Here is a 144,179-nt window from a genome sequence, read left to right as displayed (position 1 = left end):
TAGTCTCACATTTAGAAGAACTTGAAGATTAGCGACATTCAGGGTGCCTGGGTGGCTCAGTCGGTTAAGCGTCTGCCTTCGGCTTGGGTCATGGTCCCAGGGTCTTGGGATCAAGCCCCGCATTGAGCTCCTGCTCAGCGGGGAGCCTGCTTCTCCCTCTCCCTCTGCTTGCCGCTCCCTCTGATTGTGCTCTCTCCCTCTCTCTGTCTCTCTCTGTCAAATAAATAAGTAAAATCTTAAAAAAAAATGACATTCATAAAACCCAGGAGAAAAGTTTGAACAAATGGAAATGATTTTGCCTGAGGGCAGAATTTACTAGCCTCAAATCATATTTATTACACAACATTGAGAAGTACATGCTGTCTTTTTTGTGCTGAAGACACAGGGTAAGATTTAATAGTTCGAGGAGGGTTTAGGTTGGAAGCAAATAAGCCATTTCCCAATAGCGAGAGTTACTATGCTGTGGGAAAGGGTTTAGGGGCTGTCAGGTCCCCTTCTCTAATGATCTTCAAAATGAAGGGTAAATTTGTCAGTTGGCTTCAGAGGAAGGCTATTTCTTATAGCTCTCAGTTTGTGTGGAGACAGGCTTTGAGCCTTTCCCAGTTTTCCGATGAGGGCAACTCCGTAATTGGGTTGACAGTGGTTATATTGCTCACGGACCAGGTGCGGTACTGTTTTTTTTTGTTTTGTTTTTTTGTTTTTGCTGCTGTCAGTACTGGGTCCCATTCTGTGCCTCCGTTCTTGCCACAGGCCAGCCCCTGAGTATTTCCTCCCATTTACGTACGTAATAAATGTGATCACAATCAACCAGAGGCCAGGGTGTATCATAAATTTGTTCTCTGTCGGTGAATTGGGGTTTAAGAGGTAGGTGTGGGATTATAGGGGTTTGCAGTGGTTGAAACAAGTCCATCTTGTTCATTATCTGCTCATTTACTTATTATTCCTGGTCAGTGGGTCTAGAGTTTCAGCATTGCAAAGAAGGAGGGGTGGAGGAGTTGACATCCAGTTGTTGATGGACACTGTGATCGGTGTTGCCATTCTCATCCACATCAAAACCGTTTATTGAGTTCTCAGCACCAAGCCAAGAAATAGGAGTCTCAGACCTGGCCCTGGAACAAGACCCAGTCCCTTCCCGCAGGTGTCTTGTTACTTAAGGCAGGGAGGCAGATCATGACCGTGACTGAATTCTCTCCTACTAGACTGTTAGGCCCAAAGGGGCAAGGACTGAGCGAGCACACAGAGTGGTTGAGAAGGTGGGTCTTACAGAGGGACAAAATTGGGTTGAGTCCTAACTCTGTCATTTACCAGCTGTGTGACCTTGGAAATGTTACTGAATTTCGTGGAGCTCAGTTCCCTCTCTGTGACATGGGCTAAGAAATTGTCCCTATTCCACAGGGGAGTAAGGAAGACGGTGTCACACTGTATGCAGAAGGTCCTCTGCATTGTAACATGAGCACTCAGTACGTGTATATTAAGCATGTGGGACGAACAAGTGCCCTTGGCTTCCCCGACCATGCCCGCCTTGGAGACAACCAGGCTAAGGGTCCCCAGGCTCCTATGTTTGCCTTGAGTATTATTGCTCAAATCGTTTCCTGGCCTGTGCTGAGGAAGTGAGAGGTCAGACTCTCCAGGTGGCCAAATGGGAGAAGACAGGTGAGGCCAAGCAGATGCAAAACCAGTGCTTCGTCAGTGTTGTGCTCACCTTTGGCAAAAAGAAGGGTCCCAATGCCAACTCTAAAGTGCTGTGTAATCCTGGATTTCTGTAATAAAACTGTTGAGCTGGTTACAAACAAAAACCCATACTCCTGCTCCATTGCTACTTTTCTTTTTTTTTTTTTTTTTAAGATTTTATTTATTTATTTGACAGAGAAAGACACAGCGAGAGAGGGAACACAAGCAGGGGGAGTAGGAGAGGGAGAAGCAGGCTTCCCGCGGAGCAGGGAGCCCGATGCGGGGCTCGATCCCAGGACCCTGGGACTATGACCTGAGCCGAAGGCAGTCGCTTAACCGACTGAGCCACCCAGGTGCCCCTCCATTGCTACTTTTCTTATGACTGGCCTCAGCTTCTTCACAGAGTTCGGTGGCTTGTACACTGTCCTCCATGTTACTTTGCCCATTGATACATTCTTTGTTGGGGAACTCAGTAGAAATTCCTTCTCTCTGCTCCATGGGGTGCCCCTCCGGTCTGTTCCCAGACTTCTGGAACCAAGACAACCTTATCTCTTCATTTGCTCCTGAAATTTAATCCAGGTGTCTGGAAGGTTCCATGCCTATAAGGTTCCTGCCCCAACTCCCACAGGGCACTTGCTTCAGGCTAGTTGGCGCATGAATCACACGCTTACTCAAGCTTATTCAGGTGAAGGGCAGGGCTGTTGTAACAGATCACTGGTAGATTCACAGACATAGGAACCGAGGTACACACAGGCCTCCAAGGAACCAGAGCTGGGAAACTTCTAGAAGCCAAATGGTCTCACAGTCTTCAGGGTCTTTATCCTACCCTCCTGATCTTTTAAGGGTTTTCCTGCTTTCCCATGGGTCAGCCTGGCTCCCAGCCCTAAACTGCACATGGCAGCCTTCACACTGATTGTTGGCAGTCTCTGAGTTTCTTGGATTGAAAACCCGGGAGAGAGCCATCTGACTGCTTGCTGGCCAGATATGACTGGCAAGGAGGTGGGTAGGAGGGGATCATGTGGTAAGAAGTGCTGCTCTTCCAGAGATAGTATCTGAAATAGTTAATTTAAAAATGGAAGTTAACTATAGCATACTGACCGACCAGGGCTGGTATGGCTGGGGGTGGTCTGGGAAAGTCCAGCCTGCGCAGCCATATTCGACTTCTCAAGGGACCTCCACTAGTCAGCAGAACTGGTTCTGTACCATCTCTGTGTGTAACTCAGGCCACGAAGGCCCCAAGGTGCAATTAATCTCCCAAGACTGGGTGAGTTCCGATCTCAGGAAAGCACTCACTGAAGGTTCTATCAACCAGGGTCCTGGCAGGAAACTGGATGGAACTCTCAAAGTAGCTTAACCAACAGAATTGAATGAAGAAATTATTTACAGAGAATTAAGAGAGTCAACGAGATATGGTAAAGCTGCTAGGGCCCAGCCATTTTTACAGGAAGCTGTCACCATCCCAAGCTGTGGGATCAGGTGGGAGCCTGGTGGGAGCCATGATGGCAGAAAAACTCAGCCAGAGCTGGAAACACTGCAGCCGGCTGGAGGGAGAGCAAAAGAATAAATACTCCGGTCGCTGTCTCCCCCACCTGCCCCCTGGCTGAGCCAGAGGGCACGAGAGCTCAGATGATGTGGTCCCTAGAAGTCACCCTCCTGGGGCACAGAGCAGGGCGGAGAAGAGTGGAGAATGGATCTGGGAGGCCAAAGGGGACCACCCAGCATGGGAGGCTGTGAGGCTGGGGCCGGGCCCGAGCACCCAGGTGGAAGGCAAGGAGTGGGGAGGAATGGTGGAGGCGCCGCCACCCCCACCCCTGAGGTCACAGGTGCAGAGGGAACCAGGGAAGCATTCACATGACATCCATGTAACTCACATGGTTGGGGACAGATTGGCCTATTTTGGTTGAATGTAAGGGAAGATTTGAATGAAGAGATTGGAGGAGTTTTGTGTGTTGGGGGGGGGGGACTTACAAATATGCCTGTTTGTCATTTACCCAGGAAATATAGGATTCTATCAAAGATGTTAGACTAGTGAGATACGCTCAAAAGAGTATACATAGCAAAAATGGACTTCTCATTCCATATATGAATAAGGCAGGAAATCCACGTTTACACATGTTTATGATCAGAACACTAACTGGTCCGATAGGAGGCAGACTTAAATGGCCCTATAATCCTTTGTTCTCTCCCTTGGTGTTATCATCGGAGCTCTTGCAGTTTGTGGATAATGCTCTCACAAATCACAAGTATCATGTGAATCACTTAAGCCCGGCGGGGGCACTACCCAAAGGTGATTTAAACATTTGTTTTTAGGTGTGGGGTTCATGGAGCCCCCCACCCCGCATCAGCCTCACCTGGGATGGTGGTAAAAATGCACTTCTGAGCCCCACTCCACACCTACGGAATATAGCTCTGGGGTGATGCACAAGAGTCTGCATTTTTAACAAGGACCAAGGTGCTTCTAATATAAACTGAATTTTGAAAACTAATTTAATGGGACATCACTAATTTCTGGTAGTGGCCATCTGGGCAGGAGTTAATTCCACCAGAGACTGATAGGATAAAAGAGAATCTGATAAGATCTAGCCTAGTGGGTTCTCAATTTAGAGTCATCAGGAGAACTTTAAAAACATCCTGATTCCTAGCCCTCTCCCGACCCCAGAATTCCTATTTCATTGGTCCGGGGTGAGGCTTGGACATATTCTGACCTGCAGGTCGGGTGCAGTCAGGGCATTCAGGTGCATTCAGGTGAAGGGCAGGGCTGTTGTAACAGATCACTGGTAGATTCACAGACATAGGAACCGAGGTACACACAGGCCTCCAAGAAACCAGAGCTGGGAAACTTCTAGAAGCCAAATGGTCTCACAGTCTTCAGGGTCTTTCTGACCTGCAGCCGGTGATTATGACCTGCAGCCGGACCTGAGCACCGCTAATCTGGTCTGAACCCAGAAGGTGGAAAAAATTAGAAATGGAAATGTCTCAGCTTAACAGACTTTTCGGAATTCTGTACCACACAGTCACATGCTAAGAATAATTGCTCTGGAAAAGAAAGCAGAGTAGAGAGTGGAAAATAGGCTTCAGTGAGTAACGGGGAAGGAAACCAAGAAGAGCAGGGATGATGTAACCTGAGAAGGTACTGCACTTCTGGAAAGGTCTTAAAGGAGTCGGCACACTTCTGTAGGCTCCCAGAAGGAGTTTGAAACTTGGCGCTTTGTACGAGAAGGAGCAACCAGAGGAGTCCCGTGGGGAGTTTGTCCCCGAGGCCACTGAGGCTACCGGCTGGCCTCCCCTCAGGCCTCCCCTCCCAGCAGGTATTGCTGTTCAGGGTTGGTGCATTTTTTAATCCCTCCCTTTTATTGACTTTTTTTTTTTTTTTTTAATTTCCAAGGCAAAGGAAAGTCTGAGATGGAATTGGAACAGCCTTGTATTCTTTCTTCTGCTCTGTCATCCTCTGACTTAGGAGAGAACCCTTCACCGGGTTGCCTTCGCACCTCTGGGGTCGGGGGACCCATGCTGGGCACCTACAGGGCGCACAGCGGCCGGAGGTAGAAATGCCTGCTGCGCCCCGCCACAGGAAGGTGTGTGAGTGGCCCTGGGGGCCCAGAGGAAGGGTGATTCACGGGGAGGAAGGCCAAGAGGACCAGGAAGCCCGCCTGAGTGCTGAAGGGCTGGTCAGGAAGTGGAAAGCCCTGCATTTCTCCTTCAAAAAAAAAGAAAGAAAAGAAAAGAAAAAATTAAAATAAAAAAAAAAAATCCTGCTAAGTCTTCTAAAGCTGTTTCTATTCCCAAGAGGATAAAGAATATTTTGGATGCCAAACAGGGAGGTTTTTTTTTTTTCTCTCTTCAGTGGGTGGGTCGGAATTCTGTTTCTTCCTTTTCCCGAGAGCTGCAAGGCCTTATGGGTTATTCCTCCTCAAATACCCTTCATCTGCTCTCGTGGTCCCACCAGCCTCCCGCTCCTTTTCTGAAAGGCAGCACTTTCCTCAAGCTGGGTATTTTCCGTGGTGAGTGCATTCTCTCAGGATTCACCCAAGGCCTCAGGTCTAGTTTATTCTCCCGTGTGCGACTGTGGAGAGGGCCTGTTTGCGCCAGCCAGCTCCAGGTCTGATAAGATCATCTGATGTTCCAACTGTTCCCTGTAGGAGGGGCCCTCTGACTGTTCCATGGTGGGTAGTGGGATGATAGCATCTTTTCAGTGTCTGTGTGTGTGTGTGTGTGTCTGTCTGTCTGTCTGTCATAACTCAGGGCAGAAACAGAATTGGAACACCAACGGGTCAGCCCATTCGATGACTTAGCTCTTGTTGAAAATAAAACAACTCCCCAAACGAAATAGCCTCTTTGTCCCCAGTTAGGTAGGAGCCCACTAGGTCTCTCCTGATGATAGGATCGTATCTGAAGCAGCCCCGCAAGTGCCTGTCTAGCCCCAGCTTCAGATTCTCCTGGGGGAGGAAACTCCACCCTTCCCGAATCATTGCAAAGTTTTTTAACTGTTTTGATGATCCTCCTAGATGACCCCTGGTCCACGTCCTCTGAGCCTGTCCTGCTCCTCACCCGCACACACTCAGTCTCTTCATGAGCAGTGCCCGTAGCTGTCACCTACCACCGTTGGCCCCTGCCCACCTGGCCTCTGATGCCAAGGCCCCCCTGTCCCTTTCATCCTGTTTCTGAACCTGTTCTCGGAGTATGGGTCGTGGCTGTGGGTAAAATAAGTACAAAAACGACAATCCTGGCCTAAGCAGAGCTGGCCTGTCCCATTAATCCTGGCTGGCCTCTACGGAGCCTCCCTTTCTTTCCAGCATCTTTCCTTGCCTCTCTCCTGAATTCCCCGGCACAGTGACCTCCAGAGGCTTACAGACCTTCCCTAGGCTCTGCCTCCATGTCCCCAATGATGGCAGAGAACTCACCAATCCCAACTCCCCACAGACCCTTTCCTCTTCCCCTGTGTTCTCAGCAGAGGTTCTCTCGTCCCGGCTGACTCCTCTCCACATGCTCCCAGTAGCATTCCCTTTGCTGTCCCACCCTGCTGTGCCGTCAGTGCTCGTGATCACCAGCATACTAATCAGCCACCACCTACCTAGAACCTACCATATGCAGCATCCTCATCGTGTTTTAGGCAGGCGAAAGTATGAGGCGATCCCGGTGTCTGTGGAACTTGCAGTCTGTAAAAATATAAGAAGCAAATGCACAGGAGCCCGATATCCACATGCAGACACCTCCATCCCCCCACCCCGATATCTCTTTCTGCTGGATCCATTGTGTGTGCTCTTTAAAACTAATCCTGGTGACTAGTTATGAGCGTCTCCCACCTTCCCCTCCTCCTCACCTGGCATCCCACCCCTCTGCAAAGCCTCTGTGCAGCTGTGTGTTCTGGAACATTCTGTGCCTGTGCACACTCTCAGGGCACACACATACTTTCCCTCTGCTGCCACTTTCTTGCCCCATGGCGCAGTCCCCCAACTGGTCTTGGAGGTCTTGGCTGGGACCCTCTGGTCTTCTGGCCCTGTGGGGTCATCTGTCTCGTCAAAATCCTTGTGCAGTCTTGATACCGGGAAGGAGGTTTAGGGGTCTCCCCTGTACCTGCCAGGCCTCTGAACTGCTACAGAGAAGGTGCTTGTGAACTCCCAGAGGAGTTGAGAAGAGATCGAGAGGAAGGAGGAAAGAAGGGGGCTGAGTACTGCTGCCGAGTGCTGAAGCTTCGTGTTTGAGTTCTGCAGACCATTGTCACTGTTGACAAATAGCTCCTCCTCCCCACTCAGTGACAAACTCTGCTGTGGCAAATCTGTGCCAGCTGCCTCAGGTCCCTAAGGTTTGCATGGACTTCGCAGCCCAGAAACGCTCAGGGACTGGGCCGGGGCTCAGTGGCACTATGCCCCTGAGATGCCTTCGAGCCCCAAAATACTCCTTGCATGCACAGAGACTCAGCAGCTCCACCCTCCCAATGCCCCTGGCCCTGGGCCGTGTGTGGGGGCTGGAAGACCATCTTTGCTGATCCCTGGGAGCCCTGCTTCTCGGCGAAGGGCCTGCTCATCTCCTGCCTTTACCTAAAGACTTCAACAAGCCGTCTGTGTCTGCAGTCCACTCTTGCCCATATCCAGTCACTTTCACCATCAGCCTTCCTTCCCGAACCCTCAGTGGAAATCGCCTTTTGAAGTGTCACTAAGGATTCTCAAATCATCGAAGGCTTTGGTCATTGTCTCCATCCTTCCCTTTCTTCTCTGCAGCGGGTGCCACGCTGTTGATCTTCTCTAGCCAAAGCTTTCTCCTCCCCTGACTTCTGATGTGACCCCAGGTGCCTGATTCTCCTGCGGCTCCGTGTCGCCCAGGTGTCTCTAGTCCTCCACCTGTCCTCCAGCATGGCCACCCTGGGGCTCTCGTGCTCCCTTCCTCACCCAGAGGCGCGGGGCTGGGGCTTTGGAGTCTGAGAAGCTGGCTATAAACCTTGGCCCTGCCATATTACATATTGGGTGACCTTGTATCCGTTGCTTATGTGAGTTTTCACTTTCCTGTGCGTCAAATGAAGATAATCCCTCGCCCAGAGGGTTATGTGAAGAGTAAATGCAGCAGGGCAGTGCTTTCTGAATTGTAGTCCTTTGCAAACCTGCTTTACAATTTTTGCCATATCTGAGGTGATGGGGATCCTATTAGGATTTAAAAAGATGCTTTATGTAGAGCATTTTCCGTGGTGCCTGGTGCATAGTGAGCACTCACTGGTAGTGATAATTATCCCATGATGAGTTATCTGTATATCAGATCATTTATACTCTGCTTCCTGCTGTCCTTTCCAATTAAGCTTTTCACTTTTCCTTACTTCGAATCCTGTTTTCGGGGGTGCCTGGATGGCTCAGTTGGTTGAGTATCCGACTCTTGACTTCAGCTCAGGTTGTGATCTCAGGGTCGTGAGATCGAGCCCCATTTCAGGCTCCGTGCTCAGCAGGGAGTCTGCTGGAGATTCTCTCTTTCTCCCTGCCCTGTCCCCTCTCAAATAAATAAGTCTTAAAAAGAGAGAGAGAAAGAATCCCCTTTTCACAGGCTGCTGGTCTCTGCCCCCATGCCTTGGTGTAGAAGTCTTGTTAAGCCTTACTGACCTTTCTGTGTCTCTACATTTATCGAAGTCTTGCACATCCTTCTAATCCCACCTCAGCTTCTGTCTTCTCCAAGAAGTGAGACATCATCCATGACTGCATTCATGGTGCCCTTCCTTCCTTTGAAATTCATGTGCTCTTTTTCTTTATATCACTTATTCAGCATTTGGGGTAACCTGCATGGCACTGTTATCTTTCTCTTGGCTTCCTATTTAACTTTGTATCTGTGTCTTGTTTTCCCAAATAGACGGTTCATTTCTTCTTGTGAAGGCCTATTTTGAGGCACATAAAGCAATGATTAAGGACACCAGCCATGGGGCTGGACTTGCCATGTTTGTGTGGTGATGCCACCCACCCCTCACTGTGACCTAGAAGAGGCTGCTTAATCTTGATGTGCCTCAGTGTCTTCATTTATCAAAAAGGTGATAATACCATAGTACCTAGTTTTTGGGTAAGCTTGAATGAGTGAAGACTTAGCATAGCCACTTACTGATTTAATACATGTGAAGTTCTCAGAAGAGTGCCCGGCATATGGTGCTCAAGAAATGTTGATGGGGGTGGTGGTTGTTACCAATGCGAATGCTTCCTTCTACAGTACTGGTCACACGTAATATCTGCTCAATAAATATTGTTGAATGGATGAGTATTTCCCCTACAGTCCTCCTTTGCAATTTTCTTCTTTTTTTTTTTTTTAAGATTTTATTTATTTGAGAGAGAAAGAGAGCACGGGTGGGGTGAGGGGCAGAGGGAGAAGCAGACTCCCCGCCGAGCAAGGAGCCCGATGTGGGGCTCCATCTGGGGACTCCAGGATCATGACCTGAGCCAAAGGCAGACGCTTAACCCACTGAGCCACCCAGGCGCCGTCCTTTGCAATTTTCTATCAGTCTCTTTTTCTTACATGCATGTTGGCAGGAAAACTGAAAGTCTGCTTTCATTTAATTCCAAAACAAAAAGAAACCCCATGGGTTTAAATAGCTTTTACTGTCCGATATAGAGACCAACTCATTGAGAGAAACCATTTTTTTTTCTTGGTACTGAATTCGAAAAGGAATTTATTATAAGATTATTTATGGGGCAGGATGCTGGTGGAGGGAGAGAGTTCATTTTTCTTTTTATTTATTTATTTATTTATTTATTTATTTGAAAGAGAGAAATGAGAGAGAGCACATGAGAGGGGGAGGGTCAGAGGGAGAAGCAGACTCCCCGCCGAGCAGGGAGCCCGATGCGGGACTCGATCCCGGGACTCCAGGATCATGACCTGAGCCAAAGGCAGTCGCTTAACCAACTGAGCCACCCAGGCGCCCCGAGAGTTCATTTTTCTAAAACCTACTTAGCATGTTGTGATTAGGAAAAAAATTTTCCATTAAACACAGGAACTGTATCAAATGACATGGGCTGCCCAGGGGGACCAGGTCAGCAGGGAGGGAGAGTACACAGAGAGGGCTTTGTACCTGTCCCTCCGTCCAGAGGTTCCGCTGGGAAACCAAAGAGTAAGATTAGTGGTGCTCGCAGAAGGGCAGGTGTAACCCAGAAATGTAATCTGAAATTACGTCTTACGTCACAGGCATATTTTTGTCTTCAGGGTGTGGCATTGTCAGTAATTTACTATGATGGCAATAACCAGATCATTAAACTGTGTCTGCAGAGAGCATGGAAAAATACATCTGCCCTTTACGTGACCATGTTTCAAAGAATATATTAGACTTTCTAAATCAAATACTTACTATTTTTAGTCCAGTTTCCCATAGGTGAGTTTGGTATTTTAGTTACATACACAGTGACATTCCTTCAGAAAGTGAAGGCTACCAAGACCCACAGGGCTGTTCTGTAGAGTTAAGTAAGGGTGGTGGTGACAGGGAGCTGTTATTCTGATTTTATTTAGCTATTCAGATGGTTCTTTAATGCATGACATTAAAATACCCGTCAGCCTGGGAGCAGAAGAAAGTTTTGTCATAGGTTAAAAAACTGGTTTTAAGACAGGAAGCAGGAATCATAATGGGCATGTCTGTCAGTGGAGGTCAGTGAGCAGGCTATTATAAGACCCTGGGATTTAATGTCTTATAAATGATATGGTAGAGTGACTTCATAATGGAATACCCAGTTTGTGTGTGTGTGTGTTTGAGGGGGGTTTGTTAGCACAGAGGAGGGGCGGAGTACACAGGGAGTAGAATAGGAAACAGCCTATTTGGCACCTGCTTCCAAACACCAGGGTCCTGGGATATTAGAATGATGTGTGTGTGCACCAGAGAGCCAAGCCCTTCCACACCTGGGCGCTGGGAGGGTTCATGCCCTAGGGACTTCTCTAGAGCCTTGGCTTCGAGTGCAAGTGATTGCAGTGTACCCTCTCTCCAGTGAACAGGATGCATCTCAGTACTTGCTCTCTTCTTTCAGATCGACGACCCCACCAGCCCCCTCGAGGAGGTGATTGATGAAGCTGATGCCATCACTTCTGTGAGTGGCCTGGGAAGCAAGCAAGCCCTGAGTACAGATTACCTGGACTCTGATTACCAAAGAGGACAGCTGTACCCGTTCTCCCTTAGCAAGGATTTCGAAGTGGCCACGTTCGCTCTCACAAACGCAGCTCCGATGGTCCCGTCCTTCCGGGAGCGGTGGTACCTGAATCTCAACAGCCTGATGGAGCGGGCCCTGACCCCGCAGTGTGGCAGCGGGGCAGACCTGTATATCATCACAGGCGCTGTGCCCTCAGACCACAGACTGAAGGACAGAGTGACCATCCCTGCGTTTGTCTGGCTGGCAGCCTGCTGCGCCGCGCCCGGGGGCGGCTGGGCCATGGGCTTTGTCCAGCACGCCCAGGACGGTGACGTCATAGAGGACGTGATGGTGAGAGAGCTCGAGAAGCTGCTTCCATTCAACCCCCAGCTCTTCCGGGACAACTGTGGCGAAACCGAACAGGACACGGAGAGAATGAAAAAAATCCTGGAAGTGGTTAACCAAGTCCAGGATGAAGAGCGAATGGTACAGGCGAAAGAGGGCACTCGTCCCCTCTCTAGCACCAAGGACCAGGGGTCAGCTCTGCTACCTCCAGAGCCATCTGAGGAGAGGAGGAGCTTTTTGGGCAAGTTGAGGAGCTTCCTCGCCACCCCCATCATCAGGCTTTTCCAGTTACTTTATTATGCTGCCGTAGGCATCCTGAAGAACGTTATATATGTCCTGTGGTTTGTTACCAAGCAGGTGTTTAACGGCCTAGAAAGTTGCCTTTACCGCTTGGGTTCAGCCACCATCTCATACTTCTTGGCCATTGGGGAAGAGTTGGCGAGCATTCCCTGGAAGGTACTCAAAGTCATGGTCAAAATCATCAGGGCCATTCTCCGGATCCTTTGTTGTCTGCTGAAGGCCATTTGCCGCGTTCTGGGCATTCCCGTCCGAGTCCTCGTGGACGTGGCCACTTTCCCCATGCACACCATAAGCGCGGTTCCGATTGTGTGCAAGGACATTGCGGTGGGCCTTGGTGGCACCATCTCTCTGCTCTTTGATGCTGCTTTTGGCACTATGGGTAGCCTGCTTCAGGTTATTTTTAGTATCTGCAAGAGGATTGGCTACAGGGTTACTTTTGACAATTCGGGGGAGTTATAGAACTCAAAAAAAACTAGGAGGGTCCAGTTACAGTGAATTTGATTTTTTTTTTTTTTTTAATAGAGAAAGCTGGAATATTTTGTCTTTACAATGGGTTTGTGTTCACTGTCAATTACCATTATATCTTGGCCTTTGGTAGGGGTATTTGCATGTTTTTGCAAACGAAGATGGTATAATTTAGACTTGAGCAAAGAGGGATGTTGAGAGTGGGATTATGTGTAGGTCATCTGTGGGATATGGGCAAACTTCCAAACCATTAGACTCTTTCTTCACTTTGCTACTAGATGGACCGCCTGAGATACGCTGGTGTTCATTTGTGATAACTAGGAATTACAGAGAAGGGAAGAATTAGGAAGAAGACAACCTTAATCCAAAGAGTTTCAGAGAGAATGGGAAAGGAATCTTGTTTCTGTTATGAGATGTAAGACAAGACCTATATAAATGCTGTTGGTCGATTCGTTTTCATTTGTTTCTCTTCCTCTCCAACTCATCTGACCTTGGTGAAGTGCAGACATGCTTCCCTGTTGAAATAACTTTCTTAGGGATAAAGAATTTGCTAATATCCCTGAGCTTTCCATGGCTTCCAAGGACCTGTAAGGTTGCTTGGGTTTTTTGTTTTTTGTCTTTTTTCCTCCCAAGATGAATTTTGCTGCATTTTTCTTTTAGGTAATGATAAGCATTTTGTTTTAAATGTGGCATAACAAAGTTTGAATGCAAGGGCAAATTGTTTGCCCTTTGAACAGTGTAGCACAGTCCTCTCAGGTATAAAGAAGAGATTGCAAGAGTCAGAGCCCTGCTGTGAGTAGGTGTTAGCTAAGCTTGGATTAACTTGATGTATATTAAATCCCTGGCTGGCAAGAATGAACTCAAAGACTGACATTTAGCTAATATGAAAATTTGTACCCTCCAACATTCTAGATCAGTCTTTGTTATTCTTCAGACAAGTACCCATTACAGTAAAATCTTTGACCTCTGTCCTTAAATGATTGTTTTGGTATGAATGTATACAGAAGAGCCACAAAAGAAAAAAAACTATTCTAGCCATCTCAGAAAAAAAATCCATATCCATATATGTTTATATAGGCATAAACTTGATTAAGAATCACCATGTCTTAGGAAATTACTTTTATAGTGTGTTTGAGGTTAGAAAGCATAACTCTCCCATTAATGCAAGTTTGATTTGAGAGCTAACCCCCATTTTTCTGATCAATTTATTTTAAATCTTGCCCTGAAAGAGAAAGCAGTATCTTCCAAACTTTGTTCCACCTTCCACAGCTGAGATGGAATCATCTGGATTTTTCTGAGTGTCCTCAAGAGTTGCCGTGAGGTAGAATTGGCCACGTGTAAAATACTGTCCTTGGGGGGGTAGAGTACCATTCATCTGAAAGTTAGTTGTAAACACCTGGGATCCAGAAAGGCAACAAGGAGAGAATAATGGAGAGAAATAATACTTCCAGTGGGTTGGTAGACAAGAAATGTGAGTGTAGTGAGTTCCATGTTGCAGAAAAATAATTGAATTGCACCCAAAGTAGAAGGTCAATTGGTGAGGCAATATTGGGGATTATGAACACCAGACTGGTCCATGGTAGGGGATATGCACTAGATTTATCCAAGAATCCTAAGCTGTCTTTTAGCAATGCTTCTGTTTGTGAGTGAGACCCTGTAGTGGGCCTTCCCTTCATCTCAGCAGCGTGGAGGTTCACGGAAGGGTGAGGGTTCGCCTTGGGACTGAGGGGTCAAGAGTCCTGTTGAATGAAAGGAAGAGAATCTTCGAAGCAACCAGAGAGATGGTCTGGCCAGACCCCCAACTGATGAAGAAACTGAGGCACAGGGAGGCACCAGTCTTGCCTTTAGTTTCTTTGCTGGCTCATGGCAGATCAGGAGCCAAGGTCTTTTGCACATGTCCCATCACACCTGGGATGTCAGATAATGTGGTGTGTGCGTTACCACTCAGCTGCCTCCTTGGGTTTTCTCCATCGTCCATCAAACAGAGTCTAGGCCCTGACTCCTCAATTGGATGGATTGAGCCCAAGTGATGAAACCATTAGCCATCCATGCACAGCGTCATGCTTCCTGCCCCCCACAGAATCTTTGTTCCCTCACAGTATGTATTTTCGTGCTGATAGGCCCAGAGAGGGCATCCACGGCAGCTTGAACCCCTTGGCACCATGCAAGGAACAGGGCATCCAAACTGCTTCTTGAGAGCCGCTTGGAAATGCCTTCTTTTTCACTTCGAGTTGTTTAGTGTTTTATTTATTTATTCTTGTGTGGCCTTTTGTGAAATCTGGGAAGGGGTAATAAAGCAAGATAGATCCTTAAGGTGAGGTGGCTGAGCCCATCCGCTCTGGACCAATAGGGTTAGTTGAGCCTGATTTACTGGAACTGGCTCCAGCAGGTGGCTGGACTGCTCCCCCCCCCCGCCCCCATAAGCTACTTTCACTTTGAGGTGACAATTTGGACTGATGAACACTGTCTGTAGCTTGAAGATTTTTCTGTGGCTCTGTTATGTTCTCAGGCCCTGGGGAGGTCAACTGTTCATTATTATGGAGCTAATTTCTAGTCTGTGGATGAGCCATGCCTTTGGACACTCCTCTTTTCCATTGTGCCTTTTGAATGTTGGCTTCTCACTCACCATCAGCACTTCCACCTAAACGCAGACTAGGGAGTTGGGAGAAAGACCTAGAATGAAGCACTCGTCATTCATTCAGTCATTCATCTGTCAAACATGTATTTGAACATCGAGGTTGCAGAGATCAGCAATATGTGGATCCCGTCCTGGAGGAGTTCAGAAATCTAGTGGGGCGAACACACGGTGCAGTTGAAAGCTGAAACACAGCATGGTGAGCGCTGCAAGAACAATCCTAGCAGCGTGCTCCCTGGAGCACGGGAAGAAAGCCCGCAAAACCATGGAAATGAGGGAAGCCTTTACAGAGGGTGTGACAGAAGTCAACTTGACATTTTCAGGCTATGTACAATGCTGTGCACCTTGCAATGCTCAATAAAGTAATCGTTGACAAACTCATTAGCGTTCTATCTATCCATCTATATCATCCTATCTATATTATTAACCACAAAATATCTAAACGGGGAGAATCCTAATGGTTGAAATGAGCTTTGGGGATTATCTGTGATTCTTATTTTTTCCCATTTTCTTCTTTATCCACCTCGACTCAAGCAGTTTTCTGCTCACATCTAGGTTTGTTTTTAATAAATGTTTTTGGGGCACCTGGGTGGCTCAGTGGGTTAAGCATCTGCCTTCGGCTCAGGTCATGATCTCAGGGTCCTGGGCTCAGCCGGGAGTCTGCTTCTCCATCTGCCCCTCCCCCTGCTCGTGCATGCTTACGCTCTCTCTTTCTCTCTCTCAAATAAATGAAATCTTTAAAAAAAATGTTTTTGGAATCGTACGAGAAGATTAGGTCAGTGAAAGAGGCCTTAGAACAACTGTTCAATGTTCTTTCCTCTGAAAAGCTGTTTGGGACACCAGATATTTGTGATATGTCCTCCATAAATAAGCACCAAAGGCTTATTCTTTCACTGATTCTGAATCACATAGAAAATTATAAAGACACTTATTTATTGGTTTATTCGTTAGGAACCCCCCACAATGTGGGAAATAAGTAGCAGTCTCTAAGGGGAACCGGTCTTCTCTGTGGCCTTTGTAGGGCGCCCCATTTGGGGTGCAGGTAATTCTTGGCTGTCTTCCAATTGGGCAGGGTCTTAGGTGTGATTCTGTGTCTTCTTCAGCATTTCACCTAAGCTCACTACATAATACGTGTGTTTTCAAAATGTTACACCAGGAGCCATACAGCATGGACTGCTTAACTTTCATGGGTTTTCAAGACTTCTCCCCGTCTCTTTCTGTAGGTATTTTCCCCCAGATCATGGCTTGCTTTCTAATAACTACACTCCAAACTAATTATTGTTAAGCTTCAATTTCAACAAAGAAAGCCCTCATGACCATCGCCATCGTTGGCTGTGTTCGGTGTATAGGAGTCCACAGCGAGACACTCTGGGGAGGTGGTCACTTCTGGAGGGAGTCTTGCCTAGTGGTTGAGCCCACGCTCTGGAGTCAAAATTACTTAGGCTCAAGCCCTATAATTTTATGTGATTCAGAATCCATGAAGGAATCCTAAATGGCCTTACCATTTTATGACTATGTGGAATTGGGCAAGTTATCATCCAAATCCTCAGCTTCCTCATCTGTGAAATGGGGCTAATTATTAGTACCAACCTCAGAAGGTTGTTATGGGAATTCAATGAGTTAATGAAGATAATGAAGATTCTTTACATGGCTGTCATATGGTAAGTGCTCAGTAAAGGTTAATTCTTGTTGATATAGCTATTGTTGGTAATAACCCATGCATCTTGGATGAAATTAGCCGGAAGTTGCTGGAAGTTGCCTTAGAGGTCAGGATAGTTCTAGATCAGAGCTGGAAAGGCTGGAGTTAAAGTACAGTCTGGGAGTTGAACAGAAGTGAAGGAGTCCAGAGCCTCATCAGTGGTGTCAGAGTATCTGAAGAAGGAGATGAGGGATGGACCAGGACCTGGCAAGTTGCCAGCACTATTCAGGAACCAGGGCATGAGCATTTCTTTTTTTTTTTTAATTATGTTATGTTAATTACCATACATTACATCATTAGTTTTTGATGTAGTGTTCCATGGTTCATTGTTTGCATATAACACCCAGTGCTCCGTGCAGTACATGCCCTCTTTAATACCCATCACCAGGCTGACCCATCCCCCCATGCCCCTTTCGTCTGGAACCCTCAGTTTGTTTCTCAGAGTCCATAGTCTCTCATGGTTCGTCTCCCCCTCCGATTTCCACCCCCGCTTCATTTTTCCCTTCCTGCTATCTTCTTCTTCTTCTTTTTTTTAACATATAATGTATTATTTGTTTCAGAGGTACAGGTCTGTGATTCAACAGTCTTACACAGTTCACAGCACTCACCATAGCACATACCCTCCCCAATGTCTATCACCCAGCCACCCCATCTCTCCCACACCCCACCACTCCAGTGACCCTCAGTTTGTTTCCTGAGATTAAGAATTCCTCATATCAGTGAGGTCATATGATACATGTCTTTCTCTGATTGACTTATTTCGCTCAGCATAATACCCTCCAGTTCCATCCACGTCATTGCAAATGGCAAGATTTCATTCCTTTTGATGGCTGCATAATATTCCACTGTATATATATATCCATTCATCTGTCGATGGACATCTTGGCTCTTTCCATAGTTTGGCTATTGTGGACATTGCTGCTATAAACATTGGTGTGCATGTACCCCTTCGGATCCCTACATTTGTATCTTTGGGGTAAATACCCAGTAGTGCCATTGCTGGGTCATACGATAGATCTATTTTCAACTTTTTGAGTTTGAACCTCCATACTATTTTCTGGAGTGGCTGCACCAGCTTGCATTCCCACCAACAGTGTAGGAGGGTTCCCCTTTCTCTGCATCCCCACCAACATGTTAATTTTAGCCATTCTGACTGGTGTGAGGTGATATCTCATTGAGGTTTTGATTTGGATTTCCCTGATGCCAAGGGATGTTGAGCACTTTTTCATGTGTCTGTTGGCCATTTGGATGTCTTCTTTGGAAAAATGTCTGTTCATGTCTTCTGCCCATTTCTTGATTGGATCACTTGTTCTTTGGGTGTTGAGTTTAATAAGTTCTTTATAGATTTTGGATATTAGCCCTTTATCTGATATATCATTTGCAAATATCTTCTCCCATTCTGTCAGTTGTCTTTTGGTTTTGTTGACTGTTTCTTTTGCTGTGCAAAAGCTTTTTATCTTGATGAAGTCCCAATAGTTCATTTTTGCCCTTGCTTCCCTTGCCTTTGGCGATGTTCCTAGGAAGAAGTTGCTGCGGCTGAGGTCGAAGAGGTTACTGCCTGTGTTCTCCTTTAGGATTTTGATGAACTCCTGTCTCACATTTAGGTCTTTCACCCATTTGGAGTCTATTTTTGTGTGTGGTGTAAGGAAATGGTCCAGTTTCATTCTTCTGCATGTGGCTGCCCAATTTTCCCAACACCATTTGTTGAAGAGACTATCTTTTTCCCATTGGACATTCTTTCCTGCTTTGTGGAAGATTAGTTGACCATAGGATTGAGGGTCCATTTCTGGGCTCTCTATTCTGTTCCATTGATCTATGTGTCTGTTTTTGTGCCAGTACCATACTGTCTCGATGATGACAGCTTTGTAATGGAGCTGGAAGTCTGGAATTGTGATGCCACCAGCTTTGCTTTTCTTTTTCAACATTCCTCTGACTATTCGGGGTCTTTTCTGGCTCCATATAAATTTTAGGATTATTTGTGGCATGAGCATTTCTGGTCGCTGGAGGAGAGGAGTTTTCCCTCCAGGCCCCTTCCTTGCTGAGTCCACAGTTTTATAACATACTCAGCTTCCCAAGAACATGTTATTGGAAGAGAGGTAACTAGACAGAAAGTATGTACATTTTAGTGGCTGGAAAGGATGATGGCCCTTACTGTAGTCATTCCTCTTTATTTTTCAGCCATTTGTGAGTTAAGACATCATGAAGTAGTGCCCAAAGACGAACTGATCTTTAATACCTACATCCAAAGCAGACGCTGACAGCATGCTTGGACTTTGGAGGCTTGAGTATGATATGAAAGTGCATGCTATCTCTGAAGATCGCATAATACCTTTCAAAATAAGAGATTATTTCTATAAAGAAGAACCCATACTAATCAGATGACCCAAAAGATAATTTTGATGATTAATTAAGAAATTATAAGAGGTCTACCTATTTTTTGTGTCCTGAGTTGTCCCACTTAATGGATCACTCATTCAAACGTTAAAAAAAGAGTCATACTGGCAGATGCTCAGAGCTTGTAGACTTGGCTCCTGAACTACCCTTTTCACTGGTAAGTTCCACTCCTCCTCTCGGCCACCTAGCTGGGCATCTTTCTGTCCTTCTCTGCCTCCTGCTCCAACTGATACACATATTAAGTGCTTTCTGGGTTTCTAAGACTCGACCCTGCAGGACCAGTCTCACTTCTTTTTCTCTTGAGATAGTCCTATCTCCTGAAAGATCACTTTCCCAACCCAGAGCCTCTTCCCTCAGGAGAGCTGCTCAGACAGTCCCAGCCAGGAGAAGCCCAAATTCCTGAGCACACCAGAAGGCTCCTGGTTAATGGGGGAGAAGTTTACGAGGGTAACAAGGGGACTTTGGCTCATGCAACCGACCAGAGTTAAACTTACATGACTTTAAAAGTATAGAAAAATGGAATTTATGCTTAATGAAAAGGGCCTTGAAAATAAATACAATAATTTGGTGGTGGGGCAGGGTGATGCCTTGAACCAGCACTCATTAGGATTCTCATCCATGTCAGTAAGCCCTTCCATTTTAAATGTATAATTTTGCATATGCCTCGCCCATCTGAAAAAGTTTACTGTCTTCTTTTTCATCTGAAAATGGTGGTTCCACCTACCAGAACCCTAGAGTTTGCAGAAGTATTTTCACCTACAGGAATTCATCCAACTTTCCCAGACATTGTGTCGACGAGAGTACAGGTACACCCACAGTTGACTATATTTTCAAGGTAGGAGTCTAGGGCTGCTGTCCTCTTAGGGAGTATTTGATTCTTTTTTGGGTAGGAAAAGGGCACACTCATTAAGATGGACCAATATTCCATAAAAAAACATTTTTAATTTTTTATTTTTTTACTTTATGGGTTTAGAGTGAAGTTGTTTGCGGCACTATATTGAGTAATACTACTCTGATCTGGAACTCAGTGTTACAAGAAAGGCCATGTCCTAACAAGAGCTCCCAGAATTTGGGGCATCTTTGGAAGGGAAAAGTAGTTCAAGATCAAATTTGCTATGAGTTCTGCACTAAAGTGCTTCTACAAAGAGCTATGGCATGAGGTTGGAGTTTTTGTGTTTTGTTTTGTTTGTTTGTTTGTTTAGTCTGCACTCTGGAGTCTATAGACCTGGGTTCAAATCTTTGTGTTCCTACGACATTTTTGGGAGAGTCTCCAAATAAAAATTACAACCTCATAGGGTTTCTGTAAGGATCAAATGAGATTATCAGCTTTGTAAATTATAAAGTATCAGATAAAGATTTATTATTATGGGAGGCTCCAGGTTGGTTCTATTTCCTTCAAAATTGATGCATGGTTCGTATTTTAAAACATGAGTAGATATAAATGAAAATTAAAGCAGTTATCTAGAAAGTATAAGTGGTTTAGCCAAAGACTGGGTTTGGCAGAACATGTTGAACATAATGCCCTGGGAAGGCTCTGGATTTAAGGTCCTCAGAATTCTGCCTCTTATCTTTCCTTAAGTCTATTTTCTCAAAATCAATAAATCCCATCTTCAGTAGATGCTTGGCACACACCTCATACCTATCCTTCAGGTATGAGTCAGCTGAGTCCCTGGGATATTAGGTATTGAAAAGAAGACCCTCTTTGAGTCATATAACAATAGAGCTGATGAAAAGAAACATGCCAGAGAGTGAAAAGCCACAGGGGAGCCTCTGAGAACGGACAGAAGCCGCCCAGAGCAACCTACAAACTGAGGGCCAGCCCTGGCCTGCCACTGAGTCACCTATCCCCAAGAACACCAGACAGCAGCTTCCAGGATTGTGTTGTTATTTGTTAATTAGGCAGATCCGGGTGTATCCTGTTCACTGCATCCAGAAGTAAGCATTCAGGGAAGTGGGAGTTCCAGAAGTGAGGAAGAAGCAGGCTGGTCAAAGGGGACCCAGGAGACCTGAATTCACTTCCCCAGAATTACTGTACTTTTTCTGGATGTCATTGCAAAAGGAGAAAGGAGGGACAGGACCATCCTTAGGGCCTCGCCAAATTGCAGGTAATAAATCTTAGCTTTTCAACAGGGATTTTCTATCACTGAGTCACAGAGATCCCAATCAAGTTTTATTAGTTTATCTCTTCTATTTGAAGGTTACCAAAAGTCATAGAAATTCCCTGGGACATTACTGGGAAGGATAGTGAATCATCATCTCATCATCGTTGTTATTATTATTACTATTGTTAGCATTTCTTCTTCCAGACTCACAAAATTAATTGGCGGGGTTACTCAGTTGGTAGCCAACCTGAGAGCATATAAGAAATGTCATAAAGCTCCTCGATCGCAAATAAGTCCCTAGCAGCCTGCAATGCTGCTGGGGGGTGGGGGGGACCTCATCCCTTGATTCTCTGCCCTTGGGCTATCTCCGTTTCCTATGAAAATACAGAGTCTGAGGAGAGTTAGCACACTGTGTCAATACTAGCTGGTTAGAATAAATGATCTCATGAAATCCTTCCCACCAGCTGGAGCAATGCCTACACACAGGAATTATTTTGATAGATGAGGGTTATGGTCAGGTGACTCTGTGCAGAGGGTCAGGAGGAGCCCATCTTAGACCAGCTTCCCATGGGGCCAGAGCCTGGCTCAGGCGAGCCCTTTACTGGGAGGGCTGGGGACAAAGTGAGGTCCCCTCTAAGATCTTAGAAATAATGCTAGTAAATTGCTCTCTACATGTCAAGTAGAAGATCGGCCCATAAGAAATCAAAGTAGAAACATACACATGGAAGAGGTAAGAAGCTGCAGGACCTATGACGTTCATAACCAGGGGTGTGCTAGTTAGTGTCAAACAACCAGCTTTCTGGGGGTGGAAGGGATAAACCTGATTTGTAACATTTGCCAATTTCTTTAGTATAAATACGCACCGTGGCTAATTTCAAGCTGCCAGTGTGACATCACTGAAAACAGAATCGGAGGAGATGCATATGATCAGCGCTCCAGAGCCACTCCCCTGCACCATAACTTTATAATCCAATTGAGTGCATTAAGACATATAAAGAAAAGGTGTTTCCAGCAGAGAAGGAATTGATCAACCATAGAATTGCAGAGAAAGAAAGGGTCACTGTGACAGACACTGACCATGCCCATGTGAGTACTATCCACAAGAGAGGAAGGCTTGGCAACCTGCACCTGGAGTAGTTCCAAATCCAAATCCATCACCTGCCCTGTGAAATGAATCCATCAGGTTATTTTAGCTTAATGTCACTAAGCCTCAACTTACCCAACACCTCTTTTTTCAATCCCATTCCAACCAGACAAACTTTGAATCATGACCTGGTTTCCTAGGTTGGCTTGGCTCTATGGTGAGAGGTGGGGTGCAAGATAAACATCTACGATACTCACAGACTGCCCCACAGCTTGAGTTAAGCCATATAATGGTGCCCTATAAATACATAAGAGGACATAATTCAGGGAGCCCTTTCACATTCATCAGTGGACTACATTTGACCATAGATATTTTGTTGTTGTTGTTTTTTAAGGATTTTATTTATTTGACAGAGAGAGGCACAGTGAGAGAGGGACACAAGCAGGGGGAGTGGGGGAGGGAGAAGCAGGCCTCCCGCAGAGCAGGGAGCCCGATGCAGGGCTTGATCCTAGGACCCTGGGATCATGACCTGAGCGGAAGGCAGACGCTTAACGATTAAGCCACGCAGGCGCCCCAGATATCTTGGTTTTTGACTTCTTTTATGAAACAGAAGCTCTGGTCACCATGTGCCAGCATTTTTACAAGGCTATAATCAGCTAGAGCCGAGTAGATACTTTGTCATGATCCCCTTCATGTCTTCATCACCTCTCTGACCTGACCCTCTTTACTCATTTAAATTACTTGCTTAGCTCCCATAGCCACTTGGGTTTGCTAATCCCTAACATGACCTCATTTCATTCATATCTATGCTGTGAGCACAAATGATCCCAATTTTATAGATTTCAACCCCAAATTCAGAGATTCAACGGACTTTCCTATGATTGCACAGTTAAAGGTGAGATCAAGATCTTAGAGTTTAAGGTTGTTCAGGGTCACCCTATAGGGTTGTACAGATTGTGCACTGAACAATTGTAGGAATGCCTTTCACACCATAGTCTATGTGAATGGAACCCTCTAGAGTTGTATAGTCTGCACTATATGTGAAAGCCCTGAGACCATTTTCCCTTCTATGTCACTATAGTCATAATACTGTCACAAATTCAAAGTTAGTCATGTCCTTCAAATTTTTATTATAGAACAAATACTCAGATAAGTGAGTGAAATGGTGAATGATCAGGTTGAGACATGGACCAGTAAGTCTGAACACAGTAAGTCTTAGCTCAGATAGATACATTGTCCGACTTAATGGAAATGAGGTAGTTAGTGAAGAATTGCTCCCTAGTGGCCACAATTATGTTAAGGGTGATTTCGTTTTCCTCTACAAGTAACCCAATCTCTTTCTAGATTTCAGTCCCCACATGATTAAATGAGGGGTTTGCACTCAACTTTCCAGTTAAGACAGTAGTGCTTGATCCCATCCCTAAAGATTTGAACTGAAACTTCACCAAAAAAGATATACATAATGTCAAAGAATGTGCGGGGGAAGCACATGAAAAGATGCTCAACACCATCAGTCATTAGGGAAGTGCAAATTAAATTTCTGATGAGATGTATTACACACCAGAATGGAGAGGTTATGGAGCCACTGGAACTCTCCTGTTGTGCTGGTGGAAATGTAAAATGGCCCAACCACTTTGCAAAGCTGTTTAGCAGCCTCTTAAAACGCTAAACATAGACCTGCCACATGATTCAGCCATTCCACTCTGAGTTGTTTATCCAAGAAAAAAGAAAGCCTACAACCAGACAAAGACTTGCACATATGTGTTCAGAGTAACTTTATTTGTAATAGTTCCAAACTGGAAACAACTCAGATGTTTGGTGACAGGCAAATAGATCAACAAGCTATGGTATATCCCACAGTGGAATACTGCTCAGCAATAAAAAGGAATTGACACATAATCACACGGGTAAATCTCAAAGTAATTTTGAGCTAATGAAGCCAGATTAAAGAAAAGGAATGTACTATATGATTCCATATATGTAAAATTCTAGGAAATAGAAATTCATTTATAGCAACAGAAAGCTAATCAACGTTTGCCTGGTGGTGGGGGTTGGGGAGGTAGGGAAGGATTACAAAGGATGTGAAGGAACTTTACTTGATTGCAGTGATGGGTCAAGATATATATTTATGTCAAAACTCATCAAATTGTTTAACTATGTGCAGTTCATTGCATGTCAATTATACAAGGTATATAATACAATGTATATCAGTATGGCTATATTAAAAAACTGATGGCTGGAACTCAGGCTCAGAGATTCTGATTTAATTGGTCTGGGCATCAGTATTTATTAAAAATTCCATCTATGATTCTGGTGTACAGCCAAGGTTGGTTCTATAATTTTAGGTCATTTCAGTTGCCCTGGGCCAGGGATTTTAGCCCTTCCCCACTTTGTGGACTAGAGCAGAAGGGGATGGTCCCACAACAGCAGTTGCTCATGCAAAAGGATGCAAAGTGATTAAATCCATTGCCTGAGTGCCCAGGGTCCAGCCTAGCTGCCTGGAAGCTGGAGCCTTTGGCCTTTCATAGAACAGAAACACCCCTCCCCCTCCAACATTTATCCATCTATTCCAGCCTGATGCTTTCTTGTGACAATTGTCTTTTCAAAGCTGCCTTTGGTGAGCATGTTGATATTTAAAGTAGATAAAGATACTATTCAGGAGGGTTTGTATGTGTAGAAACAGCGTGTCTAGCCCCAGCCAGATGCCTCCTACTAACACCTGCTGGTACAATTTTGGGCATGATATCCTGAAGTTTCAGAGCTAAGGCAGCAGACTGGGGATCCAGAATGCCAGGAAGTGGAAGAGAAATGCTCCCTATCTTCATACTCCCAGGGATGGCAGCAAAACTTGACCACTGGCATAGACCAGGGAACATGGAGGCCGGGAGCTAGAACCAGGGGGATGACCCTTTGTGCCAAGGCCCCTTCTACTCATCCCAGAGACACAGTGAAAAGGATATTGCTTTGAATCCCATTCTACTTGTTATCAGTTTGGGCAAGGCACCTGACCTCTCTTTGCAGTCAGTCCCTTACCTATAAAATGGAGACCACAAGGTCTTTCTCATTTACTTTAACAGAGTTATTGTGGAGATCGAATGAGAAAACGAGTGTGGGGCGCCTGGGTGGCTCAGTCGGTTAAGCGACTGCCTTTGGCTCAGGTCATGATCCTGGAGTCCCGGGATCGAGTCCCGCATCGGGCTCCCTCCTCGGCGGGGAGTCTGCTTCTCCCTCTGACCCTCCCCCCCTCTCATGTGCTCTCTGTCTCTCTCATTCTCTCTCAAATAAATAAATAAAATCTTTTAAAAAAAAAACGAGTGTGATAAGGCTTTAGAAACACAAAGGCATTTTATTTACCATGATCATCCCAGTGTTTTATAGAAGGGAGAAGCAAAGGTGTAGACTCAATTGGTAGGAAACTGGATGAGCCTGAGGAATAGCATCATTACACAGCCTCCAAAACTCGACTTGCTGTTTACATGACTTCGGTGGTGTCGTAATCATCACGATAACAATAACAGCTAGATTTATTGAGCACTTATGTTCTCAACACTCTACTAAAGTGCATCTATATTTTACAGAGGAATTTTACAAAGGAAGGCACCAAAGCACTGGTAGGGAGGGTAGGGAACTTGTCCAAGATCACACAGCCAGCAAATGGACTTGGGTCTTGCCATGCCACCGTCCAGCTCCCAAGCATGTAGTTATAACCAGCTGAGCTTTCTCCTACAAAGGACTGTCTCAGCTCAAGATTTTAATAAATGACTTAGGTGCTCTCTATAGACCTTCTCTCTCAATCCCAAAGCAGGTAGGTCTCTGCTAAGAGTCAGGAAACATGAATCTTTGTTCTAGAATTTTCTGTGCTATCTGGAGATGAGAGTGGGTGTTTATTATTGGGCTTTTAATGCAAATATTTTTCCCTGGCTTCTGAAAATAAACATATGGAGATAAGATTAGAGTTATCAGATAGGCTGCAAAATGTGAGATGATATGCCTTTAGAGTTTCTTTTTTTTTCTCCAAGAATTTATTTATTTATTTGTCAGAGAGAGAGAGCGCACAAGCAGGGGGAGCAGCAGGCAGAGGGGGAAGCAGGCTCCCCATTGAGCAAGGAGCCTGATGCAGGACTCTATCCCAGGACCCGAGGATCATGACCCAAGCCGAAAACAGACGCTTAACCAACTGAGCCACCCAGGCATCCCACCTTTAGAGTTTCTACTTACTCTCCATTTGCTGGACACTTCAGGTCCACCACACACAAAGAGTAGACCAAAAATACAGCTATATGCTTATTCTGTACACCTTACAGACTAAGGCTGGGGAGAGGGGGCGAAAACTGATAAATATAATATGCAGACGGATGGCAAACATCCTTAATATGTACAGATCTCACAAAAGTGACTAAGAAGAACATTCTTACCAATTTTTGTTGTTGCTATATAAAGTCAGAGTTTATCTTTTTGAAAGAAATAAGTTGAGTTCATAGAAAGGCAGATCACGAATGCAATCTTTCCCACATGACATATTATTTATATGTAGTTTTACTGTCAAAAAGTTTTTAAATGAGCAAAGGATTTCCAAATAAGTTTCCATTTTGAGAAGGGAAATTGCAAACTCATTACAAAAAAACTTAAGGAAGGGACTCAGATTTACAAATATATTTAGCCACTCTGACTAAAGGTGAGGTTGTAGAACAGGGGTCTACCTGTTGTCCCCCCTGAGGAGAAACCTCCATCGTTGTGGACAGGTGCTTAACTCCTGGCTTCCCTGAATAATTCCAGCCTGCTTTGGGTCATTTGATTTCAAAGACTGGAAGAGTTATCTCCAGAAAAATGAAAAATTGAGCAGCACTGATGGTAAACATTGTGAGGATTCTGAAAATGGTGGAGCTGGGTTCCTTTGGAGAGGGAGTGTGCCCGGGCAGTCTTGCAGAGTCTCACAGCCCTGCCAGTTTGACAACAAAATGGTCCAGATGGAAAACTTGTATAGTCCCTTACTCAGACTCATCTCCGAGAAAATCCAGTCTTCCTTTGATAGGACCAAAGACTTTGGCTCCACTGGCAGCCTGAGCTGGTGTGAGAGCAAGAAGATGGACGAGGCATGCTTAGCCCATTGTTGGGCACAAAGGAAGTGCTTCCTCAACAGCTTCTGTTATGCCGGCCCTGTTGTGAGCAGTACACCTTCCTTCCTACCTCCATTGGCAGGCTCTTGAGGCAGAGTGTGAAGTCCAGGGGCAGATTTCTGATACTATCACCAGTGCTAATAGGTGACAGCTCTCCAAGCCATGCTCTTCCTGGGAGAAGCATTTCACTCTGCGCTACGCAGGTCTCCAGCTCCATGCTCCTGGGTTGGACACACAAGATAAGGACGGTGATTGGATCATGAACACACGTTTCTCTTCAGTGCACTTATATAGGGACTGAGTCTTAGAATTGCTCATTTCGAGAAATTAGAGATTGTGTAGGCATTTCTCCAAATGCTAACATAGCATAAGGACATGACATTTCTTTCTTCACAAGGCAAAGTGAAAACAATTTTAGGGGGTTGGCTTAGACTGAGTCAGTGAAAAGAGCAAAGAAAAAATGAACTGTTCAACAATGAGAAATGAAGTCCATTCCAATTGAGGGAGATAGTGTCTTGAATAGAATGAAAATGCTATAGACACCATGGTACAAGCTGGTAACGAATGGATAATTCTCTAGGTCATGTTGTTCAGGGAACATGTAAGTAAACAAGCTAGGAGGCAAGGGCATTTGATAAACTGATAATCAGAGGGTCAACTTGACCATGAATTCCTTGAGGTTGGGTTCCTCATCCTCCTCTCAGTTTCTAATGAATAGAAAAGAAACTCGAGATCTATTCAGTTTTCTTTTTTTGATTACTGAAAAATACAAGCAGATCTTATCCCTGAAAACTATTTTGTTCCTAACCTTCTGCACACAAATATTCTTTCCTTTGAATGAATATCCTAATCAATCCAATGGACCAGGTCTGAATAGCTATGCAGACTTATCAGCTGCAGGTAAACACTGTGATCATGGCTCAACTTAATCCCATTTACTGCATTGCTTAAAAAAAAATGGAGGTGATCTTCTTAGGAACTGAATAAGGAGTTTCCTGAAGCCATAAAGTCCCAAGTGGGGCTGCATTTCCCTCAGACTCTCATTAATGGCACCATCTGGCACCAAGACCTGAGAACCTGGGTGCACCCTCTGCTGTGGTTTCTTCTCCCTGCCCTTTATTTTATTTTTTTGTGAGCGGTAGACTCAGTTGCAAGTGTCGCAAAAAGCAGGTGCAGCCTTCCAGGGCCATTTGCAGGAGGATGGAGGTTGCAGACCAGGATGTGAGCTAACTTCACCCTTGAGCGGGAAAGGAGGAAGAGGAAGATGGCAGAGATTTGCTTGTGGGGGGTGGCACAGATGGGAAAGCAGATGGAGGCCTTTGGGACCGATGCCGAATGGAAGCAAGAATGAAGGTCTGTCTTTCCAAAGGCATTCTTCTTATGACTCCACAGATCATCTCTCTCTAGGAGAGGTGTCATGATTTCCCTGATCCTTCTCATCCTAGGAGGGTCAGCAGAACACCTCAGACCCATCTCCCCACAGGAGGGTCCGTCATGACCTTCTAGACATATCTCAATATAGGAGGGTTCTTGACTGCTCAGAAACCATACAAACTAAGAGAATATATCAGCATTTTCCAGGAGCATCTCTTCCTAGGAGCACTAATCATGGCTTCCCAGATCCATCTCCTACTCAGGAGGACCCACCATAACTGCACAGACAAATCTCAATCCAGGAGGACTCTTGACTCCCCAGACACTTCCTTGCAACCCAGGAGGGCCTATCATGATTCCCTAGTTTTGGCATTTAAGGTCCATCACTTCCTGCCCAGAACTAAAAAGCCACGAGATGCCAGAAAAGGTCTCCACAGAGTCTTCTCCACATTGGAAGGGCTGAGGACCCCACATCAGTTATTCCCAAAGAACAGATATAAATTCATGGCGGTGGTGGGGGGAAGCAAAACTTCTATTCTGGAAATAAGAAGCAGCATGACTTAAAAAGCTCTTTCCCAGAGCAGGGATGAAGAGGGTCAAGGTAGAGATGAAGAAGTTGATGAAAGTCAGCACCTTGGGCTCTAATATATCAAGCAGAGAAATTAAGCAGTGGGCTGCTGAGCTGCCTTCTCTTCTAGATCGATTCTCTAGAGATTGCCAAAGGCACCAGGCCTTGCCCTTGGTTCATTTCTGCTTGGGAACAGAGGTGCTGAAAGTACCTGCTGACAGCCCCTGAGTCCCCCAAGACCATCAGGTTTTCTGGGGTCTTCTCCCCGCTCCTGGAGCTCACCCTCCATCTGCTGGTGTTCATGCCCAGGCCCAGAAGTCTGTCCACCGAACACCACAGTTCACTCCCAGGCCCCGAGGTCCACCTGCTGCTGGGCCGTATCCCGAAGCTTCTGGCATTCTCAGAGGGCCTCCCACTGACCCAGGCGCACATGGCGATTCCCAGCTTCCTGATGATGAAGTCTCCCCACCGGTCGCCAAACTTCCCAGAAACATTCCTCCCCTTTTCCCTACCAAGTTCCTTTTTTTCTTAGGACTTCCTCTATTTTCCTCCATAGGAAAGTTGTGGTGATTTTGTGATGGGGGCTGCACTGTCTTCAGAGGTGATTAAACAGATTCTGCCCCCTCCCCATGGTATGAATACATTGTAGCAACAAAAAATGGAGTAAATTGCTAAACAACAGAGCCCTGTGTTGGGTTGTATATAAACTACTGTTCCAGATATGCAGAGAAACATTGATACAAACAAGGGATAACATTTTCAAAGGGGGAGGAAGAGCATGAGGAGGAGGTGGGGTCTGATGGATGATGAAGGATGAAGTGAGATTGCTCTGCCCCAACACCTGGGAGGCGGGGGCGGGGCTCTCAGCAGGTGAATCAGGTGAGGAGGAGGGCGGGCTTCCAGGGCCGTGAGGCCTGCGAAGTCTGCTCTGGTGAGTTCTCCTCTCTGTTTCTCAGGAGAAGACAAGGGCTTTCTCGGCTGTGACACTGAACTTAACGTTTATCATTGAAAATAAAAATTCTCAGCCTATATTTGTGTGAAGCTCATGGTGTGTGAAACATTTTTTATAGATAATGTTAAGAAGCCATAAAACATGGCTCTGTGTGGGAACCAGGGACAGCTCGTAAATTGTATCAGCTTTTTAACTACTTGGCTTGAACGCAAAGTGAACCCTTCCAGGATTTTTTAAAAAACTGGTTTCACCTGTCCAGGCAAACGCCAGCCTATGAAAACCTTCGCGTCACTTGTGAAGCTTGAGAAAACAGCTTATGCTGTCATTTGGAACAGACGTGGCTTCGGCAGCACATAGACTGATAAGAACGTGAGTGAAGGAAATCTCTGGCATTTTTCTGGACCCACACATAACAGGATGCATTTTTTCATTGTTCTCTTCGCTTTCTTCTTCTTTTTGTTTTCCCTTGTTTGGTTTTGGTCACTCTAAGAGCTGAGGCCCTGTGGCCAATGGACCCAGGGACCGCCCTCGAAGGGCCTGCGGGCTGGTGTTCAAGGCCAGGCCAAGCCCGCCTCCCCTGATAAGGGGGAGCAGGGGCTGAGAGGGGTAAGTGGATGTGTAAATAGCTGACTTCAGGATATGGAGCAAGAAGGCAAAGAGCCCGAGAACTGCCACTCAGAGTATAAGTTGGTACGCAAAAAATAGATCCGCGGGAGCTAGGGTGCAGGGAAGGTGTGTGGCCGGGGCTGGCCAACAACGAGGTGGCTCGCCCATTCTGTGCTGGGGACGTGCAGATGTCACACCGGGCCACGCTGTCCTCGTACTTGTCCCTGGTGCTGGCCTTCGTCTTAGTCATCTTCGTGTTCCGCTTCCCATCAGTATTGTCGCCCACAGAGCAGGGATTAATAAGTAACGGTTGGATTAAGCAACCATTCATGAAGGAGTGTCCTCCCTGGGTGACAGGTTGAACTAGAAGAATTCCAAGATGCCTTTCTACTCAGAGATTTTATGCTTCTATAGCGAGCCTGGCATGTGACAGGTGCTCACTAAATATTGAATCAGAGGATGTCTGCTTCCTATTGAGTTTATGTATCCCCATCTTCTATCTCCCCATATAAACCAGCTTTTCCTTTTCTCCAAGGGTAGTAATCACTGACCAAGCACTTCAACTTGTCTCATCTCACAAGAGCCCTAGGAGGTAGAGTCTGGGTTCCCAATGCTGCGTAACAAACCAGCCCATAACTTAGTAGTTTAAAACAACAGTTTATTATTACCTGCCGTGGTTTGTGGTTTGCCTGGGCTCAGTGGGGCCAATCTTTTTGGGGCCTCATGGAGTCGCAGTCAGACGTTGGCTGGGGCCATGGGCATCTGAGGGCCCAGTGGGGCAAGACATCCAACAGGGCTGACTCTGTTGGCTGGTAGTTGATGCTGGCTGTTGGTTGGGGCCGTTAAGCAGATACTTACACCACCACTTCTCCAAGTGCTTGGGCTTCTCACAGCATGCGATGTTACAAGAAACCCAGACAAAATGACCTGGCCTCATGTAATCTAGCCTCGAGGGCCAGAACATTGTTTCTGCAACATTCTGTGGTCATACGAGTCACTGAGGCCAGCCTGGATGCAAGGGGGAATTAGAGGTCATCTGTTGATGGAGGAATGGCAAGGTCATTTTATTTATTTATTTTTAATTTATTTTTAAAAAGATTTTATTTATTTATTTGAGAAAGAGAGAGAGAGCATGAGCAGAGAGAGGGAGAAGCAGACTCCCTGCTGAGCAGGGAGCCCGATACGGGGCTCCATCCCAGGACCCTGAGATCACGACCTGAGCCGAAGATAGACACTTAACGGACTGAGCCACCCAGGCACTCCAAAAAGACAAGGTCATTTTAGAAGAGCAGCTGGGATGAGAAATATTATTGTAGGCAGTCAAGGAAAATACCATCTATCATAAGTATATACTGTTAATATCCCATTCTACAGGTGAGAACATTTTGCAATGAATCGCTAGGTCATATGGTTAGCTCGCTCATTTATGGGCAACCAAATCCACACTCCCTCTGATTTCTTAACCACTATGCTTCACTGAAGACAGTCTTCTAAAACTTTAATGAGTCACCCCTTTCAAAGATGCAGGATTATTTTCAAGAACATAAAAATATAAATTCTAGTAAAATGTATAAACTTGAAATGTAAGTTCTCGTAGGATCTGGAATGCCTTGTTTGACAAATAGTAAATAAAGAACTACATTTTTGAGTTGCTTCAGTGAGCTAGGTACTTACACACTCTACATAAACTCACATAATCTTTACTAAAATCTTTTCCCTGCAGATGAAAAATGAAATTTCGAGAGGTTAAATAACTCACCCAAAAGCACATAGCCACTAAGTGATAGAGCCAGGATTTAAACCTAGGTCGGTCAGTCCATCTTCCAGGCAGCTCCACGTTGAGCTTGGGCTCCCAGGAATCAGATGCCGAGATGAGATCAGCATGAAGGAAGGTCACTGATGAGATCAGGGACATCACCTGAAAGGGGATATAAGGGCACAGGGTCAAGTGAAGGAAAAGGTGGGCTGTTGCTGTCATAGCAAAGGACTCAGCAGGCCCTTAGGGAGCCCTGAAGCTGGGATAGCCCTTCAGAGTTGTCCTCAGCAAGGGGTCTGGCCTTTATTACGCCCCTCTCCCCACTGCAGGCATCATAGTAAATGGTTGCTAAATAAACCAGTGCATCAAGCAGATCCAGATTGAACTATAAAGGGAGGCCGCATCACGGGGGTGGCGGGGGGAGGGGTGTCCCTGACATGTCAGGCCAGCCAGCCCTAGCCCTGGACCAGGACAGCCTTTCCTGTAGGACACTAGAACATTCGGGCCCTAACTTCAGGCCCTAACTTCCTCAAAAGGAGAAGCCAGCTCGCTAAGCCCAAACAAAGCGCTAAGGTGAACACTGCAGGTCCCTTTATCTAACCTGCCCAAGGAGTCCTCAGCACAGGCGGGTACAGTTTTAATGTCGTTGAGTTTAGGCATGGCCCCAAAATGAGTCAACTTACAGTATTGAGTTTATTCACTCTAGGATTCCACACTGGCCACGCACCCAGTGAAAAGTTTCTACAAGTAAATAATTCAGGAGCTGTTTACTCCTAGATGCTGGTGGTAGGAGCTTGTTAGGTGGTAAGATATGAACAGCCCATCATAATGACAGTCATCATCCAAACAGGATAGAATGATGAGAACACATTTCCCAGACCTACCCTTTGTCTCTGTGCCTGATCCAGTCTCACTTTCCATCTCCGTGGAGCATGGGAAGTGGGAGAAGTGGGGAGAATTAGAAGTCACCAGGGAAGAGGAAAATAAGAAACCACTTAAGGGAGATAGGGCTGATTTATTGAATGTGTGTTATCCCACTTAGCCCTTCTTGCGATCCTATGAATTATTCTGACTGCCAGGTTTCAGGTGAGGAAATTGAGACTCAAAAGGACTAATTAAGATCCCTGGGTGTGGGGAGAAAGAGGGAAGAGAAGGAAAAAGGGGTGAAGGGAGGAAGGAAGGGAGGAGACTAGAGTTGAGCCCATTTATCAGAAAAGGGGGATGATTTCTTAAATGCCCAAACATACTCACGCCGCCAGGAAACCATGCTTCCTCCCTGTGCCCCCAAACTGAGAAAACAAGAAGGAAGTAAGTCCCTGAACCCCCAGTCCTCATTCCGCCTTCACTTTCTCCTTTCTAAATATCTCCAGGTCCTGCTTGAAGTGCCCAAAGACTGTCTTTCCAGAGGTTTTTAGACATATGATGACTTAAATCCTTTTTGGCTTCATTTCTAATAGAATTTCCAACAATGAAATGAACACTTACTGAGCACTTACTGTACATTGGAAACTTTCAAATATGTTATTTCATTTACTCTTCACAACAACCCTGCCGAGATAAAGAATTAATTCTATTTTTGAGAAAGATGAATTTGAAGCTCAGAGAGGTTGAATAACTGGTCCAAGATCACACAGGTAGTGTCAGAACCAGGATTCTAAGCCAGATTAGAGCCGGCACACTTTTCCCTTGATCCTCGGGCCTCAAGGTTACGGAGGTCCATGAGCCCTACGTGGATTATCTTGGTCTTGCTTTTGGTTGATGCAAACATTCAGTGTCCATCAAGGATTGCAGATTTCACAGGGATCAGTTACTTGGTACTGGGCATTTTATTTTTATTTATTTAATTCAATTTGGGGTGGGTTTTTTTTGTGTGTGTGACTCTTGGTACCTGTAGAGTATGCAGGCCTCCCTCAAATAAGCAAAACTTCCCACTGTACTGAGTCATTTGGCAAGAAGAAAGTGGTCCACAGCCAATGCAAACAGAGGAGTGCAGGCAGGGAAAGGGCGGGGTGGGAGGAGAATTTGGTAATGTATGGAGCTGTGAGTTCAAGCACCTCATTTTTGCCTCCTGCAAAATAACCAACACCCCTATGTGAACATGTTTCCAAGGAGTCACCCAGTCTGCACTTTCGGTCTGTGGTCCCTTAGTGACCCCATAGCCAGCAGCCCCTGCTCTGTGCTTTGGCAATCATCTTTGGTCTGGGACTGGCTCTAGCTTGTGTGAACACCCGTGGATGCTGCCAACAGCTGCCCAAGGTGGAGGGGGTAACCATTATTCACAGCACCCCTGCAGCTCTGCCCTTTTGCAGAGCGGATGGGAGGGACCAGGTCCTCCCAGGTCTTGGCAGTGGACTGAGACACTGGCAGGAGTATTGAGGGAGGGCTGACAAGCCAGAGCCTGAAGGGAGAGGGCCATTCCGGAGGCACACCCAAGTAGAAGGCCCTGCCTGCCTCTCAGATTTAAATGAGGGGAGGGGGGTGGGGGGGGGGGGGGGCAACGCCAAGGAGGTGGGGCAGATAAAAGAGGGAGATGGGCGAAGGAGGGAGTGGGGAGGTGTTATTTCCTGGGGCACATGGAAGAACTGTCAAGCAACTGCCAGCGACAGTTCTGGAGGCTCTAGATGGAAAGGAGACAACATCAAAACGGCATTAATTCTCAACCCTGGGTGCTGGAAAGAAAAAACAATGTACATGTATAAATGCATATATTAATTTGTAAGCATGTAAAAATGTGTGTATAAGTTCATATATGTATACGTGTGTGTATGTATGTATACATAATTTCTCTACAACAGTGCTGGGTTTGCGACCCTCTCTACCATTTGCCAACTGTGGACCTTGCACCAGGTACAGAAGATGAGAATAGGAATTCCTCTGGACAAGACAGGCAGGGAGGAGTCAGGTGCGGGCCCACGCTCCAAGCGCAGGAAATGTTCCCTTGCCTTCCACTGTCCCCAGCGATTAGGAAGGTTGCTTTGTTTTCTTCCCAGGCAGGAACCTGGAAGAACAGTGAAGCTCATGGCTGTCTTTGGAGTCCTCGAAGGGAGGGAGCCGCGGGCGTGGAGGGGCGGCCTCAGGCCCCGGAGGGCGGGCTACAAAGGGGCATTGTTCCTGGGAGGGCAGGCTGGGCCCGGCGCCCACTCGCCGCGGGCCTGGGGGTGGGCAGGTTTGCTCCGCCAGAGGGGAAGTCCTCCATCCCGGCCCACGGTGGCCAACCTCCAACAATAGTTTGGTTAAAAATCAGGAATGCAGGAAAATGCCAGAGACTGTTTATTTTCCCCTGGGGTGGGTGGGGGAGAAAGCCACTCCTTTTCTTGGGCTGGATCCAGGCTGTCTCCCCCCGCCCCACCCCAACTTTTCCACTGCGTGTGGCTGCACCAAGTTCCGAAGTCCTCGGGGAGGCGGCCAGGTGACAACACTGTCCCTTCCTCTGCGCGACTGCGCGTCCTTCCGAGCCCGCTCGGCCTGTTTCCTCCGGCGCTTCTAGAAAAGACAGGCCGATGCTTAGGACAGCAGGGCCCAAACCGGGGTGAAACCCCCTCCGCTGTCCCAGTCCAGCACAGGGAGCCTGAGCGGGGGCTCCGTTCCTAAAGCGGGCAGGCCGGCAGCTGCGATCGGGGGACAAACATGTATACAGCGCCTCCTCCGACAGCCCGGGTCCCACGAGGGCGGAGGTGGGGGGCACCCTCGGGGCGGGGGGGAGGGCGGCGGGGCGCCCGGGGCAGTCCGCCATCTCGGGGTCCGGAGGCGACACGGCGAGAACCGTGCTTCTCGAGGGCCCCGGGGGTCCCGTCCGCTCCCAGCTGTCCCGCCCCGCGACGTCAACGGGCCGAGGCCGACGGCGGCGGCCGCAAGTGGGGTCTTGTGCGCGGAGGGGGGGCAGCGTGTCCGAGGGTGGCGACCCCACCGCGCTCCCGCCCTCGCACCCCCGCTCCCTGCATCTCTGGTGACCTTCGCCGCCGCGGGGAAGACGACCCAAGGAAATGGACTGTGACGGGCGGGACAGCCAGCGCTCCTCGCCCCCGGGACCTCGCGCCCCTCCTCCCGGCGCGGGTTCGACCGGCCGCTCTCATCCACGCAATTCCGCATTGCCCCCTGGGCCTCCCTGGGCCCGCTGAAGACCCCGGCGGGGCCCGATCCCGCAGACCCGCGGGAGGCCAGCGCTCGGCTCCCGGGTGGGGGGCCCCGGCTCGCCCCCGGGTGACCCCACCCGGCCAGACCGCGGGGCGCGTCCGCCAACCGCCTCACCCTGGCGAGCTGACCCGACTGGTAAGGACTGGGCGGTGGTGACTGGGGCCGAGGGTCACTTAGGTCCTTTCACCGAGCGCTGCCCGGGGTCCACACCTGCGAAGCCCCAGGCGAAGTTGCTGGAAACGGTGAACTCAAAGCAGGGGAGGTAGATGAATCAAAGGTACAGTTGCATCCTGCTCGGACAGTCTGTTGGCCCATCTCAGTGCGACCCGTAGGGCCCGCCCTTCCCTAGACCTGTGTCCCCTTTTTTTGCGATGCGCCCCATCTGAGCGGTGTTAACACGGGCGTCGGGTTACCGCGGGGCGGGGGGCTGTGCTGGGCGCCCCTTACCCCGCACTCTTCGGCGGTGCGCTGATTTCACAGGCCGGCCGGCAGAGGGCAGCCTGATTCCAGGTTCTCGCCCCAGCTCACGGGGAGGCGGGACCTGGGGATCTTCCTCCTTAGCCAGCCATCTCCGTCACCTGCAGGAAGGCTCAGCCGGGAGGGCCCCTGCGCATCTTGTCTCCAGGAAAGCCAGTGTGAGCCCAGTTGACTGTCCTTTTACTCCTCCTCTTGAGAACTGTTTACATTTTAAGGAGCTACGAAGTCTCTGCACACAAAGAAAGCGGGCCAGGGAAGGCAGGGTGTGTGTGTCCAGGCCTCCGACCGAGGCCGAGGGGAGACCTTCCCTGTTTTCGGAAATGACCTCCGATTCCAGTTCGGGTAGCACACTGTCTTGGTGGAAGAAGCTCTGGGCTCGGAGCTGCGAAATCCAGCTGGACCTCTGGCTCCCTCCCTATGAGTTGCCTTCCATCAGACTGCATCATCTTATAGCACCTACCACTATGGTCATTTTATCCGTTCAACACATGTTTATAGAGTGCTCACTGTGTGCCAGGACAGTATTATTTGCTGGGCTTGGAGTCAGACGATAAGCAATACATATAAAAACGAAATCAAATCTGTTGGAAGGGGGCCTGTTATACAGGGCTTTGCAGACATTTTATGGACTTTGGTGTTCAAGTGAAAGAAATGGGGAACCATTCGCGGGTTTCGAGCCGGGGGTGGGCATTTGCTTTTCACAAGCATCACCTTTGTTGCTGTGTTGAGAAGAGACAGTAAGAGATCATGAAGCAGCATGGAGGCCACAGCAGGGAGCCAGGTGAGAAGGGTGTTGCCCCAGGCCAGTGGGGGGTGCTGGAGGTGGGGAGAAGTGGTCCCGTTGTGGGTATGCATTTCAAACTAGAATAAAGAAGATTCCTGTCTGCTGTGGGGTGTGATCGATAGGAATCGAAGATGGCTCCAAGCAGCTGGAAGGTTCTAGACTGGAAGGCTGGGGGAAGGGCGTGGAAGAGCTGAGTTTGGGTCATACTAAGTTGGAGGTGTCTAACAGAAGAAGTGGTGGAGAGGTTGTCTAGAGAGGGCTGGGCTGAGACGGAAGCATGGGGCTATGAGGATACATGGAGTTGGCACTGGAAGGCCTGAGGCTGGAGAGATCTGGAAAGAGTGAGTGGGACACGGGATCGCAAGCATGGAGCCCGGGGCCCAGTACACACATCACAGCCGGCCCCTTTGCTCCGCTGTGGTCCCGTGATCCTCTCTTGTTCACAGCGCCACCCCAGTGCCTGCTCCAGAACATCTGATTCTTACGTGTAAGGCAAGCAAAACGAGACGCCGACCTTCTAAGAGTGTTGTTGGGAAAAGCTAAATGGGGCGATGAAAGTGAAAATGCCTTCCAAATAGTAGGCACTCAGTATATTCTTAAGATCTAGGCTTGATGATCTCATTCTTATTTATAACTCCGGTTTATGAGAACTTTACTGCCTCTATTACTTGAGGGCATCTTCCCAGTTAATTCCTGATGCATGCAGGCAAACACTGCTCTTCTCCTCTTCCAGAGGAGGAAAGGAGGCTTGGCGAGGTAGAAGAACTTCCTGCAGGTGAACATCTAGTGGTCATACCAGCCGCTCGTGCATGTGAGCACGGCTGCGTCAGGCAGTGTTAACACTGTTGCTTGTATCTTGGCAACAACACTCGGAGCATAGAAAGGATGGTTAATGTGGCCAAAGTCACATGCCGAGTGGGTGGCAGAGCCTGGGGCACGAAGCAGACCCACCGCCTCCTGATCCTGACCAGAATGTTCTTTTCCCAACCTTGAGGCTCTTCATCCTCCTCCACATGCTAGACTCCCGGCAGGGCTGGGCCCCACCAGGGGCAAAGTGAGTGGCTACCTCTTTGCTTTGAAGGTAACAAAATTCTCCCTCCTTCCACTTCTCTCCTACCAAGCCTGCTGCAGGATCAGAAAGTTCAGTCACTCCTTGGAAGTTTCTAGAGCAAGCGAGGTCAAAGCCTTTTGGTTCATTGCTCCCTCTCTCTGGAATGTCCTTTCCCTTGTTTTCTATCTGGTGAACAATTCCTATGTGTTCTTCCAAATTCTGGTGAATTCCTGTATGTTTTTCCAAAGCCAACTCATATGTCTCTTCCAGGGCGAGGCCTTCCTTGCTTGCACCCGATGGAGTTTGTCGCTACTCAGTTCACGGGACACTTTGGTCATACCTCTTTTGTAGCAAGTGTCACAACAAATGGACAGTTTCCTGTGGATTTGACAGATGCCACTGTAAGAAGGTGATTTCCTCTAGGAAAGATTTTTTTTTTTCCCCTTGTCTTTCTATCGACATGGTGTTTGCTTCATGGATATATAAGTGAATGAATGACCCATCATTAATCACTATCAAGGCCATTGTATGGGTGTCAAATACTGTTTTAGAGATGAGGAAATAGGCTCAAAGAGGTGACTTGCCCAAAGTCACTCAGCTAATTAAATATTGGAGCCCGAGCTCCAGAGAGATGATGAGGTTAGGTTGTACCTCATGAGGTCTCTGACAGCTGGGGAAGCCCAAAGACTTCAGGCTGCTCCTACCTTCTCTCTCCAGGGCCATGCAGGGTCGCTGAACTCTCCCCCAAATGATCCAGCAGGTGGCAACAGAGACCAAGGAAAGGTGTCTTGTCCTGGGGGGAGCCCAGATCTGGGGGGTTGGGGGGGGGGAGGTGAGGAAGGCAGAGCCACCGAGGGCAAAGGCAAGGTGATTTGAAGAAATCCAGGCAAGGGAGAGCATCTTTTGCCTCCATCATTTGTAACTCAGAAGGAAATTGTTTAGACTCCTAAAATGGACATGAAGAAAGAAAAAAACAATTAAAGGACATCAAAAGGCGAAAATGAAACTTTACCTCTGGATGAAAGGCCATATGATCTGTCCCAAGTCACAGAGGTAGAAAGGGGCAGAGGGGAGGGTCACTGTCCCGACTCATCGCCTATGTCATCTGCAGAGCGGGTGGCTGCCTGCTGGCCGAGCACAGAGAAACCCACTGCGGCTACAGGCACATGAGATGGGCCCTACAGCGTGTTTGGTCATGGACTGAGAGCCCCCTGGAGGGCCAGGGTTTATGGCTTGTGGGGCTCTGTCCCCAACTCTGCCCTCAGAAACATTTTTTTTTTAAGATTTTATTTATTCATTTGAGAGAGAGAGAATGAGAGACAGAGAGCATGAGAGGGAAGAGGGCAGAGGGAGAAGCAGACTCCCTGCCGAGCAGGGAGCCCGATGCAGGACTCGATCCAGGGACTCCAGGATCATGACCTGAGCCGAAGGCAGTCGCTTAACCAACTGAGCCACCCAGGCGCCCCCCTCAGGAACATTTTTACCAACGGCTTCAAAAGCAAGGAAGCTGAGCACTTGCGAGTGCCCCTGGGGAAGAGCGAGGAACTGTCAGGTCCAAGCAGCACAAGCCCATGGGGAGATGGAACAAGGGGACATGTCACCCTCGTGTTCTAAATCAGCGGCCAAGGACAGAACAGAAGAGACATGACTTTAGCAGCAGCGTATGTGGATAAGAACAGGGCTGGGCCTTGTTTGTGCAGCACCTGTAAGGTATTCCCACCGTCTCTACCCCTCACAACACACCATGAGGCGCTAATGGGGAAACTGAGGCTGGGAGAGTCTCGCCTCATTGAGCGGTGAAGCTACATTGTAAATAGTGTTTCTATAAGTCTTGGGCAACTTCTGGGCCTTTGCCCCACATCTCTAACCAGGCTGTAGGTTCTGCCCATTCCTTTCTCAGAGCCTCTCCCCTCCTGTCCAGCCCACTGCCGTGTTAGAGGAAAGGGTGACCCATCTCTCTGGGGGCATCTTGTACAACCTCCACAGTTGATCTCATCCTCTTTTTCCTCTCAATAATCTGATCCATGCCACATGGGTAGGCTTGCCGGATTCAGCCAAAGCCAAAAACCAGAGGCTCTGTTAAGTTTGAGTTTAGAAAAACAATGAGGGGCGCCTGGGTGGCTCAGTCGTTAAGCGTCTGCCTTCCGCTCAGGTCATGATCCAGGGTCCTGGGATTGAGCCCCGCATCGGGCTCCCTGCTTGGTGGGAAGCCTGCTTCTCCCTCTTCCACTCCCCCTGCTTGTGTTCCCTCTCTCGCTGTCTCTCTCTCTGTCAAATAAATAAATAAAATCTTTAAAAACAAAAAAAAGAAAAACAATGAATAATGTTCACTATCTGAGACTTACTTGTATTAAAAATATTTTTGTTGTTTACTTGAAATGTGGATTTCACAGGGCATCTGTATTTCTTGCCAATGGTATCTATGAGTGTGAGTTCTGAAAGGCCATTTCCATCATTCTGAAAGTGTCCAGTTTTCCTGTTACCTATCCGTAACCACAAGCTCAAGTCCCTACCTGCCTGGGCAGGTAACACAAATGCATGAACTGGGTGATCAACAGGAGGAAGGGGGCCTGGAGCTGAATCAAAAATTGAAGAGTAAAATGTTTCCTGACCCCAGACATTCAAATTCAGATGTTGAAAATATATAATAAATCCCTGTTAAAGCAAAGAGCAAACAAATAAACACACATATCCATAGCTGTCAGAGTTCAGCTTCCCATCTGGAACCCCGGCTCAGCAGAACCCCTTGGTCTGAGCATGCTGCTCTTCTCTCCCATCCCCCCTCTCGTCCGTTAGCTCGGGCTCCTCACCACGGCCCACCTCACCCCTGGCGAGTCCCACTGGCCCCTCGGGCCCACAGCGATCCTTCCCTCTCCGTGGTCAAAGCGCTCCCCTCTGCCCACGGACACCTCTCGTGCTCACATCACTTCCTCTCCGGCAGCCCCAAAGAGCAGACAGCAAGTGACTTTGAGAGGTCCCTACCATGTGCCAAGTCCTTTGTATACAGACCTTGGCTTATTTCTGGCCCCCTGTCCTCGGCAAGGTGATGAATCACTCATAGGGTGGCACCCTGTGTCAGACACCTTCAAATTCCACCCTGACTTTTAGTATAAAGACGCGCTCAGCGTAGACTTCCCAATGGGGCCAGGAGTGTGCGAACTCATGAACTCAGTCCCTGCAGGCCGGGAGCCCCACTGTCCCCCAGTGCTTCCCCCACCCCCACATTTCCTTACCACCTCCCAGGCCGCCTTCCCAATTCTAGTCGCAAACAGTTTTCAAATCTGAGGCTTCAGCATGAGTTTGAGCTTTGGCTTCAAAATCCATTTTTTACAGAGCTGATTAGGACCTGGATTTGAAAGATGTCTGTTCTGTTTTGGCCTCCGTCCTGCCGGGTGGTTTTGCTTTATTAGAAAATTAGCCAGAGCACCTTCAAAGGCCTCCTCTTGTGCATGGTGAACTGAGCCAGACTTGGAGTTTTGAAAGGAATGCCATTGAATCTTGGCAAAGCTGTACCTTTTGTTTCTCTCTCTCTCTCTCTCTCTCTCTCTGTGTGTGTGTGTGTGTGTGTGTGTGTAGGGGGAGGGCAAGGAACACGGATGACTCGGGGCAAAGGACCAGTTGGCCCCAGACCTGATCCACTTCTGATGGGAAAGGCAAGAATCCTGGAAATAACCCAATTAGACACCAAACTGGGGGGCCAAAGAAGGGGCAGGCACCAGCCGGGCAACCTTTCCATCTTGCTAACTCAGAAGATTTTTCCAGTATCCTGTCCCTCTCGGGATTGCTAGCCTCCCCAGCTCCCAGCTCCAATGGGGCTGAGAGGTGTGAGCACGGGGCTGGGCTCCACTCCGGGGGGGACTGCTCACCTTCACTGAGCCCCCCGCCACCCCACAGGCTTCCTATGACTGGACAGCTGCCTCCTGGAGCTCCTTTTGAGTTCCGCTGTTACTCTTTTCTTTAAAAACAGAATCCCTTCCTTCCAATGGGAAAAGGTGTCATGACCAATACTATGTCTCTGTTTAGAGTTAGGCTCCAGACTTCTCCAAGGGTGGGAAAATGGCTTTAAAAAAATTGGATGAACTAGAAGGAGTTCTTTATTATATATCAACTTCAAAGAGACTGTACTTGGCCCCTTGGACAGGACTCAGAGCAGAATTTCCCAATCAGAAATCAGGGACAGAAAGAAAAGACCAGGACACATGGGCGAATTTTCCTGGATTAGTGGTTTTTCCTGTAATAATCTATTTAGTCTCTCGGGGGAAGGAGGTTGCATGTGCTTGTTTGCCAGGTACCCGGAGGGAGGTGGGGGGGGGTGAGGGGTGGGGACACAGAATGAAACACCCCTCCACCCGGGCTCTCCCCGCCTCACCCGGAGGAGGATAGGGGCTTAGGCAGCTGAACCCAGTGTGGTGCTTATAAACCAGCTCTGCAGTCAGAATGCCCCGGGGGTTTGGGCACTGGCTCGGCTGCTTATGGGCTGTGTGGCGTTGGGCAAGTTACTTAACTTCTCTGTGCCTCCATTTTAGATCCTAAAACAGAGTTAGTTACAAAACCTACACTATAGGGTTCTCGTGGTGATTTGATGAGTTTAAAAAGTTAATGCACTTCAGCGTGCGCTTGGCACTTGGGCTTACCGCTCTCATTCAGGTGTGGAGGAAGTGTGTGGGAATGCAGAGGAGGGTGCTGGCCTGCAGCGGGGGGGGGGGGGGGGGGGGCTTCATAGGGCCGGGGATATTTGATTTGCACCTGAAAGGTGAGTAGGAGTTGGGTAGACCAAGGTAGTGGGAGGGAACCCAGTTGGAGAGCGCCTCGGAGACGGGAGACTGGAGAGAAGGTGGGGGCTGGTAAGAAGGAGCAGGGGCCAGTGTGGCTGGAGTGAAGGACTGGTATCTGGCTTGGGGAGGGAGTAAGGGCACAGGGGGGCCAGACTAGAAAGGCCTTGAGTGCCATGTCATAGGTCATTCATTCATGTCGGCCACGTTGACCGTATCTGGGGTACTGGAAGTGTTCAATCAATATTAGCATCATTATTATTACTATTAATATCAAATCCTTTCCAGGCATTATGTCACTGAATTCTCAAAACATCCCTGGAAAGTAAGTTCTATTGTCCTGTTCTGTAAGACGAGAAGAAGGTGGGCCTTGCGTCGTTTGCCCAAGGGCACTGAACCATTGGGCCGGAGCCAGCAGGTGGTGGAGCTGGACTTTGAATCTGGGTCTGAGTCCAGAGCCTAAGTACTCTCTTCCCCGAGACTTGGTGCTTTCTCACAGTGCTTCAGGCTTCTGCCCTAAAACAGTGCTTCCCATTTGCCTCGTTAAATGGGATGGTATATGAACAATGCCATACCATTAACAGGGCAAAGAATTAGATTAAAGGAATCCAGTAAAGCAGTCTGACGGGGACCTTCGGTGAAAGAGTGTACCTTGAGTCTGGGGTGTATTTCAGCAGCCTGGGCGGGGGATCTCCTGGGCTGTATCCCCAAGGTCATCTGACTCCCTGGTGCCCTCCCCACAAAAATCACCATGACAACCCCAGTGGGCATTTCTTTGCAGACAGCCTGGCAGGGCTGAGTGGTACCTGACACCCTCCGGGCCACTTTGCTTGGAACAAGGGCTTGACTGCCTTGGGGGTCAGTGCAGGCCGGGCTGTCCCTGTCCCCAGGCTGTGACCAAGAGCCCAGACATCTTCTCATCGGCCTGAGGCCTGCGGTACCCTCTCCTCCACTTGTTCACCGCCGGCTGGGCATTTGGGTCCTGGGTCAATTCTGCTGGTCCTCTCCCCTTCTTTTGGGAGACATTCACTGGTCAAAGACACTTAGTCCTTAGGTCCCCGTGGGTCCTCAGCACCTCCTGGCAAGTTGCTGGGGAGGGAAGAACGGGCTCCCGTGGGGAAGCAGACAGTGGGCACCAGGGAGCCCCCTCTCCAAGCACTTCCCCGTTCATTGGGCCCTGGTATCTTCAACCCAGAAGTTGAAGAAATCAACGTGGACCCAATTGGCATTGGATCAGCTGCCTCTCCTTAGCATCCCAGTGCTGAGGAGTTGAACTGCCGACGTGTCGCCTCCTCCAACAACCCTTCCCTGCTCCCACCCCCCGCCGATTCACCCTTATTCCCTGCCTTTCCCCTTACAACACTTCCTCCAATTTGTAGTTCGGGCATTTTGCGGACTGGAAACTCCACGTGGGCAGGGCGCATGTCTCCTCATCCCTTGTCGTGTAGCCGGCCCTGAGCACATGCAGAGAGCGTGGCCTTTTGGCCTGCATCTCTGGGTGTTGCTTTGTTACCCCCTTTCCTGGCTAAGTGCCTTCTCCACCTCCTGGCCTTCACTACTGAGTCCTGGAGGCTGGCTCTCAGGTCATCCTCATCCCACCTTGGTACAAAGTTTCAGGTCCCCTACACGACGTCTTTGTATGTCTTAAAGGCACCCCGAATTCCCTGTGACCAAGGCAAAGACACATGGTCTCTTCCCTACAACTTTGCCCCTTCCCGGTGTTCTCTGAGTAAGTGGCTCCATCGGGCAGCCGTTTGGGTCAGGCAGGAAGCTGGGAGTCATCCTGACTCCTCTTTATTGTCTACCCCTGCCTCCCCTCACCCGTCTGATCCCCGCTACTCCTCACATGTCCCCGAATCCATCTCCTCCCCATCTCTGCTGCATCCGCCCCAGTCCGTGCTCCCTGCTCCTCTCACGTCCCTGCCTGCCTCCTTCACCAGCCTTCACACTTCTATTCTGGTCCCCTCCATTCTCCATGCTCCCGCCAGAATGTTCTTGAAATGCAAATCTGATCATGGCACTATCATTCCTCCCTCCTCCACACATACAGTTTAAAACTCTGCTGTAGCTTTTGTGGCTCTTACAATAAAAGCCAACAGCCCAGACCATTGGAGGTGGACTCAGAAGATGTATTCGGGGGGTGGTCTCTCGTGGACACCCCAGTCTGGCCTTCGTGCAGGGGGTGGGGCACCTCACTCTGGCAGGGCCCCCTCTTAGACCATGTCCCTTCAAGATATCCCAGCCTGGTTACCCCTCACGGTCTTCTCTTGGTCTGCAAGGAGATCAGACCTCCTGGCCATGCCAGGCGCTGGAGGGGCACTTGTGTTTGCCCCTTGGCCTCCCTTCTCGACTGGCCTGCCAATGAGGGATGCTTGGGCCACAGTTTAGCTGTGTGCTTTCCTTTAGATTGGAGTTGTAGAGCAGTCTGTAAGTTTCCCTAAACTCCACACGACATGTATAAATTCCTTAGAGTGGAGCGGGGACTCAAACCCAGTTCTTTCTAAAGAAATCTCCTCCTCCTGCCTCCCCTCTCTCGGCTCTACCATAGCCAGGAGTGGGGCTGGGGGAAGGGTCACAAAGAGGATTGGGGTTACCTCTGTTGCCAGTCCTCAATACATGGGGCATCATTTCACATTGGAATCTGGGGGCACTTTACCTTCTCCTGAATCCTTCTGGGGGCTACAGGCAGAACTGACTAGAAAGAGTTCTAGCTACAGAATCCTGTTTAAATAGAAGGTGCTCAGTGGAAGGAGTTGGTTAGAATCTACTATTATGAGACGAAAAGGGGCATGTTCCTTTTGGAAAAGTCGGGTGGATACAGCTCTGAGCAGCCAGAGAGCCCAGAAGAGCCCAGAAGCAGACGGGGCTGTACCAGCTGACTTGCCTCCATCACCACCACACCTGGGGCCTGAAGTCAGGGGGCAGGGTCTTCTGAAGCCCTCCACCTCTCCCTCCCAAGCTCCCAGTCAGCTCCCGGACGCCATCTGGTGTCCCAGTCATATACTGAACACAGAGAGGGCATAGACAGTCAAGGTGGATCTAAGGCCACGTAATTATGGATAATCTTGTCCAAGGGCACTTGCTCCCAAAACGTACAGGGTTCTCCAAAGGAGACTTTTGAAGTATGGTGCTGAGTGCGTACAAAAAAAGTGTGTGTGTGTAGCTTATCAATAGGGAAATCATATGAGCCCTTACTTTCCAATCTAATCCAGTAAGTCTGGGTGTTTCCGGGAATACTTATTTTAAAGATCTTCCCTGTAGATTTTGATGCTCAGAGAGAAGGTCTGAGAACCACAATTTAGACTGCAATCTAGCATAGTCCATTTAATTTTTAAAGATTTCCCCCATGTCTTATTTTCATGGCTCTATTTCCTTCTTACCACAAAGTTATAGGGAGAAGAGCAATGACAGAAGACACCATGTAGCTTGTGGACCATACTTGTAAGTGCACATACAGATACATAGAAATTTAGATACATAGAAATATGGATATAAACATGTAGAGAAAACTAGAATGACTTCAATCTGCAAAAGCATTCTGCTCACAAGCAAGAGTGGGCACTTGCCTTCTTTTCCTTGGGGTCCTGGGAAATGGGTGTGTGTTTCCATGTTCACCTTCTTAGCACTGCTGAGATTCCACCTAAGGATGTGGTCTTAGAAACAGCGGGGAGTTCCTTTTCATTTCTGCTAATCTGTCTTCTCCACATTGTCGGCAGGTCAGTGCAATAAATCAGGGCTGCAATTTTTTTCTACTGTTAGGAAGATATCCATTCAGTGGAATGTGTTTTTAATTCTTCCCACTGGGGGAATGTGCTGGACATTGGAATCACCAGGAGAGATTTCAAGACCAAATATCCTGGGGCGCCTGGGTGGTTCAATGGGTTAAGCGTCTGCCTTTGGCTCAGGTCATGATCCCAGTGTCCTGGGATTGAGCCCCACGTTGGGCTCCTTGCTCAGCAGGGAGCCTGTTTCTCCCTCTGCCTGCCGTTCCCCCTGCTTGTGCTCTTTCCCTCTGACAAATAAATAAATAAAATCTTAAAAAACAAAACAAAACAAAAAAAACGACCAAATGTCCGGAGTGTAACTCAGACTAATTCCATCAGAATCTCAGGGTGGGTGATTGGTTCTCAGATTATTAGTATTTTTAAAGTCCCCAGGGATTCTGGGGGCATCATGTTCAAGAACAATTAATTTGACCTACACTTCACCTGAGGAAGAAATAAAAGTATAGCAGGAACCTTCACTGAAAAACCAGGAGAAAAATACTCCTTTCCCTTGTACCTACCCCCAGTCATGATCTCGTGATTACTTTCTGTATCCACTTCTCCGTCTATGGTTTGATTTGCTTTTTTTTTTTTTCTTTCTTTTCACAGACTTCAAATATTATCCTGTGGTATGCACCTGTCTTGTAGTTTTGGTACATTCAGAACTGGAAAGTTCTTCTTATGACCCAGCCATTTTCCTTCAAGGTCCAACCATGTGGCCGCCAGTTATATGGATGCTTTTTAAAAATGGAGGTTCCTGGTCTTTGGCCCAAACTCACTAAATCAGAATTGCTAGGGGTGGTTCCATGAATTTGGATTTTTAACAAGCTCCTCAGTGATTCTTATACTTCAAAGTTTGGATATTTCTGCCCTGAACTCACCAGTCCAGTTAAGGTGCAGCCATGTTTAGGGTCCAAAATATTGAGGTTGAAGACCCAAGAACAAGCTTAATAGGAATGTGATATATTTTAACCCCAGGAAGATGAACATTCTGAGAACAGGGATGAGCAGAGGGGCTGATTTTTAAGTTACTAACTACATTAACTCTAGAGATATAAATGAAAATCCCTAAGACTATTCCCCAAGGCTATCCTTAATAAACTGAGATAGGAGAAAGAAATTTCCCAATCCAGGTTCTATATGGGATGCAGTATTGACCACCTCAATAGTGCACAACCAGAAATAATGAGTTTTGAGGCATCTGAGTGGCTCGGTCTGTTAAGCATCTGACTTTGGTTCGGGTCATGACCTTGGGGTCCTGGGATTGAGCCCCGTGTGAGGCTCCACCATCAGCGGAGAGTCAGCTTCTCCCCCTCCGTCTGTCCCTGGGTGGTTCAATGGGTTCTTCTTGTGCACATGCATGCACTCTGTGCACATGCATGCACTCTGTCTCTCATAAAAAAAAAAAAATCTTAAAAAAAAAAAAAGAATGAGTTTTGCTCATGTGTCTGGGTTGCCTGGGAGATTCTGCGGATCTGGACTGGGCTTGGCGAGTCGGCAGTCAGTGGTACGTAGGCTTTACTGATCTTGGGTGGGTTTCTCCACCCAAGGCCACGGCCAGAGCATCTGGAACAACTCCGCTTGCTGCCGGTGTCTCATCCTCCGGCAGCTGGCCCCAGACATGGCAGGATTCTGAGAGAGAGCAGAAGCACGCAAGGTTTCTTGGAACCCAGGTCTGCAACTCGTACAGTGTCACTGCTGCCACATTGTTGGCGAAGTCAAGTCACCAGATGAACCCGGATTCAAGAGAAATAGACTCTACCCCTTGGTGAGAGAAGTTGTCGAGTCATATTCCAAAGGTTGTGGCTGCTAGAAGGACATTAGGTGTTGCACTTTTGCAAACAATCTACCCCGTCCATTAAACTTTGCCTGTTTGGGTAACGCCTAGCTAGAAGATACGAGATTCTAACAGCTCTCAGACTGGTCCTGGGCATCGGAAGGGTCTTGCGTGTCCACAACGTGCTCCCAGGATCTTAGGCTTTACCGATGAGAGGCTGGCGTACATCGTCAGAGGGGATGTGAAAAAGTATTCAGGAAATTCATCGAGATAGGCAGAAAACCTCCCAGAGACAGCATTGTACTTGCTTTGCACATCCCGTCTCCACGAGGCCCTGAGGTTCTCGTCAGGCTCTGGTTGTCAAGGAGATGTCGTGGTTCCAAAGTGGGACCCATCCACTCCTGTGCTCGAGCCCTACTGAAAATGGCTCTTGTCTCCTTTTCCGATGAATAAATACAAGTGTTTTAGTCTAACCTTGACGACCCTGCCCGGTCTGAGCAAATGACACCTGGCAAATTCATCTTCTAACGCAAAACCCTAGGCGCCTGGCCTGAATATTGCCCTCTGGGTTTGTGCTCCCTTGGTCCTCTCTGCCTAAGGGTGCTGTTCTTCAATCTCTGTGAATCCAAGTCTTAGAAGAAAGAGAGTAGCAACTGAAGTGAAACAGGCCTGGGAACTGTTCTACCATCCACCTCTTTGACCTTAGACAAGTTACTTAATTTTGTTTGACCTGTTTTGGTTTGTTTAACTCTTTGAATGGGGGAAACACCCATTTGCCGGGTCACTCTAATAAAAATAATGTATTTAAAGTTCCTAACATTTAGAAGGTTCTTGATAACTGATGGCTGGTTTTACGACCCCTTGCTATACAAACTATTCCCTTATTCTTTCCTCTGTTGGCTGATGTCCCTATGCTAGCCTCTTCCTACCCACACTTCCCCTTTCTTAAGGACAGGGGCTATGCCCGCCTTCATACTGTTATCTACATTTTACAGATGAGGAACCCAAGAAACCACAGGATTAGGTAACTTGTTCAAGGCCAGACAGCTAGCAATGCTTGGCGTTGAGATTTGAATTTATTCTGGGATGTGTTTTCTAAAGTCCTATCTTGTACTGTGGTATCTTGGCCTGGGGTGTCCTGGAAGCAAAGCCAGAAACCAGTTTAGGAGACCGGAGAAAGTGGAGGACAGGGGAGGGAGAAGAGAAAGGGGGAAAGGCAATAGAGTTGGACCAGTCCTTGATTCTCCGGGCCCTCCGAGTCTCCAGACCAAAAAAAGGAAGCATCCATCCTGTCATTAGTCACTGGACAGGGGTTAACTGTTAACTCCCAGCATTTCACTTGCCTTGTGCAAAGGCAGTTCCCTCTGGCACCCTCCCACAAGCACTCAGAGCAGCCCCGGGGGCCAGAAGCCAGAAGTCAGCAGTCCAGGGCCACAAGAGATGCTCCCCCACAGAACCTGGCCAAGGCCTCCGCGGAGCTGGCCACCGCAGCGGGGCGGGAGGGAGTTAGCAAGTTATCGTGATTGTGCAATGGTGTTAAAGGGGCGTGCACTAATGCCTCTGGGCAAGTGAAGGAGAGCCAACGGGTGGTGGACAGTTCTGGAACCAGGTCCATTTTCCTAAATTTCACCTTGATACCAAGATGAAGGATTTGTTAACGGTCGTTTTAGGAGCAGGCTCGTGCCAGAGGGAGTATGAAGTCTTGCCTCAGCTGCCTTCGAAAGAGTTCTATGGAAAGGTTCGGCTCACCTGTGTTTTGAAACATGTCAAGGATGTGAGATTAAGGAGAAGAGACGTTCTCTGCCACTGACTGTGTTCTCAACCCAAAGTGAGAACGTGATGTGATGTGCATTAGCAACTATGACTTTAAAAAAACATTTTTTTAAATTAACATATAATGTATTATTTGTTTCAGGGGTACAGCTCTGTGATTCAACAGTCTTACACAATTTACAGTGCTCACCATAGCGCCTACTCTCCCCAACGTCCATCACCCAGCCACCCCATCCCTCCCTCCCACCCCCCTCCACTCCAGCAACCCTCAGTTTGTTTCCTGAGATTAAGAGTCTCTTATGGTTTGTCTCCTTCTCTGGTTTCGTCTTGTTTCATTTTTCCCTCCCTTCCCCTATGATCCTCTGTCTTGTGTCTCAAATTCCTCGTATCAGTGAGATCATATACTTGTCTATCTCTGATTGACTTATTTTGCTCAGCATAATACCCTCCAGTTCCATCCACGTCGTTGCAAATGGCAAGATCTCATTCCTTTTGATGGCTGCATAATATTCCATTGTATATATATACCATATCTTCTTTATCCATTCATTTGTTGGACAACTAGCTTCTTTCCATAGTTTGGCTATTGTGGACATTGCTGCTATAAACATTGGGGTGCATGTACTTTCTATCTTTGGGGTAAATACCCAGAGCACCTATGACTTTGAATTGGTAACTTCCACCATATAGTGGAATGGTGCTAAAAGCAGAAATGTAATATAGTTTTAAGCTTTCCTGAGTCTTCTTTAGATCAGGCTTGTTGTTCTCTTGGGAGAAATTCTTAGCCGTTAAATTTACAGGTACTGATTTGATATCATTGGTCTGGGACCCTTCCCCGAGGGGACCATCTTTTAAATTGAAGTGCCCCTACACGACTGGAGGAAAAAAAAAACCCGATCTTTTAAAATTAAAAAAGTTGCAAGTTAGCAGGAGAGGAAAGTTATCTAACCTCTTGTTTGGAGCATAGACTATCCTTTAACTTTCTAAGTAAAATGTCATGTTGATAGTATTTACACTATCACGCAAGAAACTTAGGCTGAATTAAGGTAGGGAAGTTCAGTATAGGAAGTGGTATTAGAAAGACGAGTTCAAACCCTCACTGGGCAAATCTTTCTGAGACTCAACTTCCTCACCTGTAAGATGGAGGTAACGATTCTTTCCCAAGTTACCCTGAGGAGTAAATAAGATCATGTATGTGAGAGGACCAAGCTCACACATACACCTGGACTTTTATTTCACTTTTAAAAATGGTTCAGAGTTGTTAATAAATTCCCAGGGAGCCAGTGTCAAAAAGGGGGATTCTGAATTGGGGGAGGTCCTGAGGAAGGGCTGGGTTGCTGCCTTGGCCGGATATGTCCCCTTCTTCTCCCCCAGACGTTGCATATTATTGAAAGAGACAGACTCTCATCGGCAAGGAGCTGGTTTCTGCCGATCGTCCGTGGACGGCTGGACACGTGGCACAAAGGGAGAGCTCTCGCCTTTGACACGAATTTTTATGTAATCAGCATAAATCAAAATTAGGACTTGCCTTGGAAAACCTTGCATGAAAGGCTTTACGCATGCTCTGTAGCTTTCCAAAAGCCTGTCTTCCATATCTACTTGAGACCTATCATCACTGCCCATTACACGTGTATAACCTCTCCTTCCCCGTCTGTTGTCCTTCCCACCTCTTTATTTCAATTAGCAACAACACTGTCATCAGGCTTTCTCATTTAGCCTTTGAAACCTGCCACCATATACTTCAAATACGTGATTACATTTCACCTCATTCTCAACCAAGCCCAGAAGGTATTCTTCCCCTCAGATTGTGGTGTGGAAATCAAGGTTCCCAGAGATTAAATCACTTCTAAGGTCACAAAGCTAGTATTAGAATGTGAAGAAAAAGTTTTTGAAGTCAGGCTCTGACCCCAGGTTCAGTGCCCCTTTCCCATCCTACATTCCCGGTTTGGCTAACAAGAGACAAGAGTGAAATTAACGTGCCTCTTGCTGTGATCACAATGGACATTTTAAAAGGTAGCAATAATTATATATTTTGCACCACTTATGCTATTGCAATATTCCATTAATGCAATATCAAGTGATTACAAGAAATGTAACCAAAAAACTGTGGGTTGGGAATAAAGAAAAAAAAAAGACATAGTTCTGATGTCTTTCTGAAAGCACGTCTCAATCATCGAGCAGAAATGAACCTAGGCAAGAATGCTTCGCCAATGTAAATATAAATATATATAAAAGAAAACAGTCAGGGTTCAGTTTTGCCAATTTTATTGAACCAATAAAATTCCTACTAATAACAATGAAATAAATTTCTGCAAGTATAAATGTGATACAGTTTAACAAAACCCATTGTTCTGTACCTATAAATAGATTTTCAAAATGTCATAAAAAGTGCAGTTATGAATTGTTGTTAACATGTTTAATACACAGTTCCTTTATTTCAAATGTGTTTGTCTTGACCCACTAACAGTTCCTTCTGCATCTGTTCAAATAATATTACCCATCCCTCCAAAAAAAAAAAAAAAGCCATTAAAGCACTAGAATATTACACATAAACTGATCCATTCAGGTCAGCTTTAGTCAGAATTGTAAAATCAGCAACATAAGAAAAATAAAACCTACTTATACATACAAAAAGCTTTCATGGGTTCTATAATCTCCTTAACTGCTGACTCCCGTGGAGGGCATAATAGTTGAAAAGGCTTATATGGTTAACTACCTTAGACTACTACATCTAGAGCAGGGTCTGGTTTGCCAGAATGAGTTTAAAGTGGCTGTTTATCAAGTCTGCTATTTTCAGAATTGAAACTATAAATATAGGACCGCTGTTTGACGCTGAAAACTGTGTGAAACCTAAATTGCATCAATGATCTATTTGATAAAAGCTTATTCTAATTGAAAAATCTTATATAGTAAGACTGATATATATAGCAGTCTTAAAGATCATGTCATCTGCCTCACATTAGTCCAAAGTCACGTGCTTCGTAAAAAAAAATTACAGTAACAAAGCACAGGACTACAAAGGCAAAACATCACAGCTTCTGATTACATTGAATAAAAAGTACCAAGGAACGCAAAAGATAAATCTGTATTAATACTGATGAATTAAAGAACTATAATAGACATTTCACAGCATGCTACATATATCGCTCACAACTGAAGGATAAAATGATGTCTAAAATTGAAAGTCAAGAAGTTGGCAATCTGATTTCATGTGCAATTCAGCTACAAAGTCTTAATATATACATTCATCATGTAGCTGCCCTGCAAAATCAGGATTTTTTTTTTTTTTTAAAAAGAGATTTCAAGTTCAAATCCTATTTCATAAGCTAAAGGATACATCCAGTTCTTCCATGACCAGGAAAGTTATTTTCAGGTTTGAAGGAGCTAATCCGAGGAGCAAGGCCATGTTCCAAGTTGACCTGATGGGGTACTTTCTCACCTTGCTCAGACTGTGCACGTGATGGGACTATTCTATTGGGCATGGAGAAGATGCCAAACTGGCTTGGTTTGCTTCCTGTGTCTATCTTATTTTGAGCTGAAAAGAGTAGATGTGAAGAGAAAGAGGAAGGGAAAAATCGTATTTTCTTTCCAGAGAACATCTATGGATGCAAAGAAAATGTGCACTAGATAAGAGAGTTTGGCTCGCTTTCCTTGATGAACAAGGGCACCACTGAACTCTTGCCTTTCCTTCTAGAGAACTCATGAAATTCAGAAAGGAGAAAACAAGTCTCTCAACATCACAAAGGAAACATTTTCCTACCCAACTGATAGGTTTCCTTTATCCTTCCTTTTGATCCTTCCTTATGAGATTTGGAAGTCGGTGGAAATTTGTAAAGATGGATTAATTTAAGAAAGAGATGTATAGCCACTTTCATTTGCTGAGTGTCATAATGCACACAGCTAATCAGAAGTCATGGGCAATACTTGAGCATTAAAGACCAGAGGTTCTATCCCCCTTTGATAATCTTTCTGTGGAAATTATACATTCATTTTTAAGAGGTTCAACCGAGGGGTACAAGAAAAATAGACTGTTTTAGCAAAATTCATATACCAAAAATTCTATTTATCATACTTATAATTTCTAATGTTTGATGTTGTCCTATCAGCTATAAGTAGAATGGTGTGTTTGTTCTAAAGGCTATTTTATAGGGTGTGTTTCATTATCTCGAAGATTTCCACAAGCATTGGGAAAAAAATCAGATATTCCTTCCCCTGCCCCCATTTTTCCTTTTTCAATTCTCTACTTCATGGCGGTGCAGTCATAATTAAAGCTAGAATGAACACTTCATGACATATGATTTAGTAAAAACCATTCCTTCAGCATCTACTATTGTCTCATTTCTTAACGAGGCATCAACTCACTCCTGGGCCGCTAAAGGCATTTTCCTAGACTCTGCTGTCAGGCTGGGTTGCTCATGAACAGAATGCAAAGCATTCGAATACCACCACAGATTGTAATAATCTCTACTTCTAAGCAGGGTGGGTCATCCTCAGGTCAGACAACCATCGGTAGAGCAACACGCCCCACGTCAGAAACCTGACAGAGTTTCCATCCATGAACGACACAGAGCGCTCACTGGCTGGAGAGGAAGAACTTGCTTCTTCCTCCTCTGGGCACTTGTTCCTTAATGGGAAAGTCTGGGTATACCTGAAATGCAGGCAGGGGAAGACAGACTACAAAGTCAATGCATTCCTTTTTCATCAAATAGTACTTCCCCCCTGACCCCCCATGACAGCAGGGTAAGAAAGGCGGTGAGAAGCTTAGTCTGACCCGGGAAAGCTTGTCCAAACTCTTATGTACCAATTTTGTGGTATTTTATCTATGCTATATATCAAATGCGCTTGTGTGATCCACTGGGACCACCTAAACACCTTTTATCATAGGTCTTTCTATTAGAACTGTGTTGCAAGGCCCAAGCAACAACAATCAAACAAGTATCTGAAACACCACCCATTTATATGCCAGAAATTTCCTGTTCCACTGAAGGGTTACGGATCAATCTGAATTGCTAGAGAATTTTAAATTTACATCCAAATTACTTGGACTGACACCACTATTTATTCCCTAATAGAGATCCAGGTTAGGATGGTAACTCGATCACGTTAAAATCCTGCTAAATGCTAAGTTCTGCATGATAGAAATAGTTCAATTTCCGTATCATGTATAAATATAAAGACTTCTACTTTGATAGAAGGCAAAAATCTTCTACGATTTATTAAAATATGGAAGTAGCATTACTGAACAAGAGAGAGTGAATCCATGAAAAGGTTGGATACTCTGAATTTATAGGCTCTTTGGGGATGAGGTAGAGGACAGCAAGATATTTTGGCAGCCGGGAAAGGGTAGAAGAGTATGGGATGGACAGGATTCCACTCGGTGCTGCATAATATCTGGTAGGGTGTCCAGGGCAAAGGTTAGCCAAAATGTAGCTGGATGGTTGAGGGATTTAGGGGAGCTGGGACAAAGTCATATTCTTAATGAGTTCGGAGAAAAAGTAACTCAGAAAAGTAAATGCTGGTGACTATCAGCAGGTGGCTGGTGATGTTTGGATGGTGAAAAGACCTGCAGACCAACATGGGCTGAGGGATGCAAGCATGTAGAAGGCTGAGGACAGCAAGCGTGTAGAAGGTTGAGGCACTTGGGGGGAAGAAAGCAGGCAGGAAAGGGTGGACTGAATGTAGGTCAGAACTCCCACAGGGGAAGGTTCCTTGATACTCGGTGTGTGATGCTGAGGACGGCCACGCTCAGAGTCATGGTCCACGTGTCCTTGGGAAACCTTTTCCTTCCTCACAGAGCTCTCTCTGCCTCTGCCTCTAGGATCCATTTCACCCCAGCTGTTTTTGTTCTAGGTCTCACCTGAGTGGACACTGCTCACTAAGCCAAATTTAGCATGGAAATCAGCTCCACACACCAGGGCATTTAAGTTCCGGTGACTGAGAGGAATACATTCATGGTACAGTACTGTTCTGAGAAAAGACTCCGTAATTTGATTCTCAGTCTCCAGAGGGATACAGTAGGGAAACACAGATGAAGAGGATGGCCACCCAGAGTGGGTTCTGATGATACAAATTAAGTAACTTCACACTCGATCTGAACCAAGGGGCCGCATGTCTCTCAGGGTGCTGTGGAATTATACCACCAAGAAAATTTCAGATCCTGTTCATATAGCATTACTGTTGCCTACTTTTTACTCCATGTAAGACCGCCTATTTGCAGAAAAGAAGAAAAAGTCTATTAGATAAAGACAAGAGTTTAAGATCTTGCCTTTCAGAGGAATGATTTCGAACTGTCTTCAAAACACAACACAAACAAAACAAAAACCTCATTTTACTATCACAGTGCAAATCATTTATATCACATGCACTGAAATTTATTTATTTTTTTTCCCTGATGAACTGTCTTTAAGAGTTTAAAAGAGTCTTACGGTCATATATGCATGCACTCTGCACTAAAGTGGTGAACTATTTTTAAGTATAGATTTTTAATTTTTTTGCCAATCATTTTATTTTTGCTGTGGCCTAAAAATCTAAGATTTTGGATTAAAAAACTCTATAAGGTGGAAAAGGAAAAAAACTGCTCTGGAATAATGTTATTTAGTCTTTAGAAGAATTTAAGAACTTTGGGAGACTTTATAACACAATTAAAATAGGGGCTCTGGTTCAAATATGGTCTTAATATAAAGCTTCCACTGAGTTTTCTGTTCTAAAACAGCCCTGCATCGCTCTGCCATTATCTGGGTTTAGAGCCATAATCAAAGGCCAAGGCCATGGCCCGGATTCCACATTAGCCATCTTTTATGGTAAAAGTACCCCGGATGGGACGAAGAGTCTTCCTGAGACTGATACAACATACGTGGTTCAAAAAGGTAAAGAAGGTAATGAGCGGTCTCATCTCAGAAAGCCTCTTTTCCACTGGTTATCACAAGTCCACCTGAGGGGGCCTAATCTGAAGGATCAAGTGGGGCGGCTGCTGGGCCACTCCCACAGTCGAGCGATTGGCTTACAGAACAGAGTCACCTTCCGATGGGAGAGTATTCAGGTATTTCCTACAGTGATCTGAGAAATTATGAATTACAACCGAAGCTGGGAAGTAAATCGACATCAATCAAGCATATACATCAGTGGGTTATTAGACTAATTTTAACATGATAAGCGATGAAGTCAGAGAATTCACATTCGCATGTGCTTTTTTTTTTTTTTCCAAGTACACTTGCACATTTAAAGTTTGGCACAATGTGAGCCCCAAGGTGTAGGTTAGCATATCGTGTAACCACGTCATTACACCAATTGAACCAGATATCTCTTTTAAAAATATCACATTTTAATATAAAAAGCTATACTATAAATTACTACATAGTAAATTCAATACTCTGAAAAAATACCACCCTGGAAAACCACATCAGAATTTCAAGTTTGCGTCAGAGAACGTTCCCAGCAAACTTGCCGTAAAATGGTATTCACACCCTGGAAGGCTGCGCATGCTGTAGCTCAGAAGGTGCTCTAGCACCTCTGGAAGTCAATTTTTCTAAGCTGGTTCACTGAGGTTCATAAATACATTGTTTTGTCTTTGTTTATAGGTCCAAGTCGACTTATGTTCCTGATTACTGATGAGATAGATCAATGCTGAGCTAAAAAGAAACTTCGCTAGAAAAGAGATCTAGTAAAGGCACTAATATTTCCAAAACCCAAACTCCAACTACTTACATTTCTGGGGTAAAAAAATAAAAGACAAAAACTAAGTGGCCATTTTAGTTACTTACACCTTGTTTCCCCTTTTGGTCTAAAGCTCATATGGTGTTCTGTGAGAATTTCTCCTCCTTTTCCATTTATAAAGATCATTTTTAATCCTGTAGCACAGGTCACATGCACAACAATATAGGGCTATTAACTGAAAGGATTGTAGGAAAAGAAAAGGAAACAAAACAAAAAAACCAAACCCAGATGTCAGGAATAAAAGATATCCTCAACTTGAAAGTTCTAAGGTTAGGGAAGTCAAATGAACATTTATGCTATCGTCCATGTCTTGTCATTTTCCTACTTTCCTTGCAGTTAATACATATCTGTATAATGTGATGTCGAGTAAAATCAGCATATGGTATATGCAATTAAACAGAAGAGATCTGGCATGAATTCTCTGAATAGTATCTTTAAGTAAACCACCCTGTCTTAAAAAATATTAGTAAATTTTTCCTCACGTGGAAGATTTCAAATGAGATCCTGGGATCTAAAAATGCAGAACCACCTCATATTAGTAGGCTTACAGTCATCTTTCTGTTTTCTTATCTGGAACAAAATCTAAAAGAAAGCAACCTAACATGTTGTACCAGAAAAGGATGATGAATGGAAGGGCAAAATGATCTAATAAAACACGTGTCCACGTTTCTTTCATGAGAGAAAACTCCTATATGACAAGTAAGGAAGTAAGTCTAAGACGAAATCTTTGTGGGAACTCTAATGGAGAATTTTGACGATATTATTTACTATGAACAAATGGAGCGGTTTTTAAAAAATTAGCATGTTTAAAATTCAAGTCACCCTTAATTAACCAAAAAGTGTTTAAGCAGGGCAGTTCGTGTCCTACTGGATAGCTGTAAGCATCTCTTTAGGCACTTCACTGGTTCATTAACACAATACAAATTAAAGCTATAAACACATAATGTTGTGCTCTGTGAAGATAGTCTAATCAAGCAACATAAACCAATGCAAAAATGTGACTTTTTGGATGCTTATTCCTCCCCTAAGACTTGATATCTTTTTAAAACCAGTTGTCCAAAGAGATTTTTTTTTTTTTTTCTGGGGAAGGGGGTGCTTTGGCATTAGGAAAAGAATATTGTTCAACCCCAGTAAGGCAAAAGCCTTGTGCGATAAAGAAATCGGAACAAAATTTCTTTATGGCTCTGTTCAAAAGGACACTTCTGCAATGACATAATGGGGGGAAAATTCAGTGGAGTATTTTTTCCCAACATATTGCACTTTTTTTGTTGTTGTTGCTGTTCAATCACATTAATGCATAGAAACACAATTTTTACCTTTGAATATTCAACTGTTCAACCTATTAGAAGAAAAATCATGAGAAAGAAGTTCTAAAGGCCTACCAGGAAAAAATACAAGTATATTAACCTTCCTCTGCTTACTGCAATACAGAAAACACTATGAGAAAAGAAAAATGTGCAAAGAAACTTTTTGGTCAATCGTGTGGGTACAGGCTTGTATGTGCCGACTGAATGAACTGTGAGCAGCCCTGTGAGCACTGATTATTCCGGTGACTGAGGATGGCTGTCAGTGATAGAAAGGATTGTGCATAATTTCACTTTTCATATATACATCTGATAAGGAAAACGGAAACTTCTGTTTCAGAAGAGAAAGAAAACAGCTGAATTTGGCATTTCAGTAGCATGCTATAGAATTCATCATGATTAATTTCACATTAAATTATGGACAATGGCTGTATCACATTTCACGTTATCGCCAATAGCAGTAAAAAAAACAAAACAAAAACAAAAACAAACAAAAAAACCACAAACAGTGCCTGACAAATAATCTCCTGGGGACACAGATATGTGTCCTGTGAGCAGCTTAGTTCAACAGCGCATGCTTTTCCTCCACCAGATTTAGGACACAACATTAAAAGTTTAGAATGGCCAGAGGAGGTCATTCTGTGCTGTATTTCCAATATCCGAAAAACAATTGCTTGAGCAGATTGTAAGCGCTTTTCCTTATTTAAAAAAAAAAAAAAGGAAAGAAAAGAAAAGAATACACATACATACAAACCCCAAAGCGCTGAAGTTAAGCATTAATAAACCAGGTTCATGATTTATGATCAGTATCCAAAAAACCCAACTATGAAACAATGCAAAGTAGTGCTCCTCAGTATTATTTTTGCAATTGTTAGTAATGTTAAGCATCAAGAAAAATAAAACACATCATTGCACATTACAGCCGCCAAAAAGAACGGCTAAACTTTGACACTAGAGAATTGAATAATTTTTGATGCGACATCACAAACAGCTTCTGATGTATATCTTGTGTGAAAAGGTCTTTACACACGTAGGACATTTTCGCTGGGTGATGATGCTTCAGGTCAAATGCCGAGTTATGGCACGAAGCGCATAAAGTAGTTCAGCTTGCATCCGTGCTTCCATTAAAAGTAGATTTACGTGAACCTAGAAATGAAAATGTTATCTCCTTAGTGACCAGTATAAACAATTGGAAAAAACTTACTTTTTTTTTTTTTTTAACATATCATACATTCACAAAGGTTTATCACACGTACAGGCGTATCTATGCGTGTAAATGACTTAACACTCATTGACAAAACTGTCTGTAAAAAAGAAATGGGTCTTGTGAGCAGTAAAAATGACCTCTAAAAGCCTGGAAAATACCAATCATTATGTCAGAATATATGTTAGGTAAAGCCAATCAATCTTCTGGATTATGCAATAACTTTTTTTTTTTTTTAAAGATTTTACTTATTTGACACAGAGAGAGCGACAGCGAGAGAGGGAACACAAGCAGGGGGAGTGTAAGAGGGAGAAGCAGGCTTCCTGCGTAACAGGGAACTCAATGTGGGGCTCGATCCCAGGACCCTGGGATCATGACCTGAGTGGAAGGCAGACGCTTAACGACTGAGCCACCCAGTCGCCCCTATGCAATAACTTTTTAAAAATATTTTTATAAATGACAACTTTCCTGCAAGTGATACTTTCTTCCAGTTGTCAAATCTTATAGGGCTAAAAATCAGCTCTACATTCATTAGAGCCTATGTTCACTCCTTGGAAAGCTTTTAAAAACATTTCTTACTGTGTACTTGAAAGATACTAAGGTGAAAACCTGAAGCCAAAAGCAGTTTGTAATTAGTGTCTGGTCCTTGTTAGACAGGCATAGCTTCCCTGGAGTATTTCAGATACAACTGTGAACAAGCCTCTAAGTTTTAGGGGAGATATACCTCAGCTGATAGGTTAAAATTAATACCCACATATTTTCGAAACTTACTACAGAGAAATGTTTTTGATATTATATTTATTTTGATAACCTCTACAGGTTAGATATACTGTTAGACATATTCTCTTGATGAGTAAAGAGAATTTCTAGATACAACTTAGTAAAGGAAGAAAATCTAATGCAAACATGTGAACAGGGTATAAAGATCCATTGAGAAGAGATGCGGGCAGTAAAATGGGTATTTATCTGATGTGTGATTGGCTCTAAGACTTCCAAAAATCAGTTAGGTTTGGAGGCCATAACATTCTCTGCTAAGATCATAGAATTAATTAGTGAATACTAAGACCCTAAAGAGATTTTCTTACTCTCAAAAGCTTGGAAACTGTGGTATAAATGAAGAGTCTTGGGACGTACAGGTCAAAAAGACCTAGGCTTTAAGGCCAGTTTTTACACTACAATGTTGGTAAAGATCCTTAACATTTACTAGGTCTTAAATAACGATTCCTATATATTTCATCCAAAGAAATATTCTTAGATAATGGTGCATACATTTGGCTCAAAGGTCATGCATTGTATCGTCAAAATACTAAATTACCAAATTGGAATGAGAAACTATTGTTCTAGTAAGTTAACTCTAATGGCTAGAGTTAATCTCTCAACGGAGATACCTTCTGGGCCTGGCACAATCACCCCCAACACATCTCCTTAGGTTTGATTTTTATTAACCATGAGAATGGTAGACATTTTCCTAAAGGTACTTTAAAAATATCAACCTCCAGATCCAGCCGTTCAAAGGCAGATGCTACACGTGTACGGTACACACCATGTTGGCCAAAACATATAACCAAAATTTAGTTAATATTCAATAAACTGGAATTTAAACACGTTTTTAAAAGACGGCCGGATGATGCCACTTCCTTTTCTTTAATGGCACTAACTTATCAATATTTTCCTGTGTAATTTTTCCTGATCGTTACGAACTACGCTGAACACGTGCCTAAGGTGTCTATAACATCGAGTCACGAAACACACCTTTTCTGAGTGCTTGAACTGACGCCAGTAACTATCATACATGCGCTTGGTGGTTCTCTCCGGATAGCAGGTCACCGTCTTAATGTAAACCTTCAGGCTTCGTTCAAGTAATTGATTAACTTCTCCGTAATCATAGTCATCATACCTACGAGCCAAAGACAAGCGACAAAATCAAAATTTCTGATTTCTAAGTTGGTATCAAGAGACGTTGATTGTCTAGCAATTCGATACCAAAAACTCATTAACTAACTGTTGTCACAAATATTTATTTACTGAGTGCCTATTAGGTGCCGTGTCCTTTTCGTGTAGCTTTCCAGGCAGCGGTGATACACGGGTGAACAGAGTAAACGAAAATCCCCGGTCTCAGGGAATTTCAACCCTTCTGGAGAAGGAAGGAAAAAAATAGACAAGCATGTGATATGCTGGGGGTGTTCACTGCCGTGGAGGGAAAGGGAAACGAGGCTGTGAGAAGAGAAGCTGTGGTTTTAGGGAGGGGGCAAGGCTGCCATCTGAGGAGAAGGCACCAGCGGAGAGCCCTGCGGCGCGAGTCATAGGTGGGGGGGGGGGGGGGCAGAGGGAGCGATCCACTGTGTCCCAGGCTGCTGACGTATCAAATGCGACAGGAACTGAGCCCTGAGCCCTGGAAGCAGCCGCGCGGGGGTCACAGGCAACCTTGCCGAGAGTGCTTCTGTTGGTGTGGTGCCGTAGTGCGTCCAAGAGGGAATGGGGGATAAAACGGTGACAGCCAACAGACAACACTTCGTCAAAGAGATGGGCTGCGCGTGGGAGCGGGAGGACGAGGCGATGGCCAGAAGGAAAAGAAGGATGAAGAGAGGATTTTTTTCTAAAGATGAGAGAAGTCACAGCATTGTGTGTATACTGATGGGAAAGATCCAGTGAAGAGGGTAAAGTTGATTTTGCAGGAGAGACAAAGAATTTTTTTTTTTTAAGTTAGGGGCTTGAACTCACGACCCTGAGGTGGAGACCAGAGCTGAGATCGAGAGTTGGACGCTTAACTGACTGAGCCACCCAGGTGCCCCCGGAAGGAGGAACTTGTATTTTTAATTATAGTTGGCATACAATATGATATTAGTTATAGGTGCAGGACACAGTGATTCAACATTAATATCCTTCACAAAATGCTCCCCACAAATGTAGTTACCATCTGTCATCATACAAAGTTACTACAGTCTTACTGACTAGAGTCCCTGGACTGAAACACTGTATCACCATAACTTACCTATTTTATAACTGGAACTTTTACCTCTTGATCTCCTTCACCTATTTTGCCCTCTCCTTCCCCTCCCCCGACAGCCACCAGTTTGTTCTCTGTATCAGTCTGTTTGTTTCTTGGTTTTGCTTTTTAGATCCACCCACAGGTGAAGTTATACCGTTCTTGTCTTTCTCTGGCTTATTTCACTTAGCATTATACCTTCTAGGTTTGTCCATGTTGTCACAAATAGCAAGATCTCATTCTTCTTTGTGGCTGAGTAATATTCCATTGTGTGTGTATATACACATACATACATACGCATATATACAATATGTACATATACATATATACAATATATTATCTATCTATCTACCACATTTTCTTTACCTCGAATAGGGATCTTTAAATGAGAGGAAATGGGAGTTTGTGCCCAGAGGGCTATAACAGTTCATCCATCACAAGAGAGAAGAGAGAGCAGAGTCAATGGGCACAGAGACAAACGGCAGGGTAAATGCAGTAGTGGGAGATTGTGGGATTTCTCTTCTATATTTTTAGTTAATTTTTAACCCAAACATATGCTTAGTTAAGTATTCAAAGATCTTATATGAGCTTTATTTGGTAGCATCCAACAGATAGACACCATAACATTTGTCATGTATTGTCTTGAACATAATTTATCACAATTGAATTAAATTACCAGTATTTATTTTTCTTAAATTAGGTAGTTACGGCATATGTGTCTTAAAATGTGATGATTCTGTGTTAACTTATTGTCTGGAATGGTAAATGAGCAAATAGCATTGTTAACTATTTACCATCATAACAGTGTCTTCTAGGTAGAATGCTGGACTATTAGTTGAGGTTTCAGGAAAATTTTTTTACATTAAAATTATAGAAAATACTTTGCTTAGCAAACTGAATTCCAATTCCATTCCATAAAGGCTTTCTGATACTACATTAGAAAGGATATAGTAGAGTCAAATTGAACGTATTCATAACTGGGAATTTTTTCTTTCTGCAAATTTATCTCCATAAACGCCTTCAAAACCCAGCTCAAAAAGGCACATTCTCCCAAAAAAGCTTTCCTGATTAGATCATTCAATCTCATTCACTCATTTACTCACTGTCCTCTCAATGCCAATTTTCTAAATTTAGAGGCCATTAATTTATATTGACTGATAGTTTCATTTTAGTGTTCTTATGTGAGCTTTATGAGGACACAATCTATCCTAGTTTTATTTATACCCTAATTACCATTCCTTTAAAAATAAACAAACAAACAGTCATTTATCACAGTGAGCTAAAGGGGCACAATAAACGTTTTTTAACTGCCTAATTCTTCCAGGAAGGATTCTTAAATTGAGTCTGATTCTATTGTATCCCCCAATGATTACTGACTTTTTCCCCCTCCTTAGTAAATTCTCATTACTGTATTTATAGGTACATGCTAAGATTCCCAACAGTTAAACAAGGAAAAATGTTTTTCTATATAATGGAAGTCATTTTTCAAAATCAGAAGTCCACATGTAATACTTTCTCCTCAGTACTATATAGCACTAAACAGGACAGGAGCAAGACTCGTGCCAGAATTTTCATTTAGAAACATTTAAAACTGTCTTGACAATGAACATACCTGATTCCAAACATACAGTGAACATAGTTAAATAAAGCTCTGCGCAGCGTGGTTGTGTCAACATCCTCATGGGTGGCCATAGTGTTATAGGTGAGATTGTAGACCATGCGGAACTTCTCATCAAGAAGATGTCCAATGTCGGAATAAAGTCTGTTCACCAGGGAGAACCCATGATTTTCCCAGGTGTAGTCCTAAAAGAAGAAATTGTATCCAGTTACAAAATGGGCAGTCTCCATTTAACTTCCATGTTTGTAGTAAATATAACTACTGAAGCAAGTAAGTGAAGATATTTCAAATATAATTCTAAGTTGATAGCTTTACTAAGAACCCTTCACATCGGTTCATGGATCAAAGTGCCATGTAGTTTCCTCAGTGGGGTCCATGGTTTGACATGTTGGTGATGAACTCTGGCCACCTCTTGTGGTTGGGTACTATGCTAACTACACCCTTATCTGGAAGAACCCCAGAAAATCTGAGAATATTCCTATGTGACCAAACCTACTCAGTGACCAAACCTACTCAGTGACAGTTAGAAGATCAGTGAAACAAGTGCAAAGTAGTCTGTCTTAATTCAAACTTCCACTCTCTTTAGGAGCCACATCACTACTGTGGCTCTGTTTTCTAGGGGTTGGTGGGGTAGCCCTTAAGCCCATAACTACTGGTATATGATCTTACTACAAAATGCTATTTTATTATAAATGTAACTTTATCACTTGATTTCCTCCCTGGCTCCTCTCAAAAAAAAAAAAAAAAAGGTATGAACATTGTACAATTACTATGTGATAATGCAAGTAACTGAGTAAGACCATTTCCTTTTGCCTTCTTAGAGGGGAGAAACATTGAAATAATAATTCATCTACTGGAAGATCAAATTAGACTAGGCCAAAAACTAGGTTACATAAAAAGATCTACAGACTCTATCAAAATGACCATTAGTTTCTTTAGAAGTCAATGTATTTACATCTCAACATTTCACAGTTAAAATGACAGTATTTCTTCTCTAGTTTCTATGAATTAAAGGCATCTTATATACCTGAGCTCGGAATGTTGGCAAATGTTCTTCTCCTCGTCTGGCAAAGTCCTCATACCCAAAACCAGGGTCTTCAATATATCGGGAGACATCAGATGTTATAATCATGTCATCTTCAAAATCTAAGGACAATAATGAACAATCTAGAATAAAGGAAACTGTGCACAGAACAATGAAACTGCTCCATTTCCCCCCACTTTTTAGCTTTTCCATGGATTTCTGAAGTGACAATACTGACTTCCTGGCTTAAGTTTTGAATTCAATTTCAATTCAATTTCATTACCAAATACTGGCAATCTTAACTTTTAACTGTACTTGTCTGGGCAAAAACATGACTACACTGAAATATCTAAGCAGTAGCAGCAAAGAATCAATATACTAGCTTTACTTATTCAGAAGGGGAATATAGCACAGGGCTTTGAGTATAGAGCTTAAACATTTTTTGAACTCTTGCGTGATGAAGTGGGATGTGGGGAAAGAGACGAGATGAAGGTAAAAGACCACTTGAGTGGAATTTAATGTTAAGATAGATTTCGTTAAAATTCCATGGTGCTTCATCTGAATGTGTTCATGCTGAAAATTAGTGCAATCTCGTCCATTTTTAGCTCACAAAGAGGCATTTAGGGAGAAGGCCTGGGAAGGGAATTGGGACAGGGAAGAAAGTGGCCTTCTGGGTACCACCATTATTCTGAGTTGACTTGGGCGCTAAACAGGAAGGGTCAGTTTGAGAAAATTCATTGAGTTTTATGCCTAACCTATGTGCGCTTTTCTATGCACATGGAAATAAAAAGGCATACAACGTATGAAGTAAAACAACATGTTAATGAGATTGTGATCAGAATATTATAAAAATGGCATTCAGGAAGATAGGAAGACTACAACCATCTTTTAAGACAGCTGACTTCTGCATACTTGATAATATTAAAAATTTACCACTGAAAAATTTTAAATGCCCAATGCATGTGATTGTCATTTAAAGAAAATTCTAACTCACTTTTTTTTTAGGGCAGTCTGTCTTTATAATTACCTTTTTCTCATTTCAACCACTGAAAGGGAATGAACAACCATTATTTACTACCTCCTACTCTAGAAAATGAACATACTGTTTCCAAAATAATAAAAAAAAAGCTCCTTCCATGCAAAGAACAATATTTTTTAAGTATTTTAATCAATATCAAATAAATGCAATACTTAATAATTAATAAACAACTATTAGTTTTTAAAACAATTTTTAACATTTTATTTATTTATTTGAGAGAGAGAGAGAGAGAAAGAGAGCATGAGTGGGGGTGAGGGTCATAGGGAGAGAGAGAGGCAGACACCTCGCTGAGCAAGGAAGCCCGACTTGGAGCTCGATCCCAAGACCCTGAGATCATGACCTGAGCCGAAGGCAGACGCTTAACCCACTGAGCCACCCAAGTGCCCCACTTAAACAATTTGGTGGCATAAAAACTATAATTCTTAACTGGACAGTCTTGAGAGGCTTAAAAGAACAGGTACAATTATAGTAATTCATCCAAAAGATGTAGTAAATTAGTAGTGTCTTCATTCTCTTTAATCTTTGCTATTTCATGAAAATCCTAGCAATAATTATTCTTTCCTCACAGGGTTTTAACCTTTCCTTAGGTCACTGCCATGGCCTAACAGGGTGCTCGATAATGGCAGGAAAGATGAAGTATCCAGGCTACCCAACTTTGGAAATATTAAAATTCTTACCTAACTTCTTTACTACCCATAACGCGAAGAGACTGACATTTGTTGAGTACTTTTTTTTTTTTTTTTTGTCAGAGAGAGAGAGAGAGCGCAAGCAGGGGGAGCGGCGTGCAGGAGAGGGAGAAACAGACTCCCCGCTGAGCAAAGAGCCTGATGCAGGACTCCATCCCAGGACCCCGGGATCATGACCTGATCCAAAGGCAGACGCTTAACTGACTGAGCCACCCAGGTGTTCCTGTTGAGTACTTAATATATACCAGGTACTATGCTATGTGCTTAATACCTATTTTTTGTTTGATTAATGCAAAATAAATACCTTCTTAAGAAATTAGTAAACTGTAAGCTACGAATAGCACTGTCAGTATTGTCAGTAAGAACTACAATGTGAATTAGTTTAGGATGGTGTGGAAAACTTGGAAACACTGAGCTACTTAATTTGATCTGAAGCTTGTAAGTGACTTTCAGTTTTCTAAATCGAAATCTTGGGCTTATCGCTAGCCCAACCCATGACCACTGCATTGTCTCATCGGGCTGCAGGACTGTGTTTGGGTAAATGGAAACACTTTGAAATCAGCATTTTCAATGCTTTGTCTCTCCATGTTTATCAACGAGGTTATGCCTTCCTTAATTCAGTCCATCACATACTCATCAATAGAAATGAAGCAAGAAAATTGAAAACATAGTTAGTGATTGCTGAGGCTGCTAGGAAAACGAGGAGTTTTGTGGGCTGCGAAGTAAAATCAAAGCGAGAACTAACGTCTGCACAACAGTTTCTGCCCTGATGTGATCTCTCCACCCACACTGCACAAGCAGTTGGTTTCCCTGGGCAAATACCGATTCTGAAGTTGACTATTACACAGCTGATTCGTTTGATGTTGATGTTAGTTTTTGATTTGTCCACAAACATTTTCTAGTTGTCATATGACTTGGAAACATTTTAAAATAAACAATAATGAGTAACTGGAATCAAACAAGATAGAATTTATCCTGCGGATAATATTCATTTATTCATTTTAAAATTAGGAGTCAATCAAGACCTGTTTTCTAGACCATTTTGTCCACAGAAAGAAATGTACAAAGGTCTCTCAAACTACAAATACTTTTTTTTTCAAATTCATTTTAAGAAGTTAAAACCAGTACTCTGACCAACAAATCTAAAACTCCAGTTTTAATTCTATCTAAACAAATATTTCAAAGTCTGGACTCAAAGGAAATAGTAGTTTGCACACTGGCTGCTTTCTCTGCCCCAAACATAATATAGAAAACACTCTACTAGAGTAATGGAACAGCTTTCTAACTTGAAAAACAAAAAGAATAAGAGTTGGTTAACTCTGTTACCAAGCTATAGAATACTACCTCTGTAGAACATTTTAAACGTTTATTTTCTTCAAAAGGTTTGAAAAGCTATTCTTAGAGTCTCCACATGGAATCTGGAATGCTTTATCACACGGGTCAAACCAAAAAATTCACTACAGAAAAAAATACATTTCTATTTCCATTTTAAAACATGGTAAGATTATAAAAAGGACTCAGTTAGCCACTCTACCAAGTCATTTTTCTGTTACCTTTGTGTGACCAGCAAATGTAGTACTGGGAATGGTTAAGAGTAAACAATGAAATGATTTATTTCCTTGACTGATTTACAAATGATACAGCCTCTTCTGTCAAAATTAGAACATAATTTTTGGTGAGGATCTAAGACTTGCTAGTCAAAATTCACTACTGTATAAGGCAGGAGTCCCTGCTCAAGGATCCAAGAAAGTAGAGGCTGGGATCCAAAATATATTTTCAAGGGGCGCCTGGGTGGCTCAGTCAGTTGTGTCCGACTCTTGATCTCAGCTCAGGTCTTGATCTTGGGGTCGTGAGTTCAAGCCCCACATTGGGCTCCATGCTGGGCATGGAGTCTACTTAATAAACAAAACAAAACAAAACAAAAGAAGCTCTCAGAAGAGCTTTGATTAAAAAAAAAAAAAAACCAAAATCTATTTTCAACATTAAAAAACGACTAAGAGAAATAAAACATTTATATCCTTCAAGCTCTAGTGATGTTCGAGAAGTTCTTAAAAATGAATGTCTGAAAGCAAATGGATATTACTAACCTTATTAGGTTAGTAACGTTTACATTTTACAATCTTGGTTTACCTTGAAGGTTCACCCTAGGCTTATGATTTTCCTTTGTCCCATGTGTTCCCTCTGGATGGTCTTTATAAACAACCCTTCCTATTTTAACTCCCAATCATATGGCAATAATTTCCAAAATTTCATCTGGAGTTTAAAAGCCTCTCCTGACCTTCAGACCATCTGCCAAGGCCCTCACTACTGCAGGGTGGTTTGCAGACTGGCGGCCCTGCCATCACTTGGAGGAATGATAGCCACGTGGCCTCTCAGGTCTTAGACCAGATGACTGAATCAGAATCTGCATTTCGGCAAGATTTCCCAGTGACTCACAGGCAATCAAAGTTTAAGAAGCAGTGTACTAGACATCTCCAGACTGGAGGTTTAACAGACCTCTTAGCTCAAAATGTCCAAAATATGGCAGGCTGCATGCTCCTTAAGGCTAGAAAGGTCATCATGATAAGGCCTCTGTTTACCTAACCAGCTTATGTGATGACATTACCTGCCTCATGATTTATGCCCACTTGTTCCTGTGCCCAGCATCCTGTTTCCTTAGCAGGGTGCCTTGGCTCTGCTGATTGTTTACCACCAACTCCCCTGTCCTCCAGCCACTGCCTGACTCCCCTGCACTCGAGTCTTGAAGACTTAGAGCCCAATGGTTGGAGGAAGTCTTCCTTGAGGACCCCTTTTGTGCACACTCTTCCCCCCACCGAGACTGGATTCAGGGCCCTCTTCTAGGTTCATATACTGCTCACACTCTGCTATGTACTGAAATTCTTTCTCTCCCTCCAGCAAGGGGAGCTCCCAGAGGGCAGGAATCGTGTCTTATTTAGCTTGAAAACCTTAGTACCTACTACAGTGCTGAGACTATAGAGGGTACTCAATAAATGTTTGTAGAATGGATATTAAGCCAATAACTAAAACACCAAGTTTCTTTATTTGGGATTTCCTGCTGCTTAGAAGCTCCAAGAAACTAGAACTTAATATAGTCAATGTGGTGGATAAAATCTTTCATAAAAAAGACCACAGGGGAGATGATAAAAGGGGTTTTTGTTCTTCTTGGCAAAACTTCTGAGAACTACTGGTCAATGCTATGTTTAACATTAACAAACAAGTTATGGCCCAATCAGTAACCCTCGGAATTTATGAGATTGACTGGCCTTAAGACGAGACATTTCTTAAACCAATGGGACTCTGTTACGTAGACTGGTGACTTTGGAGGGTTTCAACTTTCTACTGAGTCAATGCTATTTTTTTTTTTTAAGATTTATTTTATTTGTTTTAGAGAGAGAGAGAAAGAGAGTGGAGGGAGGGGCACAGGGAGAGGGAGAGAGAGAATCTCAAGCAGACTCCCCATTGAGCTCAGAGCCCGACTTGGGGCTCAATCTCATGACCCTGAGATCATGACCTGAGCCGAAACCAAGAGTCGGACACTCAACCCACTGTGCCACCCAGGCGCCCCAAGGCTATTTTAATAACATATACTATGTGGTGTTCAATATCTTTTTTAGTCATAACTAAAAAGTTGCCTAATTCAAAGTCTCTTCAAGTACTGGGGTGGGGGGAGGGAGTGTATTTTTAAGACCAGAGCAAAGATGTCTAGCTTTTAATACAGAATGAATTCCTCCAAATTCAATATAAGAAAATGACCTAAATAATGCATTTTTATAAAATTCCGAAGATGTCTCCAAAGAAATGCAAATGCAAGTACAATGTAATTTTAGAACTAATCTGGAAAAGTAGCAGTTCGAGAACAATCCTCCCACATACTCCCCACACACAAAAAGGGCAGAGATGTGTTTTTTTTTTTTTTAATCTATTGAAACAGGATTTCACTGATCGCTTTAAAACATCACAAAAGTAGAACGAATTAGGTATCTCTATCTAACTTTGTAGGCAACTGCTCTGGCTTTGAATCTCATTTTATCCCAGATGAGTGTGGACTACAAGGCGGGAAGTCCCTCTCAACTGGACCTGAAGTGTATTCAGAGATGCAACAACAGAAGAGGGGGGGCAACGGCATCAGGGGAAGCTGGAGGAGGAGGAAATAAAAGGAACATGATAGTAGAGTCGCTTTTACAGATCTGTGTGGAAAATACGGAACGTGGTCTATCAGGGATGCAACAACTCAAAGGCAAAGACAGTATGGGGTGTGTTGGGAGGGAGCTCACCTGAATGAGGAAATGAATGAAAAGTGTCTCCAGAGACCACGAAAAGACTTTCTTTCTTCTCCTTCTCAAAACGAGTGGTCATTTCTTCCTGAGATGCCTCTTCATCTTCCCTCTCTTCTCGAAGCCTCTTCATTCTGTCCATTAAGGCCTCTAGCTCACTTAGAGAATCGACAATCTGGAGCCAGGTAAGATAATGTTGGGTGTTAGTAATATTAAGAATTATTCTAGTAAATGTCCCTGTTTCTCAATGCCACCTTATTATGTAAGTTGCATGGGCACAGTTCTTAAGTTCCTAAGTGGGTTTTCCATTAACCCCAAAGAAAATCAAATGACAGATTCAAACGTTTTCAGGAGTACGAAGTTTTTGCAGCACTTATAAATCTAGAAAATTTATAAGTATAGATATATTTAATCTAGCATTCTAGCCATTTAGTGTATATTAAATTAGTTTATTTTTTAAAATGAGGCAGCTTTATGATTTGTAATAATATCTATTTGCTTTATTTTTTTTTCAAAGATTTTATTTACTTATTTATTTGAAAAAGACAGAGAGAGAGCATGAGCAGGGGCAGAGGGAGAAGCAAACTCCCTGCTGAGTAGCGAGCCCGATACGGGGCTCGATCCCAGGACCCTGGGGTCATGACCTGAGCCGAAGGCAGATGCTTAACCAACTAAGCCACCCAGGTGCCCTTATCTATTTGCTTTAAAAGCCTCTTTAAGACAATTCAGAACTTCATGTATAAGTTAAGTTTTTACAGTAGGAAAAGTTGTGCAGAAATATTTCAAGTATACAGTGTCCTGTTTAGTCAGACAAATTCTTTCTAGATATTTTTCAAGCAAAATTGTAAAGAAAAACGAAGTTCAGAACACTAACCCCGAAGTTGTTGCCTGTAAGGGATGCATTCTCTATGTTGTTATCATTAGCGAGATCACACACACAGAAATTGTTGACTGATATTAGCCTGAACCCATTGGAGATTTCTGGATCTCTCTCTGGATTGATGCCACTACCAAAAACAAAGCTTGCCAAAGCATGATAATGTGCCAGCAGGACCACAGCATGTACCAGTTCGGGCAGAGACCAATTATTTTCTCCAGTTTTGACAAGTTTCTGAAATGAGAAAGTGAATCAGAGTAAGAATGAAAATCACAGAATGCTACAAAGCTATTTTAGAAAGCATGGAAAATCCACCAAATTTTTAGGTCCATTTATAGCAATCAAACTTAAAACTCCCTTTTAAAAATGTTTCATATAATAAAGATATGGCTTTGGTCAAACAATATTACATTCAATCGGCAAACCTAACAATATAATTATGTTGTAGATCCTTCTAAATCCCTTATATGTACCATGGATCTTCTGCTTCCAAAGCACTTTTACATATTATGTTGTTTTAATAAGATATTTCAGGGACTCAAAGAACACTGAAGCTAGAAGGGACTTTAAAGATTATCTGGCAAAGCCATGCACTTTAAAGTTTTTAGGTAAAGACTTTACCTTCAAAGTCACATAAAAATCCAAGTCAGTAAGTCAACTTTTAGGTGCCTTTCCTGATGGAGAAAGAGCCGATAGCAGATGGTAGGAATTCTAGAATACTACCTTGCCTTTGAATAAGAACTTCAAAAGTTTCAAAGCACTTTTTCATATGGTATTTCACTTGATCCTCCAGCTGAAGGATGGAACCACAAGTGAAGCCATTGAAAACAGTGACGTCTCCATCCTCACTTTCTCCAAGAGCCAATCCCATCTGTCAGTCCATCAGAGAGTCTTGCCCATCAGTGTTCTACCTTGCTTGGTGTACACGTGCGTGCATGTCCTATTGCTCCTCACAAATCCACGCTTTTAATTCTGCTCACGTCACAGCCAAACCCCCACCAGACACCCCTTTTGCTTTCCTCTCCATTAACCACACACACACACACACACACACACACAGGCAATTTAATATATTACCAAAAGCTCAGGAAAAAGGAAAGGAAAAATTAACCATATTCTACCACCCTCATATAACTTTCACATATTTTATTTTTATAAGCAGAATTATATAATCAGAGTAATACATCTAATTTTCTCTGCCTTTCAAACCTGACATTTTGACATGTTCATTTCTCATGAGGCTCCACTGTCTTCTATTGAGCATGGGCTGTATACTGCATAGCAATGGAGGTACAGAGCTACTTCTCCGTTCCCTTACTGTTAGATATTCAAATTGCTTCTAAGGTTTGTTGGGTTTTTTTTGTTTATTTGCTATTATAAATAGCATCTTTAGGCTATAGCTCTGAATAATTCCTAATAGCATTTTTAGGGCAATCATATTTTAAATACTTTTGATAATACTGCCAAAGAGCCTTCCAAAACAACGGGTAGAATTTACAATGCCTTTGTCAGTCTTTCCAAGAGTATTAAACCTGAAAGGATAGACATCCAGCACTCATCATCTCAAATTTCTCATCTCACATTCATTTGGTTTTTTTTTTTAATTCATTATAATTTGTTTTCTTTTTTAAGCAAGCTCCTGAAAGCAACTTTCGCTAAGGTCATATATGACCTCCAAAAGGCCAAATCTAACTATTTCTTTTTAGTACTTATCCTTATTTGATCTCTATAGGATTTATATTTTCCTTACTTCCTCCCTTCTTGAAATTAACCTCCCTTGACTTCAGCAATTCAACTAATTTTTTTTTCATCGTTTCTCCCCTGAGATGCACGTTTCCCCATCTTCCTCATAGCCCCCTTTTTCTGCTTGCCTCCAAAATGTTGGCTTGCTCTATTCGACCCATGATCTTCTTTCCTTGTGCACTATCTCCCTGGATGGAGCATTCATTCCTCCAACTTGACCTCTCCTTACTGTCAATATCTATCTGATTTTATTTCTTTTTTTTTTTTTAAGATTTTATTTATTTATTTGACAGAGAGAGACACAGCGAGAGAGGGAACACAAGCAGGGGGAGTGGGAGAGGGAGAAGCAGGCTTCCTGCTGAGCAGGAAGCCCAAGTCGGGGCTCGATCCCAGGACCCTGGGATCATGACCTGAGCTGAAGGCAGACGCTTAACGACTGAGCCACCCAGGCGCCCCCTGATTTTATTTCTAATCTATCCTTTATCTTGAGTTACAGACCTGTATTTCCTTCAGTAATTGAACATCACTATCTAGATGACACGGTCGTCTGTTTTCAGGCCAGTGTATGCTGTCTTGCTCATGGCATTGCCTTTTGCCAGTCAGGAAGGTAGAAACCTTACTTACTCTCCTGTCCCTACCCTCTCTTCCAACCTCACATTCTACTAGTCACCAAGTCCTGCCTGTTCCCATGCAGAATGCATACACACAGTCTGATCTCTCCTCTGCCCTTAAAAAAAAAAAAATCACCTCTCAAATGGACTACTGCAATTGCTTTATGACTGGCTCCCCTGTTTCTAGACTGTACCATTTGTGATTTATCTTCTGCATCACCACACACATTCATATTACAACTCAGCTCAAAAACCTTTGATGATTCTTAATTCTTTATCATAGTGATCTCTGAAATCTTTTGATCACATATACTACTTCTTTCTTTTTTTAAGATTTTATTTATTTTATTTTGGGGGGTACGAGCAGGGGGAGAGACAGAGGGAGAGAGAGAGAATCCCAAGTAGACTCTGCGCTAAGTGTATAGCCCGACACGGGGCTTGATCCCAGGACCCTGAGATCATGACCTGAGAAAAAAATCAAGAGTCGGACACTTAACTGATTGAGCCACCCAGGCGCCCCATGATCACATATACTTCTGACAATAACAGTTGGGGGCTCCAACCCTTGATAGTATGTACATTTATTTATAAATTAATAAATACTTATAAAATACAACATTTTATATAGATAAGTCATTCACATGTACTGTAATACTAATATTGTAAAATATACAAATAAAGAAATTTATTAAGGTAAAAATACATGTGCGTGCGCACGCACACACACACATAATTTTCTAACATTTTGAAGGATTGCCTTCTGCATCCCCTGAAGTAATGTAACATAAATCTGAAGAACATAGCTTTCTGAGGATAAAACATAAATTCTTTAATACAGTATTCATTGTGTCATAATGATATGCTCCCCATTCCTCCCATCTCCTACCCCCACCTCACATAACCTTCCCTACTGTCAGTAACCTGAAGTTGTTAGCTACTTTTCCAACCTGTTTCACACTCTATTATTTGTCTGGAGTACCCTCCTCTTCTTGAAAATTCCCACTTACTCTTCAAGACCTATCTCCAATGTTACCTCTTTCATGCAACTTCCTGATCCCATTCTTTCTATTCATATCTTCATACATCACTGTGCTGTGTTTATTGTCATTACCTCTCCTCCTTTCTTCCCCTAGATTCCAAGCATGTTCAAGGGCAGGATCTACCTTTTTGGATGCACCAAAGTATATGGCACGGAGTAATTAACATATGACATAAAAATAATGATCAATTCTTCTATAAGTAACATTCAAGTCAGAACATAAACCTCAGGGCAGTATTATGTTTCAATATTCCCAGGCAGATACTCAATTTCTAAGAGTATGGAGACTGACAAAAGCTCAGTTTGGTTTTACTGGGCAAATAACTAACAAAAATGTAGTCTAATGGAGAGGATCAACAAAACCAAGGACATGTCTATGCATTAGAAGCAGGGAATTTAAATACCTAAGGCTTCTCTGATATTGATTTAGATGACAGCTGCTATGTACTGAATAATGACCAAGTGCCAGGCACAGAGCCAAGGATACGGTACGATGGCCTCACCCTGTGTGCCTTTGATGGAAGCTCCTTTCCACCTGCAAGTGTTCTAGTCAATCGCAACTCTGTTTCTCATCTGAGCTCTAGCTTCCAGAGGCATTCAAGTGTTCACACCAGTTGGCACATGGCTTTTTATTTGCAAAACTGTAATTTGTAAATCTTAAAATTATGAAGTGTTAGAACTAGAAAAGAGCTTGAAACTCATTTAATGTAGGCCCCTCATTTTATAGAGGGGGTAACTACTGAGACCCACAGAAATTAATTTACTCAAGGTCATGGGCATGAGAACCCAGGTAGCCCATTGTGCAGTTTATTTTCTTTGCCTCCTGCTTGAAAATAGAAATCAACTTTTCTCACAGCCATTCACTAAAGCACCTCGGTATACCTAAAGAGGAATATTCATTTGTACCTAAATTAAACCCACAGACTTTCTACATTTATCTCTTCTATATACTGATAGCCTATGTTTTAAGTTTCTAATATGCAAGTAGTTAAAATTAAGTCTTAAGCAAAAAAAGAAAGAAAGAAAGAAAGAAAGAAAGAAAGAAAGAAAAAAAGGAAAAAGAAAGAAAGAAAAGAAAAATGAACTCTTGGCTAGAATCATGAGTAAACTTCTTTGTCATTTCCAAACAGCACTCAGTACCTGAATGTGCTCTTTCGTGATCAGCCAGGGTCGGTGTGCTAGCAGCTTGTTTATTTCATTAAGATTTTTCAGTCTTTGCGGTACATATTCCAAACCATTCAACCACTCAGCAATACCTCCTGTCTTTAAAAATTCATCCACATGCATGTTTATTAGGTAGGAACACTGATGTCTAGCTGCAGCCTAAAACACAAGAAGAGTCAGTTGAGACAACAATCGTGGTAGAGGTCGGATCCTACTAGTTCTAAACCAATAATAATTTATTTGGAGTTTAATAATTTCAATAACCAATACTTCTTTTCTTCCAGATTCCTGCTCCTCCTCCAACTTCTATCATACAATATGCCATAGATTCTTGAATCAATACATGTAGTTGATATTTGTATAAGCAAATAACTGTCACCTGTAGGCAATTACCTCCTCAGCTAGAAGTGGGTATGGATTAACCTAGAATCCACTTTCTGGTTATGTCAAGAACATACATGTCCATTTCATGATGGTAAATGATATAAACTATGTTCTATTTAAAACGCAATAAAATCTCACTAACTTCTACCCATTCAGAACGCATGCTAATTTGGGTGCTCCTCTTACCCCCTCTAAGATAACTGTGATTTCAGTCTTATCTGGGCACATCACCCTACTGAGATGAGACTGAAGCTCGCTGACCCCTTCCTTCCTGTGCAGTCAAAACCAGCCTTGACACTGACAGTTTGGGAAATCTATGCAAAACAGACTTTTCACCGCTCCTTTCCCTGGGACTGTTTCTCAGGAAAACAGTATTGTTTACTCATTCTTTTCCGTATCTTGCTTATCTCTTAGTTTGTGATCATTCTAAGGCTGCCTTGGGCCTCACTGTCATCAAAACTGTGAGCTGGAATTATAGTCTTGATCGTGCTCGTCAGTCGAGAAAACACAAAGCGCTGCCCTTTCCTTGTTGTTGTTTAAAACTTCGGTGAGAGCATAAACAAGAAAATCAAATTAAACTTAGGAAAAACGAACACTGCAGGCTAGCTCTGCAAGCCCAGCTGTTCTCCTAAACTGTCCCAACACAGGGCACTTGGAGCAGGTCCTTCGTCTGTTTCTCCAGTAACAGTCCAACTGTGACACTGTTCCCTTCTACCTTTCTCATCCCGATTTATAATTCTCTCCCCACCCCCACCAAAACATTAACTAGTTCACCCAGTTTGCATCAAATACTATACTTAGCAGGCTTATGATTCATTTAAGAATTTTTCTCCATTGGTACTGATTGATAACTTTCCTCTCATCTGGCCAAATTAGTGATATTGTTCATGTAGAAAATGACAAAATCAGATGTCACAACCAACCTGTTCTATATAAGTAATAAAGACAAGGCATCAAGAGCCAAAATAAAACTTGTGGGATGTTAGGGATATTCCTTTGGACCCTACAAGCGTCATTAACCATAAGAGAATAAGCTGAAAATTCAAGGAGAAACAGTGAGTCCTTTAAGATGTGTAAAGTACTCAAAATGTATCCAAGACACGGGGTATCCGAAAGGCCACGGGCTTCTTCAAGTCTTATTTCTAGAAAATTATCCTTGGCTCGACACACACACACACACACACACACACACACACTCGGAGCGGGGAGGAGGAGTGAGTGAGGGCGAGGTCGGGGAACCGAGGCAGCCGGCAAGCGGGCGCACCATTATTGCGATGTAGTGCCTGTGTGGTAGAGGAAGGGGGCCGTCCATGCGCAGCATATAGAACTGGCTCCGCAGGAAAGACTCCAGGTACTGAGCGTGCAAACTCATGACCTGCGTGATGTTGTCCAGCCGACCGGACGTAGAGTATTCTTCCACGAGAAAGTTGGTACGCTCATCCACCGTGTTTGCTTGGACAACCTTGCAATGGAGAAACACACAACGGTCACTGAGGAGCAGTGGTTCTTTTGCTTACATACATGATGCACTCTTGAAGCAAACAAATGTTCTTTTGATATGAGCAGACCCTGAAATTGTGCCATTGCTCATACCAGAAACGGAAATAAAAAAGAAGGCGCCGCTCATTCTTGGCTCTGGGACCACAATTTATTAAACAACAAATGTCAGATCGTCAAACACACAGCTCTGAAACCGGAGGGAAGCAGCTTCCATCTGCTGTGCCAGGCACATAAGGCACAATTTTCAGGGCCCACTTGCCCGGTCATTATTACGCCGATTTGTGCAGCGGCAAAGCGGCGGCATTTGATTTCCAGAGTTACAATTGTATCTCAACAGCCTATGAAGATACTCACGTTATCTTAAGTATTTTCAGTCGGATCTTTTGCTTTGTTTTTGTTCAACATAAAATGAAAAGCTCTCTGAAAGTCTTCTTAGGGACAAAGGAAAATACGATAATTTGTAGGAAAGTGTTAATTGAAAAATTAATAAGGACACTCGAATACTGTCATTCCTATTTTCAGCCTATAGTATTAATTACTAAAACCAACGTTAGTTATTAAAATGGACATCCTCCTTCCCAGGGAATCAAAATAACTTTCTCAAAAACAGATTCTTATCCATAGCTTTATACACAATGACAGCTTGGGCATCACAACAAGAATTGGCTCTGAAGGTGTTAAGAGCTTTATTAGCACCTTGTAGAAGGACCCAGCTCTGTGGGAATTAATGGACATGAGATGAATATTTCTAAGCTCAGTTCATTATTTACTGATACTTTCGAATTAGAATTCTAGACTTAAGAATACATTTCTTATTTCAGATTCAAAATTAAATTCGAGCTCATGCATCTAGTTAACCACAGAGCCTCGTCTAGAATCTAGATTTTCTAAAGTCCAGACTAATGGTCTTCCCAAAGATCCATACTGCTATTAGAAACTCTGTTTACTCTTTAAGGCTGCCTTCACAGTCTCTTCTGAAAAATAAGCAAAAATTACACACAGGCACTACTGACCGAGGAAAATGTAATCCCAAAGGAAATAGAATGTTTGGAAAGTGTGAACTGTGAGGAAATGTTAATTACAATGGTGTAAAAAAGCAATTTCAGTTCAGCTAGTTATAAAGCCAAGTACAGTTTCATTTGCCCATTTCCCCCCATTTTGTCAACTACAGGGACCAAGTGATGTTAAAAACAGTAAGATCCGGATCAACCACATGTAATTAAACACAGAATATTTGTTGGTCTTGTTTTGTTTTCTCCAGAGCAGTTTCTTTTGTTTAACGGACTGGCGCCAAAGACGTTAACAGATGCAAGACGTCCTGAAAACAGTAGTGGTTTCTGCAAACCAGCTTACCTTCAAATACATACTGTGAAAAAGACTGTGCTTCAGGAAGTCATTATGTATAGGAGGTAATCACTCGGCCAAGAGTGGTCCCTACACTGCCGGGGAAAATGGGCACAAACACAGCCATTTCTCTAATGACTGGCCACCACCTAGATCAGCTAGAGCCCTTACTGTTAACATTCCTTCAACCTTTCCGTTCAGATGGTAAGGTCACTCAAAAAGCTAAATGAAGATGAAGGACTACTGACTCTGGCAAGGACCTGGAACATATTCTTCAAATTCTATTCACCCTTTCTTTTAAGACAATGCCTGGCACATAGCAAGTGCTCTGTATACCTTTGTCGACTACTCTCAGAACAACAGAGGAATAATGCTGGTGCTTTAAGATAAATGTCTTTGCAGTAAATAGTGAATCAGGATATACAATCGTATTCAAAAGGGAAAAACTCCTTCCAGCAGAGAAAAACTCCTCAGTTTAGTGGTTCTTAAACTTTTCTTAGCCCAAATGTCTATCTGAAAGGCATCTAGGAATCTAGGAAGTCCTGCACATCTGCTGTGATCTTTAATAAAGATGTATACCCACAAAAGGGGCCCAAATCTTCTATTGATTATCATTTCTTTTGCATTACATTTTATGACCTCTTTCTTGCAGTTACCATCTTGCCTTGCCACCCTCACCAAAGGTATAGACTATACAGATTCTATTGACATTCTGTCCAAGAGACTTAGAACCAAAACAAACAAGTAAACAAAAGAGTAACAACTAATGATGTAATGGCATGTTTTGCTTAATAGGTTTAGCTGGGAAACTCATTTTTTCATTTCAAAATATATTTTCTTAACATTTATGAAACCTATAATCACCATGAGGCCATTTAAAAACCTAAAACCTTTGGGTTAATACTAAACTTTATTTAAAAAAAAATTTTATTACTGTTAGCAGCTTTGTTCAGAGAAGTTATATTTGAAATCAAATATGGTAAAATTTACTTTTTTCTAACCTTGCAGTATAACTAACTCTAAAATAAGAAGGTAGATTACTAAATTCACAAACTTTTAAGTGAAGTTTGAAAGGAAATATCTCTGTGGTTCTCTGACATATAAATAAGGAACAAAAGCAAAACACAGGCTTACTTCCATATTAAAAATGGAGATATTCTTCGATAACAATTCAGTTATTTTTTTGTATCACACTTAATGTATTTTAAGACAGTTAAACTTACTTCCTTCTCTGGAATAAAGGCACTTGGTCCTCTTGTCAAGGGTTGAGATACTCTGATTCTTTTATCCTGTTTTCAAAAGAAAAGTTTTATGTGTTAATGATGAGGTTCTAGGAAAAGTTAAATTGGTGCAAATTTATTGCTGAGGTACTAAAACAAACAGCATAAACAGAATTATGTAAAATCAAAATAAGGGACAGGTCTCAGATCACAGAAAATCCATACGGCTAATGTGTGAATAAGATAATGGGGCAAGTTCCTCAAAAAGTTAAAAATAGAACTACCTTATGATCCAGCAATCACACAACTAGGCATTTACCCAAAGAATACAAGAACATTAATTCAAAGGGATACATGCACCCTTATGTTTACAGCACCATTATTTACTATAGCCAAGATATGGAAGTTGCCCAGGTGTCCATCGATTGATAAACGGATAAAGAAGATGTGGTGTATATATATATACAATGGGATATTACTCCGCCATAAGAAAGAATGAAATTTTGCCATTTGTGACAACATGGATGGAGTTAGAGAGTATAATGCTAAGCTAAATAAGTCACTCAGAGGAAGACAAACACCATATGATTTCACTCATATGTGAAATTTAAGAAACAAAACAAACAAGCAAAGGGAAAAAGATGAGAGAGAGAGACGAATCAAGAAACAGACTCTTAACTGATGGGTACCAGAGGGGAGGTGGGTGGAGGGATGGGTGAAATAGGGGATGGGGATGAAGGAGGGCACTTGTGATGAGCACCAGGTGATGTACAGAATTGTTGAATCACTATATTGTAGGCCTGAAACTAATATAACACTGGATGTTAACTAACTGGAATTAAAATAAAAACGAAAAAAAAAGATAATGGGGCAAGTGCCTACTCCAGTTCTGGATACACAGTAGGCTTCCAAAATTTCATTTCCCTCAGTCATCTTCTACATCCCCAGAGACTTTTAGCCCATAGTTGACATGACTGAAACTGTCGATCTCTATAATAAAATCATATCTAATAGTATACTAGTGCACTGTTAGACCTCAACCGGAAAGCTCCAGGAAAGGCTGAGTTTAGAGGATTCCATGCAACTCCCCAAAGCAATGACCTGACCTGTGGGTTTTTTCTGGAATAAAATAGGAATAAACATACCTAATATAAAGTTTTGAAGCTTTAAGTAAGAAAAATGTAAAACTTGGAGAAGTAGAGGTTAACTTAATGTAAGAAATGGAGAATACAGCAATGCATATTGTTCCACTTGCTACTCTATTTAATATGAACTGGGAGATTGCCAATGGTATGTTTGAGTGTTAGATTTTTTTGAAGTTTTTAAATTTTTTATTAAATTTTTTAATTAAAAAATATCTTGGTAACCCCATTTAAGTGTGATATCTATAAAGCCTCAAACATTCCAATCAGGTAAAAACTTCCTTCTCTGCAGGCATGTCGAAAAGCGGGAATAATCAGAGGGAGGCTCTTAAGGCTCTGAAGTCCTCCTTGGCCAGGAGGAGAGAGAGGAGAAATGGTCACTTAATGTTCTATATTAAAAGTAATATCCTAAAGTTCTCAAAAAGAAGCCCTCTAAAACCGTAACATAAAAACAGGGACTATGCTTACACCACACACAAAAATTGACTCAAAATGCATTAAAGACTTGGATGTAAGACCAGAAACCATATAACTCCTAAAAGAAAACATAAGCGGTAAGCTCCTTGACATCACTCTCAGCGATATTTTTTTGGATCTGACTCCAAAGGCAAAGGCAACAAAAGCAAAAATAAACAAGTGGGGCTACGTCAAACTAAAAAGCTTCTGCACAGTGAAGGAAACCATCAACAAAATAATAAGGCAACCTACTGAATGGGAGAAGATATTTGCAAATCATATACCTGATAAGGGGTTAATATCCAAAATACATAAAGAACTCATAAAATTCAAAAGCAAAAAAAAATTCAATTTAAAAAATGGGCAGAAGATCTGAATAGACATTTTTCCAGAGAAGACATTCAGATGCCCAACAGACACATGACAAGATGCTCATCACCACTCATCATCAGGGAAATGTAAATCAAAACCACAATGAGATATCACCTCACACCTGTCAGAATGGCTAAGCTCAAAAACACGAGAAACAACAAGTGTTGATGAGGATGTGGAGAACAAGGAACCCTCGTGCGTCAGAGAGAATGCAAACTGGTGGAAGACAGGATGGAGGGTCCTCAAAAAATTAAAAATAGAACTACCATATGATCCAACCATTCTCCTTCTGGATATTTATCTCAAGAAAATGAAAATACTAATTAGAAAAAATATATACACCTCTATGTTTATTGCAGCATTATTTGTAATAATCAAGATATGGAAATAACCTATTCACGAATGGATGAATGGATAAAGAAGACGTGGTATACTGTATATATACAATGGATTGATTACTCCTCAGCCATAAAAGAGAAAGAAATCTTTCCATTTGTGACAACACAGATAGACCTTAAGGGTATTATGCTAAGTGACGTAAATACTGTATGATTTCACTTACATGTGGAATCCAAGTGATAAAACAAATGAACGCACAAAACCAAACCAAACTCCTCGAGAGAGAAAATAGATTGGTGGTTGCCAGAGCGGAGAAGGGTGGAGAGGTGGGCAAATTGGTGAAGGGGATAAAAAGGTACTAACTTCCAGTTATAAAATAAGTTAAGTCACAGGGATGTGATGTACAGCATGGTCAATAATATTGTATAGCAAATTTGAAAGTTGCTAAGAAAGTAAATCTTAAAAGTTCTCATCATAAGACCAAAAAATGTGTAACTGTGTAGGGTGACAGACGGTAACTAGGCTTATGGTGGTGATCATTTTGCAATGTATACAAATGTCGAATCATTATGTGGTGCACCTGAAACTAATGTAATGTATGTCAATTATACTTCAATAAAAACACAATAGGGACTAGGCCGTGGTTTACAGAGATTATAAAGACTGCGTGGGAAACTGAAGAACATAACATGAGAACAGAGGTCTACTGGAAAAGAGTGTACTAAGGTTTAGGTGCCACCAAGCCCTCCTCAGGAAACTTCTAAACCGAGGAAGTGACTCTAAATGGTTCCTTATCGAATGTTGGCAATATCTATTTCATGTGGCTTTGTCTCCCAGCCATAGCCGACTAGACCAATCAACATAGAAATTGATCTGCAGCCTACGGGTGCCTTGATGCAAAAGTTATGCCCAAACACAACTGAGGGTAATTTGTTGGACCAGTTAAGATTCTAGAGTTACTAGAAGTATATGCAAGTAATGCACTCTGACAAAGAGCAACAACATAGCACTCAGAAGCAGAGGCAGAGAACACAATAAAGAAGCATTAGAATAGGCAACAACAGACATCTGCTTCTTTTTTTAAATATATATATATTTTTATTATTATGTTATGTTAACCACCATACATTACATCATTAGTTTTTGATGTAGTGTTCCATGATTCATTGTTTGCGTATAACACCCAGTGCTCCATGCAGAACGTGCCCTCTTTAATACCCATCACCAGACTAACCCATCCTCCCACCCCCCTCCCCTCTAGAACCCTCAGTTTGTTTTTCAGAGTCCATAGTCTCTCATGGTTCGTCTCCCCCTCTGATTTCCCCCCCTTCATTCTTCCCTTCCTGCTATCTTCTTCTTCTTCTTCTTTTTTCTTAACATATAATGTATTATTTGTTTCAGAGGTACAGATCTGTGATTCAACAGTCTTGCACAATTCACAGTGCTCACCATAGCACATACCCTCCCCAGTGTCTATCTGCTTCTAAGGGGAAAAGCACTAGGGTTTCTATGGAGTCCCTAGAAGAAGTCCAGTCTAATCATGGGCTCTCCTGTGTTTTTTCCTCCCTTCCATCCTTCCCTCTTTCTCTCTCCGTAAGGTAACTGGAGTCTTTTTTGTTCCTTAAAATCAAAGAGCCTACCAAACACAAAACAGTTATTCCAATCCCTTACTTCAGTGAGCAGCAGTTACAAAACAAACAGACAAAAGTAGGCAGCCAGGCATTCAATGATTTTTTTGAGAACCTGATCAGATACGTGATAGAAGATACAGAGCAAGCAAAACGGGGGGGTCCCCGCCCTCATGAGCATGGCACACAATCTCCATCAATTTTCAGAATTCTATCGGAATAAATACAGTGAATAATGATAATCTAAACCTGCTCAGGTTTCAGAAAGGACCAGGCATTTAGGTTGTATTTATAAAGTGATGACAAATATATCTTAACCTGCTGGTCAAATATACTAGAAGACTCCATGTAAAAAGGAGTAATTTAGAATTTCTAATATTGGCATTTCCTGTCTACATCAACCACCATCTTGTTTTACCCAGAAAAATAATTTAAAAGAAAATAACAGATTTCTTCCCTCTACTAGTCTCTGTGAGTTATAGGAAACAACATTTCAAATACTCTCTATATCATATAGCCTAATGCAGTCATATGTGAAAAGCAATTTCCTTGATGATGAATCATTTCAAATGAATAAAGCAGTTAAGAGAAACTGATTGTGAGGACCTACCACAGGTTTGAGGAGAAAAAATGCCAATGGGAAGGTAAGTGGAGGTTTTTGTTTATATAAAATACATAAAATTCAGAGAAAAGATAGGGAGAGAGAAACTAAAAGCATATGAAGGGACTTCGGGAGACAAAGAATGATTTATTACAAATATGATTTGTTTACAAAAATCACTCTTTGATACATTTATCAACTGAATTTACCTTTACATGCTTGAACTTGTTAGTCTGCTTACGAAAATATTTTTCTGGAACGGATGTTTAAATCTGAAATACGTCTTCATTACAAATGGAACTGCAGGTCGTTGCACTGCAAAGAATGTAACATCTCTTCGTTTTAACCAATTGATAAGAAGCAACAGAAACTCAATTTCATTTGTGTCAACATTCATTTGCTCATTTAGTCAGCAAACATTCATTGAGTATCTACAACATGCCAGACACAAATAAGGATTAGCCTGGCAGAAATGCATACAACCAACCACCCTGTATATGACATATCCCAGGGCAGATACATACACAAGGTGATGTGGGAAGACATTGTAACAGTTACCACTTGCTCAGTCATTCCCCTTTTGTTGAACATTAAAGTTATGTCCAGTTTTCATTATTATAAAATAATGCTATGATGAGTATCTTTGTAAAAAGTGATTTGAGGGCAGACCGTGGTATTCAGGATAGGTTCTTTAGGAAGAACCCCAGATGTGGATTTCCTGGGTTTTAGGTCATACATATCTTTAAAGTTCTTGTTGCAAACTGCAAAGGTGCTAACAAAAATGTTACACCAATTTTATTTTCATCAGCTGAGAAAATGCCCACTTAACTCATTCACTTCAAATGTGAAAAACAGCATCCAAAAATGTGATTGAAACTTTTCCTGATATACGTATCTGAGGTAAAATTTCTTACATAGAGATGTGTAATACAATTAATAACAATACTACAATATTTTAAATAATACAGTTTTTTTAATAATACAATTCTGGGGGTGATGTAGCCCCTGGGCCTGGAACTAACAGAAACCAACAGAAACACCCCAGTTGGGCAGTAACTGCAATAGTCCCAGGGAGAAATGATGTGGCCTGACCTAAGAGAGCTGCTTAAACACTGAAGGGAAGGGAAAACTAACATCATTTTTTAAAAAGATTTTTATTTATTTTAGAGAGAGAGCACGAGTGTGTGGAGGGGCAGAGAGAGAGGGACAAGCAAACCCTGCACTGAGCGTGGAGCCTGAGGTGGGGCTCGATCTCACAACCCTGAGATCATGACCTGAGCTGAAACCAAGAGTCACACGCTTAACCAATGGAGCCACCCTGGCACTCCTGAAAACTAATAATCATTTTTAAGTTTTGCCATCATGTATCCTTCTTCAATTATGTTTTTATTTATTTTTATTTTTTATTTTTTTAATGTTTTATTTATTTATTCATGAAAGTCAGAGAGAGAGAGAGAGAGAGGCAGAGGCAGAGGGAGAAGCAGGCTCCCCGCCTAGCAAGGAGCCCGATGAGGGACTTGATCCCAGGACCCTGTGATCATGACCTGAGCCGAAGGCAGACACTTAACTATCTGAGCCACCCAGGCGCCCCTTCAGTTATGTTTTTAAAATGGCACCACTACTGAAATGATCAGCCTAGTTCCTGCTTCTGTGTAAGGAGCACCTTTTCTGGTCAGGATTTTACTATTGTCTCAGTTAGCTGCTTTGTATATTTATAAGAAGGTGAAAAACAAAATTTCAAAAATGATCAAGGCAGCTCATAAATTCTACTGTGAGCTCCTTTTTCTAATCCCCGCCCCCCCACCTACTTTCTGTCTCTGTACTTTTTTAAAGTTGATAAGGTCAAACCCAAAAGAAAGAGGATGGCACCATATCCCAAAGATTCATTTTCAAACCCTAAGCTGAAGTTCCGGTCTCCTGTCATACCCTGTAACACATTTCCTCAGCTTTTATTTCAAATTCAAAATGCCCAGGACTGAGTTGCTACCTCATTCACACCCTGATTAACTTTTCTGAAGTCTCTAGACCTCTGTTGCCTTGTACGGTAGCCATCAGTCACATGTGACGACATTTAAATTAATTAAAATTAAATAAAGCTAAAAGTACAGTTCCTCAACCATGCTAGTCCCATTTCATGTGCTCAACCACCACATGCGCCCATTGCTACTGTGAAGGACAGCGCAGACATTACCCTGCGTCAATGCAGAAGGTTCTAGCAAATAGCACTGCTCTAGACTCTTCATTTAATTTTTTTTTTTTAAATCACATCTTTGGCATTTTAATGCCTTTTTGAAATGATAAATGATTTCTCTGCAGAATTATCAGTTTGATGATCACACCTACTCAATCCCATAACCAAGTATTTTCATGTAATTGCAGAAATGCTCTCAACCAAATTAAGAGTAAATCCAGATAAGGGCAATTCAGGAAAAACAAACACACACAAAATCAGCCAGTTCTAAGAATCCCTGTCTCAATTTTTGCTCTTATGACAGTCTCCAGGAAAAGAAAACCTTTTTCTCCCTTTTAAAAAATTATGGTAAAAAGCACGTAACATGAGACCTACTGTCTTAACAAATCAAGAGTAGAGTACAGAATTGCTCACTATAAGTACAGTGTTGTACAACAGATGTCTAGGACTTTTTTATCTTGCATAACCGAAACCTTATACCCATTGAACAACAACTCCACATTTCCCTCACCCCCCAGCCTTTGGCAATCACTACTTTGTGCTTTTTATGTAAGCATACTCTTCAGATCCCAGCTGAGATGCTCCTTACATAATCACCAGCCTTCCTGCCTCCTCGAACTATTCAGTTCTGTCTGCCGTGCAACTCCACCCTTGGTTGCCTCTATAACACTGGACCACCCACCCTACTGAGTCTTTGACCACTTGCACACTTTTCCTGAACATCCCCTGCATTTCTTTCATTAATATTCATTCGCTCAAGTGAGCATTCTCTTCCAGGGCTTACATCTTCTTTCCATAAAACCAAATTTACTGAGTTGTGTGATAGTCCCTGTTGCGGGGTGGGGGGTGGGGGTGCGGGTGGGGGAAGCTCATGTGAACTGAAAATGAGCAAGCCAGGCAACTGATTCCTGAATCTTGTTACTAGCTCAGAGCTAGCTCTTCTTGGCCCTGCAGGCTGGCTGTGGACCATTCTGAGCTGCTTGCGACATCATCTGTTTGTAATACTTGCACCTTAAAATCAACATGTTTAAAACCAATCTTCTGGGGCATCTGATTTTGGCTCCGGTCATGATCTCAGGGTCCTGGGATCGAGACCCACATGGGGCTCCCTGCTCAGCGGCCTGGGGGGGGTCCTGCTTCTCCCTCTCCCTCTGCCCCTCCCCCCGCTTGTTCTCTCTCTCTCTCTCTCTCTCTCTCTCTCAAATAAATAAATGAAATCTTAAGAAAAAAATCTTCAACATCAAACTCACTGTCCCTTCTCACTTTCCTGTCTGAGTCGTAAAATCACCGCACGCACCAGTAGCCTTGGCTCCAATGGAGAGTTATCTTTGTCTCTTCATCCTAGGAGCCTTCATTCAAACAACTGCCAAATCCTGTAACTGCCTTTTCCCATCCTCTCCACAGACCCTCCTCAGCCATAAGAGTTGAGAAATAGTTTCCTCTCACAACTGAAATTAATGTCAATTCAATGTCTTAGCTTTCCCTCTTGTGGGGGAAGATAACACATAAAAAATGCAAAGAATAATACAAAATGAGGTCTTAGTTTTATTTTTCTAATTAATTTTGAGGAGTAATACTGCCATATTTTCCTCTTTTTAAGTATAAACTGATATCTTATTCTGCAGAATCAAATGGCTTTGATCATACTAGCAATTCTTATACAATGGTCTTATTTTGTTTCTATGAAAATCTAAAATCCCAGGGCGCCCAGCTGGCTCAGTTGGTGGAGCATGTGATTCTTGATCCCAGGGTTGTGAGATAGAGCCCCAAGCTGGGTGCAGAGATTACTTAGAAAAGTGAAAAATTTTTTAAAAATGGAAGAAAATCTAAATTCCCAAAGCTAGCCCTTGAGTTTTTTTTAGCTGCATTGTCCATTACAATAGTCACATGTGGTTATTTCAATTTAAGTTAACCTTAAATAAAGTTAAAAATGTACTGCCCAAATTGCATTTGTCACATTTGAGGGTGTACAACAGTCACAAGTGGCTAGTGAGTGTCATGCCGCACAATGGAAATCGAGGATTTTTCTAATCATCGCCAAAGCATCTATGGTACAGTATTGCTCCGCAGCACCGCTTAATCCTGATTTTAGCAATTGGGATGATGCAAAGATATAAAATGGTTAAAATTTCAGGAATGAACAAAAGCGTAATAAACATGTAACTTTAGGGGCACCTCGGTGGCTCAGTGGGTTAAGCAGCCAACTCTTGATTTTGGCTCAAGCCATGATCTCAGGGTCCTGGGATCGAGCCCCACATTGGGCTCCACACTCAGCAGGGAGTCAGCTTGAGATTCTCTTTCTCCCTTCCCTCTGCCCCTCCCTCCACCACTCACGCTTTCTCTCTCTCAAATAAATAAATAAATCTTTTTTAAAAAAGTAACTATAGAAATAAAATAAAAATTGATTTGCCTATTAAAACTGGGAAACCAGCAACTATAATGGCAGTAAAGTTGGAAGACACCATTCTTCAGACTTAATTTGATGACAATGTTCAAATCACTATGTAAATAGAACAAAGTCTCTAAAATGTTGACTTTAGTGTTAAAAAATAAAAGGACATAGAAAATTTGAAGAAACTTTAAACAATAGTAAATTTAACTGGGCTTTGTTTTCAAAGGTCTTAGCAGTCACAGGATTTGTTTAAATTTTTTCCACAAAATTCCGTAATTTTTTTTTTTTAATTTATTTATTAGAGAGAGAGAGTGAGAGAGAGAGCGCAAGAGGGGGTAGGGTTAGAGGGAGAAGCAGACTCCCCACCGAGCAGGGAGCCCGATGTGGGACTCGATCCCGGGACTCCGGGATCATGACCTGAGCTGAAGGCAGTCGCTTAACCAACTGAGCCACCCAGGTGCCCAATTCCGTAATTTCAATCAAGAAAACTAGCTATAAAATAGGAACCCGAGACTCTCAGTTATGTGTTTTAAGTTTTACCAAGGGTTGTAAGGTCAAGAATGCTACCATGAGGAAAGTTTCTTTTTTCAGATATGTTATTATTGCTGAAAGAAGTTATGCTTGAAATTCATCAATGGAGATTATGCCTATTAAGTCATTATCTGCTAGAAAACAAAACACTGAAAGGATGAAGATTATATTTAGAAAACTGGTGCTTCTTCTTTTGACCTGTAACAGCTAAGCAATTTACCAGATAACTTTATATAAATTAATCCCAATAGAAAATTCAGATACTTGGAAGTCAGGAGTTCTTAAAATTATGAGTTTTTAGGGGTAATCAACAAATTACTTGGCCCTCTAAAGCTGACTACCCTGGAGAATTAAAGTGCTGCACCTCCTGCTCCTAAATACTTTTAAATTATTAAATTTCATTTTCATGTATCTCATCCATTTATCATGGGAAAGCAAAACACACGCACATTCTATTTATTAAAATGTAAAAACTACTTGTGAATTTATCTCTTTGGGAGAGAAATATCGAGTAATATGTATCATTAACTTTACCCAGAGACACTTAGAGGTTTTTAAAATCTTCAACATATAAAAATTACGGCAAAACATAAATTTGACTCCACGCGCACACTGATCCCATAGCTTTTATTTTATTATTATTTTTATTTATTTATTTTTAAAGATTTTATTTATTTGACAAAGAGAGACACAGCAAGAGAGGGAACACAAGCAGGGGGAGTGGGAAAGGGAGTGGAGCAGGGAGCCCGATGCAGGGCTCGATCCCAGGACCCTGGGATCATGACCTGAGCTGAAGGCAGATGCTTCACGACTGAGCCACCCAGGCGCCCCTGATCCCATAGCTTTTAAAGATAGCCTGAGGGGGCGCCCGGCTGGCTCAGTTGGTAGACCATGTGACTCTTAATCTCAGGGTTATGAGTTCAAGCCCCACGTTGGGTGTGGAGCCTACTTAAAACAAAATAAGAAATAAATAAATAAATCCCGAGAAGGCAATTTAATACCTTCAACATTTGTTTTTGTAACACAACAGCGACAAAACATCTTCCACACGAAACAAGTGCCCCAAACAAAATTTTTAAGTGTGACTATAATAAGAAAGTCCACTGCAGTGATCAACACAAATAGTACATTTCAGTTGCTGAGTCGCCTTCTATTCTTTACAGGTGTTTCACTTTGGCACAAACCACTGCAGGAAGGGCAGAGATGGGTAGGGGGCTCTATGCTATGAGATAATGCTGATGACATTTTTTTGTTCCTTGGCAGACACTTTCAGGGATACTGACTGGGTTTAGAGAAATCGATGACATTACATATTTCAGAGGAAAAAGGGCAAATGGAAAGGAACACAGAGATTAAAAACTATCACTACCTAAATGAGGAAAGAACAAGCTTGAAGATTAATGGTAACAGACTGGTCAATTTTACAGTAAACTCAAATTTAAATTTCTGTAATGATCTGGAATATACATTATGTTCCCACCACCCAAATGGCCTAAAAGACAATTTAACGAAGTTGTGACTTCTCCTACACTAGATTAAAATATGTATTGACCTGCATGATATTATAATAACTGAGATCTAAGGTCATTTTGTGAGAAAAGATCTGGTAGCAGAAAATGCAATAGCACCAAGATTGGGAATCTTTCGAATCCCACCCAAGTCTCTCCTATTACTTGGAGCTAGGGTGTGCAAAGAACCGCTGGGTATCAGGACCCCAACCAGGCATCACAGCGAGTGGTAGAAATGCACTGATAGTCCAAAGAGCACTCAAAATTCCCCTTCAGAGGTGGGAGATCCTGCCTCATTTTCAGGGCCCGAGACCAGGAGTGGACTCCTTTTCACAGACTTAGAAAAACGAAGCCTATCAAGTCCCTCTGTCACTAATAGCTCCAACCCTGGGTAGAGTCACTTGAAGAACAAGGCAAAGACCTTGTTAACTGTAAATTTCAGTGATTCTTTACCAACACATACTGGCTAAAATTTTAACTTGAAATCTCAAAACACTTCCACCAAAAGCAATGCACTTATCCAGTGTATTTTTTTGTAAAGATTTTATTTATTTATTTGGGGGTGGGGAGGAGCAGAGGGAGAGGGAGAAGCAGACTCCCTGCTGAGCAGGGAGCCCAACATGGAGATTGACCCTGAGACCATGACCTGAGCCAAAGGCAGATGCTTAACCAGTGACTGAGCCACCCAGGCACCCCCTATCCAGTGTATTTTAGTGATTTCTTTACCTTCTCATTCCCCTGCTAAGCTGTCAGCTCCAGGTGGGCCTGGATAGTGCCTTGTTCATCTTTGAGTATTTGAACTTAATACATTCTACAGTGTGAGGCAAACATCTGGTCCATTTTTGAAAGTTTTATGTAATGACCATTTGAATAACAGTATTTTTTTTCTATTTCATTTTTCAAAAAATTAGTTCCAAGAAATGAGACATCATGATTAAGCAACTCTCACTAAAAAACCCAAAAAACCTTGGTGTGCCATTTGGTAGGGACCATTTGGTAAATTTGTTTTACCAACAGTGGGCCTAAAGATAGACTAACTCACCTACTGAGTAGGACTATTATCTAGCAGAAATCAGTAATAATATTGCTGTAGTAGATGCAGTCAAGTACACAAAGATGAATGGGCCTCATCCCATCAGTAAAATAATTAAACACGTATATCTAGATAGCAAAGGGTAGCTAATGAGTTAAATTTGCACTGCAGTGTAGCTGAATTTCTAAATGAGCTTTCCCTTGGCTAGTAACAAAAATCTCTTAAATTTTATTCATTAGAACACATGGTGAACTCCATGCAAAGTGCAGGCAAGTTTTTCTATTTCTATACAGACTATGAAATAGCAAACTTGTAAAAACAAAAGGACCACCAGCACCCCATACAACCACAGACTGACACCGACTTATAAAGGTAGAAATATTGAAAACAAATATGGGAGGGATGCCTGGGTGGCTCAGCTGGTTAAGCATCCGATTCTTAATTTCTGCTCAGGTCATGATCTCAGGGTTGTGAGATTGAGCCCCATGTCAGGCTCTGTGCTGGGTGTGGAGCCTACTTAGGATTCTCTCTCTTTCTCTCTCAAAATAAAATAAAATAAAGTAAAATAAAATAAAATAAAATAAAATATGGAGCTGGGATAGTCTTTAAACTACATGAGTAGCATCATACTACTAACTAATCCTTTAAACTGGAAGTAAATCTAAAATCATACTAATGGGGTGCCTGGGTGGCTCAGTTGTTAAGCGTCTGCCTTCGGCTCAGGTCATGGTCCCAAGGTTCCTGGGATCGAGCCCCACACCAGGCTCCCTGCTCATCGGGAAGCCTGCTTCTTCCTCCCCCACTCCCCCTGCTTGTGTTCCCTCCTTGCTGTGTCTCTCTCTGTCAAATAAATAAATAAAATCTTTTAAAAAAATAATAAAATAAAATCATGTTCATGTCCAAGGCCATCCAGAGGCAAGCAGCAAAGAACACACATCCTTTTCCACTTTCCATGCAATGTCACAAAGTAGCATAAATCAAGTTAGTTTCACCTATAATTAAAAATCGGTAGTTTTTTTTTTTTTAAAGATTTTATTTATTTATTTGACAGAGGGAGAGCAAGAGAGCTGGGGGGTGGGGAGAGGCAGAGGGAGAGGGAGAAGCAGACCGCCCCCCCGCCGGCTGAGCAGGGATCCTGACATGGGGCTCCATCCCAAGACCCTGAGATCATGACCTGAGCCGAAGGCAGACGCTTAGCCAACTGAGCCACCCAGGTGCCCCTAAAAATTGGTAGTTCTAATATGACAGGTCTTTTCCATATTCTGCAGAATTTAGATATATTTGAACCAGTGCTTCCTGAGACTCTGCTTTCCCTTTTTTATGTCTATTGAAATTCTACCCATTCCTCCTTTAAGACCCAGCTCAAATATCATCTCCTTTGGTCTCCCCTCCACTCCTACCTATTCCCAAGACCTGCTATGAATTTAAACTTATTCTTCTTAAGATTCACAATTGTGTTTCTCTCTCTTATAGCTATTAACATATATCATTATCTTATCACTCCTTTCAAATAATAAATAAGCTCCTTAAAGAGCAGGATCAATTTCTGATACAGTATCTATGTATTACAGCACAGCAACATTAAATTATAGGGTACTTGTATATTTGTTGAACTGAACTAAGGAGACAGGAGTCTGGTACAGATTTTTCTTTTCCTTCAACAGGGCAAGAGCATCCTGTGGACTTGAGGCCATTCTCTGTATTCTTATTGAGAAACAACAGTAAGTTAAACTAATAAACATAGTCCTGGACATCAATCCATTACCTTCCTTGTGCCCCCTGGGTTTCTTTTGTGACACTTTTTCCTGTTTATATTCTTATATTGATAAAACAAATAGTACCTTACATTTCCCATAATTTGTAATATTTTCTAGAAGTCAGTAATAATATTATTACATGCTGTGACACTAATCTTGAACAATAAACGCTCCTATATAAGCTTTTCAGTGTTGAGCACTTTTTTTTTAGAGATGCAGAACTAAGAAATACACTTGCTGAACATGCTATTAAAATTTTGGGCTCAAGCCCAAGACAATGAGGAGAGAACTATTACTTTTTGTATCTGAGATAATGCGAGTCCATAATAACTACCACAGACAATATACTTTTCTCCTACCAATGACAGGATCTCTCTCCAAGTCCCGCAGAAGTATTAAGAGAAGGGCTTTACTTCTCTACAATGTTTAAAGTTTTGTATTGTGTAATAATAAAAACTCTTCTTGATTTTAGAACGTTTTACTATTAAAATTAGGTCCTAATTAGATCAAAAGAAATTAAAAATGGGAGTTTTAGAAAGTTAAGACTCCCATTAGAGACCATTACAGTTACATAATATTCTGATAATAGTACATGGTCGATAGGACTAGTCTTGAAGAAACAAAAAAATATGCTGTGAATGTAGTTCCCTTGGTATATGAGGGAAATCTAGTTTTGTTTTTTACAGATTTACTTATTTGAGAGAGAGAGAGAACACGCAAGGGGAAGGGGCAGAGGGAGAGTCTGAAGTCTGAGAGAGGGAGAGGGAAAAAGGAGAGTCTGAGCACGGAGCCCTGAGATCAAGATCTGAGCCGAAACCAAGAGTCAGACGCTTAACCAACTGGGACACCCAGGCACCCCAGGGAAACATAGTTTTAAATCAAACTTCTAAACTCAGCATCTACAGCCTAGGTTGTAACAAAATCAAAAGGCCTTTAGGTTATTCTAATGGAACAAAGGATGCCAGGACAGTTTCCAGATCTTTCAAAACACAATGATTAACAAAATACAAATCACTTGCTTAGCTTAGAGGAATCAGGAGGAAAGCATTAAATACAATTGATTTCTAGAGATTTACAAAATGTAAGCATTTTAGCCACTTGAAAACCAATCCTGCTTTACACACTTAGTCAAAAATAACAAGAAACTTATGTTCTAATTTAAATGGAGAAAGTACCTTTCACACAGCCTCCCAGGAACACAACAGCTGAGCAAATTAAAGTATGTTTGCTTTTACATCGAATTATATTCAACTTCAGTTGTAATGAAATTTAAAAGAAAAACAGAAGTTTTTGTTTAGCTTTGAAAGGAACAGTTGTATTTTAATTTTTGCCTGGAATAGAAAATCTGATCTGAATAATAAAATAATCAGAATCTGATAGTTCATTCCCATTAACTTCATTTCTGTCCAATGGTATCAACCCCTAAGTCTATAAACAGAGAAATACAAAATTGTGCTTTAATGTACACAGGTAAATTTAAAACCTATTGTAATTAGAATTAAAACCATGAGTTGCTATGCTCATTTTTTATTATTTATTTCTTATATATATTTTTATACTATAATATTTATATTTATATTATTATTTATTTGTATTATTATTTATTTTTTGTTTTTTTATGTATGCTCATTTGTTTATTTAGTTTAAAGAGAGATAGAGAGCACATGTGTGAGTGGGGTGGGGAGGGGAAAAGGGAGAGGGCGAATCTCAAGCGGACTCCCCAACCGGGAGATTATGACCTGAGCCGAAACCAAGAGTCAGACACTCAATGGATGGAGCCACGCAGGCGCCTGTTATGCTCATTTAAATGGATGGTTCACAAACTTTTTTGATATCAGGACCTCTTTATACCAAAAGTTATCAACCCCAAAAGCTTTTTTATGTAAGTACTATCTATCCATAATTACATTTAAGAAATGAAACCAAAGAACATTTTGAAGTACTTATTCATTTAAAAGTAAAAACAGGGACACGTGGGTGGTGGCTCAGTCGGTTAAGCATCTGCCTTTGGCTCGGGCCATGATCCTGGAGTCCCAGCATCCAGTCCGGCATTGGGCTCCCTGCTCAGTGGGGAGCCTGCTTCTCCCTCTGCCCCTGACCCTGCTCTCATGCTCTCTCTCTCTTTCACTCTCTCTCTCAAATAAATAAATAAAATCTGTAAAAAAAAAGAAAAATAAAAAAAGAATAAACCCATTACATGTTAACACAAATGAATTCTTTGGAAACTATAGACAATAGCAAAAAATCACCGAGAAGAGGAGCATTATTTTACATTTGTGCAAATATCTGGCTTAATTAAAAAGAACTGGAGTCTTGTATTTGCATCTGCAATTCAAAATGCTGCTATCTGTTGTAGTGATTGCACAACATGAATAAAATCTGGCCTCACAAAGATATAATTGGAAAAGGGAAGTATGTTTTAATAGCCTTTTCACATAATTTTGCACATTCTTTGGTACTCCACTAAACTGGACAAATGGTAGTTTTTATAAGTTTGTTGCAATGTGGAATCTGAAGCCTTATCAATAAACTTCTTACTCTGCTGCATTAAAATCCATTGGCTTATCTTGTACTTGTATTAAATCGATCATTTGATACATATGATTTTGTAATGTTAACCACTGGTCATTTAGAAGTATTGTATTTTATAAGTTTGTTGCAATGTGGAATCTGAAGCCTTATCAATAAACTTACTCTGCTGCATTAAAATCCATTGGCTTATCTTGTACTTGTATTAAATCGATCATTTGATTTACATATGATTTTGTAATGTTAACCACTGGTCATTTAGAAAGTATTGGCTCCTTGAGCTTCGCAGGTTTTTTAAAATAGTGATACATATAATATAATATTAAAAATAAAATTTGTTAAATACCACCACTCATCACATCAGAGGCATCTGTAAGTACTGAGAAGTGGTCAAGCTCATGGTAGAGGATACCAGTTTTCAAAAATTCTTTTCTCATGAAAGCTCAAATTTTATCATTGGCAATTAAGTCCTGTCAGTTGTTTTCCTTAAAATGGCAGGCTCACCTGGTTAGTTTTTGTGAAAATGTCTGCCAGATACCCCGGTCTGAGTAACCATCAGTCACTCTTTCCCGTAGAAATGGTGATCAGTAAAATGACGAGCTTGGCTCGCAACTCAGTCACACGTCTGCTCTGTCTGGAGACAGCCACCATACTGCGGCGTGCAGAAGAGCTTTGTGCATATTCTCTACTTTGAAACAGAGACTTAAAAGATAAGTATTCATCGGTCGAGATTTAATAAAATGCATAATCTCTACTGTCTCATCAAGAATATTCTTGAGTGGGTGGCGCCTGGGTGGCTCATTAGGTTAAGCGTCTACCTTCGGCTCGGGTCATGATCCCAGGGTCCTGGGATCGAGCCCCGCATCGGGTTCCCTGCTCGTCGGGAAGACTGCTTCTCCCTCTTCCGCTCCCCCTGCTTCTGTTCCCTTTCTCGCTGTCTCTGTCAATTAAATAAATAAAATCTTTAATAAAAAAAAAAAGAATATTCTTGAGTGAAACTGACCTTTTTACTGTGAATACAGGGTGGTGAGGAAAACGGTGGTCATCATTACAGTGTGATGCCACTGCTTTGATTTGTGCCAAGGCCTGAAGGTCCACAGACCACACTTTAGGAACCACTGATTGAAATACATGTTTCCAATGCACTGGGCTCTCTCTTTCAATTATGTATCTTTATAAGTGGTTTCAGTCATTTGCAAAAAGATTGCCACATTTTACCTTCATATTAAGACAAAGTATTAAGAAGCTCTTAGAACAATTATGTTTTGTTTTTCTCATTACTACAAGGTCACAGAACTTCTATGGAAGTGTTCATTTTCTTATTTGTGAAATAAACTTTCAATCGATAAAGTATATACAAACGATCAAGAACACCCTGTAGAAAAAGCACAATTTAGGAGGGGTGCTACCCCTACCATATAGTAAAATATGTTACTATAATACCCCTACCATATAGTAAAATATATTTCTATAATTAAGAGTTGTGTTGGCATATGAACAGATTCACAAACCAATGGAACATTTGTAATTATGACTCAATATCCGAAACAATAAAAAAAAATTGGTAATTCAACCACATACAGACACACACACACACACACACACACCCCTTTCACACACTACAAAAACACCATTAGCAAAATCAGATGACAAATACTTGAAATTTAACACCGACAATAGTTAATTCTCTAATTGTTTAAGGAGCTCCCAAAAATCAAGAGAAAAAAAATAAAACCAAATTTAAAAAAGGACAAAGAACAGGCATTAACAGAAGAAATTATTCATAAAAAGAGAAACGCAAACATTATATTTCGTATATCAGACTGGCAAATAACCAAGTTAGGCAACATATTATTTATTGACAAGACTATAAGGGAACAGACACTCTCAAAAATTGTGGGAATGCAAGAACCCAGCAACTCTGAGGGACAGGAATTTGACAGTGTCTGGAAAAATTACATATACATTCATCCTTTGACCCAGCAACCTCACTTCTGAGGACCTAACCCATTGATACAGCCATAAAAAAGGACGAGGAAAATGTCTATGTACCAAAAATAACCTGAACCCGAATCTAATCAAGCTTCTAGTCCACACTTCAAATTAACAGGAAATAGAGGGTGAGAGGCACAAAAGACAACATGAGAAAACAGAAAAATATCCATATTATGAAACATTCTATAGGACAACTGACCCAAGTGGTTACAGGCATGAAAAGAAACAGCAGGAGCAACAAAAGAGGAGAGACTACTCTGAAGAGAGACTTCAAAAACACAGCTTCAGTGGACGTAAGTCAGAAAAAGTCACCTCTAAAAAGACATGGAACAATGAGAGGAAACTGAATAAGATGAAATATTACATGATATCAAGCAATTATTGCCAATTTTGTTAGGTGTGATATTCCCCCTGTAGTTATATAAGAATGCATTTATATATTTTAGATGCTAATGTAGCAGGGGTAAAAGAGAATGGCTTTTGAGACTTAATTAACTTAAATGACTTCAGCAACAATAACACCACTGGATTGATGAAGTAAAGTGACAAAATCTTGCAATACTGAATTTGGTGATGGCTCTTGGAGGTTTGGTGTACTATTTTTTTCTGCTTTTGTATAGCTTGATGTTTTTATGATAATTTTCCTTTTTTTTAAATTTTATTTATTTACTTGAGAGAGAGAGAGCAGAAGCCGGGAGAGCGGCTGAGGGAGAAGCAGACTCCCCGCTGAGCAGGGAGCCCGATGTGGGACTTGATTCTAGGACCCCGGGATCATGACCTGAGCCGAAGGCAGACACTCAACCAACTGAGCCACCCAGGCACCCCCCAGATGTTTTCTTTTTAAAAGGTTGTTATTTGGAAGGACTTGGGCTAAGTACTGGGAGTACGAAGATAAAGCGTTAAGTGCTGACCTCAAGGAAACATCAAGTAAATAAATATGAATGTACAATTACAATAGACGTTAGGAGCTATAATGGAGATGACCAAAATAGAAATACCTAACTCTGCCTGCAAGGGGGTGGATCAAAAAAGCCTTCCCAATGGGATAGATCTCTAGGAAGGAATGGAAATGTGTCAGGCCATCTAGAAAACAGATGGGTGTATGTGGGTACAACATCCTAGGTAAAAGGAACAGAAAATGCAAAGGCATGATACATTTAGAAAACTATATGCTCTTCTACTGGATCCCTGAATCTCAAGGAATAAGCCTAGAGACACAGGCAAGGGTCATATCATGAATGCCAGACCAGAGCCTGATGTTTTTTTATGATAATTTTCTTTTTTTAAATTTTATTTATTTGAGAGAGAGAGAGAGAGAGCACAGAGGGAGAGTGAGAGGGAGAAGCAGACTCCCCACTGAGCAGGGAGACCGATGTGGGACTCGATCCCAGACCCTGAGATCATGAGCTGAGCTGAAGGCAGCCGCTTAACCGACGGAGCCACTCAGGTGCCCCTAAGAAAATATTTCTGACATCGATGAGAAAAAGGACTGGTGTGGGGGGAGGCTGGAGAACATAACACCTGTTAGAGGGCTCCTATAATTTCTAGGAGAGAGAAGACCTGGGTTCACTAAGCAGTATGGATTAAGAAAAAGCATTCTGTTGAGAGCTACTTAGTAGACAGAACAAACAGAACGGAGGGGTAGGAGACAGAACAAACAGAACGGAGGGGCTGACTGGATAGGAGGGGGTAGGAGTGAGAGAAGTCTAGGTTGCCTCTGAAGTAGATGCCTGGATGGATGAAGAATGGTGGTACCAACTGATATAAAATAAATCAAGAGAAGGAGGCAGCTTGGATTTAGGTTGACTCTAATAATCAGGAGATATAAGCTTATAAGGCAGGTATACAGAAGGATATGAGTTTCAGGGAGAGGAGATTGCTGGCAAGAGTAAAGTGTTTGATTATTCCCAACTGCACTTAAAGACCCAAACTTCCTGTTATGCATTTAATAGCAACTTCCCACCACCTGTTCACAAAGTCTTATTCAGTGACTAATTTGTGTCCCACTTCCACCCCTATCCCATTATAATACACCACTCTAGCCCCAGCTATGGGGCGAGAGCGAGGGAAGACGGTAGAAAGAGGGTAACGTTTTTGATATTCTGGCCCTTACCCAGCTTTCCAATGTTTGTTTTCCAAGTGGTACTGACATGAACACTGCTTCAACTACCCTGATCTGCTGACTCCCAAACCCTCCTTTGCATATTTCTGTACCTCTGTTCCTTTGTCCTTGAACCTCCACATGGAATGCCACATCCCTTCTTCATATTTATTACAGTGTTGCTAATTCATCACCTCGAGCCCAATTCAGTTCCTACATTCTCTATATTGAGTCATTCAACAATGAGTTTGTCCCTCTTCTGGTTTCTCACTTAAATGACAACTGATGATACCTTTATATGGCTTTATCTTTTATTACACTAACTTAATTCTAAGAGTAGTTCCATCTTACTTGATAATAAATTCAAATCTGGTGCTCCACAAATGTTGACTGATCACATACCATCTCTATATATTATTAAGACTATTACACATTTAATGATATCAAGTAGCTGTTTTGGGGTAATAACCGCCTTAAACATTTTAAAGATTTTATTCATTTACCTGAGAGAAAGAGCGAGCACAAGCAGGGGGAGAGGCAGAGGGAGAAGCAGACTCCCCACAGAGCAGGGAGCCAGGTGCAGGGCTCTGTGGGGGTTCAATCCCAGGACCCCGGGGACCCCGGGATCATGGCCCGAGCCAAAGGCAGACGCCCAACCGACTGAGCCACCCAGGCACCCCCTGCCTTAAACAATTATTGTCATCCTGGACTCATGTTAGTCCTAAGACACACACACACACACACACACACACAAAATTACAACTGAAAAGAATCATCCCACATCCAAACGTTTTGAATTTGTTTGGGCAACAAAATTTTCAGAGTGTAGTTTTGGTTGAAAGAGCTATAATTATGTTACAATTAAAATCCATGAAAGTTATCTTCTAATTATCAAAAAGACTGTCTTTAATTTGTTATTCTCCTGATATCTCCTCCCATTTTCCAGATTAGCTTCTATACAGATGCTATTTACATACCTTTCTCTTCTTTATCATTCTGTGTAACCAATTTAACTTATTTTAACTAAGGACAGACTAGACTCTTCTTCAGGCCTCAGTGTTAGTATACTAAATCCCTAGTTTTTTAGTCAACTCAAAGATGAGAGGGGCGCCTGGGTGGCTCAGTTGGTTAAGCGTCTGCCTTTGGCTCAGGTCATGATCTCAGGGTCCTGGGATCAAGCCCCACATTGGGTTCCCTGCTCAGTGGGGAGCCTGCTTTTCTCTCCCTCTCCCCCAGCTTGTGCTCTCTCAAATAAATAAATAAAATCTTAGAAAAAAATAAAGATGAGCAGTCATATGATGTAAGCTTTACTAATTTTTAAGCATTTAAAGGACATTGAATGGGAACCAGAGCATTGTACTGGGTATTCTAAGTTAAAAACAGCCATTCCAATCAACCAACCAACCGTATGCACTGAGTGGATTCTTCATTTTTAAAAAAATTATTTATTTATTTGACAGAAAGAGAGAGAGTGAGTGGGAGAGAGGGGCAGAGGGAGAGGGAGAAGCAGGCTCCCTGATGAGCACGGAGCCGGACGTGGGGCTGGATCCCAGGATCCTGAGATCATGACCTGAGCCGAAGGCAGACGCTCAACTGATTGAGCCACCCAGGCGCCCCTGAATTCTTCATTGTTGAACAGCTTATGTAATAGCTCTTTTAAGACTATAAAAAGTAGAAAAGCTACCTAAAGGAGTTTACAAACTGTTGGTGAAATTAGACGTAAGTACCTCAAACAATAATAAACGGAACAATATGTAAATTCTATGGGCAAGGTGATATAATGAAAAACGTACCAAAACCCTGCATTCTTAAGCACTGAGAGAACTTGCTCAGTTTCTGGGGCATCAATTTTCTCACTTGAAAAATGAAAGAGATGATCTCTAAGGGCCTTTTTGTGTTCACATTCTCTGGTTATACAGAATGCTGTGAGCAACTCTAAAAAACAGTTTTCAGAAACAAATAACCAAAATGCCTTAAAATTACCTTCTCATTATTTTTACTAGTTTAAAACAAATATTTTTTAAATAACCATTCTACTTAATAAGCTGATAAACTCAGATTTTGAATTTTTGGTAAAATGTTATGAAACCAAAATTAGAAAATAAACCATATTATAGATATACTATATAATTTACATATTTTTATAACAGAATGACTTTCACTTAAAATTTATCTAAAAACCTTTTCAATGTTCTACATTCTATATTCTGTATAAATGATCCAGTTGAGAAGACATACCTACTCTAAAGAAAATTTTAAATAAAAAAAATCAATTTCTTGTAAGGATTCATGTTGCTTTATAAAATTAAAAATCTTTATAATCTCTTGTTGTAAATGATTTTTCAATGTCCTCACAAAATGACGTATGGGCTTGCTGTTTTCAGATATTTCTATTAAGAAATGTATTGTAGAATTTTAGCTTCACCATTAAGGATTACTAGGCCTCTATATTTTAGTGAGTCTTAATTTTCCATAATTTATTTTTTAGGGAGTTCATATAATCTTAATACATCTTCAAATACTGCTATTTCTTCACTAGAATGCAATCTTCAAAAAAATACATTTTTTCTCTTCTAAAAGAAGAGTCATATGATCATCAGTATGCCAAACATGTATACAGCTATCAGAGTGGATGGGCTGGCCACTTGGAAAGGATGCCTCACTCAAATGGCTGGTTGGTGCTGGCTAATGGCGGGGTGCCATGCTTCTCCTCCACATGATTCAAAGACTAATCAAATGGTGATTTTATATTATGATCAAGAACAGAAGTGAACTTAGTGAAGTCACTCTTACTCATCGTGTAAATGAAGTTATTGTCAATAAGTCTGAATAGATATGGGATTATTTAAGCAGAATTTCGTTGGCAAATATTTGTAAATACTTTTAACATACCAAACAGACTTCTGAATTTCAAATACCCAACAATTTCTTTTGCATTTTGTTAATGCTATTATTTGGTTTCTTAGGGAAACAAATGAAAGTTTCAAATAAGGATGCTCTATGAAACAGAGGCCATAATTTAACTTCACTGATAAGCACTGAAATAACATTTATTTCTAGAGTGGCAAAACACAAAATACAGATTTCTAAGTCTTGAATGGCAATATTCTGCAACATTATAAGGCTATGGTGTCCTTCTCCACAAAAGCTAACAAACTTTTTCCCCCAGAAAACGTGTTTTTTTTCTAATTTAGAAACAAGATGATCGTGTTTTTCTTATTACAAAAAGATAAACACGTTTCAAAAATACACATTTCCCCAGAGAAAAAGCAAAAAGTAATACATTATAACGGTAATACTGTAGCATCCAAGCAGCAGGTAAATAATGAATCTCTTCAAGACTCAATTTATTCTTTCATAAAGTGGGGATGGTATCTCAACTTCAAAAGACTGTTACAAGGATTGAACGAGATAAGGTAGGAAGAAAAAGCCTACTACTGGGTCAGAAATATAGTGGGCCCAAAATGAAAAGCAGCCTTATATTCAAATTTTAGATAGAATTTGACAAGATTTACTGATTTCCCTGCATTCTGGATTATGTTTCCCTGAGACCTTCAGCAAGAAATGAATTAACTTATTATTACTATATCCCCCACCCCCCACAGCCACTTCTGAGTTACAAAGCAGTGGAAAGAGGATGATGTGAAATGGGATGGAAGGCTTCACACCGGATGAGGACAGGCGGAGCTCGAAACATTGGCACACTGAGGTAGAGGGCAGATGTTTGAAGGACGTGTGTATGAGGTATTCCTAGGTAGCTCAGGTCAGATGGGTGCACTTTTCTGAACGTATCTCGTGTTTCTCACAGATGAAATTGCGTGAAGCAAATACAGAATTCACCATTATGATCAAATCATTCCCTTACACATCAACTGGAACAGATCTGCCTAAATGCTACACCAGAACAGACAGCAGGTTGCATTCTAACACCGCATCACCTAAACGCAGCTCTTACTAAGACAGAAAGGAAGACTAAAGACATTTATTATTATTATCCCACTATACCAGACTCAAGACTCTTGAATACATACAAGTTATATTGTTTCATGGGAAAAAAAGTTAACTTGACAAAGTTCACAGGCAAGATGAAGGGAGAGAAACTCAAACATGGAAAATCTGCTTTCAATCATGTCATATTTTATTATAAATAATACCCTATAAATAAATACTTGTCTTCCTTATATCAAAGGTCTGGTCTTATTTAAAAAAAAAACAACAAAAACAGAGTTAATTTATGCAATTTATAGTTAGATTTGCATTATTTGAAAACCAGATTCACAGAAAAAGATAAGCAATTTTATCAAGAAAATTGAGATGCCCTGTTATCATTACAGTAAAAAAATAGGATATATATCTCAGATAATAATCAATTACTTCCTGGTGTGTAGATAAAGTATGTTTGTTAAACAGTAGTGACAAATCAAGTCTGCAAATTTTAAAGTTGTAATCAAGCAAACCAGCAAAATTTCTATCAACCAAAAGACATCCTATATATTTATTAAAAATGTAACTTACTCACAGAAACACTGGCCTTTAGAAATGAAGACCAGTAGACCATTCCCTTTATACTAGGTGGAATAAAATCCAAATTATCTATTATTCTGTTTCAAAGGCTCTTAGAAGAGGAAAACCAAAACTATTGCCTCTCTTGGTTAAGAACTATGTCTCATTTGAACCATGAGAGACAATGGACTCTGAGAAACAAACTGAGGGTTCTAGAGGGGAGGGGGGTGGGGGGATGGGTTAGCCTGGTGATGGGTATCAAAGAGGGCACGTTCTGCACGGAGCACTGGGTATTACGCACAAACAATGAATCATGGAACACTACATCAAAAAAAAAAAAAAAAAGAACTATGTCTCATAACTCTCAGGCAAGAAGTGCAAACATATCTCACTATATCAGAGTTTATAGACTTATAAAAGGAAAGGAAATAAAATCATCAGGGCACTTAGATGAAAACTCGGCAATTAGTAATAAAAACACTGAGTCAGTTCATTTCCATATACTTTTCTGTTCTTTTTGGATACTGACAATTTCTATCTAGGTTGAGGGAAAGCAAACATATAAGAAAATCATTGAGGGTATGGTGGTCATAGTTTTAAGCAAGTTACCTTGTGTACCTGATATCCTCATCCATGAAATGGGGATAATTATAGCATCTACCTTGAAGGGTAGTATGGCACAAAGCCTAAAATTAAGGCTGAACATTATGAGCTGCCTTGACATCTGATAAAATAAGGAGGATCTTAAATAGCCTAGCTACAAATTCCCATCCTCACGCTGTTCACGTGGATAAGGTCCCCAGACCAAACAACCCTCCTTACCACATGGACCAGGTACAATTCCTGCTTTTCCCCGAGTAGCAAGTTTCAATTCCCCACCAGTCCATGGAATTATTCAAACAAGCCAATCACAGATTCCCACAGGAACCAAGGGGTATCTCAACCTCTTGATATGACAAAGCCTCCCACCCACAGCCCTTGGTTGTTCACTCCTGAGTGCAACCTCCATGTGGCCCTGTGTGGTGTGCAGTGTTTTCTTTCCCTGAGGTGTGAGTATACAGAACAAACTGCTGATCTCCTCTGTCCAGTGTTGGGTATTGTGTGTCTGGCCATCCCCATGACCCAAAGTTGGGGATCTCTCCCTCACCAATGGGGTAAATAGGAAGCTATTAAAACAAGTAGTGAGAATAATTATATGAGTGAATACCTGTAAACTTCTTAAAGCAGGGTCACATTATCAGCTACATATCTGCGATTATTAGAATTGGTCAACACTGAGTTCACAAAGCACAATGTAACTAGTCAAAATGTTTAAACGTTATCTAACAAGTTAAAGAAAAGATTTATAGAATAGACTGGATTTATGAAACTATTAAAATGGGCTCACAGTCGTCCCTTAATTCAAAATTTTGCTCATCAAATGTCCCAGACAATTAAAAATGGAAAACAGAATTGGAAAATATGGCCACTTAAGTGAGAAACACTCATTAACACAATAACTGGTTATGGGTACTCTTTATTGAGTAGATGATCATTTTCAAGAATTAAAATTTAGACTGAAAAAATTATTAAATATATAGTCACCAAGACCATATCACTCTGCCTTGAAAATTAAAAAGGTATTTAATATTTAACTAGTCTTTTCCACACACTGTATTTAGATGATCAACATTTTATTCATGCTTTCACAATTGTTAAAGTAACAATCGATGAATATCTATAAAAAGCCAAAATAATATGTTTCCATTTGTACCTCCTTTCATAGTTACTTAGAAAGTATATTTCACTCCAGCCACATAGTAAGCTCTCTAAAACCTAGGTCATATTCTGTATGCCCTTTTATTCTTCAAAAATGCTGGCATGTAAATATTAATTAAGTAACTGTAAATTAAATTATTTCAGGGCACCTGGGTAGCTTAGTCAGTTAAGCCTCTGGCTCTCGACTTCAGTTCACGTCATGATCTCAGGGTCCTGAGATGGAGGCCCGAGTCTGGCTCCTACTCAGCAGGGAGTCTGCGTGAGATTCTCTCTCTCTCCCTCTGCCTTCCCCCTGCTGGTGCACGCTGTCTTGTTCTTGCTCTCTCTCTCAAATAAATAAATAAATAAACAAATCTTAAAACAAAATAAATTATTTCATAAAGTAACCATCTTTCCCTACCCTTAGGTCCTAATAAGTAACACCTCTAGATTAATATATAATGTTCAAATTAAATATTTGATAAATTCCTGGAATTTATACAAGAAGTCTTATCTATCATATAGTATAAAAGAAGAGTAATATAACAGCAGCTATCTTTTGAATTCAAAATTAAAGAGAAAAAACTAAATTTCTGTTTAAATATTAGTAAGTACAACAGGTTCCTAAAGAGAAATCCTGGAATGATGTATATGATAAGAGAAAGGAAACTGCTATCCAGATAGCTACAATACCTTCATTCATTTCCAGATTGTATACATCGATGTCTACACATTTGAGTCCTTATTAACCACCTACACACACATTATTATTCCCTTGGCAATTTACCCACAGCTACTACGGATATCTATTAAATCTATGAGCTTTTGTTTTTGTCTCAATGTGCCTTTAATTTACCATCTCATTTGGATTTGCTCTCTGCACTGAAATTATTTGTTCTACTTATTTCAAAACAGTAATAGCTCTTAAAATTTTTATGAAATACACATTTATTGTGGAAACAAACAAAAGACAATAACAGGAAGTAAATGATAAAAATAATTTCCAGCAATCCCATCATCTGGGTGTTGATATTACTAATTCTGGAGTCCATCCTTTTTTTTTCAATTAATTAATTTATTTTAGAGAGAGAGAGCAGGTATGAGTGGAGTGGGGTGGACAGAAAGAGAGGGAGAGAATCCCAAGCAGACTTCCCGCTGAGCATGGAGCCCAACGTGAGACCTGATCTCAGGACCACGAGATCAGGACCCGAACCGAAATCAAGAGTCAGATGCCCAACTGACTGAGCCACCCAGGTGCCCCTGGAGTCCACCCTTCTGTCTCTTTACCTTTTTAAAAATGAAAATGGATATGAAGTCATATCCTTTAAAAAAGAAACCCAGGCTTTTCCACCCAATAACCTATTACGGACACTACATTCACTATTCACTTCAATACATAGATCTAATCCCAACAGTAGTTCAGTATACCACTGTATTTATGTCACATATTTGTTTAATTGATTCCCTTATTAAGAGTAACCTCAGACTATTAAGCATTTACTGATGATACTTTAAAGGTAAGAGATGATTCAACTGGAAATGAACCCCTGCTGGATAAGGCTTAGTCGAGAAGGAAATAAATACAGACAAGACAAAAGATTACAAATGATAACTTGGTTTTATTCTTTAGCCAGTACTAAAGCACTCTCACAGACCTTGACGGAAGGCGAGGTGGCCCAACAGTGAGAACCAAAGTTTTGCCTCTTTGGTGGGTGTGGATGCAAGAAGGAACAAGGAAGGCGGGCAGGTTGCCAGTGGAGTCTCTTAAACAGAAGTGATCCGTAGACTCAAAATTATAGGAAGCAGTTAGGGGGAGAAAATAGGCATGAAGTGTTGCTTTTATTTTTAATCTTGTCATTGCTTCCAGTGTTCCCCAGAGAATTTTATTTAAATATAATCAGGAATGACCCATAATTTAGTATTTTTATTCTTGATGAGAATAAAATTACAACTAGAGCTAGGCAACCCTTTTTTTCTCAGGCAGGGGCCCTAATCCTAAACTTACATCGGAGCTGCTCAAGTTTTCCATTAATCTGAAGATAATAATTATCACTCGTTAATTAAGGGAGGGATTGTTGTATAGCATTTTGAAATGCTCAGATGAAAAGTGCTATGTAAAAAAAAACATGTTATGCTAGCTTCATCAGACACGCAATAACTGACAGGAAATATTCTCATACCTTACTTTTGCTGCACTGCTATTTTAGACCATGAAAATGCCTTTCTAAATTTCCTTTTTTATGAGTCTCAAAGTCAAAAGCTGACTGCCCATTGCCATGGAGACAGTTCTATTTAAGGTACTATATTAGTCCTTTCCTCACAGAAGGATAGAAAAGTGGTCAATAGAAAAGCATCACTTTCCATGGGTTAGAATTAAGTAATTACATATGCTTCTGGGGCAACAAACACATAAATGGGAATTTAGGAGTGGGGGGCAATTTAATAGTTTGTTATTTTTCCCGAGAAAGATCAACACAGGTTAGATTTTACCACTAAGCTGGAGACAATAAGAGAAAAAAATCCCATTACCTCAAAATTATATGCAACCAAATAAGAAAATAAAATTATTTCTATTTACTATCCTAGAGGGAACAGCAACTAGCTGAAACAATCTTTCCTTTCAAAGAGCAATCTTTTATCCTTTGGATTTATAGAAAGCCCACATGTAACAGACATTCCTTAAGTTTCCTTTGTGTTAATTTTCAGACTTCCTGATTTGGCTTTCTGACATCCCATTTGTAACTGAAGAGTAAGCTACTAGTTTACAGGAAAAAAGGAATATCCATAATTGACATGTATGTTTAAATTTGTTTAAGGGACTCGAAACAAAACAAAACAAACAAAAACATACAATCTTTCAATCCTAAACCTGTCTTTAGGACAAATATTATCACTTCTTCTTCTGTTTAGGAAAATAAAAATGTCCAAGATAATCTTTTCCATGAAAGCTTAAAACATCAATCTTCTGTGAAATAAAAATAATTTAAGATGGTGAGGCCTATCAAAGTCTATCAATGTTGGTGCTAAAACACTATTTTTATGTAAACAAGCAATTCCAAAAGATATTTTCATTCAATTTCAGTCATAAAATAGCTTCTAAAACCCAACTCTTTTTTTCCCTTAAGCTAAAGTTCAGAATCCAGCAACAATAAAATAAGACATTATATTTCTTAAGGTGAGAGCATGTCATACCAGATGGTATCAAATCTATATATTTTTTTAAACAGGCAAAGAAATCTTTCTGATTCTAAAGCTGATACTACCTTTACTATCTATAAAGAGTAGGGATTTCATTGACTTAATTTGAAACAATTTCCTTTTTTACCATATTTCTCCAACAGTTGATAATGCATACTGGAAATGAAATGGACACACACAATTTTGATTTATAGAAGTATTTGGTTAATAACTGTAGACCAGTGGTTCTCAATCCTTAAGACTGCATCAGGATCACCTGGAGGGGTTGTTAAAATACAGATGGGCAAGCCTCACCTCCAGAATTTCTGATTCAGCAGAGCTGGGTCAGGGCCCCAAATAGTGCATTTCTAACAAACTCCCAGGTGATGCTGATGTTCCCGGTTCCAGGACCACACTTCAAGAACCATTATCTTAGACATTAAACAAGCTTATTAACTTATAGAATTGTTATCCCGTTAATATATCACTTCAATCTTTCCCCAAAGGAAAATAAAACAATGACTTTAATCTCAGGGGTGGGGGTGGGGGAGGACAGTCAATCCTAGCAATCTGGAAAGGATATTAATTCAATCAAAACCAAGTTAATTCCTAAAACTTGCTATCCAGTGGTTAGGCAGCTGCTGGGGTTACAATGACATTCAGGAAAACAAACCCTTGACCAACAGAAAATGGCTGTGTCTCCGGTGGATTCAACTGGCCTTGAAAAGCAACTATCTACTATAAACTTGTGCACAGAAACTTAGTAATTGAATGTAAATTTTTCTTAGAAATAACTGTAAACCAATTATGCATTTACGTATGTGCCAGAAAAGGTATGTATCAAGTTTCTGGGAGTCCAATCTAGCTTTCCCACCGACTTACGCTTTCATTTTAGAAATCCTTTATCTTGAATTGATTGATCTACAACTGACAGCATATTGCATTTTAGTTTTCAAGTGCTCTACAGCTCTGTCAAATAATTATCCATAAACACTAAAATGCATTAAAATGATTATAAAGATAGAATAAAAGGAAACAGCCTTTTATAGTAACAATATACTCCTCTACTATTTTATGGGCATGAAATGCATACCTGTCACTGACAAAGTGATGGGCAAGTTAGAAGTACCCGTGGACAAATTACTTCGTTCTCATGACATCAAAGCACCTTTCATTAATGGCAACACTGTGGTTTATTAAAAGCTAAAACTGTTAAATGCATAGTCATGACAGGTTCAAACTTTAGTGGCATTCTAAAACAAAAGATGTAACACCTGGTAGCACATTGACAGTAGGATTCTGAGTGAGTTTCTTACTCAGGTTTTAAAAAAAATTCAACTGTTTCTATAAATATCTGAAGTTAAATGGAGTTATCATCAAGGTACTCATTAATTATCAATTCTTTCCATTTGCCATTGTGACAAACATGTTCTCTGCAATAGCTTTAATAAAGACCATTAGGAAAGGAAACAAAAGAAAAACACATAGATGTACTTACTTTTAAAAGCTTATCATCAATTAAAAGTAAAGTATTTTCCATGACTAGCTGCTTTTACATCATAGGATTTTTTAAAACCAAGTGCATCAGGACGCCTGGGTGGCTCAGTCGGTTAAGTGTCTGCCTTCGGCTCAGGTCATGATCTGAGGGTCCTGGGATCGAGCCCCACATCGGGCTCCCTGCTTGGCGGGAAGCCTGCTTCTCCCTCTCCCTCTGCCTGCAGCTCCCCCTGCTTGTGCTTGCTCTTTCTCTCCTCTCTCTCTGACAAATAAATAAATAAAGTCTTAAAAAATTTAGAAAAAAAAAAAAAAAAAACCAAGTGCATCAATCCTAAAATTTATGTGGAACCACAAAAGATCCTGAACAGCCAAAGCAATCTTGAGGAAAAGAGCAAAGATCACATTCCCTGATTTCATATATTACAAAGCTATAGTAATCAAAATAGTATAGTATTGGCATAAAAACAGATATATAGATCAATGGAACAGAACAGGGAGACCAGAAATAAACCCAAGCATATGTGGTCAATTAATTTATGACAAAGGAGGCAAGAACATACAATGGGAAGGACAATCTCTTCAGTAATTGGTGCTGGGAAAACTGGACAGCCACATACAAAAGAATGAAATTGGACCACTATCCTAGCCCATACACAAAAACTGACTCAAAATGGATTAAAGACTTGATGTAAAACCAGAAGCCATGTAACTCCTAGAAGAAAACAATGGCGGTAAGCTGCCTAGCATCATTCTTGGTGGTATTTTTTTTTTTCTTTTTAATCTGACTCCAAAGGCAAAGGCAACAAGAGCAAAAATAAACAAGTGGGACTATATCAAACTAAAAAGCTTCTGCACAGCAAAGGAAACCAAAATAAAAAGGCAACCTACTGAATGGGAGAAAATGTTTGCAAATCATGTATCTGAGAAGGGGTTAATACCGAAAGTATATAAAGAACTGTTACAATAACAAAAACCCCCAAACAATCCAATTTTAAAAATGAACAGAGGATCTAAATAGACCTTTTTCCAAAGACACCTAGATGGCCAATAGGCACATGAAAAGATACTCAACATCACTCATTATCAGGGAAACGCAAATCAAAACCGCAATATCACCTCACACCTGTCAGAATAGCTATCATCAAAAGGACAAGAAATAACAAGCATCGGTGAGGATGTGAAGAAAAGGGTTCCCTTTTGGATATTGCTGGTGGGAATGTAAATTGATACAGCTACTAGAGAGGACAGTATGGAAGCTCCTCAAAAAATTAAAAGTAGAACTATCATATGATCCAGCAATTCCAATTCTGGATATTTATCATAAGAGAACAAGACTAATCTAAAAAGATATATGTACCTCTATGTTCACTGCAGCATTATTTACAATAGCTAAGACAAGGACACAACGTAAATGCCCCTCAATGGATGAATGGACAAAAAAGATGTGGTATATATACACAATGGAATACCACTCAGCCATGAAAAGGACTGAAAAATTGTCATTTGCAACAAGGATAGACCTTGAGGGTATTATACTATGTGAAATAAGTCAGAGAAAGATAAACACTGTATGGTTTCAGTTACCTGTGGAAATCTAAAAAAATAAACACAAAAAACAAAATCAAGCTCATAGATACAGAGAATAGATTGGTGGAGAGAGGAGATACAGAGAAGAAGGTGAAGGGGTGGGCAATATTGGTGAAGGGGATCAAGAGGCACAAATATCCAGCTATAAAATAAATAAGTAGTGGGGGTGTAATATACAGCATGGTGACTACAGTCAATGATATAGCAAAATTGAAAGTTGCTAAGAAAGTAAATCTTAAACGTGCTCATCACAAGGAAAAAAATGTCATAACTTTGTATGGTGACAGGTGGTAACTAGACTTATTGTGGTGATCGTTTTGCAATGTATACAAATGTCTAATCATTATGCTGTACACCTGAAACTAATATAATGTGTATCAATTACACTTAAAAAACAAAACAAAACCAAGAGCATCTGATTAGTGATTACTTCATAATATAAAAGAGAACAAGATAAGCATAATCATCCATATCAATACTTGGGTTATGTACATTTAATTCTCCCATATATAATCATAACAATATGCAATCATAACAAGGGTTGGTCATAAGAACTCCCTACGAGATCTAGTATGAAGCACACAATATTAAAATGCATAGCTGTTTGTCAATCTTCACTTCAGTGAAAATTCTGATTGACTGAATAGGGTCTGAATCTTGCCCTTTGTATTGGCTGTGTCATTGCTCTGGACATCATCAGACCTCAACCATGGAAGACATCATATACTGATACTTTCACAAAGGTGCAACCCTGGTAAATGGTGCCATCTTATATTCACTGACTAAATACTTGGTGTGAAATGTTTAAAGCTCTTCGTCTTAAAAAGTATCCTGAATAATTAATGATTTTCCATTTTTGAATTATTGACAGCCATCGCTTCTGCTCACCAGAGGGGTTGGTTTCCCCTGAATTACCCTCCCCTCACACACACTCACTCAAGAACTCAAAGACAATATAAATGACAGAGCTCTGAAATTCTAACATGGGGACTTTGACCAGCACACAGAATACATTCAGAAGCTTAAGTATCTAGTTTTGCACTATGGCCTAACAATCCAAACCATTCACATAAGTTAGGTTTTGCAAAACTCTCAAAATGTAACTAATTAAAATGTAAGGCTGTGTAATATATAATGGTTCTTCTATTAAAAATCAAACAAGGTATGACAAGGTGTTACTTCAAAAGAGGTAAAAAAACACTCTGTTCATAAGCGCTTAATGTCAAATGTGCTTTCAAGGATATTTAGTATCAACATGTTTTATTTAAAAGTTTTACTTTGGATATATCCAAATTATGTTATCTATCCAGGTCCTAAATAGGTCAGTCTATTTTTTTTTTAATTTTTAGATTATTTATTTATTTGTCAGACAGAAAGAGAGAGAGAGCACAAGCAGGGGGAACGGCAGGCAGAGGGAGAAGCAGACTCCCCGCTGAGCAAGGAGCCTGATGTGGGGCTCGATCCCAGGACCCTGGGATCATGACCTGAGCCGAAGACAGGCGCTTAACCGACTGAGCCACCCAGATGTCCCTAGACAGGTCATTCTAATTAGGTGTTTTTACAAATGCGGTGTTTATCAATAGTCGGCTTTGGATTAATTTTGTACACCAATGAAAGTACAGTTAGAATGATATAGAAATTTTTTTTTTTTTAAGTAGGTACTATACTATATTATCTGTACGTTAGTAACGAGCAGGCATAATTCAGAAAGGTCACCTAACCTAGGCCTCTGCTGCCGAATTCCTTGCACTGTCCTCTCTACCAGGAGGTCAGCTAACTAGACTGCTGGCTACATCCAGCCTGCTGTCTCCTTTTTTACTGCCTGGGTTTTATATTTTTAAATAATTGAAAAAAAATCCAAAAGCATATTCATGACATGTGAAAATAATATACAATTAGAACTACAGTGTCCATAAACCAAGTTTTATCAGAACAAAGCCACATCCATTCCTAAGCGTTCTTTTATGCAAGAGACCTACTTAGTATTTAGTGCCCTTAAAAATGAGGGAAAATATATGTTCAGGGAAGTAAGAATGTAAAAACAATTCTCTTTTCTGATAAAAATATATACACGCCATTTTATGCTTATTCTATATGAGTTGTCTTACCGCTGGTTTCGCCATCCAAGGACAGAGTTGAGTGGTTGTCACACTGATAACTACTTAGGCTTGCAAACCTAAATTATTCACTATCTAGTCCTTTGCAGAAAAAATTTGCCAAACACTATTCTATACCATCTGTCAAATGAGGGACATAATCTTGAAGTTCTCTTTATGAGATCCAGATGTAGGTTGTAACTCATCACCCAGCTTAGGCCAAGAACCCTGATGTCCTCACTGCCTGTGTTTTGAGTACCCAACAGGTAGGAGCATTTGAGGTTTGCTGAAAGAATATATAAAAGAATGACAGATATTCATATAGTATGTGAGTAGTTTATAAATGTTAACAGCCTCTACATTTCTTGCCTGTTTAAGAGTATGAAGGCCACGAAGGAGTAGTAACATTGGGATACAGAATAAGCATAAAATGGCAACGTATATGTTTTTACCAAAAAAGAATTGTTTCTACATTCTTATTTGCATAAACATGCATTTTCCCCCCATTTTTAAGGGCACTAAATACTAGGTAGGTCTCTTGCATAAAACAACACTTAGGAATTCATGCTAGTCTTGGGTATTCAACAATGCACTTTGCCTAAAGAATATTAAAATCTAGACCTTGTGGTTATCTTAATAGCTACCCGATATAAAACAACAGCTTTACAAGATTATTAACTATATAGGCCATACTCTATTAAAAAAATAAACTACAACACAAATAGATATTCTGCACCCCACCTGAGAATTCACTAATTTCAGCAAATATATTATACAGAAAGGTTTATATAAAAGAATTTGAATATTACTTGGGGCTTAGTGCTGAGGTACCTTTAGCTTAGGTGATTTTTGTTTTAAGCCCTTTTTGGTGGAGTAAATTTGCTGGGTGTGTTTTCCTTTATTACTTTATACCAAAAAAATTAAGATACACAAGTTAAATCCCTAATTTCATATAAAAATCATATAAAACTTTCTGAGGAATTAAAAGTTTTTTTTTTTTTCATTTATATTACCTTAAAGACAAAATGGAAAGTAAAAAATATCCCACCCAGCTTAAAATGCACCGTGCTGGGCCAGAGCCTCAGTAAGCAAGTACAAAGCACACAAGGATAAGCCAGCTTGATGATGCTGGACCCTTGGTTATCCCAACACCTCACTATCACCCAATTTTTAACCCGTTCTTCATTTCAACTGTTTACTTGAATACTGGATAGAACTGCAGTCACGGAATTTTCCTATTAGAGACAATAACCAAACATAGTCTCAGAGTGAACATATTACAAAATATTTTTTGTCAAAATTATTTACCCTTTTTAGTGTCAAGTATGCAAGTTAGGAGAGCCCTCCAGTGAAGCAGTTACTTAGATTTCAGAATGTAATTTCCCCTGGAGACAATGTTATTATACCTACTGGTTAGGTTTCCAAGCTAATCAGTAAATGCCTATTGAATATAACTGTACTTAATTCATAGTACTTAACTAGATATCTTACTGTGTTTCTATGGAAAGACTCTCAAGAGGTCTAATTTACAAATAGCAGAACCACATCTTCCCTCAAACTCCTCTCCTCAACATAAACCCTTTGTAACACCAGTAACCCCTCTGTAAGTCTTCTGTAGATGTCACATACAAAATGTAGGTAGGGGGAGGCCAGTGGCTGGACACCATCCCAGGATCTGGGCTTCCTTTTAGCATCATTTTTGCCTTACCACAGAAAGCCAAAATGAATAGTGGAAATGAGCATTCATGTTCTATCTTATCTTCATAAATCTTTTTTACTGTAAAATATTACTAAAAATTGAGAACATTTCTTAGAGGTCCTATTCAAGAAACAAAACACTTAAACTCAATGTTTCTAGACAATGTCTTCTGTCAAGATATGTCAGCAGTATTGAATGAATCAACGTTACTGAACTAATAAATGACTGATTGGCAAAAGAAATAGGTCAAAGTTTGCTGGAAAATTAGGAAAAATATATCCTGGGATTAAGAAGAATGATCACGTAACAACAGACATAGATAAAAGAGCTAACTAGATAGGTCAAAACTGTCAATGAGAACCTCAATTTGGTTTTCAATTGATTTACTCTTTTAAAGAAATTTGCATTTCTAATACAAAAATAAAGTAGAAAATATCTGAATTTGAAATCCCTCTTATTATTCTCTTGAGTAATCAAGTCCTATTAAGTTTCATTAATTTCATATTTTGTAAAAGTTGTTCCATAAAGAAAACATGGAATGTAAGGAAATTCAGTGTTTATATCTGTATAAGGAGCCAGGCTTCGGAGTTAGACCTGGTTTCAAATCCTGAGTCTGCCACCTATTGGTACTATGACCTTAAACAAGTAACTAAAGCTCTCTGAGCCCTAATCTCTTCATCCATAAAATGTGATAATTCTTTATAGTTTCATTGTGATGATTAAATGTGATACATATGCAGGGCTTAAATATTTAGCAGTCTGGCTCATAGGCGGTATTCAAAAGAAGCTAGTATCGTTCCTGGTATTATAAAATGCACTTCAAAACCAAGAGTTATGATCTCAGGTAATTACAATCATCTTCCACAAAATCCAGCTTTAGCCAGCCATGAGGTTAATTTCAGCCTTCTCAATATTCAGCCTATATCTATAACTGGAAAGAGAGATTTCATTTCTTCCAGCAACTAGTTTCACCTTTGCAATAGAGGGAGATGTAAAAATATGTACCTAGAAATGAGAACATATACCTCCATTACAAGTAGTTGTTAATTAGTAGAAAAAGTAAGTCTCACTCAAATGTATATTTTATACTTTTAAGAAATCTCTGGTGCAAGAAATAATATGGCCTTAAATCAGCCATTTTTATACTTGGTCATACTTACTCATATATGATATGTTCAACACATTCTTCATGAAATGTAAGGTAAAATGCCCGTTCCTCCTTAGTGGAAGCATTGAGCAACAAAATGCAAGGTTATTCCAACCCACCATTAAATATCCCATGATATTCATGTGTCCCTCAGGGGGCAGTCAATATTCTGGCCCGTGGACCAAAAAGTGACTCACTTCTGGGTGGATCTAAAAAAGTAAAGGATAACTAAGGGGCAGTCGGGGCCCAGGAACAGTTCTCTGGGTTCAGTTACCAAGGGAGTGCCTGCTGGCCAAGGGGATCGCAGCTGGCTTGGGAGATTTCCAAAATAAAGGACTTGGGGGAAGTGGAAGAGAGAAAGGCTTAGCCAGAATATGTGAAAAGAACCTTAGGAGGGGGCCTACGGAGAATCTTGGAAGTTTGAAGGTATGTCTTTAGTACTCCAAAACTACCAACCCTTACAGAACACTAGCACATTCCAGGAGGTAGAGCATATGTCCTATCAAAGCAATGGCCATTTTACATTTCTGAAGGACCAATAGCTAGCTAACGCCAGTGTCCTGACCCTCTTAGTGAAATGACATTCTTGCTCCCTATCAGAACTCCCTCCAAAACGGAGCATATTTCACTGAAACATTCCCATGGCCAAAAAGATGGTAGTCATCTGTCACTGAACTTCTCAAAGTGTTCATATAGAGAACAAAATATGACTGTAAAGAACAGACATATCAGACAAATATCAGACCTATTTTGGAAAATGAGAGAAGTTTTCATTTTATCAGATTATATTGTATCCAATATAAGTATACTGCCAGTATCTGTAAGAGCAACAGATTTTTAAATCAGAATTCTAATTTTGCTAAAAATAAACTTTCTATTAACCAGATCCCAAAAAGAGGAAACCTAGTAGGGGAAAAATATATGCAAATAATTGTTCATTATAATTTAATGTGCTAAGTGTGATAAATGCAGTATATTTGGGCAGAACAGCAGTCCTGAAGAGATAGGGAGAAGGAAAATGGTTTAAAGATTAGGAAACACTTTTGAGATATCACAAGTTTTGAAGATTTTTGAAAGACAAATAGGAATTCTACATGTTAACTGTAGATTTAGATGGTATAGGATATAGACTTTTGAATAGTTTATACTGCATCTACTTATACGTTTAAGGTAACTGTTGTAGACACATCACTAATCATCACTAATCATTTTGGCTTTGCCATGTATTTACTGTATATGGTGAAACCCACCCCCTCCCCCATCCCTGCCCCCCACCACAGTGGTATCTTAGGATAGTCTAGATACTGGTAGTCATTTATAGGTCTCACCAGATCTAATCAAATAAACAGACCACACTGAACTTCAGGTAGTTGTCTGTCGTAGTTTGTGTGGACAGAGTAACCGCACCCCCTACACACAAAATAGAAAATGCCCTCTGTCTTTGAGGACTGCAGTATTTAGGGACTCCTTCATTCATAGGACATTCAGAGCTGTCCTATCTCCCGTCAACAGTGGTGGTTTTCTTTTTCTTTATTCTAACAATGGTTGTTATCAGCAGTCTACAGTGATACTTCTCTCTGATTCTTTCTTGTCTCTTCTTCTTCTGTTGCTTCTCCCACATGTCTCCGCTTTCAAGAAAAAAGGCTAATCTGGCTACTCAGAGCCTTTCCTTTTCAGCCAAGAACCAACCAATTAGAGCACAATAGACATAATCTTCAGATCTGACCATTCTTCATTGCATAGTACTTAGGAGAATATTCCCTCGGAGCCAGAGAGATGTGTTTTTCCCCTCCTTGGTTTCTACCAGGTAAGGGGATGCTCACAAAAAGTAAAGATCATTTCTAGTTAGCCTAACTCTTAATGTGATAGTAGAGAAGCTTCTAGGATGTCACTGAAAAGGTGCTAGGCAGCATCTGCAAGTGATCCTCATACAGAATAGAGGTGACTGGGTTGGCCTTATCCACATTTTCTTTGAGTGGTGCTTGCCTTTTGTTTTCCCCATAGACTCCTGAGAATTACATTTATATGTACCATACAATTATATGAACTCTGGCTCAACAGTTCTTAAATGTTCTGGTTTTGGAACTCCTTCACACCCTTAAAAATTACGGAGCAACCCGAAGAGCTTTTGTTTCTGTATGGGTTATAGCTGTCAATATTTACTGTATTAGAAATTAAAACTGAGAAAATGTTAAATGTTAATTCACTTAAAATAATAGATCCATTACATGTTAACATAAGGCACATATTTTCATGAAAATAACTTTATTTTCCAAAACAAAAAAAGTGAGCAGAGTGACATTTACGTTTTGCAAATCTCTTTAGTGTCTGTTTAATAGAAGACAGCTGAATTTCATATCTGATTCTGTATTCAATCTGTTGCAGTGTTTTGACTGAAGTATGTGAGGAAAATCTGGCCTCATACACGTAAGGTGGGAAATGAAAGAGTTAATTGTGAGTCTTCTTCTCTGACAGCACACCAAAACTCCACGAGCAGAGCTTCCTAATGGTTCCTTACAACGTGGAATCTGAAACCCTATCAGGAAACTGAACTCTCTGTACCCTACTATATTAAAGTCTATTTGCCCAGTTTGCACTTTCAATGGACCTTTTACCCATGTAGGATTTTGATAACCTGGCTCAAAAATGAGACAAGCGATCCTGTAAACTGAAGGACCACTGACAACATTCACTGCCAGTAGGAGAAAGAATGGTCAGATGGAGAGCTTTGGGGACCTACAGCCGTTCACAGTTGCTGAAGCTGGAAATGAGGATATTTTCCCTGGCAGCTTCAGTACTGCAGGGGACCAGAAGAATACAGTTTTATTACAGAGGCAGTCCTAAGAATTAAATGGACTTTTTACTGGTTGTATGATAGAGGTCAGGGCACTTAAATTTTCTGTGAGAATCAACTGAGATAATGTGAAAGCACTCTAAAAACTGTGAAAGTCTAGACAAACTTAAGTTATAACCCAACACTTTCAAAAGGGAAGAAAGGGACAGAGATGGGGAGAAAAGATTAAGACACTTTTACTCCCATACTCTCCTCCTAAATCAGAAGTATTAATTTTTTGCTTTGCCCTAGATTTCCCCAACTTCTATTAAATATAGTCATCTTTGACTCTTAGTCTTTTCAAACTAAATACTAATTTCCCTCATCTGCTGAAGTGTTGAAAAGGCAATTTCATTTTATTTAATTATTGGGAAAAATGAAAGCAATGCACTAGATTACTACATAAGAGGGAGAGGAGTAGGTATAAATAGAAATATGCAAATCAAAAATCAGTATGTTGATCATTCTAACCAAAGCATAGTATCTTTACCTCTCATTTACAGACAATAACTAAAAAGGACAGAAAAGTGAAGACTAACCAAATTACTCAGTATGTACTGAAATATATTGCTACAACTCACAAAGAACTACAGTAACCTGGGAAAATAAATAGGCTCATGTTTTTCTTATAAGTTATACTTTATGGTTTCCAAGCACTTTAACACACACCACCTCTCTCGAGCTATGCAGCAACCTCTAAGTCAAACAGAAATTATCTACATTTTAGAGAAAACTAGGCTTCAAGGAAATTAACTAATTTGCCTCAAATTAAAAGACCTACCCGAGACCTACCAAATTAAAAGGCCTATCAGAGACCATGAGCACATCTAGTGGCTTCCAGCATCACTACATTAGCAGTTATGTTTTGGCAGTTTACTTATTTGGTCGTGGGAAGGTGGGAGAAGCAACAGAATCCATTTTACAAATGAAATTTTAGTTGGACCCGAACTATGCAACATATAAAAATACAAAACAATGATTTTAATGTGTCTTAGCTACAAAGTAACAATTACTGTTAACGATAAGTTTGTTAACAAATAATAATATAACAGTTGAAATATAACATGAGTACATACGTGTGGTATTTTTTTTTTGAAGGCCAAAGCCTTCATAATCAATGACCATCTTTCTTATCAATATCATATTAACAAAAAAGTTCAAATACATGTACGAAGATAGCAGAACAAGTTTTAATTCACGGCCTGCACAAGAATAATCCTGTAACAAAAGATAACTTTTAAAACAATCTGTTAAAATTTGATAAAAACTAAGTAGCTGTGTTTTTGTTATAACTTAAGAATAATTTTAATTGTACTTAAAAATGTAATCCAACTCATGCATTTAACACTGAAGCATCTTAGGGCTCCCTAAAAAGCAATTTGAAAACCTTTGTATAATTGTTTGCTATCATAAATTCATTGCTTGATCTCTGCCTAGTTCACTTAAGATAAAGTAAGTAAAAAACCGGTTTTGACAATCAAAAAAATACATATAAGAAACCTAATTAAGAGTATAGCTATGGAGGAGGCACGTGGGTGGCTCAGTCGTTAAGCGTCTGCCTTCGGCTCGGGTCATGATCCTGGGGTCCTGGGATCGAGCCCCATATCGGGCTCCCTGCTCGGCGGGAAGCCTGCTTCTCCCTCTCCCACTCCCCCTGCTTGTGTTCCCTTTCTCGCTGTCTCTCTGTCAAATAAATAAAATCTTTAAAAAAAAAAAAAAAAGAGTATAGCTATGGAAATCAGTCAACGCAATTACATCCTATTGGTTGAACCTTATAAAACTGCTATTAATTGACAACTTTAATTATAAAAGTGAGGCTCATATGGTTCGATTTAATATTTCCTATTTTATTTTTGCAGTCTTTTCACTTAAAAACGCACCAAAAAGTTGCCAAAATAAGTGATTATATAAACAAAGTGGAAAGATAAAATACCAACAAAGATCTATCACTACTAGAACTACCTAAACACATTAAGAATTTTGAAATGTTAAATGTTCTGACTTACAGTGCAGTTTTATTCACTTCAGTAGGACTGGCTGCTCCATACTCAAAGAATATTGCAATATGCCCCTTTTCATTCATTAGAAGATAAGTGGACTAATAGTTACCTACCTTTCTTAATGCAATTTGGTACTCCACTTTGAAATTTATCTAGTTGTCACGGGAATTTCTTCAAGTAACATGCATTTTACTTCAAAACTCATTAACTTTTCCAAAGTAAGTGGAAGCATTTCCTCTTTTATTAAAAACTTTATTGATTTATTTCATTGATAACAGAACAAGTTAGGAGTTATAGATGTGAAGATAGTTTTTGTTTGTTCATTCATTTGTTTCCCTGTATGGGAAATATATTCTTTTTACTAACCTAGGATACCAAATTAGGTATATTCAATATTTTAAGAAGTCCTTCTATTTTAAAAGACACTGAATCAAAATTGTAAAGGCACGTCTAATAATGAATGTGACTCTCATACAATACATAACTCAATTTTCAGACATTGGGTTAAACCAAGTTATTTCATTTGAAGGTGAATCCAGTTCCTTTTGAAGATCCCCCCCGCCCCAAATTTAACACATTGCAACAAATTAAGCTACTTAAAGAAAAAGCCTTCATGCCACATAAAAGGTGACTCTTTCCCCATCATTAATGAGGACTGTAACAGCAAAGAGTAATTCACACTGGGTGTGCATGAGTTTCATTCTTCATTATGAACTGAACTAAAATTCAAAATGCTATGACTCACTTGGTTATTACTGAACACTTTATTAAGTGGAAAACACAAGATAAATTCAAAGAATCACATTTTCAGAGTTACAGATGAATTTTAAAGTTATATACTTTCTATCAAAAAGAAAATCATCTTTATTAGAAATACACTCTTACATGCTATTTTTAGAATGATGAAGAATTTAAAATGCTAAACACTTGATATCTTTTAAAAGCACTTAAGAATAGCACTCTTTAAAGGCTACAAATGTTGCCAAGTCATGTCATAACTGGCTCAAACAAGCCCATTTCCATCTAAAGTTATTTCATGCTGCTGCATGAATCAATATTAAATACCTTGGAGTTACTAAAAACTGGAATATTGGCAGAGGTACATAGCAATTACAAAATATGAAAATGGTGAATTTCCATTTTCCACATACCTCTTTCTTTTAAGAATGACTAGAAAAGAAGATGTTCTTTCTAGGTAAATAGAAATAGTTTCTTAAAAGCTAAGAGAAAGATATAAAGAATGCCAGCAAACAGTGATGGATCCATAGCCATGGTTCTCTTAAAAGAAAAACTAGATTTTGAAGCCTAGTATCACCTCCAAACATCTTATTAGCCTACCAAATTGCCAGAGCCATTAAAAAAAAAAAAAGTCAAAGTCAATATAGTTCTTTTGTTCCTTATTCAATTAAAACAACAACAACAACAAACAACTAACTAGCTGTTATTTTAACCAGGCTTGAGTTTAATCAAATGTGTCTCAAGCAACAATTTTTTCATGTTAAAGACATAACTTACCACTTTTGAAGTCAGGAAATAATAATACTAATTTTTTTTAAAAGCTAGGTTCGGATGACATCTGACCCTGAAGTGAAAGAGTTAACATTCAACTAAGCTGATCTGCACTTCTGATCCATTACATTTCTCACAAGCTGCCCTACAATGAGCTGAGCAAGTATCAACTGTAATTTGATCCCAGAGTTTATGGAAAAAAATAACTGCACATACTCAACATGCACATTTAATAAAAATCTGTTTCAAGAGAAACAGATCCACTAAACACAATTTAAGGCACATTTAACTGTTCGATTAACTTCAAATCTGCAATCCCTTTGCTTTCTTCATGCTCTCAAATAAAATAGTGGGGGGGAAAAAGCAGCAGCCCTACTGCAGGGAAAAGAGGCTTGAAAAACAACTTTGATTGGCACTTGGCCTGACCCACAGAGGAAGAAAAACAGTTTTTGGACAAAGAGCGCAAATATTTGAGCTTGCTGACTTACATGCTTTCTTTCTATTTTTAATATATAAATAACAATCCCAATTGCACTGTATTTAGAGAAATTGACTAAAAACGGTGCCGCATTCATCTTAAGTCTTCCAGTCCCGATGCATTTGCACAGCTCAGCAATTTTAATTCATTTGTACTGGACAAACAGAAGCACCTCAACTACTGTTTCCACTTAATGAAATGTAAAAATGCAGTCTGAAGAAAAAGAAACTGATTATAATATTACCCAGTGGAGGCTGTTGAAGTCTGATTAAAAGCTTTTCTCGGTCTAAAGCGACATCTTTTCATTCCCCTCCCCCACCCCTTAACGGAGTGATTAAGCCAAGTAAGCTAAACAATTCTGGAGTAAACTTTCTATCAGTCACTCGGGGAAGCAATAAGCTGATTGTACGTCTGATTTTTCTGGACCTGCACGGGGCGGGGGGGTGCTGAGGGGTGATAACCCACGTCCACCTCCGTCTCCTCCTCCCCCAACCCCAGAGGAACTGTAAGGTCGAATAGCATTTCCCATGGGCATAAAGTTCAAGCTGCTTTCCCAGTTCCTTTCAAGACTGAACTACAGACACGACTGCCGTCAAAAGAATGTAAAAAGGAGTGTTAAGGGAGAACGCGCAAAGAAGGCAGAAGCGACCGAATAAACAAAAACAACCCCCGCCAAGAGTTAGCCACACAGCAAAGAGGGAGCCAGGTTCCTGAAGACCAGTCCAGGCTGTTCAGATTTCGCACCGACCTCCATCCACAGGACCGGGAGGAGGATCGAGCCGGTCGCTCCCTCCTTCCGCCCGCGGAGCAGGCCGGAGGTGGTGAGGCAGGGAGGTGAGCCGAAAAATAGACTACTGGCAGCAAAAAGAAAATCGGAAAAAAAAAAAAAAAATCCCCAACCCCTCGGGACTAGCATCTGTCCCGGCGGAGATAAAAAGCAGCAGTGCAAACCTCCACCCTCAACCCACGCCCCCTTCCTTCGGTCTCGGCGTGGGGAAGGTGCCCCGGAATCCCTTTGAGCCTCGCCCCAACAGTGCGCCCCGGGGCCGAGCAGCCCGAGCCCCGCCGGCAGGAAGCGCCCCTCTCGGGCTGGACCCCAGGCCGAGCCCGTACCTTCCGCAGCACTTTCCGGCAGTTGGTACAGAGCAGGTAGTTGGCGGCGGCCGACGGGCTGCTGCCGCCCCGGTTCATCTTGGCTGCGGGCGCCGAGGGCGAAGACGGACGGCGGGGCCCGGGCCGGGTATCACTGCGGCCGCCCGCGCCGCTGCGGGGCCGGACCGTCCCCCTGCCGCCGGCCGCGCTTCAGCCTCAGCCTCCCCCGGGCGGGATGTCGGGATGGGAGGCGATGGCCCGGAGAGCGAGCGGCGCTGCCCCAGGCGACCACCGCGGCGGCTGCCGAAGCGCCGGCGGAGACGGCGGCGGCTGCTCCTCACCGGCCCGTTGTTCCTCCCGCCCCCATCCTCCAGACCCCCGCCCCCGCCAGGCTAGGACGAGCAGCCGCCACCGCTACCGCCGCCTCCGCCGCCGCCGCAGCGCCTCAGTGCGGCCCCGCCCCCGCCTCCCCACCACCTTCACCACCTCCACGCTCCGGTACCGCCCCCTCCCGCCATTCGGACAGCCCCGGCCACGCCCCTGGGCCGCTAGCCCGCAGCCAATGAGCAGCCAGAGCCCGGTTGGGAGCTGCACAGGCCAATCACAGAGGCCGAGGACGCCTTGAATCTCCGGGCAAGTTAAGTTTATCTCCGAGGCTCGGAACTGGAGAGAGATGGCGGGTTAGTTAGGTAGTGTGGGGTGGAAGGGAATACAGTTTGTGCTGCTCCGCCAATAGGAGGAAGAGGGTGTGTCGCATGCAAATTATCCCTGGAAGCCCAGCCCCTCCCCGAAGACAAGCCACGCCCCCTTCTCTAGGTCCCTGCAAAAATGGTACGGAGAGTGAGATAAAAAAACTGGGAGCTAGAGCCTCGCTAGAGGGTCTAAAACTGAGCTAAATATTTCCTGGTTTCTTGAGAAAGGTTGGGGACGGGAGGGGGGCGGTAGCTAAAACGTTCACACTCTCAGGGCAGTGATTAGGCTTTCTCTCAGCCAGAATCTTAGCTTAGCTGTAAAGAAGACTGCAGTCACGTAGTACTTGGCAACCAGGGATCTCAAAGAACTTTATGCATCATTTATCCTGAGCCTTGTTTTGCAAAAGACCAATTACCTGAGGCTTGGGCGGGGGGTAGGGGGTAGACGTTTGAGATATATTTACACCCTTAATCGAGTTGGCGGGGGGGGGGGGGGGACACAAAACCTCTGGTTTAGCGGTTTCCTCCTCCATCTGAAGCACCTTCTCGCAGTCCTTTCCGCAACGAAAGTTCCTTTATTTATCCAGCACGAAAGGGCCAAAGAGACAGGTTTATCCTCTCACCCAACGATCCTTTTCTGAGACAGTTCATCAGAAACATGGAGAACACAGAGCCTTGCTCGGGAAGGAAGGTTCAGAGAACAAGTCGTCTGTAAACTATTGGGCAGGACTTGCCTCTTCCAAAGCTAAAAATGGTGAGTCAGGATTTTGGCGTCCACGCTCTAGCGAGAGAGGGCACATGTAACTGGGGAAAGCTCTGGCTGGCAGAGTGTGGGGGGACAGGCGAAAGGGGGAGCCAGGTCTCTCGAGGAGGCCAGCAACGCGCGTGCGGGTCCAATGCGGGTTCTCGACGCTAGACGCCCGGAAACCTGGTCCCCAGTGAGAACAAAGGCAGGCGCCGAGCGAGAACCTGATTGGTGCCGGGTCCCCACCGGTGTCCTCCTGGCCCCGGAGACAACTTGCTTCGCCCACTGGCGCGGAGCTCCGTGCTCACTGGAGCCCCAGCTCCCCACCCGGCCTTGGCTGTGACCACACAGGACTGTGCGTTATGACATCACCTGTTTTCGCTCTTTAGAACACGATCTGTATTCTCAGCTTCTCCTTTTTTTAAAGGTCTCTAGTGGACCGGGATTTGTGCAGGCCTGCAGTTCGCAGAATGAGTCTGGAGATGATGTAAAAGAACGGTTTCGCTGGTTTGCATTTTTTTCTTTTCTTTTTAATTAAAACACACACACACACACACGCATACACACACACACACAAACAAACAAAAAAACCCTGGTTTCCTTAGGGATTCAGTGTGGTGTTGTAACGCAAAATCAGAAAGGTACACTTGGAGGTGCTAGCAAGTTTAGCATATCAAAGCTGTTAGACCAAATTGTGTGGTTAAAACTGTCAATCTCATTTTTCAACAGCTGCCTCCTCTGTCCCTTTCAGAGACCAACACATATACACCAAGTCTACACAAGGAACAAAGGAAGTGGAAATCTGCCAGTGTCAGGTTTAAATAGATTAAAATTGACTGGAAAACCCCTGAAGGGTCTGAGTTATGTGGTTGGGTAAACGTGTTGATCCATTTAACTAGTGATAGCTAAAGGTCACTTGATGTAGTTGTAGACATATATAACCTAGAATAGCAGTGGTGTGGGGAAGGTGCTTAACAATCAGTTAGAAACTGTAAAAGCAAGAAAATTAGGTAAGGAGAGAAATCACCACCTGCTCTTCGATGCAGAGAACCAAGAAATCCAGGGAGAAAGTTAGCAAGGCACAATTTTCCTAAGAACTGAAACACATATGTGTCCCCATTTAGTGGTATATTTCTTGGTCTATATTCCTGGCTGGTTCTCTCTTGTAAAGCAGATTTTATGTGAATACATTTTAAAGGATAGGAGATATTGAAGGATGAAGTGAATTTTTGTGCAGAGATTGAACGTTCTCAAATAGTATTTTAGATTCAAATTGTTTTCTCTCATATTCTTTGTATAACCTTTCCTCTTACTTAGTAGTTAAAATCCTTTCACAATGACGTTCTTTAAGCTCTTCAGTGAACTCAATTCCCTAGAAGGGATGGCCAAGAGAGTGTAATCTACACCATTACCCACTCTTACAAAGATTGCGAAAGGGAGGTTTTAGAGGAACAGTTTCATTGATTCACTGATACATGTACGTGACCAAAGGATGGATCTCTCCACCAAACTCCTCCAGACTTTTGTAACATTAATTATCCAGAGGGCCATTTATTTGACATTTAACAGTGTGCTGCATTGTGACATCTCTTATATTGAACACTTATATATGTGTCTATGTTCACCCCTAAAATCTTCAGTCCAGTAACTCATTCTCAGCACACAACCTCCACCCTCTCTTCAGGTCCTCACAACCCCCACTCCCATCATCCTTCTTCTCTGTGCTCATGTCAGTGTTCAACTTCTGGATTCTTCCTTTCTCTTCCATTCCTTACCTAGTCTCCCTTCCTTTTCTAACCGGCCTGGATGTCATAAAGAGAATGTGACTTAAAGAGAGTGACTTGTGAATCCTGGCTCACACTCTTAGGAGGGAAGAAAACAAAAGGCAGTTCTTTTGGTTTCACACAGGACAAGGAGAAACTCCTTCCCTTTTGTTGTCGGGTATGTATAAAATAAGAAAGACTTTCAGAAAAGTAAGATATGGGTGAAAATACCACCAACATTGAGAAGTACTTTTTAACTTTCTTATTACAAAATTAGGATGATACTTTATTAACTGTTTGACATTGTTTTCAGAAATAATTTTTGCTTGTTTTAAAATATTCTCTTAAAATGTGATTTTTTTTTTTTTTTTTTTGTCCCACATAATGGCTAAAATCATATGGCTTGGATGTTCCCTAACTTCTTTAGCCATTACCCCATTACTGAACATGGAGGCTGTTTCCAGTTCTTTATGGTTATAAATAATGCTATGATAAGCTTCCTCATACATAAATTTCTGGCAGCCCCTCTGATTCCTAGATATGGAATTTCAAACTGAAAGGATGTGAATGTTTTAAGGCTCTTGTTACAATTTGCTAAAATATTTTGTGGAAAGGTTTAACCAATTTGCACTCATCCCACGGTGAATGAGAACACAGGGGAGAGAATCATTTGGAAAGCCCACATCTGAACTGTCATTCTCCTGCTTCAGGCCCATAAACAGTCCACTTACCTCCACTTCTAATGCTTTCCTCGCCTTCCGCCTGGTGATTGTCATCTCCTGTTGAAAGATCTCCTGGTGGAGTCAAGCACTTGTCCAAGTGTCTGTGGTGTCACCCTCTTATCTCTTCTTTAGCACGATCTCAGTATTGAAATGATTGGCTTCAATTCTGTTTTCTCATTAGATTGTGAACACCTTGAGGGTGGGGATGAAGTTACATTTACTTTGTATTCTCTCTCTTTTTTTAAAAAAGATTTTATTTATTTATTTGAGGGTGGGGGGAGCAGCAGAGCAGGGAACCAGCCGGGGCTGATCCCAGGACCCCAGGATCATGACCTGAGCTGAAGACAGACACTTAACCGACTGAGCCACCCAGGCACCCCTACTTTGTATTCTCAATTCCTAGCTCAACAGGAAGATGAGTGTGCTTTAAAAATCTTGGGAAAAAAATAATGAGTTTTCACTCCTTACTTGCCAAAATACACCATACATTCTTTCAGGGTGTCTTTTGAATCTTGAATAACAGTGATAGCATCTTATAAAAGGGCCCCAATAAATATTTGTGAATTGAGCAGTTCACAAAACCATTGCTTTGGAGCAGATTGGCTCGATTCATGTCCTTATCTGTCACTGATTCCTTCTCTGACATTGAACATAATGATTATTATGCCTGGGCCTTGCTATTATTGCCTTTATAAAATGGAAGTTCTTGCCAGAAACTAAGGGCGTAGGGAAGGCTGGGGGCAACGTTTACTGTTCAGTAATTTTGAAAGAAGTTACCCTGTTAATAACGTGCTGTGACTTTTGGACTTGAAATTGTTTACTTCTTTAGATATTCTCCTACTGACCTAAGAACTGGGCCCCTTTATAGCTCCTAAATAAGGATTCAATTGAAAAAAATTAATTACTAAAGATATTTTTTAAATTCCATTTCTTGAGACAATAGGTCATTTTCTAACATTTTGCCTTCTCAGACTTCTTTTTCCTTCTCCCCGGGGGCACCCAAAGCATTTGGATAGTAGAAAGTGCTGCATTATTTACAAATTTGCAAATACTGTAATTTGTTTCATGCACAAAGGAATTTGCACTTCACACAATTGTAAATTGATTGCTCCCTTTGAGCTGTTAATTAGATTCCTGCTATTTTTTTTTTTTCCCAAGGCCCAAGACCAATACCACTCCGAAGGAGAAATTAAGAGGATTTGATCCAAAAGGGCTATGGTTTTAGTGCCCATTTCCATCCCACACCCTGAATCACCCACCCCCACCAAGAAAATTCTTACCAAAGCTCATTTTTCAAAGAACAAATATTCCACAAAGATCCAAATTTCTGTAGGTTGTTTCTTGTAATTTCCCATTTCAGAGTTCCCTGCATTTAACTCCATACAAAGCAGACTTCCAGGGAGAGGCCTACAGATGTGGGGTTTGTTTTTGTTTGTTTGGCCTGCACAATGTGAGTCAGCACAGTGCTCTTAAAAAAAAAATAAAAAATGGAATTACTTTAAAATTCTTACAAGTTAGGAGATTTTACACCCCAAATCTAGATTTCCAGTTTCTCTTGAAAAATTGTCAGATCTGGTCACACCAAGCTCCTATTGCCACATGGCAACCTTTTGCTGGAGCCCAGTATCTGCTATTGGGTTTGGATGAGTACTCTCTACCCAGGTCTCTGTCACTCCCTGGCGGTTACATTTTGCCATTATATTTATGTTATCTTCTTGCCATTTGTAGGGATTTGCCACCTCTATAAACTTTCTTCAGCTTCTCAATCACTGATCTGCTGATTGCCATTCTTAACTTTATCACAGAATATGAATGAAAAATAAATTTGCCATCTCTAAGGGACAGCAAAAGTTGAGGACAGGGATCAGATGCAAGGAATATCATGATATATAGGTACATGCCCTCACACATCCACCCACCCCCCCACCCCCCCCCACACACACCCTCATCTCCACCAAGAAAATTCTTACCAAAGCTCATTTTCCAAAGAAGAAATATTCCACTAAGATTCAAATGTGTGTGTGTGTACAATGGGATTATATGTATATATGTGTGTATATATATGTGTGTGTGTGCGTGTGTGCATCCCACAAGGTGGAGGATGGATATCTAAGGGGGTTACCACGTCCTTTATGCTGCTAACCCCGGTCTTTTTTTTTTTTTTTTTAAGATTTTATTTATTTATTTGACAGAGAGAGAGAGAGTTCACAAGCAGGGGGAGAGGCAGAGGAAGAGGGAGAAGCAGGCTTCCTGCCGAACAGGAAGCCCAATGCGGGGCTCGACTCCAGGACCCTGGGATCATGACCTGAGCTGAAAGCAGATGCTTAACAACTGAGCCACCCAGGCACCCCTAACCCCAGTCTTTAATCTAATTCTGCCCACATACCCATTCTAATTGTAACTTCAGGAGAATGGGAGCTCAGGGAGTGTGGCAATAGTAGAAGGACACTGAGGGTGTTTTCTTTGATGGGCATGATCATGGAGAGACTAAAAGCCCTGGCCCTAGAGTCAGGCTTGGATTTGAGTACTTACTTTGCCCCTTATGAGACACGTGACCTTGGGCAAGTCGTTTAATTTCTCTACACTTCTGTTTCTCGTCTCTAAGATGGAGTCATAATGCTGCATATCTTACAAGGTGATCGTAAAGATTAAATGAGATAATGCACTAGAGTGTTCAACAAAGTGCCTAGAACATTTGTAAGAACAACAAAGTGCCACAGAAAATGTTTGCTGCTGGCTCCACAATACAGAGGATGTTATGCTCTCTGCATAACACACTGTGACCTTGCTCTACTTACTTAACCAATCTATGGACAAATTTTTGTTCTGAAAATGAGGATATTAATATTAGCTTAGTCACAGAGTTGTTTTGAGGATTAAATGAGCTATATGTAAAACATTTTCAAACAATGCCTAACATATAAGAAATGCTATATAAGTGTTTACTATTTTTACATATTGTGGTCAGGGGATTTTTTTTATTTGATCCTTTTTTTTTTTTTTTAAGTGGAGATCTTTGATCATTGGGGTACTTCTCAAAAGTAAGATAATGTGGGTTAAAATAGCAATGGACAGAAAGTCGGAACACCTAGGGTTTAGTTCAGTACGGCTATGAACTATGTGGTATGGTTGGGCCTCACCTGTTAAATGTGGAGAGGTGATTAAGTAGGGCCAGGGCCAAATCCAGGTTTTAGGAAGACTAAAGCTTATATAATTCTTTTTAAGAAAAGAATATAAAATTATAGGTTCAAAATTAGTTATGAAAGTGAATACTTAAAACCAGTAACAAAATCACAACAAATTTTAAAAGGGTGAAAATACCATAAACATCACCAAATTCAAATAAATGTTTATTAATTAACTATCTGATACAACCCTTTATTACGTTTTTCCTACATTTGGGGAGCTGATTCCTTCTTCATATGACAATGATTTTTGCAATACTATCTTTTATTTTTTTAAAGATTTTATTTATTTATTTGACACACAGAGAGAGACCTGAGCCGAAGGCAGACGCTTAACCGATTGAGCCACCCTGGTGCCCCTGCAATATTATCATCTCCAGAGAGAATAGAAAGATAATTTTATCTTTTCCCTACCATACATTTCCAGTGCTGAGTGCCCTAAGACATATATGCATCGTGAAACAGCTGTAACCCTCCATCTTTGTGACATGATGCCAGTAAATTGGCCCAATGGACAGTGGACTATTTAGAATTCATCCTCACACTGGAACAACTCAAAGGAACAACCACATACTGAAATGGCTATGATCCACATATATATGTATATAACCCAGTAAACTCAGGCCAGTAGCGTCTCCGTCTCAGCTGCTCCTTAGCCAGAGCAACAAAAATACCCACAGCTTTCCCAGTTCCTCTAGCACAAGGGGGAGTTTGAAGGTGGTATGTTGGGCTGCAGGAACTGTGGTCTTTACCAATAATGGTTAAAATAGCTTACTTTTTTTTTTTTAAAGATTTTGTTTATTTATTTGACAGAGACACAGCGAGAGAGGGAACACAAGCAGGGAGAGTGGGAAAGGGAGAAGCAAGCTTCCTGCTGGACAGAGAGCCCGATGCGGGGCTCCATCCCAGGACCCTGGAATCATGACCTGAGCCGAAGGCAGACACTTAACCGACTGAGCCATCCAGGCGCCTCTAAAATAGCTTACTTTTGATATTTAATTAGAAATATGACCATGTGAACACATTGCTTGGACCTCTCCCAGGGCCTTGGAAGGAGCCAATGCTAGCGATGGACCCTAAGGCTGAAACTTCATTATATTTGTGGCTAATCCACATTGGAGTAGAGAATTGCAAAGACCTTTTCAAGCTCTAAAATTCTGTGAATCTGTTTTGTCTTAGTATTTCCATGAGAATCTGGTGTAAGCAGGATATAGGAGAAGTAGGAGCATTTCTTCAAGTAGTCAGGGAGAAAGTAAAAGTAGTTCTCTTCTCAAAATTATCAGAGTTGTGTTGGTTTTCCCTTTGTTCGCTCAGGGATTATTTCTCCTTGTTAGCCTGTTTGTCTCCTTGGTATTCCAAATTCATTGTCCCAAATTCTCAATATCCTTCTTTTATAGATGAGGAAACTCAGACAGAGAGATATTTTGTATATTTTAAAGAAAGATTGTTGTGAAATATACTGTCTTGGCGTTAAAAAGGAAAATGGATGGATAAAATAGAAAAAATCCACATGACAGTAAGGAAGTTTGGGAGCAGGATCTAATTAATGGGAGTACAGAAGAATTATAATTTGCAGACTCAGAAGTCTTCAGTACAGTAGTAGTCTATTGTGAAGGATTTGCAGGAGTCAACATGCAGGACCGAGGTGAGACTGAAGGGGCCCTTGGAAAGGAACAGTCTACACTTCAACTTTCAGACCCTCTGAATGTGACTGTGGTACATGAAGACTTTGACCTTCTTCAGGGACGAGTCTTTTGCATCTGAGTAATTCAAGTGCTTGGAACTTAAGAGGTGCTCAAAAAAGCTTATTGGATGAAATGATTGGACGTATTAGAGTTTGTTAACTAGAGAGCAAGTGAGCATATTATTTTTACCAACAAAAGTTCTCAAGTTATCCTAAAATTGTAAAAATATTCTCATGCAGGGACGCCTGGGTGGCTCAGTCGGTTGAGTATCCAACTCTTGGTTTCGGCTCAGGTCATGATCTCAGGGTCCTGGGATCAAGCCCCACATTGGGCTTTGCACTCAGCCGGAGTCTGCTGGAGATTCTCTCTCTCTCTTTCCCTCTGCCCCTTACCCGCCTTGTGCTCACGCGCATGCATACACACACTCTCTTTCTCTCTCAAATAAATAAATAAATCTTTAAAAAATATTTTCATGCAAAGGTAAAATTTGCCTTGTTAACAAGAAAAAACTTTCAACATTTGTGTGAATGGTAACAACAAAGACAGCAATTTCAAAGATAAAATGTTGGCTTAGGGGCGCCTGGGTGGCTCAGATGGTTAAGCATCTGCCTTCAGCTCAGGTCATGATCCCAGGGTCCTGGGATCGAGCCCCACATCGGGCTCCTGGCTCAGCCGGGAGTCTGCTTCTCCCTCTCCCTCTGCCTCTCCCACTGCTCATGCTCTCTCTCTCTCTGTATCTCTGTGTCTCAAATGAATAAATAAAATCTTTAAAAAAAAAATGTTGGCTTAGATGATATATTTCTACATGAATGGTAAGCTTAGAATCACAACAGCAACTTGTGAGGTTCTAGAAGGCTGCAAGTTTTGATAGTATGCTTTGAAATATATGCTGTCCAAATATTCCCTTATTCACTCGTTTATTTATGGGACCTTTACCAAGTAGTAAGTCCTGGTGATAAAAATAACAAAAAGACCTCTTTATAATCTAATAGTGAGACTGAGGTATAATCTCTGCATTGGTATAAAAAATAGAAGATGGAATATGGAGAGTAGAGGGTAAAAAGAATTATTAGTAGGGGCGCCTGGGTGGCTCAGTCGTTAAGCATTTGCCTTCTGCTCAGGTCATGATCCCAGGGTCCTGGGATCGAGCCCCGCATCGGGCTCCCTGCTCAGCGGGAAGCCTGTGTCTCCCTCTCCCACTCCCCCTGCTTGTGTTCCCTCTCTCACTGTGTCTCTCTGTGTCAAATAAATAAAAAATCTTAAAAAAAAAAAGAATTATTAGTAAAGAGCTTGGAAAGGCCCTCTGAGGATTTATGCCTGTAATTGGATGTCTCGTAGTTGTAGAGACATATGATGCAGAATTCTTGCTGTGTCTCAATGCAATTTATAATGTCAACAGGAAGTCAGGACTAATCCTTATAAATATTAGAGAACAATGCAGAACAGTATATGATGAAATCACCTCTGAATTCCATGTTCATTACTTGATTCATTCTTTCATTCATGCATTCATTCACTCCCCATATGTTTGTGGTGTACCTACCATGTACCAGAACTCGGCTAGTCGCGCAAATAAAGTGATGAATAGTGAATCAGGGTCTTACAGAACTTACAACCGAGTACAGAAGATTGACTTTAAATAAGTAATGCCACTACGTAGTGAGTATTTTAGTAGGGAAAACACAGGAAGAGAATACACAGCAGGGAGCTCTAGCCTGGTCTAGGCGTCCCCGGGGAAGTGAAATGTACACCCAAGCAGTGGGCTATCTCCGAGTTTCTGACAGTGACTTCCATGTATTCCATCCAGTAGGTCCTTTCCATTTGCAATTCGATGCTTTCCATCGAGTTCATGTTCCAGTTATGAAAATCCTAGGCATCCTGACTTTTTACATTACAACAGATAAACTTTTACACTGGGAGCAATCCCTCCTTTCTTTTCAAAGAGGCATGATCCCCATTAAAAATTCACCAGAGTTTGAACCTCCTTTTCCGGATTAAAGACTATCATTAACATTATTTCACACGTAACATTTTCCCACTTAGTCCACCATTGTGCTGAGTTCCACTTGTGTATGTGCAAATTCTACGTATGCCCCACTTCTAATATGTACGTCTATATCATCTCTCTTAAGACTGTATAGTGTTTGAAGATAATCTTCATATCTCTCATCTCTATTCTGCAATCCCCATAACACCCATGGTAATGATATTATAATCAAAATAGTGATAGTAATAGAAACCATTTCTACCACATATTGAGTGCTTACTCTGTGCCAGTCATTTTGCAATAACTTATGCCTAAATTATCTTGTCCAAATATTTATTTTTTAAAATAATATTATAAACATTATCTTGCCTAACTATATACAAAACCCTTATGAAGTGGTTATTATTATATCTACTTTACAAATGATTTATGGGAGCTAGCAGTTTTGCCAAAGTCCCACAGTTATTATAAGACAGCTGTGATTTGAATCCATATTTGCTTGATGCCAGGGTTTATAGTCTTTTGCAACCCTGCCTTGGCATTATACAATCAGTCATTATTGTACATATTCTCTCTTTTTTAAAGATTTTATTTATTTGTCAGAGAGAGAGAGAGCACAAGCAGGGGGAGCAGCAAGCAGAGGGAGAAGCAGTTTCCCCACTGAGCCAGGAGCCTGATGCAGGACTTGATCCCAGGACCCCAGGATCCTGACCCGAGCCGAAGGCAGAAGCTTAACCGACTGAACTACCCAGGTGTCCCTATTGTAAATATTCTTTGAACTAATTCTCTGTATTAGGTTAACCAAATGGTAAAGTCAGCTAACTTAGATCTCCCAACACTCACCAAATATAGTTTGGGCACCTGTATTAACTGGATTCCTATTAATATAAATGCCATTGGAGTAGGCAGAGTAGTATCTATTATCCTATTCTAATATTTTTTTGCCTACTGGCATGTGACTCTAAAACAAAATGACTGAGTGGTCCTGGAATATGAAAAATACTGTTGTTGGTACTCTACGTTGAATTTCCTCGTGTTTTGATACAGAAGTCTGAAGATTCCTAGGCACTTGGTCAGTTGTGGGGATAGTGGTAGATGGAGTGGTAATAAAGGTGATAAAGCTGAGGGAACGGGGGGAGGAAGGAAGGTGGTGCTGTCACTCTCCTGTGCCGGGTCACACATAGTCCAGGTCTGTCGTAATTAGTTGAGGTGAGCTCCTCTCAGAAGGAAGATGAATACACTGGTTTCCACATAATCTGCTGGCCAACTAGGTAGCTTTATCTCAACCTGTCCCATCCAAGTCCTCCTTTAAGGAAATCTTTCTGCTGGTGGCCTCCTTCTAAATAGTCATGCTCCATGCTATGTGTTTGTCCCTCGTCTCAAATGAGTGGACCAAAGGGTAGACACTTGATTTGAAGGCAACCAGTCTGTAACCCGGCCAGCCATCTGTATAGACTAGCTTAAAATGATAAGTGGGGCCAATCAGATGCCTCTCTCGGAGATTTGGCAACGGGAAGCTAAGACACTCAGCCAGTTGGCAGCTGAGTCAGATTGTGGGAGGATCGTGAACCATATGCAGGCTCAAACTTTAAAGATCAGAACAGATAGAGAGTGAAGGTTGAGGAAGCCGGAGTAACACACAGAAAGAAAGCAAAGGCAGTAAGACACGAGTACTTAGAGATGCCTCCAGTCCTGGGGGGTTTCCGGTCCAGTCCTTGCTGGGTATTCTTGTAACAATTCCCTTCCCCCATCTCATCTCCTCCCACTGCCAACTCTGTGAAGTAACTTGAGGGCACCTCTGTTTCTTTCAACCAAACAAGACTGACTGAAACAGTCTTCCTTCATTTTCATGTCAAGCACTTACAAATATGAAATATTACTTTTAGTTCTCATTAGTAAATGGATGTGAAAGTCAGACATTCCCAAAGAAAGAACTAGAACTCACTGGCCCAGAAAACCCCATTTCAGTTTTTGCACATAAAAAATTCTTACAGCCCACATTTCATTAAGAAAGTCTGCTCTGCATAAACCTCAAACTTTTTAGAAACTTTTTGCATTCTTAGTTGGAGAGTGGGGATCAGTCATCTATTACCCAAACTGGGTTTAATGCCCAAATGATTCTAATGTGTTTATATAAAGAAAGGCAAAAAGCGTTCTCCCTTCCCAATCTTTATCCTTCATTCAGACTTAATGCCTGCTCGCCCAGTTTAATGATGGTCTAGGATTTCTGAACCAAAAAGAGTTCTTAAAAAGTAAAAAGAAACAGAAATCAAAGTTCAAAAGACCCCCTTCTCTCTTTCTCTCCTTTATATTGGACTCATTTGCAGCTCAGCAACCCTTGACCCTTTATCTCCTAGATAAATAGTTCTGAGGTTATGTTAAGCCCTTAGAAAAAGTTCAGTTTCCTCAAAAGTTTCCAAGAATGAAGTAGTCAAGAAAAAAGATAAAGTGAATGAAGGTGACTTTGTGTCAATTTGCAGGTTAAAGATCACTGTGGTGGTCTTTATGGGGCATTAAGGGGACCAGGCATATACTAGGAGGTCATTTTGTTTTGGAAATATAAACACATGTAAGTGTTTTTTTTTTTCTCTAAAGATTTTATTTATTTATTTGAGAGAGAGAGGGAGAGAGTGAGAGCACAAGCAGGGGGAGGGGCAGAGGAAGAGGGAGAAGCAGACTCCCCGCTGAGCAGAGAGCCTGACATGGGGCTGGATCCGAGCACCCCGGGAGCATGACCTGAACCAAAAGCAGCCCCTTAACCGACTGAGCCACCTAGGCGTCCCCCACATGTAAGTGTTTTAATTTGCTTCAACTTGACAGTTGTGAAAAGTGCCTCAGTGACCGAGCTGTTTCATCACTAGCCTTAATAGATCTGGGCTTTTCTTGGTTTTCATTCCTATACCTCAAATGTCTTGTCTGCTGCTTTCTCTTCCTAAAATCAGTTTCTCTCCTTCTCATTCTCTCTCTATCCTTTCTCCTCCCCCTTCTCTCTTTCTCTCCTTTATATTGGGCTCATTTGCAGCTCAGCAACCCTTGACCCTTTATCTCCTAGGTAAATAGTTCTGAAGCTAGTTAAGCCCTTAGAAAATGAAGGAGGTACTTCATCTTATCAACGAGGATCATCTTTGCAGGTGTGCTTTGCCCCACCTTTGAAAATGTTGTGGATGGGGAGCGAAAGCAAAGAGTGCTTCTCCCTGGGCAATACTGGAAGGCTTTGGTTGTGTTGGACTTGCTGTGGATGAGGTAACTCTCCTGTTATTTCTGTATAGACAAGACCGGTCGCTTTGCATTTTCTGTTTCTCTGAGAAAGCATGAACATCCAGAGATGCACATGTCTGTCAGCAGCTAGAATGCTGAGGAATGGAAAGACATGGAAACATTCACCTATTATACAAGGATTACTTTAGCTGTGACCTGGAATATATTGTCTAAGAGCTCTGTAAGGGTGAAACTGAAAACTTTTTGTTCTACCACAGTATTGTGTAATCTAGTCACTGTTAAAAAAAATTCTTCAAATTTCATTTTTTAGTACTTAACCTTAGGGTTTTTTGAGGAGTAAGTGAAAAAATATATGTAAAGTGCATAGAACAATGCATCCTCTGGTTCTGAGCACGGAACAAATGTTATCCATCATTATTTTTAAAAACGTTTCATACAACAATCATACTGTTTTCCAAGAGGAATTGAAATTTACTTGACTTTTAATGTTCTGGGTTCCCTGATACCATTTACCGTTGCTTGTTTTGATTTAAAAGGGCCTCGAGTACTTGATAACATGCAAGGTTTATCATTAAGCATCTTTATTGCACTTGTTTTTGCAAAGAACGTTTTTGTTTTCCATTAGCCTATCCAATCACATTCCAAGATAGAGAACTCCCTGTCAGAGATAACGTCGACTAATGAAGAACCTAAGTACTTGCAGAAATGAGATGACAGCAATGTATTCCTCATTCTAACCTCTCTCTAGGTGAAGAAAGATGATCTTCTTTGGAACTTGGGCTTGAACGTGTTTATAGGTGAGTGTGTGCACACGTGCATATATGTGTATATATACCTTTATGTATCTCGTGCTGAATAAATTCTTTTTTCTAAGCTAGAGACAGCCAGTCATCATTATTACTTAAGGTTTTAACTGAAGAACTGCAGTTGGCCAACTCATATGATTTCCACTGAAGAGCCGGAATTCTGAGATAGAGTGCCTTGAAATGTTTGAAGCGTTTTGCCTACTAGCCCACAGCTGAGGATCTCCAGTTCCAGTCTGTGGGAGGCAACTACCTTTTGTGTCATGAACAAAATTATGAAAGACAATATGCCTGATGTATTCTGTATGACTCAAGCAAGAGCCCAACTGTATTAATAGGTCTGTTTTTTTAAAATATGGGTCTGGGCTGAGAGGGTCCTCCGGGTGGTGTAATGGGCAAGGTATATAAAGCATGGATCAAGCCATCGGTTCTGTCATCTTTGCCTTTTACAATTGCCCTCTGTTTATAGAAGCCTATTTGTGAGTCTGCCTTGGTCATCAGGCAAAATGCCTTATTTCTTTCCTGGTTGTTTACAAAACCAAGGACCCA

The 144,179-nt window shown here is 41.9% G+C and overlaps 2 protein-coding genes and 1 long non-coding RNA gene across 4 annotated transcripts in view; 1 reads left to right on the top strand and 2 right to left on the bottom strand.

The window, feature by feature from the left end:
- Nucleotides 1-12,801, top strand: part of ENDOD1 (endonuclease domain containing 1) — a 25,044-nt gene extending 12,243 nt beyond the window's left edge. The window contains exon 2 of the mRNA XM_035009351.1: nt 11,142-12,801. Within this exon, the coding sequence (XP_034865242.1) occupies nt 11,142-12,344 (1,203 nt within the window). The 3' untranslated portion in view covers nt 12,345-12,801. The remainder of the gene's footprint in view (nt 1-11,141) is intronic.
- A 40,619-nt stretch (nt 12,802-53,420) lies between these two features.
- Nucleotides 53,421-129,180, bottom strand: SESN3 (sestrin 3). 2 transcript variants are annotated; one of them, XM_035009349.1, is made up of 10 exons: nt 128,851-129,180; nt 82,903-82,968; nt 80,100-80,297; nt 78,428-78,610; nt 73,892-74,128; nt 73,018-73,192; nt 67,022-67,140; nt 65,989-66,179; nt 63,143-63,287; nt 53,421-61,332 (listed from the first exon to the last, which is right to left on the bottom strand). In XM_035009349.1, exons 1-10 carry the CDS (start codon nt 128,926-128,928, stop codon nt 61,246-61,248), a joined length of 1,479 nt encoding a protein of 492 aa, XP_034865240.1. In that variant the 5' UTR covers nt 128,929-129,180; the 3' UTR covers nt 53,421-61,245. The 2 variants fall into 2 exon arrangements, with proteins under 2 accessions (XP_034865240.1, XP_034865241.1); XM_035009350.1 differs by lacking the exon at nt 128,851-129,180 and adding an exon at nt 87,647-87,664.
- A 1,457-nt stretch (nt 129,181-130,637) lies between these two features.
- On the bottom strand, nt 130,638-132,938 carry LOC118013126. Its single transcript, XR_004679928.1, has 2 exons — nt 132,761-132,938; nt 130,638-130,742 (listed from the first exon to the last, which is right to left on the bottom strand). It is a non-coding gene; the product is annotated as an uncharacterized LOC118013126 (long non-coding RNA).
- Nucleotides 132,939-144,179: the final 11,241 nt, after the last annotated feature.

The sequence above is a fragment of the Mirounga leonina genome, unplaced genomic scaffold, assembly GCF_011800145.1.
Source record: "Mirounga leonina isolate KUSES-001 unplaced genomic scaffold, KU_Mleo_1.0 Mir_153, whole genome shotgun sequence".
In the NCBI taxonomy this organism is placed as follows: Eukaryota; Metazoa; Chordata; class Mammalia; order Carnivora; family Phocidae; genus Mirounga; species Mirounga leonina.
This window is presented reverse-complemented; position numbering and strand designations above follow the sequence as displayed.

What these genes read in the sequence shown, in the direction of transcription:
- SESN3 (XM_035009349.1), bottom strand. Translation starts at nt 128,928, where the DNA reads ATGAACCGGGGCGGCAGCAGCCCGTCGGCCGCCGCCAACTACCTGCTC. An exon ending in GGCACTACATCGCAATAATG is followed by an intron (nt 78,611 to 80,099) that starts GTGCGCCCGCTT and finishes CTTGTGTTTTAG; the next exon opens with GCTGCAGCTAGACATCAGTG. An exon ending in TGCCAACATTCCGAGCTCAG is followed by an intron (nt 66,180 to 67,021) that starts GTATATAAGATG and finishes TTCTTCTTTTAG; the next exon opens with GACTACACCTGGGAAAATCA.